Source organism: Diabrotica virgifera, chromosome 1 (assembly GCF_917563875.1).
Source record: "Diabrotica virgifera virgifera chromosome 1, PGI_DIABVI_V3a".
Taxonomy (NCBI): Eukaryota; Metazoa; Arthropoda; class Insecta; order Coleoptera; family Chrysomelidae; genus Diabrotica; species Diabrotica virgifera.
The window spans coordinates 113,008,447-113,115,850 of record NC_065443.1 but is presented as its reverse complement, the minus strand read 5'-3'; the positions used below and the strand labels follow the sequence as shown (position 1 = coordinate 113,115,850).

Here is a 107,404-nt window from a genome sequence, read left to right as displayed (position 1 = left end):
TAGGTCCTTGCAGCATGTTAATAAGGTTTTGTCATCACTTGTGTTCTTTGAATGTAGAAACCCAAACAGTTGGTGATAGTTTTGAAGCTGCTGAAATCTGTCTCCTAGCGAAGAGATACACTGATCCCAGACCGCGTAGAAGAATTTAGTTTTGAACACGATCTCAGGATCAAGAACTGTTTCATCACTTGATTCATAAGAAATCATTTTCTTCTTTTTTCTCGGCCACAGTTCACTTTCTTTAGGGAATGCTGGGTCAACTTCAATCATTTCGGCCACTTCCCTGCAATCGACTAATATTCTGTTGAATGTTGCACAACTCCTTGTTTCTTGAAAAAATTGTTTCGTTGAAGAAATCAAAGCAAGAGAGTTTGCTATGTCCATGTTAACCTCTTGAAGTTTCTTGCGTATGAGGTTTACCTTAATATATGCCACGTTAGTAAGCAGCAGATGAATCGGAAATCTTTCAACTTTTTGGCCAAACTTGTAGCTGTATTTCTTGCATATCCGTCTAGCCTTTTTTGGTCTTGGCTACATTCAAAAAGCGCGTCATAGACTTCCCCAAGCTGATATATCAGTGGCACAACCGCATTAATTCGACTCTCCCACCTAGTCTCACCCAAAGGTTTCAGGGTCAAGTTTGTTACGTGTTGTTTCAGAACATCCCAACGATGTGGTAATCCTGCGAAGAAATTGTAGACCTCCTGGATGATTCTGAACATAGAAGTTATTTGTCTATAAAAAATTAAAACGTACTAAGGCTTTCTGAAATATTACTAATTCATTATAAATGAATGAATAATTGGCTTAAAAAATTTACATAATTTAATAATTTATCGCATTTAATTTTTTTTGGGGTGGAAGGAAATTCGCCCCAAACCCTTGGCGCCCTGTGCGGGCGCACGGCTCGCACGGCCCTCGGGCCGGCTCTGCATGACAAAGCTGGAAACACATGACAATCGATGAAAAGCCCTATTCATAAGTACCAAACCAATTAACATGACAGTTGAGGACCAGTTTAGTAAAGGAAATGATGGAAATACGACACCCAGCTTAAGCTTCTCCTTAACTTTTGACACAGGCTTAGCTAAGCAAAAGCTTAAGTAGCTGTTAAAATACCGTCCCTTAGCCTTTAATCCAGTGTAAATTCTTAAGTGGCTTTTTAAACTGAGTTTAAGACTAAATTGCTGAAAACAAATTTCACACTTGTAAGGTTTTTTGTCCAGTGTGCACTCTCAAATGCTTTTTCAAATTAACTGCTTGACTAAATGACTTTAAGCAAATTTCACACTTGTAAGGCTTTTCTCCAGTGTGAATTCTTAAGTGTTCTGTTAATCTGTATGCTTGAGTAAATTGCTTAAAACAAATTTCACACTTATAAGGCTTTTCACCTGTGTGTACTCTCAAATGTCTTTTCAAACCACTGGCTTGAGTAAATTGCTTAAAACAAATTTCGCATTTGTAAGGCTTGTCTTCAGTGTGTATTCTTAAATGGCTTTTCAAAGTACCTGCTAGGGTAAATTGCTTAAAACAAATTTCACACTTGTAAGGCTTTTCTCCAGTGTGAATTCTTAAGTGTTTTTTTAAACTGTCTGCGTGGGTAAATTGCTGAAAACAAATTTCACACTTGTATGGCTTTTCTCCAGTGTGAATGCTTAAGTGACTTTTTACACTGTCTGCTCGAGTAAATTGCTGAAAACAAATTTCACACTTGTACGGCTTTTCTCCAGTGTGAATTCTTAAGTGTTTTTTTAAACTGTCTGCTTTAGTAAATTGCTGAAAACAAATTTCACACTTGTATGGCTTTTCTCCAGTATGAATGCTTAAGTGGCTTTTTAAACTGTCTGCTCGAGTAAATTTCTGAAAACAAATTTCACACTTGTAAGGCTTTTCTCCAGTGTGCACTCTTAAATGTTTTTTCAAATCATTTGATAGACTAAATGGCTTAAAACAAATTTCACACTTGTAAGGCGTTTGTCCAGTGTGCATTTGTAAGTGTATTTTCAAACTGAACGCATGAGTAAATTGCTTAAAACAAATTTCACACTTGTTAGATTTTTCTCCAGTGTGCACTTTCAAATGTCTTCTCAAATTACTTGAATGGTTAAACTGCTTAAAACAAATTTCACACTTGTAAGACTTTTCTCCAGTGTGTATGTTTAAGTGATCTTTTAAGCTGGCTGCCTGAGTAAAAGACTTAAAACAAATTTCACAAGCATAAGGCTTTTCTCCAGTGTGCACTTGCAAATGTCTTCTAAAATTATTTGCTCGGAACTGCTTAAAACAAATTTCACACTTATGAGGTTTTTCCCCAGTGTGCACTCTCAAATGTGTTTTCAAATTACTTGCTTCACTAAATTGCTTAAAACAAATTTCACACTTGTGAGGCTTTTCTCCAGTGTGTACTCTAAAATGCTTTTTCAAACTATCTGCTTCACTAAATAACTTTAAGCAAACTTCACACTTGTAAGGCTTTTTTCCATTATGTGTTCTTAAGTGTCTTTTCAAAGTATATTTATCACTAAATTGCTTAAAACAAATTTCACACTTGCAACGCTTTTTTCCAGTGCATATTTTCATGTCTGTGTTTAAATAACTTTTATGGCCAAGCTGCTTAATACAAATTTCACATTTTTGTTCTTCATCTGGTTGCATCACACATTTTTTGTTACATGTACGTAGGGATAATTTTTCCATATTGGCCAATGTGTTCTTCTCTTCGAGAGAACCTAAAAGAAAAGAAAAGAAAATGTTTAATATACCCGAAAAGGAAATTTTATAAACATGTCGCACCTCCGCTCAAAGAATGTATAAGTCAAAAAAGCGAAGCATCGAGAAAGCGACATTTGAAATTGAGCTAGAACTTTTCCGGGTTTAAAACAAAAACTCTTAAAATTAGAATAATAACTGGTTTAGTGAGTTACAAAGATTTTTGAAGCTCTACAAAATAGCGTACTTTCTGCTAAAAATAATTTTAAAAAATATTTTTTTTTTGAGTTGTGACACTATACAGATAAAGTAACGAAACATTTACGAAGTATTATATTAAAAGTGGCTCTTGCGGTACAAAATATAATATCATTATTATTGAATGTATATCGCCGGTCCGGAATAAGAATGACGTAACTGCAAATTGTGTCAATTCGTGTTTACTGCGTAATTAATTTCTAAAATACTGCGTACAGATGATACAAAAGCGACAGAACTGTAACTATGTGCTGCGCCACTACAAGGTAGTTGGTCATTATTGAAATACGCACCATTTTAGACCTTGTTTCAGATGAATAATGACGCAACTGTAAATAGGGTTGAAAATGGGGGACTAAATGAAGATAATGAAATTCGGATCAATAGGGATGAAAATAAAAGCCACCTCTGTAAGAATAAACGGCATACTAAATATTTAAAAATAGTTTTTTTGTACAGAAAAATTTTAAGATCAAGAATGACGCAACTGTAAATAGGGTTGAAAATAAAAGCCATCATTGTAAGAATAAACGCCATAACGATACTCCTGTGCGCGTATTCTTGAATCGAGAGAAAATTTTACTCCCTACTACGCTAGCTCGCTTTTCTACTCCTTCATAATTTCTCTCGATTTTAAAAAGCTGTATTCTTGAATCGAGGGAGTAGAAAGGAATGAGAGAAACTGCGAACAGTGTTGCCGGATTGTTGTTGAAAATTTGAACCAATCACAAAAGTTAAATATTGGCAAATGACATACTGTCAACCTGATCATTTATTTTTGTTTACATGATTTTTCGACTTCGGACTTCGACAAACAAAAAAGAAACAGTTTTTCTGAAGAGTGTAGAGTATTTTCCTAAATACAACTCTTGGCTATGGGCCCTTCCACGAACATACGCCTGTTTTGGATTACTTCGACAACAAATATTTTACTGTGCAACATAAGAAGTACGAAAGTAAATGGCGCTAATAATTATTCCAATAAACAACAAAAGTAATTTGCAATTTACTTTTGTTCTTCTTATTTTGCACAGTAAAATATTCGTTGTCGAAGTAATCCAAAACAGGCATATTTTCGTGGAATAGGGTATAGTTGTTTTGATTATGGCTTTTAATTTATTTGCATATACATGCTGTGATAATAATATTGTTTACCAGCTTTGCACCTTTATTTTATTTCTTTGAGGTTTCTTAAACTCGACATTAAACTGTGCTTAAACCGGCCTTTATTTTCTCTTTTTGTATGTACACAATCAACGTTGACAAAGATTTCTCGTGTTCTCAACAACAAAAGCACAACAAAAAAGGTAGTGAACAAGATTCGCGTAACTCAGAAGGCTACGGAGCGCCAGATGTTGGGTGTCTCCCTGAGAGACTGAATCCCAAACGAAGAAATACGCCATAGAACAAAAACAACAGACGCTGTCGAAAAAATTGCATCGCTAAAGTTGAATCGGGCAAGACACGTCGCCAGATTGTCAGACAATCGATGGACAAAACGTATTGTCGAGTGGAGGCCATGAGAAGAAGCACTACGGAGCAGAGGACGCCCACCAAGCAGAGGGGCCGATGATTTGAAGCAAGTTATCGGTAACTGGATGCAAGCCGCACAAAACATAGACAGACGAGTACGGGTTGATGATGATGACATGTAAAATGTTTCTATTGTATAATACGGTATAATTATATTTAGTGATGACAGTATCTCAGTCGCTATGATACTGGCTTGTAAATCAGTCAAGTCTGGTTAAATAAGTGGTTGTTAACAGTTTGATTGCCGAAAACACCTATAGGTTTGCTTTGGATTCCCACTAGGATGCCAAACACACCTATAAGCGTGCTGTGTCTCACTTTTTTCCCAAAGGTGCTGTATATTAAAAATATTAATTGTTTTTTATGTAATTCACTCAATAGTTTTGTATTTCAACCTTATATAAGATTCAATCTTCTTAACAATAAACACGTAAGCATGTGTTGTGACTGTTTTTTAAATTTAATGATTACTGTTGTACATTTATCTTTATAAGGTACTAGTAACAGTCGGTATGATGTTCAAACTGTTTATTGTTGAGTCCATCAATCACCTCAATAGTGAAAAAAGATTGAAAACTTCAATAAAATAACTTTATGAAATATGTCCACCGGCATAATAGCCATTTTTTAATTACTACATTGACAGTAGTATCAAGTAGTATGTATCAATGATATTACACATCAGTGTATGTTTTACCTTATATTTTGATTTATATTATATATAATCTTTAGACCTTCTACCCTCTGGGGTGTAGGTATTAGCGTGTGCTCTGTTAACAGTGCACAAATCTCTTCCATTGTTTCCTGTCCTGTGCCATAGCCTTTGCTTCGTTCCATGATATTCCTTTTTTGTCAAGAATCCTTGCCATCACTTCGTTCCATGTCTCTCTCGGTCTTCCTCTACTTCTTTTTCCCTGCACCTTCGTTTCCCATATCTTTTTAACTGGTACTTCTTTCTGTAGTCGTTGTAGATGCCCCCACCAACTTAATTGTCTTTTTTCAACATACTCCATCATTGTCACGATTTTCAGTTCTTCTCTTATGTAGTTATTCCTTACCCTATTCCTTCTAGTGACTCCTTAAACTCTGCGTAGATACCTCATTTCTGCTGCCTGTATCTTACTTTTATGTTGTCTATTTAGTACCCAGGATTCACATCCGTATGTAAGTACTGGTCTGTATATAGCCTTAAATACCTTGATTTTGGTATGTTTCGATACTTCTTTCTTGTTAATAACTGTTTTTCCTATTGCGTGGTACAGTCTATTCACTTTATCAATTCTCAATTCTTTTATTGATCTCAGCTCCCTGTCTACCTGTTTCTTCAATGGTTACTCCCAAGTACTCAAATGATTGTACCTGTCTAATCTCTGTATCATCTACCTGGACATGTACATCCTCTCTTTCTTTAGCTATTACCATTACCTTCGATTTCTCTTTGTTCATAGTCATACCATACTTTTTTAAAACTGTGTTCCATGTTTTTACGCTTCTTTGTAGCTCGTCTTCAGTCGCTGCTAAAATTACTACATCGTCGGCGAATGTACAATCTGCTATTTCTGTGCTTTTCAGATTTCTATACCCTATGTGTAATGGTCTGACTTTTGTTTTTGTTTCTTTTATTATTTTGTCCATTAAAGTAATAAATAGTAACGGGCTCAAGCTTCCCCCTTGTCTTACACCTTCAGTTGTTCTGAACTGGTCAGATATCATATTTTTAACTAAAAAGGGGTAGTTCCCTGGATTGGCTGTATACCTTATAGTTAAACAAACTGGAACATGAAGTAAAAACCACTTCTATGTAAAAGGTATATTTACTAAAAATTTTTTTTTTTTTGAATCCATTGGGATTCTAAAAATTTTTAGTAAATATACCTTTTACATAGAAGTGGTTTTTACTTCATGTTCCAGTTTGATCATATTTTTACTTATCACATGGTTTCCAGTGGCTCTGTTTATTGATTTAGTTACTCGTATAAGTTTCTCTGGTACGTTTCTGTTCTTCAGACTTTTCCATACTTTTGATCTAGGTACTTTGTCGAATGCTTTTTCCATATCAAGGAAACTGAGGTACGTTTTTTTCTTCCTAGATAATCTTTTATTTATTATATCGTTTAACGTAAAAATGTGATCTTGTGTACATCTACCAGGTCTAAAACCACTTTGCGATTCTTCTAAAGTTGGTTCTATTATTTTTCTCAGTCTACTCTCTACTATTAGCTCATAAACTTTCATCACTGTACTTAACAGAGTTATTCCTCTATAGTTGTTGCAATTCTTGTTGTCACCCTTTTTATGTATAGGTACAATCAGACCAATCTCCCAGTCTGTAGGTATTTGTTCGTCTCTCCAAATCATTTGAAATAGTTCTAATAACTTTCTAATAAATTTCTAATGACAGAAATAATGCACTAAAAAATAGGCTTGACAATAACCCTCAAAACTGTACTTTATCACATAGGTGGACTATAGACAGTTTTGTTTATTTTCCAGTAACATCTGATGAGGTTCTTGATATTATTTGTGGTCTTAAAAATAAACATTCTTTTGGAAATGATGAATTAAACACAAGAATGATCAAACACATCAAGGATGTTATATCAGAACCGCTGGCATATTTAATTAACCTAGTATACAACACAGGTGAATTTCCTGAAAACCTAAAATTAAGTAAAATTGTTCCAGTATATAAAAAATCCGATCACACTTGTATTGATAATTATAGACCTATTTCCTTGTTAAATGTAATTTCAAAAATTTTTGAACGAGCTTACTACACTAGGATCATACAGTTTTTGGACAAAAATAATGCACTGTGTTCAGAACAGCATGGCTTTCGATCCGGAAGATCAACAGAGGGGGCTACTGAAGTATTTATGGAATCTGTCTATAGGCACCTTGATGATGGTCTTCTTGTAGTGGGTATCTTCTTTGATCTTTCCAGAGCATTCGACAGTCTTAAATTTGAATTTGTCCTTAACAAATTGTATGTCCACGGAATAAGAGGTAACATGTTAAATTTATTGAACTCATATCTTCTGGAGAGGAAATTCTATGTTGAATTAAACAAGGAAAGGTCAGACATCTTCAGTGTAGATGTAGGAGTGCCGCAGGGATCTGTGTTGGGACCACTGCTATTTCTTATTTTTGTCAATGACCTACCCGATCATATTACTCATGACCACATTGTAATGTACGCAGATGACTCATCTGTGATTGTATCAGCACATACATACGTAGAGCTTCAAAATAGAGTGTCAAGGGTTATCAGATTATTCCAAACATGGTGTACACAAAACTTGCTACAACTGAATATTGATAAAACATCGTATATACATTTTAGATGCAAACGAAATATGCCAGTTGTGTCTATTCCTGAAATTGTAAATATTCCAGACATAAAATTTTTAGGTGTATTCTTGGACCAGTTTATGAGTTGGGATGTTCACGTTGAATATGTTAATAAGAAACTAAATTGTTCATTCTATGCTTTAGTACAGTTGAAGAGAACACTCAGTATTAAAACTCTCATTAATGTATATTATTCTTTGGTTTATTGTCACCTTACTTATAATGTTACGTTATGGGGTAATTCCACAAAATCAGACACAGTGTTTATTAAACAGAAGAGAATTATTAGACTTATCTTCAATATTCCTTTTGGGCATACTTGTAAGCAAGTTTTCATTAATAACAATATCTTACCGTTGCCTTCCATATATATCTTGAAATCCATATTGTATATTAAGCATAATTTACATTCATTCAAGAGAAATTCTGATTTACATGCATACTCAACTAGGAATGCCAATCAGTTTGTTACTGTTGGTCACAAACTATCCAAATTTGAGAAGTCCACAGATTATGTGGGGGTCAGGCTATATAATCATCTTCCAAATGAAGTTAGATCTTTGCATCCAGTGAAATTCAAAAGAGTTGTGAAAAGTATACTATGTAAACATGCATTCTACAGTGTAGAAGAATACTTAGCAACTAGATTGCTGTTATGAGTTCTGTCTAATATTAATAATTTTCATATTTATCAATGTACATTATGTTAAATCTAAAATTTAAGTGTATGTATAGGTATTTGATTATGTGTCTGTGACTATATTGTGTTGTATATCTGACGTGTATATCCATCTTTATGATGGCAGCTGTAAAGCTATACCAATAAAGTATTCTATTCTATTCTAATAACTTTTGTAGTCCCATTTCACCCATGTTTTTGATCATTTCAGCCGTAATTTGATGATGACCTGGTGCCTTTCCATTTTTTATCTTCCTAATCGCGTCAGTTAGTTAGTTCATCCATTGTAATGTTTGGTATAAATTCAACTTCTTGTTCGCCAGTTCTTTCTTCATCTTCTTCACTTGTGCTGTGTGGTTCGTGTTGTAGTAGTTTCTGGAAATATTCTTTCCATCTTTTCATAATGCTCACTTCATCAGTCAGTAGATCTTCATTCTGATCTTTTAGTGATGTTACTTCTTTATGTTTGAAAACATAAATATTTTGATTTAACTTGTTTGAAAATGAATCATGACGTTTGGGTAAAGATAAAATGGAACAACTTTATTGTCCTCATGCCCTTACAAATAAGAACATTTGTATTTGTTATTTCGAATACATTACAAAATTGCCTCGGAAAAACAGTCAATACATGTAACACCTTGGCAGTGTTTAGGGATAATTATAAACATACATTGAGTCCATCACGTGGCATATATCTGTGGTAAAGCTTTGCCACTGTACTTTATGACACAGTTGATGCAGCCAACCGTTGGTGTAATACAAGGTATATTTGTCTCGTAACGCAGCGAAGGTGTGAAGTAAGACTGCTTTATCCACCCAGTAAATTTTAAAGGATGCTCCTGTTCAGGTAAAAAATCAGTAATAAACCAATCAGGCATTAAAACAAACAACACAAAAATAATTCGGTGTCTTATTAGAGTTACCTTCAGATTTATTCTTCAGATCCTCAAAATGTGTTGATGTGGATAGCTGACTCATAATATATCTTGGATCAACTTCAACAAACCCTTCTTTAATTTCAGCCTTTATTTCCATGGCTAATAAATACAGATTAGATTACATGGCTCAGCACTAATTTTATTACTACTTGTATAGCGCTTTTCAACGATTCTCATTTGTTTCAAGCTTCTGTCATATGTCATATATTAATATTAGTCAGGGATTATACGACATATGATGGAAGCTAGAAACAAATGGAAATCGTTGAAAAGCCCTATTATTTTACCTGGATTTTCTACTGGTTCATTCTTCAAATCTTCAAGATTTATGGATGAAGATAGCTGACTCTCTATATAACTTAGGTCACTTTCCACAAACTTTTCATTAATTTCAGTTTTTGCTTCCATACCTAATAAATACTCATTATTTCACACTGTTTATTACTAATATGCCCTGCTAAGCTGAAAAGTCCTATCTACCAATTGGGCTATTTTGACGAAAATGCAATTAACTTTAGTTTGCTGCACGATCCGTAATATTAATGATATCAAACTGTAATTTTGAATGAACTTGATTTGTGTATATACAATTTATGGGATAATCCACGGAAGTGATTAGTTTAAAGCTTACATGAGTTTTGAAATAAAGGATGGTTTATCTTAGGATTTTATTAAAAATCTCAGATAGGACAAGATTTTTTAGAATGAACTTTTATTACACTTATAACGACACATTGTTTTACATATTTAAAAAACTTAATGTAGCCCTCTTATGTCCTAAAAAACCTTAAAAATTTCCATTTTCGTCCTCTTTAGGTACATTGCTTACCGGTAATTCTTCCCAAAAGTTTCTCCTATTGGCTGGAATTATAGCTTGCAGGTTATTCAGCATATTTTGCTTTCTCCCTTGACTAATTCCTCGGTTAAATGTTCATGGAGATGGAAGTGTCACACCAGTTTTAAATACACCTGCAGTTAAAAGTTCAAATCTTCTGTCAAATCTTCTGTGTCATACGAGTTTTTATATTTTAATGTTTTCTCACCCCTCATAAAAATTGCAAGTGAAATGTAATTGAGATAGCAGCATTGTGTTAATTTTTGTAATTTGTATTTTGAACTGAAATCTGTCCACTCATAGAAATTTCTAAGCTCTAATGGTACAGTATTTCTCATGATCATCTTTCAGTGCGTCACAGTTTTTCGATTTCTTTCTAACGCATTAAATTGTATGTGACAGAAAAAAAGGCACGTCGGTGACATTTTTATAACATTTATTCTAGTTATTCTAGTTGTCGATAGATGGCGCCATAATAAAAAAATAATTTTTTTTTAATTAGATAATAATATTACAAATATAATCTGTATAATTTATAAGACTATACAAATCAAAGAAAATACCATTTTATAAATGCAAGAAACACATTGATTTGTTTTTATTCCAAATTGAAAATAAAATGTGACAACTGTCAGATTTAACTAAAATGTCATGTTAGAATAAATGTCATAAATATGTATTATCACGAACTTACCCTTTTTCCTATCATTTGTTACGCACTGAAAAATGATCATGAAAAGGACAATACATCGGTTTTGGCCCTCTTTAATGATTTTTCTACCTGGTGGTGAAAATGGCCCACGGGCATAAAAGTGTATCTGTGGTCAAAGGATTTTATGGTTAATTGTTTTAAGTTAATTTCTGTAGCATTTACTATATAGACAAAACAACTGAACCAACACCAATTCTTGTTCTGCCTGAGCATATCCTGCCAAATTGTTTCAACAACATTTATCCAAAAAAACTTTCGTTAAAAGCAATTATGCGCCTAGTAAAAATGATTTCTTTAAACATATCTGCTCTTGGAAGCATTATCACTTTCTGAAGATCTGCTGAAACTATGAGATCTAATGATTTTAGTTGCGATTGTTGTGTCAAGATGCAATGCTGAATATGTCCTATCTGTAACTTAGGACATGCTAGATTTTGGGTAGCATAACATATTGTAATACTGACTGTCCTATCTGTTACAACAGGATACTTCAGGTTTGTAAAGATAGGACGTAATGCTTAGCAATCAGGTTTTAGTTTGAACAACAAGCTTAGTTAGGACAAGCATTACTTCAGAACAGCGTAGAACAGCTATTTAATAATTTAATGATAGATAGGACATAGGACAGCTCAGCTTTGAAAGGAAGGTAAAGAATGCTTTTCGCTACCACCCAGTACCCTTATGACTAAAACTGCGATTTTGTCAGTTAGGACCTTTCAGCTTAGCAGGGCAGTAATATTCTTAATTGCATTACCTGAATTGTCTTGTGGTTCATTTTTCAAATATCCAAGATTTGTGGATGAAGATAACTGACTCTCTATATAACTTACTGGGTCACTTTCCACAAACTCATCCTTAATTTCAGTCTTTACTTCCATAGCTAATAAATAAAAATTAGATCACACTGTTTAGGACTGTTTTAATTACTTGTATTTGCCTTTATTACTATCTTAATTCACCTAAATATTATCTTCTATCTTCTGCCTCCTTCTTCAAATTAAAGATTTGTGATATTTTGATTTTTGATACTGCAAATTCAATATTCTGCTGTCTAAATCTTGACCCGAGGCGTAGCGGCGTGTAATTTGGGTTGCCTATATAAACTTGAATCGACGAAATGGGCCTTTTGAGTTATTTTCAAACGCTGAAAAGACTATAATTTAGTGATAATAAAAACCGATATTTACTGCGGTTACATGATATTTAATGTTAAAATAGTATTGGATGTGGTAGAATGTACTCTTTGTATAATTACCAATTGAACAGTGAAGCTGTTTTTCCGATTCAATCATTTCTACTGTTCACAGTTCTGTGTTTGTGTTTGCTTTTGAGTAGGTATTTCATTTTCTTGACAACGAAAATGTTCGGTGTGGAAAGAATTAATAAGTGTGTGGAATGCGGAAAAGTGTATAAACGTAAACATGATTTAAAAAGACATGTAAAAAGTTCGCATCCCGACCAATTGGATGCAATTGCCCCTTTAAAAGTGCTTAAAGGCAACGTCTACAAGTGCACACATTGTGATAAACAATTTAGATATAAGCAAAGTTTAAACTTTCATGTCAAAAAAGTCCACACAAATGTAACAGTTTCTGCAGAAACTAAAACATTTCAACATAAATGTTCTCTGTGTAATTATCATGCAACTTTTAAAAAGGACTTTATTAAACATTATGAAACTTCTCATAGCACTCCTATGCAATACGATACAATAGAGTTTTCCAACCATGATGACTTTATTTCTTGGAAGAATAAAATAGAGCTTGAAACAAATGCTAGTTTTATTGCGGAAAAAGGAAAAAAGGCAGGAATAGTGAACTACATATTATGCCACCGATAATAAACAGGGGCCTTCTAATTCATTTCGACAGTCGCAATTTCATTTCGACACCGCCATGACAGCCGCAGAATATAGCGATTCTTATTCATTTCGATATTAGTTACAACTGGGGATATTAACCTTATCATGTTGAGACTGCTCAGAATTTGGGTTGGCGCTCCCGTTTATTGGAACTTGTTGATAGTCTGGGAAAATTATCGAAAAAAATGCAATTTTTGGGAAAAATTATTTACCAGCTATTTTATTGCTAAAATCGAATCTTAAGATTGCATATACAGTGCGTCCATAAAGTAACGCATAAATTCATTATTTCGTAAACCAGCGACATTAATGAAAAATCCTGAAACGGGTCGATTTTTATTTTTAGATTCAGATTTTTTGGCATATATATTATACTAGTGACGTCATCCATCTGGGCGCGATGACGTAATCGATGATTTTTTTAAATGAGAATGGTCATGTGATAGGTCATTTGAAAGGGTATTCAATTCTCTATTCACTAATATAAACATTTACCTAATTATTTATACAAGCTGTTCAAAAAACATTTTTTTAATTAAAGTAATTGAAACAAAAAGAAGAATGTACGTAATTTATTTAATTCAAAATACGTTTTACTGTTGTCAGAAAACAGGAAAAAAATGTTTATTTGAGAAATAAATATTGTTTTTTGCTTAAATTCAATGTTAAAGCTGCCACCCACCTGTCGCTTGGCAGTTTGAACATTTCGTTTAAGCGAAAATCAATGTTTATTTGTCAAATAAAATTTTTTTCTGTTTACTGACAGTAGTAAAATGTATTTTGAATTAAATAATTACATTATATTCTTTTTGTCTCACTTATTTTAATTAAAAAATGTTTTTTGAACACACTGTATAAATAATTATGTTAATGTTTATATTCTTGGATAGAGAATTGAATACCCTTTTAAATGAGCTATCATATGACCCCTATTCTCATTTAAAAAAATCATCGATTACGTCATCACGCCCAGATGGATGACTTCACTAGTATGATATATATGCCAAAAAACCGTAATTTAAAAATAAAAATCGACGTGTTTCGGGAATTTTCCTAAAGTAACCAGTTTACGAAATAACGGATTTATGCGTTACTTTATTAGTAATATGGGGTATGACAAGTCCGCAGAAAGTGTGTTATTTTATTTATAAACAAATTAGCCCTTCTAAATCTTCTTTATTTTTCAATTAGTGGTCTGTAACTCCTAAAATTTTTCCTTTGAGCCAAAAACACTCAAATAAAAATTCACCGTAATTTAGTTCTGCACAAAGTTATTTTTTTTTCCGATTTCCTTCAACAAAAATTTTACTCAGAAAGTCCGAGTTTTCCCAAAAAATCTGCAATTTTCAATTAAAATTTTAGGGAAGTATTCTTTTTCTCATGATCATCTTTCAGTGCGTCACAGTTTTTCGATTTCTCTCTAACGCATTAAATTGTATGTGACAGAAAAAAAGGCACGTCTGGGAATACTTCGGTAATTATTCTAGTTCGGTGATTATTCTAGTTGTCGATAGATGGCGCCATAATCAAAAAAGAATTATTTATTAAATAAAATAATAATATTATCAATATAATCTGTACAATTTATAAGACTATACAAATGAAAGAAAATACCATTTTATAAATGCAATAGACACAATTGATTTGGTTTTATTCCAAATTGAAAGTAAAATTTGACAACTGTCAGATTTAACTAAAATGTCACGTTAGAATAAATGTCATAAATGTGTATTATCACGGACTTACCTTTTTTTCTATAATTTGTGACGCACTGAAAAATGTTCATGAAAAGGAGAATACCTAATTATTTATCAATAATTAAATAATTGATGACATGAAAGATTTATTATAATAGATTATACAGAGGGGCTAAATTATGGAATAAATTCATTTCTTTAAAACGGGCGATTTTGGAGCAAAATCCCGAAAGAGGTCGATTTTTATTTTTAAATTAGAATTTTTTGGCATATATTTCTTACTAGTGACGTCATCCATCTGAGCGTGATGACGTAATCGATAATTTTGTTAATGGGAATAGAAGTCGTGTGGTAGGTCATTTGAAAGGGCGTTCAATTCTCTATTCAGTAATATAAACATTATTCTCATTAGGTATTTATACAGGGTTGCCAAAAAAAATTTTTGAATTAAATTAATTGGCGCAAAAAGAAGAATGTATGTAATTTATTTAACTCAAAATACATTGTACTGCTGTCAGAAAATAGAAGAAAAGGTTTATTTCACAAATAAGCATTTCTTTTCGCTTAAATTAAATCACAAACAGCCTCCCTCCTACGTACTTATTAATCAATGCTCCTACCTATTGGCAGTTTGAACATTTAATTTAAGCTAAAAGCAATGTTTATTTGCAAAATAAACATTTTTTTCTATTTTCTGACAGCAATAGAATATATTTTGAGTTAAATAAATTACATGCATTCTTCTTCTTGCGTCAATTAATTTAATTTAAAAATTTTTTTGGCCTCCCTGTATAAATAATGATATTAATGTTTATAATACTGAATAGAGAATTGAACGCCTTTGTAAATGAGCTACAACACGAACCCCTATTCCTATTTAAAAAAATAATCGATTACGTCATCACGCTCGGATGGATGACGTCACTAGTTTGAAATATATGCCAAGAAATTTAATTTAAAAATAAAAATCGACCTGTTTCGGGATTTTTCTCTAAAATCGTCCATTTTAGAGAAAATGAATTTATTCCATAATTTAGCCCCTCTCTGTATATCAGGAAACAGGCGACAATCTAACCAATAGTTTAGCAATAATTAAAATGTTAATTAAAAAATTTCGGTCGAAATAATAACCAGAAAGATTATGATACACCAGAATAACTATGATTTTCGTATAAAAAAGCACTATCTATTCAACGTACCTTACAGGATTGAAATTGGACCATTTGAGCGGTCTTAGGAATGTTATAAAGAAACAATTTTTTGGCTTATAAACAAATAGAACCCCTCAGAAAATATTAGATTTAATTAAATTAAGTTAACGCTGTTGAAAAGGGCACGGCTTCTGTGTCCTTTTCGAAGAAAAACAAATTGAATTGCGAGGAGTGATTCCAGGTATAACCGGTCAAATTTGACCGGCATTTGCGACAGAGTTATAAACAACAGGATTTTAATCTTTGAACCATTAGATACCTTTTAATTCCGGTCTTCTTTGTACATACAAATTTTCATATCTTCAAGACACTTATAACAAAAAAGATTTATGTCACTGTTACCAAATTATTTAATTATTGATAAATAATTACTTCCCTCAAATTTTAGTTGAAAATTAAAGATTTTGTTTGGAAAACCCGAATTTTCCGAGGAAAATTTCCGTCGAAGGAAATTGGAATAAATTATCAATGTGCAGAATTAAATTACTGTCAATTTTTATGTGAGTGTTTTGGTTTAAAGTTAAAATTTTCGGAGTTATAGAGCAATAATAAAAAAAAGATTTCGGAGCGCTAATTTGTTTATAAACAAAATAGCACACTTTCTGTGGACTTTGCACAGCTATATTACTAATATAGGAAATCTTAAGATTTGATTTCAGCATGTCCAGCAATAAAATAGCTGGTAATTAATTTTTCTTGTTTTTTACTAATTTTCCCAGATTATTACCTTACATCTTTCATTGAGTTGATGATTCATGTTGTGGACATTCTCAATTATTATATTTCTAATTTAATACTATTCTATCTAATTCCTCAAAACAAGCAAATTTCAATTCAACCCAGCTATATTATAATACCTTTTGCTTTAGTTTTCCTTGCAAGAAATAAACAAAACACATCTAAACTAAACCTAACCTCGCTTTTGGCCATTCATTCATCTCCGTGTCAAATAATTTCGACAGTCGAAATTATAATATCAACACCCTTTTTAAAGTCGCTATTAATTTCGATAGTCGCTATTTCATGACGTCACTTCGTTAGTTCAACTAAAATCCACAAGGCTCGCACAATCGCATTTCAACCGTCGCCATATTGAAAGCGACTTGTTTAGTGTCGAAATTTGATTTAGAATCAGGGCCCAGGGGCCTGATTCTAATTCATTTCGACAGTCGCAATTTCATTTCGACACCGCCATGACAGCCGCAGAGTATAGCGATTCTTATTCATTTCGATATTAGTTACAACTGGGGATATTAACCTTATCATGTTGAGACTGCTCAGAATTTGGGTTGGCGCTCCGGTTTATTGGAATTTGTTAACGAGAATAGTCTGGGAAAATTATCGAAAAAATGCCATTTTTGGGAAAAATTATTTACCAGCTATTTTATTGCTAAAATCGAATCTTAAGATTGCATATATTAGTAATATGGGGTATGACAAGTCCGCAGAAAGTGTGTTATTTTATTTATAAACAAATTAGCACTCCTAAATCTTCTTTTTTTTTTCAATTAGTGGTCTGTAACTCCTAAAATTTTTCCTTTGAGCCAAAAACACTCAAATAAAAATTCACCCTAATTTAGTTCTGCACAAAGTTATTTTTTTTTTCCGATTTCCTTTAAAAAAATTTTACTCAGAAAATCCGAGTTTTCCCAAAAAATCTGCAATTTTCAATTAAAATTTTAGGGAAGTACCTAATTATTTATCAATAATTAAATAATAATTGATGACATGAAAGATTTATTATAGTAGATTATACAGAGGAGCTAAATTATGGAATAAATTCATTTATTTAAAACGGACGATTTTGGAGCAAAATCCCGAAAGAGGTCGATTTTTATTTTTAAATTACAATTTTTTGGCATATATTTCATACTAGTGACGTCATCCATCTGAGCGTGATGACGTAATCGATAATTTTTTTAATGGGAATAGGGGTCGTGTGGTAGGTCATTTGAAAGGGCGTTCAATTCTCTATTCAGTAATATAAACATTAATATCATTAGGTATTTATACAGGGTTGGCAAAAAAATTTTTTGAATTAAATTAATTGGCGCAAAAAGAAGAATGTATGTAATTTATTTAACTCAAAATACATTGTACTGCTGTCAGAAAATAGAAAAAAAGGTTTATTTCACAAATAAACATTTCTTTTCGCTTAAATTAAATCACAAACAGCCTCCCTCCTACCTATTGGCAGTTTGAACATTTAATTTAAGCTAAAAGCAATGTTTATTTGCAAAATAAACATTTTTTCTATTTTCTGACAGCAATAGAATGTATTTTGAGTTAAATAAATTACATGCATTCTTCTTCTTGCGTCAATTAATTTAATTCAAAAAATTTTTTGGCCTCCCTGTATAAATAATGATATTAATGTTTATAATACTAAATAGAGAATTGAACGCATTTGTAAATGAGCTACAACACGAACCCCTATTCCTATTTAAAAAAATAATCGATTACGTCATCACGCTTGGATGGATGACGTCACCAGTTTGAAATATATGCCAAGAAATTTAATTTAAAAATAAAAATCGACCTGTTTCGGGATTTTTCTCTAAAATCGTCCATTTTAGAGAAAATGAATTTATTCCATAATTTAGCCCCTCTCTGTATATCAGGAGACCGGCGACAATCTAACCAATAGTTTAGCAATAATTAAAATGTTAATTAAAAAATTTCGGCCGAAATAATAACCAGCAAGATTATGATACACCAGAATAACTATGATTTTCGTATAAAATATAAAGTATAAAGAATCAATTTTTTGGCTTATAAACAAATAGAACCCCTCAGAAAATATTAGATTAAATTAAATTAAGTTAACGCTGTTGAAAAGGGCACGGCTTCTGTGTCCTTTTCGAAGAAAAACAAATTGAATTGCGAGGACTGATTCCAGGTATAGCCGGTCAAATTTGACCGGCATTTGCGACCGAGTTATAAACAACAGGATTTTAATCTTTGAACCATTAGATACCTTTTAATTCCGGTCCTCTTTGTACATACAAATTTTCATATCTTCAAGACACTCATAACAAAAAAGATTTATGTCACTGTCACCAAATTATTTAATTATTGATAAATAATTACTTCCCTCAAATTTTAGTTGAAAATTAAAGATTTTGTTTGGAAAACCCGAATTTTCCGAGGAAAATTTTCGTCGAAGGAAATTGGAATAAATTATCAATGTGCAAAATTAAATTACTGTCAATTTTTATGTGAGTGTTTTGGTTTAAAGTTAAAATTTTCGGAGTTATAGAGCAATAATAAAAAAAAAGATTTCGGAGCGCTAATTTGTTTATAAACAAAATAGCACACTTTCTGTGGACTTTGCATAGCTATATTACTAATATAGGAAATCTTAAGATTTGATTTCAGCATGTCCAGCAATAAAATAGCTGATAATTAATTTTCCTTGTTTTTTACTAATTTTCCCAGATTATTACCTTACATCTTTCATTGAGTTGATGATTCATGTTGTGGACATTCTCAATTATTATATTTCTAATTTAATACTATTCTATCTAATTCCTCAAAACAAGCAAATTTCAATTAAACCCAGCTATATTATAATACCTTTTGCTTTAGTTTTCCTTGCAAGAAATAAACAAAACACATCTAAACTAAACCTAACCTCGCTTTTGGCCATTCATTCATCACCGTGTCAAATAATTTCGACAGTCGAAATTATAATATCAACACCCTTTTTAAAGTCGCAATTAATTTCGATAGTCGCTATTTCATGACGTCACTTCCTTAGTTCAACTAAAATCCACAAGGCTCGCACAATCGCATTTCAACCGTCGCCATATTGAAAGCGACTTGTTTTTGGTCGAAATTTGATTTAGAATCAGGGCCCAGGCCCGTTTCGCGATTCAAGTTTATATAGGCAACACAAATTACACGCCGCTAATATTCAGGTCAGGATCTAGAATCGAGTGAAATTCAACAAAAAATGTTCGTAGGGACGAAATTTGACAGATTTAGAGTAGCTCAAAAAATCTACTTTCATTAACAAAAAAGAAGAATTATTGAAATAGTGGGAGTGTATACTAAACGTCTAAACTCAAAGGGGGGAGTGGGGTGGGGTGACTAAACTCAACTAAGTTGTGGAATTTGAGGGGTCTAGATTCAAAACCGGATATTTCCACTTTGTCATTTTGAGTAAACTAAAAAAAAAAACAATTTACAACTTTCCTTTTTCCAATCTCAAATTGGAGGAAAAGTCCACTTTTGCATCTGAACCAATTCTTTCACAATAAATTACTCCTAATTAGGAACTGTCCAATTTTGCTCTTTATCAAATTGTTAATTTATATTATTACATTTTTATATTTAATCACAGATTATATTAGAGGTGTATTCAACTAATTTTAACCAAAAAGTGGAAATGTCCGGTTTTGCATCTAGACCCCTCATTTATTTCCTCAAAATATTTTTATTTTGTACAATAAATAATAATTTTCGCATTTATTATATCAATATATTTATACAAATTATGCAGTAAATAACACCCAGCTAGCAAGATAACGTTACACTAACGTTAAATTTAGGTTTTTTTGTATTGTTACGTAACATCTAACAAAAAATGACGTTACTGATACGAAATTTTAATAAGTATATTATACGTATGTATTTATTCGTTTCTGAAACGTGGCTCTTTGGTAGGTTTTAATGCGTATGAATTTATTCGTCTCTAACACGTGGCTTTTTGGTAGGTATAGACACGTAATAGTCAAATCGAATTATTATTGTTGTGTGCCTCAATGTGATTCTTGGATAAAGCGTACCTAATAATAATTTATCGTTTCATTCTTTCCCTAAATAGGATAAACAAAATAGAATTCTATTCAATGACAGTTTAGTTGAAAAACGAAAGGTTTGGAAATATCTTCTAAAAATGGGGAAGCAGCCTAGTCCTTATATGAAAGTGTGCAGTTTTAGAATGAAGATTACTTCAAGGGTATGTTTATGTATATATTGTAATATAAAGTAGCTATTAATAATTTTGTCTCTTTCTCTCACATAAAAGTCAAATATATAATAAATGTTTATTTCAAATATTTAATAAATGTGTCAGCATCATGTATGTGGTTTTATTTACACAATAATTTTAAGTCCTATTTATAAATATCATTTATACCGAAAATTCTCCTAAAAAGTGACGTTTTTGTGACGTTAAAAAGGTTACGTAGAAATAACGTAAAAATCTTCTCTTAAAATGTTGACGTTTGTTTGACGTTATATATACGAACACTGTTAGCTGGGCAATTATAGATTGGCGTAGGATTCATGTTATTTATGTTTGTTTACGGTTTACTCTTTATACTTGCTTTAATCAATAATTAAATAATAGTTATTTATGATATAGGCATATATAAGTGTTAAAAGTACACGTTTAAGGCACGCATATGAAAGTTTGCAGAATGAGCGAAAGCGAGTTCTGCAATTTACATGAGTGCCTGAAAAATGTACTTTTTAACACGCATATCATACAATATTTTTTCTACAAACGTAATTACAGGACAATATCTACAAAAAGTTTTACTTGAACTTGACTGACATTGCAATTTTATATTTTTTTGACATTACATCAAAATTGCATATACGTATTATGTTCTAAAGAACTGCAGTGCCTTAAAAATTTTTTAAGCACTAATTCCTTAAAGTAGCATTGTAAACGCTCGTATGGAGTGCTAAAAATTGCATTTTTAACAAGGTTGTAGAAAAATATCATTAATATCAATAATTTAAACTAAATTACAATAAATATGCAAATTAACTTTTCTTTCAGTTCAGGACAGTCCTAATGTTGGGCATTTTAATAAATCCGACACGTATAACATGCCAAATTACAGGACAAGCCAAATTACAGGGAACTTGCACATTTTTTTTTGTTACATAATAATGTTCAGTTTTGTTTAAAAATGAGATTTCCAAAATTTCACGCTTCAAAAACTCGTAATAACTTAGAAATACATATTTAAAGTCTTCTGCGGTATAAAATAGTTCATACGACCCGTGACGTCACATAGTTTTACATTAGTTATTATTATGGTTATATTTCGCTGTGTCTAGGTACACTCTAACGTGTACGCAAATAAAAAAAATAGGTACACGCGAATTAAACTTGATCAAGCCAGTGACTTCATTATTTAACGTGCGCAGTGACTGTATATTTTGGTACATGCTATTTTGATATGTTTAGTGTTTGTTTGATAGAAAAATACTTGTTAAGGGAAGGGAAGCAGAACTATTTAGATGTTTCAAACTTAATTGTAATAAATCAATGTGTATATAAAAGTATATATTTAGGTTAGCAAAATAAATATATGTATTTAGTTGATACGACACGTACAAAATATTGCTAAAATAATTTTTATACGTAAGTTAATTATTATAATCAACTATTCTAAATAGGAAATAAGCCACAATTTAACTAGAAAAATGATTTTATTAACGTTTCGACGTCCAAATCGGATGTCATTGTCAAAATACAAAAATTAGTCAGATTAGATAAATTATTAGAAAAATTTTTTACTAAGCAACACCATTTTTGTTTAATTTAATAATATTTTGTATTTTGACAACGACGTCCGATTTAGACGTCGAAACGTTAATAAAATCATTTTTTGGTTAAATTGTGGCTTAGTTCCTATTTAGAATAGTTGATTACAAAAATGCCACAAGGATAATAGCTTCAGAACGAGTTAATTATTATTGTGAAAGCTTTAGGTCTTCTTTTTATTTTAATCTTTTATGGTAATACATACTATTTCATTTATAACTAAAAAAAATATATATTAATTTATAGTCTCTTATCTTTTTCGTACTGTTTTAAAATGTTCTTAAACTCATTAAAAGAACTAAATAATTGTCCACACTCCGTAGTTAATTTAAAAACAAACACTAAACAAATAAAAAATAAGAAATCACTGACACTCTAACTTTTTTATTTGCGTACACGGTAACGTATACCTAGACACAACCTTATATTTAGGTATATTCTTCTTCTCCTTCTTTAGTTTATTGGCCTCCACCTACTTGGGTATTTGTCAAGCTCATCGTCGTGGAATAAGTCAAAAATATTTATATTCTAATGACATTTATCGTATGTCATTGTAATAATATATACCAGTTTGTTAAAATTGTAGTTTTATACTGTTTTTGAAGGAAAGGAACGAAGGTTTACTATTGAAAATAAAACCATTTTGTAAAAGTAGGAATTTTTCTATGAATAGTTCAAACGATCAAAAACACTTAAATACAATATTAAAAAAACGAGCCTGTACCGCCATTAAGCAGAACAAAAAATACACTTTCTTTAAATAAACTTTTTTATCCGATGCCTAGATTTTGTGTCATTTTGGAACTACTAATGAAATAAAAGATTTTAGTAGTTTCAAAATGACACAAAATCTAGGCATCGGATAAAAAAGTTTATTTGAAGAAAGTGTATTTTTTTGTTCTTCTTAATGGGGTACAGGCTCGTTTTTTAAATATTGTATTTAATTACAGAGTAATTTCCACATATTAATATATTTTTCAAATTGGGCTCTGTACCGCCATTCTTTATTATATTACGAATACGTGTGCCAATAAATATCTCGAAAAAATATTCAAAATTACAGACGCAATCTTGGAACGCGTTTTGGCTACCTGTTGATCGCTACTGTATCACCTTAATTTGAATTTTTAATCGTCTTTAGGGGCCAAACGAAAGACAAACAAAACTTTTTCATCTTTGATACATGTTTTAAATTACGCTGTGTCTAGGTACACGCTAACGTGTACGCAAATAAAAAAGTAGGTACACGCGAAACGTCATCAAGTCAGTGACGTCACTATTTAGCGTGCACTGTTACTGGTTTTTTGCGTACACGCTAACTTGAGAATACCGCGAGCGTCAGTCAGAGTGAGGTTCACATTTGTCTAATCGCGTTGTGTTTACATTTTAATATTGATTAGTAAAGAGATTTCTTATTTTTATTTGTTTGTTTTTTTTTATTTATTTCTTATTTTAGTGTTTGTTTTTAAATTAATTATGGAGTGTGGACCATTATTTAGTTCTTTTAATGCGTTTAACAATATTTTAAAACAGTATGAAAAAGATAAATGAGACAAAAATTCGTGATTAAGGGTAGCAGATGTTTTAAGATAAAATATGTACAGGGCGATTGATTAGTGTGATAAAGCTAAGTAGATCCGCTATAGTTATAGATAGCAATAATAGTTAGTAACAAAAATTGTAGCAAACCTTGAGCTTCATAGTACAAAATTAATTAGAATGTTACAGGGCGTTCGATAACATAGTGGCAGACCAAAATTATGTTTTTTTAAATGGAACACCCTATATTTTATTTTATGTTCGTAATCTTCTTAACTTCCTTATCACAAAAATATAAAGGTTGGGTATGTTATACAGGGTATTTACAAAGTTATAACCAATTTTGTATGAAAATCGTAACAAGTTCAACTCCCTGTATAAATAGAAATAAAAACAACAGCATTGGTTTATGTTTATAAACTGTTATAATTAACTTACGTTTACGTATAAAAATTATTTTAACAGTATTTTGTACATACATGCCATGTCAACTGAATATTTATTTTGATAACCTGAATATATTAATATATAATATATGAATATAATAATATATAATAGTATATTATACTTTTATACAATATATAGGTACACATTGATTTATTACAATTAAGTTTAAAATATCTGAATAGTTCTGCTTCCCTTCCCTTATCCCTTAATAACAAATATTTTTCTATCAAACACTAAACTTATCAAAATAGCGTGTACCAAAATATACAGTCACCGTGCACGCTAAATAATGACGTCACTAGCTTGATGAAATTTAATTCGCGTGTACCTAACTTTTTTATTTGCGTACACGTTAGCGTGTATTCTTGTTCTCATGATCATTTTTCAGTGCGTCACAGTTTTTCGATTTCTCTCTAATGCATTAAGTTAGATGAGACGGAAAAAGCGGTAGCTCCGTGATTAAACACAAAAATAATGCAGCATTACAATGGTTATATACATAAGATGTCTATTCCTAACCTACGTTTGATTCGTTGATATTTAGAATGCGCGTTTTTTCTAGCCAATCAAATACACGTATTACGAACATTTGACGAAAACTTCGTCCATTTTGGCCATTTTTTAGAAGTGTCAAAGAGTCAAGTGACGGTTATTATTCAGGTCAGTATTTTGTGTACCTGTCATTTTGAAATTTCGAATTCGACTTCACTTGTGTTTCACAACGTCTTTGTGCATTATTTTGTGTTTTGGTTTAAAATTTAGTTCGTTAAAAGTTAGTCATTGACGTGAGGAGACTAGAGACATTCGAGATGTACCGAAGAGTGCTAATAAATATCTCATGAGTAGATAGAATAGCCAACGTGGAGGTAATGAGACTTACGCATAAGGAACGAAAACTAACAAATAAGAAGAAAACTGAGATATATGGGACATGTGATGAGAGATGTATATCTAATACTCCAGATCATTATGCAAGAAAAAGATCCATAGTAAGGAGACGTAACTCATGGCTGAAGAATCTTAGGAACTGGTTTGGATGTAATAACAATGAATTATTTAGAGCCGCTGTTTCAGAAATAAAGATCTCTCTGATGATTGCTAACTTTTGAAGCGGAGACAGCACCTAGAGAAGAAGATAAAAACACAGTTTATGGATAGTTTTGTGTCATTTTTTAATGTTTCCATATTTATAAATTTAATTAACAATATTGTTTACTTTTTAATTATATTCCCCTTTATAAAAAATACCTACATGTTAACATATTGTGTAAAAATCAAATCTACTAAATTACTAATTCCACAAGCTTTTCACCTATGGCTAAGTACGATTGTGGCATCTGTCAGATTCGTCAATAATTACATGAAATAAGTCTCGACACAGCCAATACAGTATATGACGTCATAATTAATGACGCACTGAAAAATGATCATGAGAACAAGAATACCTAGACACAGCGTTTAAATTATGTTGTGTTGTGATTTATAACATTTTTTTTTAATTTAAAAATTTATGCAAGTTCCCTATTATATTGGTAGTAAATAGCAGTCTGACTTTTGCATGAGAGTTTAACGATAGGGTAACAAATTAATTGGAAATACAATCTGTCCGACAAAATACATGGGACGATTTCGTAGTCTGACGTTCGAAACCTGTAACCTGTTCCACAATTAAAAACTTCCCCTGTTCCAATGTTCCCGTATATTAAAGTTAGTCCGGAGTCCGGCGCCCGGCTAGACACCGTTAAACTATTAACAAATTTTCAGCTTGCTTAAAAAAAATTTTGGTCGCGGAATCCAGGCCAATATGTATGCGAGTTGGTGTGTATATGAATAGGGTCGATTTGGTGCAAATACGTTTTGGGCGTATGGGAGTTGGGTACGACCACTGTCAATGTCAAACTTTTGCCCGCCAAAATTTTGACTGTCGTCAATTATTATTTAAAACTTAAAAACATATCGTTGTTTAAAAAGTATTGATGATGTTGGTTTTATCATTTATCACAAAATTTGCAAATCCTATCAGCTTCGTTAAGAACTGACATTCAGTCTTCAGTCACATGAATGTTAAATTAATTGAATAATGAATAGGTTATGTTCTTATGTAGATGTTATTATGTTCTTATGTTTAAGATGTTAAGATTATATCTATGTTTAAGATATAAATTAATGGAATATTTATAATAGCAATTTACTTTAAGGAAGTTAACTATAAAAGTATAATCTTATAAAGTTCTCATTCCTAAAAAATTGCACTTAACAGAATTAGTATTTCAGCTAAAAGACTATAAAAATGAATATTATTAAATCCTGTATGAAATATTACACGGGCTTGTTAAAAACTAATTTTGTGCTGGTACAATCAGTTCAAAGCGGACTTCTTTGTGGATCTGGTGATGTTATCGCACAGGTGGTTGCTGAAAGAAAAAATATTGATCTTCATAGGACTGGATGTTTTTTAGTACTTGGATCTTGTTTTATAGTAAGTTTGTTAAATTAAAATAAAGTGTACAGTGGCTCGCAACTTAAATGATGCAGTCGCTATTCAATAAAACTAGCTTGTGTCAGTAACTCCATAATTATTAAAAAAAATTACATATTGAAATTAAATTACTATAAGGTCCTGCTTCACCAACAACAAATAAATCAAAGAATAGTTATGGAATAGTAATTCGAATAAAATTTATTAGACATTTTACTTCAATATTATTTTGATAATTTAAAGTTAAACTGGCGAATTTACTTTCTTATAAATGTTTACAGCAAGATTAGCTTAACAATTTATTCGAAGAGTAAATATTTATTTGATAAATAAATAGAAAAAGTCTTATTTGACGTTAGTAAAATGGAGAAATGTCACTTTATTGGTCGAATAACTTTATTCATAGAATAAACTACTATTTGTCATTGGTGAAACCGGCCATAAGTCTTCTAAAATACCTTAAGCTATTTTTTGTGTTTCAAATATACCATAGTCTTTCTCCCCTTCTTTTTACCCTATCAGAATGTCAGATTTGGGCTCGCTATCTTAATTTCTATTCACCCATCTCTTACATTATTTTCCATTTTCTGTCACTATTTTCAATTCCGCGAGTGATTGTTCTTTAACTTTTCCTGCCTCCCAATGGTGGTCTATTATCCGACCCGTAGCTCCAATTTGCATGTTATGGATTTGCTGTTATAACCATGCATTTTGTTTTTTTTTTGAGAAATTAACATGTTAAATTTTCTGGCGGTTATGTTAAATTGGTGCAGCATAGGTCATCTTGATAATCATCAGCATGATAATCATCTTCACTTTCAAGCTTTTTGAGAATTTCGTTACTTAGATCAGCTGCTTTTTTCCACTAAAGGAAAAAATCCAAGAAATGCCTCTTTGACCTCGACTTTTCTCGGTTTGTGTGATCACAAAATAATATCGATTGTATTGTCCTTTTCATGATCATTTTTCAGTGCGTAACAAATGATAGGAAAAAGGGTAAGTCCGTGATAATACACATTTATGACATTTATTCTAACATGACATTTTAGTTAAATCTGACAGTTGTCACATTTTATTTTCAATTTGTAATAAAAACAAATCAAATGTGTTTCTTGCATTTATAAAATGGTATTTACTTTGATTTGTATAGTCTTATAAATTATACAGATTATATTTGTAATATTATTATCTAATTAAAAAAAATATTTTTTTATTATGGCGCCATCTATCGACAACTAGAATAACTAGAAGAAATGTTATAAAAATGTCACCGACGAAATGTAATCACCGACGTGCCTTTTTTTCTGTCACATACAATTTAATGCGTTAGAAAGAAATCGAAAAACTGTGACGCACTGAAAGATGATCATGAGAAATACGTTATTGTGATTGTAAAGTGAGTAAAGTTACAAATTAAGGGTGACACCCAGGGCGGACGGTCCCTCTGCCCCACCCTAGCTACGCCACTGCCCACCTCTACTACTTACTGTATCCATTTTTTTTTCTTGGCCTGCCTTTTCTTTTTAGGATGTTCTTTGCTTTGTGGATTTTTCTTGTAATTCTGTTGGGTTGCATCCTCATCAGATCCTCGTAACAGTTCATTTGTCTCTTTGCTAATTTATTCATTATTGGTTCTTAGTTGGCCATTCTCCTAATAGTTTTGTTGCTTAATTCATCAAATTGTGTGTTTCCAACTATCCTTAAATGTCTCATCTCCATTGCATTTATCTTTCTCTTATGTTTTTCCAGAATTGTCCAGTTTTCATTTGCATAGAGCAGAGTCAGTATTACTATTGTTTTACATATTTTTATTTTATCTCTTTTTCCCAGTATTGGAGCTAACACATAGTATAGTATAACTTGTTTGATTTCTTTGCTCTACTTCTTATTTCCGAGACTATTTTTCTGTTCTTAGTAATAATATTTTCCAGGTACATATTTGCAAGTTGTCAGTTCTGAGTTTTTGCTTTTTATCTTTATTTTATTATCTTCCATATCTTCTTTTCCGTTGATTATCTTATCTTACTTTTTTCCTCGTTTATTTCCATTTTTAGTTCTTCTATTTGCTCTACCCATGTATCCATTAGTTTTTGCATGTTGTTCTCGTAATCTGCTATTATATTAAACCTATGTTGTCCGCATACATTATGGACTCTATTGTTATAGTCGGTTCACTAAATTCAGACACAACTGGCTAGTAATTTTAGTAAGTAATTTTGCCAATTTAATGAAATTGGCAAAAAAATAATTACTAAATAGTTAATAATTACTAAATACATAGTTAGTAATTTTGTCAATGTTCGCAAAATTGGCCAAAAACAAAAAAATTACTGACTAAAATCACTAGCCAGTTGTCTGAGTTTAGCGAACCAACTATACCAGTTGTAATCTATGGTATCCTATTATTGTCTGTAGTTGGTTGGTTCTTACTTACTTTAATATTTCTTATTAATTAGTTCATTACTATTATGAATAGTAATCTCCTTGTGTATAGTACCTCTCTTCCAATTAAATTCTTCTGATATTTCCCTGTTATTAAATTTGTACTCTTCCTTTTACCACTTTGTAAGTAGTTTCTGTAATTTTTATTGATGTATTTGGTACATTTATTTTTCCTCAAGCATTCGCCTATAATTTGTCTTTCTATTTTGTCAAATGCTGCTCTTAGGTCTATGAATATTAATACAAGTTTTCCCCCCATGTCTATGCTTCTTTCCATTTTCTTTGCTTTGTCATTTGTGTGTCTTCATGGGCTAAATGCTGCTTGTTCTTCTCCCAATTTCATTTCTAAGTCTCGTCTTAGCCTCTTCTCTATAATTTTCTTATATCTTTTAAAGCATGCCGCTGACAGACATATAGCTCTATAGTTATCTCTAACTAAAAAAATAAATACAATACAATAAATTACAAAAATTGTGGCTTATTCCCAACTAAACTAGTAAAATTACTTTAAGATGCCACAAGAAAATAGCTTCAGAACAATAGCATTCTCATAGTTTCATTTTTTTTTAGGGTCCAGTAATAACAGTGTGGTACAGATTTCTTTCAAGAAAATTAGGAGATAAAGGCAAGTTTGTAGCATTAAAGAAAGTGGCAGCAGATCAACTTCTTTTTGTGCCCCCATTTCAAATAGCTCTAATTTCTACTATAAACATAATACAAGGCCGAAATTTAGAGTTTACCAAAGAACAATTAAGGCTTAAATACACAGACATTTTAATTGCGAATTATAAACTTTGGCCAGCAGTCCAAATAGTTAATTTTTATTTCGTTCCATTAAACTATCAAGTACTGTTGGTCCAATCTGTGGCATTGTTCTGGAATGCTTATGTGTCATGGAAGACACAATATGGGATTGTAAAAAACGATTAGGTATAATTTGGAAAATATTTTCTTCTCATAATGTATCATGTGGCAGCTAGTACATGCAGTCACTGAAGGTGGATATGAGCCATTACACGGTGCCAACTTGCACTTTTACCCTGGGGGTATAGGGGGTGAAAATTATTTTATTAAAAATAACCTCATAAATCGATAGAGGAAGATTCTAAGCAAAATTTGTTATATAAAGTTATTTAAATAAATCAATTCAGGTCAATGCAAAAAAAATGCAGGTTTTAAAGCGGGTTTTCATAAATAACTCTAAGACTACAGTTTTTACAAAAAAGTTATTACATATTACTAAAATAAAGAAACGATTATAGGGATTACTATAAATTTTAATTTTTGCGGAAATGTCATATTATATTATTTTATTTTTCGCTTTTTCCTAAAAACTTCGAAAGGGTTCTCTCATTTTCATCATAACTTTCTTAATTTTGATGCTATTAATTTCTTCTGGAGCTTATTTAATAGGTAGTATTCCTCAGTACTTTGACAAGTGTTTATTAAGTATATTTTATAAAATGCATAGTTTTCCCGTTTAGCTTGAATACTTAGATTTGAGAACTTGCCAAAAAACATATGTTAAATTACCTATAACTCACTTGGAATTAATATTGTGGTTTTTCAAATAAGGAATTTATTCGATATCTTGTTATCTTCAATTTTGGTAATATTTAATAATTTTTTTGTAAAAACTTACAGTTTTGGAGTTATTTATGAAAAACCGCTTTAAAACATGCATTTTTTCACAAAAATTATAATCTTTGATCTTTAATAACTCAAAAAGTATTGATTTATAGCTGATATTAACAAATTTTACTTATAATTTGCCTTCTATCGATTTAAGGGCTTATTTTTAATACAATCATTTTCACCACCGAGATAAGGTGGACCCCAGGATAAAATCGCAAGTTGGCACCATGCCATTGTTTCTTGAGGTATATTCTAACTACTCACCAATTTTCATAAAAATCGATGGAGGTTCAATAAAATAGTGGATGAAAACCTTCAGTGACTGCACTAATCTGGTAATTCTAGATTCTTGTTTATTAATTTTTTTAAGTTCATAATGTACTTCACTTCTTCTAAAAGTTGGATCTATTCTATTATTTGTTATATTCGTTGTTGATATATTTTCCTTACAGTCATATTTCCTGATATATTTTTAATGTACTTTTGATTATTTTCTTTCTTTGGGAGAATTGTTCAATAATTGTGTGGCCTACAAGGATAAATAAATCATTTTGCCTCATATAACTTTCCAAAATGCAATCCAAAAAATCTTTTTAGCATACCTTATGCCTAAATTTGTAAGTGTAGCAAAGTTTGTGAATTTTTTAGATGATTAGCAAAAACATGTGAAATAACAGTCTTAGAAAGTATATCTGAACTATGTATTTGCACAAAATTTTCACACAACAATAGGAACTAAAAAATTCGTGACGTCTAGACATTGCAGTTGCTTGCAAAAGTTATGGGGCTATCCTAGTGTAAAAGTACGAAATTATTATACTTTTTTGGGAATTTCTAAGATAAAAGTACTCTACCAATTGTTTTGAAAATTTGCATCAGCATTTATTATAAAAAGAAGTACAGTAAAACAATTTTCATAAAAAAGTATTGGAAATTAAATGATTTTTGCGCCGTCTATTGGCACCGTGAAAATAAAAACATAGCTCCACTGCTGCAGTGATCGGGACTAATAGAGATCCTGAAAAATAAAATTTCAAAGGTATTATTGAAATATGTTATTTTCTATATACAGTGCTAGTCAAAAGTCCGTACCCCCCTCGTATCTTTTGAACGGTTACACTTAAAGGCCCCGTCTCACCATCAAATAATTTGATCAAACTTGACAGTTAGTGACGTCACATCCTGAACATCTGATTCAAGGCATAATTCAAGGTCAGTTTGCTCAAACTCGACAAATGACAATCAGCTGTTAGACATAACATGATGGAATTTGAATTTTTAGTAAATAGATTAATATTCAAACAAATGAGAAGCGTTGAAAAGTCCTATTTTATGAACAATAATATTATTATATTACTGATTCTGATTACTACAACACCTAGAGTGACTCACAGCTTAAATTCTGAAATGATGCAGTCGCTACTTGTGTCACTAGCTCAATATTGATTAGAAAATAATTACATACTGATACTGAAAGTAAGTTACTATACGTCTTCTAACATAGCACAAGCTATATGTTTTGGGTTTTAAATATACCATACTTAAATACCTTGAATTATTTTATGTATGATTTTGATGTCAGCTAAAATGATAAAGCAAACTTTTAAATAAGAATGAGAAAATAAACACAAGGCAGTGAACTATGATTGCTAATATTTTATAGGTCCTTCTTTATTATCAGTTACAGTTGGGGTACTATTTATGTTATTTTTTAATGTCACAAATTTTCAATAACATTCAAATCTGGTGACTGGGCTGGTGTTTTAATGACATTTCAGCACTTATAAAGCAACCAAATATGAACCCGATATAACATATATGTTTTGAAAATCCACAAGGAAGAACTTCCTGTAGTTGGCTGTATACCATTAATTACAAGTGAAATTTAATAAAAAATTTTCTTCTTGGTAAATGGTATATTAGTTTAAAAAGCCCTAAAGGGCTACAAACATGTGAACAAAACGTTTTCGCTCTGTAACAAGAGCATCATCAGTGTTACAAGAACATGGTGAGCCAACCAAAAAAAAAATACAAAGGTCAAAGCCTTTTAAAAAGGAGACAAAAGTCTTATATAAATAACTACATTTGAAAAATCCAAAGGATGGATAGAAATTCCTAAGGATACGGCCCTAAAGCAACATATGACTCCCACACGTTGTAAGTGGGTCAAAAGGTAATTAGGTCATTATGTTATATTGTTGCCTGCCACCTCTTATAACCTAATGACCTAATTACCTTTTGACCCACTTACAACGTGTGTGAGTCATATGTTGCTTTACAGCCCTATCCTTAGGAATTTCTATCCATCCTTTGGATTTTTCAATGTAGTTATTTATATAAGGCTTTTGTCTCCTTTTTAAAAGGCTTTGACCTTCTTATTTTTTTGGTTGGCTCACCATGTTCTTGTAACACTGATGATGCTCTTGTTACAGAGCGAAAACGTTTTGTTCACATGTTTGTAGCCCTTTAGGGCTTTTTAAACTAATATACCTTTTACCAAGAAGAAAATTTTTTATTAAATTTCACATATATGTTTTGGATCAATGTCCTGATAAAATGGGTAATTATCATCGATACATAATTTTTGAGCACTAGCAGTGAGATGATGTGTTAGTATATCCAAATATATGTATTGGTTCATATTACTGTCAATAAAATGCATGTTACATACTCCTGCAGACAACATACACCCCAACATCATCACTCCACCTCCTACTTACTTTCATTTTTTTTAGTCTTAGTTCTTTAGTCTATCGGACCCAAACAAGTTTATTTTCATCAGCAAATATTACTGAATTCCAAAAGTTACAATCTTTGTTAATATGCTCCCTAGTGAACACAAATAATGTAATATGCCCATTTCTTTGGCTGATAGAAGATTTATTTCTTGCAGTTCATGTAGATTATTCTTTTGTAATATCCTAAATAATTAAATTTATTTCAAAGGTTTATTAATATTTAAGTATGGCATACTTGAAACCCAAAACAGCTTATGCTATTTTAAAAGACTTATACTAACTTACTTTCAGTATGTAATTTTTTTCTAATACATATTGAGCAACTGACACAAGCTAGTTTTATAGAGCTTTTCATTCACAGTCATTTGTTTCGAGCGTCTGTCATATGTTGAATAATCCCTGTATATTAATATTATACAACATATGACAGAAGCTCGAAACAAATGACAATTGATGAAAAGCCCTATTGAGTAGTGACTGCATCATTTAAGCTGTGAGACACTGTATATCAGTGGTGGCTTCGCTACATATTAAAATTATTTTGTTGATCTTTCCTTCCTTGATTTCCTTCTTTGCTTTCTTTAGCGTGCATACTAAACAAGTTATTTATGTACAGCAGCTTTTGTAGCCAATGGTTACTCTTGTTTGTTTTTTAGATTTTTTCTCATCAGGACTTCTGATTGCTTTTTGGTTTGTTACTTTCTACCTTCTACAATTCAGAGACACGAGTTTGGGGCTTATTATTCGTCCAAGTGTTGGAATGCTTGTGGGTTTTGATATATATGTACCAAATACCTACTAGGTTTGGGTTGAAAGGCTAAGGATTTGGTTGTGATAAATATTGTGGGATAATTGATTGCATTTGTGTGGATAAACCTGGCATCTGTTGATTTTGATCTTGGTAGTCCATCTTGAGCTGTGCCATTAGCACTAGGAAATAACTTTGTTGATATGACATATATCATTTACTTGATATCCAGTTTAAAAATACAGCACACCATTTTTAAATCCCTTTTTAACATCACTGCACTAGTAGTAGGATTGTTTCTGGTTTGTTAGTCGAAATAAAACACTTGTTTTATTTTTATTTATTTTGGCCACTCATAATATTAATAAAACTAATTATATTAATTATCAGTGTAATAATAATTGTAAATCTTCAAATATACAATAAGGTTTAACTAAAAACGCACTAAAATAATTTACATTTTAAACTTATTCACAGCCGAATGTTGCTAACTGCACCAATAGCTATTAAAAAATCTGAAATTCAAATCTGATATATTTGGATCATTTCTTCTTATATCTGCAATAAGAAATTGACCATCTGCATAATATAATACAGCAAAAAGTAATGGCCGTCAGTTCCTTTATAATTTCTATAGTATCCCTTCTGAGAGGTTGAAAGTTCACCATGTTTCCATCCATAGCTTCTAGACAATGTGAAAACTGCCATTTGCTATTAAATTTATTGCTAATTTAGAAAAATTATATGCAATTGTCGTGGAAAAGCTTACCCTTTTTAATGTGAGCCCTGTGCCTACATAGCGTAAAGCAACAATTAATCTGTAAAGAACAATATTGTTTAAATATAAATACATACTGTTAATTCAATATTTGATTCGTACCTGTTCGCACTGTTGATGCTTTCACTCATAGATGTATTTTTTCCCAATGTCTTCTTGTACACAATTTAGTTTTTATTAGGGCTTTCATTTCATGGAAAAAGTCTAGGTCTAGCCTACATTCTTTCTTTTCTATTTTTTCTGCCTGATATGCCCGAACAGTGGTAATAGGTGCCCTACTTAGTACTTGACAACAAAGTAAAGTCACAACTCCCTTCAGCACTCCTCACTCCAGCCTTTTCATTTCATTTTCAATTTTCATTGTGGATTAGATTAAGTTCAAACAAGTTAGACAACTCTTAATACAGAAAATTTGATCAAACTAGACTGATCGTGAGAACACCGATTTTTAGAATTTCAACAAACTGCAATTGTGACGTCACTTTGACGTACTTCCTCTCGTACGTCAAGTTTGCTCAAACTGTTTGATCAAATTATTTGATGGTGAGACGCGGCCTTTATAATAGTGAAATTTGGAGGGAGGAAATAAATGGACGTAAGCTTCTTTACTAGTCATGACAGGTGACGTAATAGTGACAGATGACTTTACAGCGCCACTGTGACAGATAATTCGCGATGAAAATCAAAGTAGCTGACCTCTGGTGGAATAAATGTAAACTACTATAAGTGGTATAAACAAACCAGAAAATTGTTGATTTGAATGGAATTTGGTCAATATTAAGAAATTTTTAGTAAATTTCAGCATTATGAGTACATTAAAATATTTTTAATCAAATCGGTATTGTTCTATTCCTCAATTGAATGTTTGTTTATACCATTTATATCGGCCATTTTCTTGCATTCGACCTGCCCTCTATATTCCGTTTCAATCGCGAATTGTAAATGGGACCTTATGGCAAGTGATACATTGTTTGAAAGTTATTGAAAATACCTATTCAGTCATACTAATTTTGTTTGAGTTTAAGAAAATTTTGATGAATAAATGAAATAAATATAAAATTGTAGTTTCGCATTTAATTAATAAAAATTCTAAATTCCGCCTATGATTACTTGTCAAAAAGGTTGACGTCGTAAAAACTACTAGAGAATTGAAAAACGTCAACTTTTTTGACAAAAAAACCATAGGCGGACATTTGAATTTTTATTAGTTAAATGCGAAACTACAATATATTTATTTAATTTATTCACCAAAATCAAAATGAACTTAAACCCAAAAAAATTAGTATGACTGAATATGCATTTTGAATACCTTTCAAACGAGGTATCACTTGCCATAAGGTCCCATTTAAAATTATCGGTCACAGTGGCTCTCTACCGTCATCTGTCACTATTATGTCACCTGCCATGACTAGTTAAGAAGCTTACGTTCGTTTATTTCGTCCCTCAAAATTTCACTATTATAGGTATAATAACCGTTCAAAAGGTAAGAGGGAGGGGTACGGACTTTTGACTAGCACTGTATACAATCAACTATGGGTTTTATGATCGGATAAAAAAATGCCAATTTGGCGGTTTTTGAAACTGAAAATGTTTTAGCTAATTTTAAAAAAAAATTTCAACACTTCGTCATTTTTCCAAATTTTAATATTTTTCAAAAATCCTAGTGGATTTGAAATCTTATGTATCTCTATTAGTCCTAATCACTGCAGCAGTGGGGCTATGTTTTTATTTTCACGGTGCCAGTAGATGGCGCATAAATCGTTTAATTTTCAATATTTTTTTATGGAAATTGTTTTACATGTTCTTTATTGTTCTTTTTGTAATAAAAGCTCACGCAAATTTTCAAAACAATTGGTACAGTACTTTTTATTTTAGAAATTCCCAAATAAAAGTATATGAACTTTTATACTTTTACACTACGATAGCCCCTTAAGGGTAAAGGGCACCCAAAGTCCAAAAATTGAATTTTTTAAGTTTTTTTGGGTTATGATTGAAAATTATTCTCTGAAATCTTCTTTTTCCAACGATATATAACACATAGTATAAAATATCCAGGGTTACAAAATTATTTGTTTTTTGAACGGCTGCACTCAACTTACCGTGTACCGGTAGCTTTATAGCGTATTAGAGTGTTTTATGTTTTTGCGATTTCCCGAATACTGGGTTTTTAATTTTTGATGTCAAATATCTCTGGATTAGAAGATAGAAGGTTCAAATTTTTACAGTAGTTGTAGATAGACAATATCAAGTGTCGCGTAAAGTTTTATTGAAAAATATACAAAAACAAGTAAAATAAAAAATAAAATCTAAACTTTTTTGGTTTTTTTTTTGTAAGAGTATTTTAAAAATGTTTACAATAAATGTTTCTTTCACTCTAACTTTACAAAAATCTATGCGGCACTAAAAATATATTTAATTTCAAAATAACACAAAAATTAGGTCTCTAAGTGCTTTGGTTACAGAGCTATGTGACATAATGTTAACATTGTCGTTAAATGGGACTTCGGGTGCCCCTAAATGGTTTAAATTTTTCCCATAACCTTTTGGTACATTTATGATTTATGCCATTTCCAAAGGATTTTTGGAGCTGTTTTATATATTTGGATAAATTTTAATTAAAAAACAGGTCAATTAGTTTTTGGATAATCTTCACATAGTTAAGTATTTGTTTGTATATGTAGGTCGTAGGATACCTGGTTTCTTTTCTGCACAAATTCTTATGAAGGCTTTTTGTGTGTCTTTTATATGAGACTCTTGTTCAACAGTTGTTGCCTTGTAAATTTTTCTTTTTGTAATTCCGTCTACATCTCATAATACTTACCAAAGATAACTCTCAAAATAATTTTATATTTTATGCTAATTATATTATTTTGTATTCCTTTATTATTTCATCGTGCCGTTTGTGGCTTATTTTAGACTAAATATAAATAAGAAATTTAATACATATTTGTAAATGTTGTTTCATAATAAATAAATAAAAAAGTGTTTCAAATTATTTTCCTTAAACTTTAAAAAATCTTTACTTTAAAATCTTAAATAGGATCCCCCATTTTTATTGCAGATTTGGATTCCTTATGTAAAAATAAGCAACTTTTATTGGAGACATTTTTTCGAATTATGGATAGATGGCGTTATAATCGGATAAAACGATTTTTTGAAATGGAAAATTAAATTAAAAATGGAAAATCTCCACTAAAATGGAAAACTTTCTTGGTTTTAGGACCTAATCTTCACAACCCAATAGGTATCACTCACAAACACGAGTGACACCTGTAAGACTATAGAGGATAGCGAATTATGCATTGCTACAATTAGGTCTTTGAAATATCTGGCGTTACTTTTGGGACCTCAGCAAGTATTTGTTCTCTCAATTTAATAATCCCATACCAAAGGTTTGCCGGCAGTGGACGGCCGTGGCTCAGCGGTAAGATACTGACTTCACAAGCCAGAGCGCATGAGTTCGATTCTCCGCAACAATGACATTTTTATTTCTAAAAATGCCATTCACCGTGCTTCGGAGAGTATATTAAACCGTAAGTCTCCCTGGGCTAGTGTTTACATGGACATTAGTTCCTTGAAACAGGGTTGAAGTTGCCAATTGGCGCCGGAACAATCCGAAAGGATCTCCCCGGCAGAAATGCAATACGATATTATTATTATTACCGGCAATGAAGAGTTAGAGCCCTTTTTTAATGCATTTTGAAAAAAAAATGTCTTTATTTAAATAACTTAATATTTTAATGATACGAAAAATCTTGAAGAGTAAAAAAATATAGGTTTTGCTTTTATGAACCTTTTGAATTTTTTTGTTTTTCTCTAAGACAAAAATTAGGATATGGCTGTTCAAAGTTTGCATACAGTCGTGATTATTGATTCTTAGTCCTCTCTTACCCTCGATTCTTTCTTTCCTCTTAGCTGACTATACCATTTCTCAGTACGTGGCCCAGCTAAGATCTTTTTCTAACTTTCACTGTGTTGAAAAGTTCTCGTTCGTTGCCTATTCTATGCAGCACTTCTTTGTTTGAGGTATGCGATGCCCATGACATTTTGAGGATTCTCCAGTAGATCCACATTTATTTACGGTTGCTGTTTTAAGAGTTCACGTTTCAACTGCATATAGAAGAGTCGACCAGACGTTTTGATAAACGTAGTCAAATTTCGAGTTTTATTCGAGAATCACAAAGCAGTTTTTTGATTTTTTCGAAAGATTTTCTGGCCTATTTTATTCTAGATCATGATTTATAGACAAGGCGGGTTCGTTGGGAAAAATATTCCCATGAGATATTTTTGCATAATCACATTCGTGAGACATCCCAGAATAAGGTTCAAGAAGTCGCCCACGAGCAAAGTGGACCAATTTTTTTTTAACCAAATTGCAAAAATCAATATTTTGGCCCGGACTAATTTTTTTTAGGTTTTTTGGACCATTCTGGACAAAAAAGGTCTCTTATAATTTTTCTCTTAAGTTGATCTTTTTCGAGTTATAAGCAAGTTAAAATTTGAAAAACGCGAAAATGGCCATTTTTAAGGCTTAATAACTCGGTCAAAAATTATTATTTTGAAAGTCAGAAAGTGACTAAATCAAAGTTTAAAGTCGCCGTTACATGATCCTGACTGTGTCATTAATTTACTACTAAGCTGTTATTTTTAATTAATAACAATGAGTGGTTGCATCGTATTGACCCTGCTGTAAATGTGAGTGCGAGTAAGATGCACAATTGGACTGCTGGAATAGCTTCTCTCTCGCACTCAGCATTTACAGCCCCGCACACGCGCATGGCGCTTATTATTATTACTTAAAAATAACAGCTTAGTAATAAAATAATCACAAAAATTTCTTCAGGATCTTGTAGGGGAGGCTTTAAACTTTGATTTAGTCACTTTCTGACTTTCATAATAATAACTTTTAACCGAGTAATTAAGCCTTGAAAATCGCCATTTTTCGTTTTTTTCAATTTGAAATTGCTTATAAGTCGAAAACTATGAACTTTAGAGAAAAATTATAAGAGACCTTTTTTGTCCAGAATGGTCCAAAAAATTAAATAAAAAATTGTTCGGGCCAAAAATATTGATTCCTGCAATTTGATTAAAAAAAAATTGTTAAAAAAAATTGGCCCACTTTTCACTTGGGCGACTTCTTGAACCTTATTCTGGGATGCCTCACTAATGTTATTATGCAAAAAAATCTCATGGGAATATTTTTCCCTTCGAACCCGCCGTTTTCGCCTTGTCTATTAGGCTGCTATTGATCCAACACCCCAGGTACTTAAATTTATTGACCTCTTCTAAAATGTGCCCGTTTATTTTGCAAAGTTGAGGTACATTCTGGTTTTTTCTGATTGACATCATCTTGGTTTTCTTAAGAGCAAACAGTAGCGATCAACAGGTAGCAACAAACGCGTTCCAAGATTGCTGCTCTAATTTTGAATATTTTGTCGAGATATTTGTCACACATATTCGTAATATAATAAAGAATGGAGGTACAGAGCCCAATTTCAGAAATATGTTAGTATGTGGAAATCACTCTATAACTAAATAAAATATTGAAAAAGGAGCCTGTACCGCCATTATGAAAGACAAAAAAATACACTGTCTTCAAATTAACTTTTTTATTCCATGCCTAGATTTTGTGTCACATTGGAACTACTAAAAATAGATTTTTTTATAACAAGAAATCGAACGTCACTGACTTGGCAACATTTCGCGCCTATGTGTATAAAAATTATTGTTTTTGATAGTATAAACGTCACTGTCAGTGTCGAATTACCGACGCACTGTTGCCTCACTTTTGAAAGTTCGCAGAACTTTCGCAATCTTGGACCGCGTTTGTTGCTACCTGTTGATCGCTACTGTATGCTCTTAATGTTAATTTTCATGTCGAATTGCTCACATATCGAGTTGGTCCTGTCGTTGTAGACCGAAGTCGGAATCGGCGTATCTGATGCCGTTGATGTTAACGCCATTCAGCTTGACTCCTTCTTTGAAATCATCCAGTACCTCTTTAAATGGAAACTCGGAATAAAAATTAAAACAATACACATCCTTGTCTAACTCTCCTCCTAATTTCTACTTCTGTGGATGTGAAAGCTTCAATCTTAATTCTGGCGTTTTGGTTTCAGTATAAGTTCTTTAGTAGTTTGATGTCTTTCCCATCTAAACCAACTTCTTGCAATCGCTCTAATAGTAAAAGCTAATTATTTCACAGTCCACAGTTAATTACTGTGATTGTGTAGAGAAACATACTGCGGTCGGTCAAGCGAAACGTGGAACAGGTGGTACTGACAGCTTGTCAAAGTTTCTTACCTGCGGAGATAATTATCCATTTACTAAGGCTGAAAATCAGTACACACATTCTAAATTGAATATAAATAAAAGTTATTATAGTCGGTCAGCTGTATGATGGGACAGAGCCGGTCGGTCGGCTCCAATGAATGTATTTTGACCCCCCGCTAAACTGCTTTATTTACAGAATTAGAAAAAAATGTAAAATACAAAACTTATTCGATTTTTAAATTATGATTTTTTGACATATATATCGTACTAGTGACGTCATCCATCTGGGCGTGATGACGTAATCGACTATTTTTTTAAATGAGAATAGGGGTCGTGTGCTAGCTCATTTGAAAGGTTACTCAATTCCCTATTTAGTAATATAAACATTAACATGATTGTTTATATAGGGTGTTCAAAAAAAATTTTTAATTAAATTGTTTAATTAATAATTCAAAAAAATTTTTTTGGACGCCCTGTATAAATAATGATCTTATGCCCGGTTGCACCAACAGATCTTAAGCTTAAGTCGAGAATATCATAAGAATTAATATAATATAATTATAATATATTACAATAAGAATACCATAATATAATAACAGATATAATTGATAATAAGGTAAGAATCTAAAATTATGGTGCAACGTAAGTGATACTCAAGGAGGCCCTATCTATAAGTAGAGCTTAGCTAAGCTGGAGCTTAAGGTCTGTTGGTGCAACCAGGCATTAATGTTTATATTACTGCATAGAGAATTGAATAACCTTTCAAATGAGCTAGCACACGACCCCTATTATCATTAAAAAAAATAGTCGATTACGTCATCACGCCCAGATGGATGACGTCACTAGTACGATATATACATGTCAAAAAATCATATTTAAAAAATCGAATAACTTTTGTATACAACATTTTTCTCTAATTCTGTAAATAAAGCAGTTTACAAGGGGATCAAAATATAGTGAATAACCCTGTACATTCATTGGGGCCGAACGACCGGTCCCGTCATACAGCTGACCGACTATAACTTTTATTTATATTAAATTTAGAATGTGTGTACTGATTTTCAGCCTTAGTAAATTGATTTAATTACCTCCGCAGGTAAGCAACTTTCGACAAGCTGTCAGTACCAGATGTTCTACGTTTCGCTTGACCGACCGCAGTATGTTTCTCTACACAATCACAGTAATCAACTGTGAAAAAACTAGCTTTAGTAAATTCAGAGAGATTTTTCGGCGCTGCCTCTCCGTCTATTACTATATCAAATGCTTTTTCGAATTTTATGAAGCATAAAAGCTTCTCTCGGGCTAAAAAAAAAGCTAAAAAACAGGGCTTCTCTCGTCCCATGCCGGCTCTGAATCCAAACTGATCGTCTCCGATGATTGTTTCGCGCTTTTTATACATTCAGTTATGTATGACTTTTAATGGGACTTTACTACGTGACTCATAAGGCTGATCAGACGGAACTCGTGGCAGTTTTGTGGGTTTGGCTTTTTCGGTAGTGGGATGAATATTGATTCTAGCTGATAAATTCAAATTAATAACTTCTAAAATGAAGAACTCTTTATTACAACTTATTTTTTCAAAATAAATAACTCTTCTACAAGCAAAAATGTCTTATGAGAAAGTTCTACAAGTTTAATATATCTGTATTGACACCCATATTGGGACCGTGCAAGTTCGGCAAAGCGACCTCTATTTCTACGCTCTGTACTTTTATTCGCCCTTTTAATTATATTGGCCAATTATATTAGTCCTGGTTACTGGATAATTGTCAAGACCATAGTCCAAAAAAATAATAAGAAGAAAAAATAAGATGCAGGTTATGTTTCGCAAACGTAAACAATTGTATGTAGTAAATAAAATCAGTTATTAAAATCCAGTACTGCAAGCAAAATACAATTAATTAAATTTACCTTTATATAATAATTGCATATCATATCAATATTGTGGAGCAATATATAATTTTTCTGCGTCAATGACAGAAGGTATGAAATATACGTCAATTTGACAATTTCAATTGACAATATGAATTATTTAAGATAGTTGCAATATTTCTACGCGACTCGCGCACGGTCGTTTCTCGTTTCCCTTTCCAAGTACTTGCACACCGCGAATAGTGATTCCTTTCCTGTAGTTAAATCAAAATACATATGTATAATTTTAAATTAGTTACTGAACAATGCTATTTTCTAAATTTGTATGATTAAATTGTATCAATCAGATTCTTTTGATACATTTGATTACAAACAATAATACTGGCTTCATCAAAATCTTATCAAAACGCCAACAGTGCTCAATATTTGTATAAACAAACTAGCTATGACAGAAACGCAAACAATATTCATTTAATTTTACAATAAAATACAAAACGTAAGAATTTTCTTAATTTGGTAGCCACAAAAATGATCACAGACATAAATTTTCTACTTATCATAAACCAACATATAACACAGATAAATAAACATCAGAATGTGCAATACAACTAAATGACAATCTCAAGCAGAAATTACTAAGAATTGTCTATTAAAAAACAAATAATAATAAATAACATATATACAGAATATACATCACCTAAAATAGTAAATTAGAAACTAGACAAAAATGGTTTAAATCTCATGTATTTGCAACAACCAGAAAATAAGGCCTCTATTCCACTATGTATAGAGTGGATGTTTCCCTAAGATGATTCATAGGACAACAAGGTTTTGAAAGCACATACGAGGTAACGAAAGAAAAAATTCGAACCCAAGACATATTCACTCTATTCAAGCCTGAAAACAAGCATCCATTCAATAACTGTTAATATATACAGTGAGTCTCATTAATATGTATATATATTTTAACTACCTACACAATTTTGATGTCAAAATGTGACAATAATTTAGGTACCATAAAATGGTGTATATAGCAAGAACCGCGGCCAATTATTGCAACAAAATTTCATAAAAAGTTTAAAAATCGGAAACTTTTCAGATATTTGAAATATGAAGGGAATTTTTGCACTAAAATAATGGTAATTGTCTATTTTATAAGGGAAATTATTTTTGTTATGTTGGCATTGCTGTTTGAGTGGTATTGTTGACCGACTTTCAGCTGAAAAAATCTGCAATTTTCACCCAACCAAAACTTTGCCTGTAAGTATGACAATTATATTCTAATTCTTTTACTGTATTGCTTTACAGATTGCTCTCTAGAAGAGTATCCTATAAATAAAACTCAAATCGTTTTATACACACAAAAAATAATAACTTTTGTTAAGAAAGTATTTTCAGGTTATGTCAAGTTTTTACATAACCTGGGGTGAATAGCGACACATACTTTACGAATGATAATAAAAGAGATTTTACTGATGTGCATTATGTCAAAATAAAAAAAGGTTTAAAGTGGTTATTACTGAACACACTATCAATGAATACTTGGATCATCTAAGTATATAATTAAAAGATATTCCAGCAAACAATATCATTAATTATGATAAGACCAATTTATGCAATGACCCACAAAAAGTGGTTATTGCTCTGAGGGGTTGTAAGTATCTCGAAAGAATAATGGGCGTCATAAAAGCTTCCATGTCGGTTATGTTTGCTGTTGCTGATGATGGAACTAACCTCATTTATCAAAACTCGATGGAGTAAAGATCTTGTTAGGCGATAATTTAGCGCCACACCCATCTGAAGAAATTATTAAAATTTGCCAATAACATAACATCAAATTTGTTTTTTTGCCAAGCAACTCTACACATCTTAAACAACCTCTTTACGTGGCTTTTCTCCGTCCACAACAGAATTGGAGTTCCACTCCTCTAAAATGCAAACAAGACTCGGAAAGAAGTGAAGCATCTTTGTCAAAAGATCGATGTCCAAATCTCCTTAAAGAGCCATAAGTGTCAGTAAAAGAAAATAATGTTTCTGGTTTCAAAAAATGTGGCATTCTTCCACTGGATATGAACAAAGTTGTAAACATGCTGCCTTCCTCCAAAGATTCTAAAATTAACAATGATACTGCCGCTGAAGCCTTAGTTGCCAGCTTCTAACAGCACATGGAAGCAAGACAATTTGATAAATCAAAGACAAGACAAAAAATAACCAAAGTATCAGACCTTTCTGGTAAAAACGTCAAAGCAGTAGATTTCAAAGCAGAGGTTTCTAATGACAAAAATGAATGAACAACATTACTCAGCAACGAGAACAAAAGCACAAAGAGCAGCACATTAAGGAAAAAACCTGTTAAAGATCATGATGATAAACTTCTGAAGAGTCTCATCTGCCCACAAAGTGAGGCAGAATGGAGGGAGAGTTTTTCTGAAGAGGATTCATTGGCAATTAAGGCTTGAAGGAAAATCATTTGAAGACCACAGGAAAATAACTTGATAAGTCACATTTTTGGTTTTGTTCAGAACATTTTTATAAAACTGTGATTATGTTAAAATACATCTTACAATTAATTATGTAGTAATAAAAAGAAAAAAAATTGATACACTATTGGTTGTTGGTTTACGTTTTAGTTTTTTTAAATTTATATTGCATATTCATGGTATTAATTGGTTTTTATTCATCTACATGGACTTAACAAGTTTTTCCCCTGTACCTAAAGAAGGACTTACCAATTTCTTTTCCTATAAAATAATTGGCTATCTATTTTGGTTATCCAGTTTGAATATTTAATTTAAGCGAAAAGCAAATTAACATTTTTTTCTATTTTCTGACAACAATAGAATGTATTTTGAGTTAGATAAATTATATACATTCTTCTTTTTGCGTCAATTCATATAATTCTCAAATTTTTTTTTGGGCACCTTATATACATAATAATAATAATAAAACACAGAAATCTGGAAACACAGAAACTGTAGAAATCAGATTATCCAATGTCGCATGCCATTGTTGCAGACTACTAGGAGTACCTGGACTTATAGTATTTTTACTACAAAAACGTTATTACGTAGGTCAAAATTTTTGACGTAAGAGAACTGTCAAAACATTAGAATGTGACTTTTCATTATTGCTATGTTTATTATAAACACGGCAATAATGAAAAGTCACATTCTAATGTTTTGACAGTTCTCTTACGTCAAAAATTTTGACCTACGTAATAACGTTTTTGTAGTAAAAATACTATATCAACGTTTTCCCCTGTTTGGAATGGACATGTCAAGTTCTTTTCCTGTACAGGATTTTTTAAACGCTTATATCTTTTGACTTATCAAGTTAATACTCTGTATTGTGTTACTCTTAGAAACTATGTAATTAAAGCTACAAAGTGGTATTAAAACAAAAAATGTTAAAAAGTGGACTTATCAAGTTCTTTCCCTGTGGTCTTCATTTGTCAAAGTTTTCACTTGGGGACTTTGGCATTCTCAAAGTTATGGGCAAAAATTCATTTTGATTATAATATGCTCTAAAGGTTTTTAAGCTTTATGAAAAAGGATATATTGGAAAAGTTTACAAAAAATTTCATGGAATGAATAGCAATAGTTATATTTATTTATTTGTAATATGAATGAATGATTGTTTTCCAGTAAATTAACTTGTAAGGCAGTACCATACCATACAGCAGTAGCTGAGGTAACTAAAACACAAAGAACTGTCGCTATATACACTATTTCACGGTACATCAATCAACTATTTAGTAAGACTATTTCTAGCTAATTTCATAGGTACCAAACATACCACTTGAGATTAAAAAAAAAAACTATAAAAATTCGACGTTTAAAATCACATATTTTTAAGAAAAAATATTTAACATAAAAATAGTGTTTGCTTACTAAATAATTTATCCTTCTGATCAGTGTAGACAAAACAATTTTATCAAACTATGAGCAGCTGATCTACGGGTCTTAGACATCTCATTATGGATGTTAATAATATGTATAAAGTATATATTTTTAAAAATTAAGTCTATATTTATACCTTTGAATCAAATTTAAGTAAGTATTCAACATCTTGAAACGTATTATGTAGAACTCTCCCATAATAACTTTATATCTCGAAAAATTCTATACTAGTTTCATACATCAATTATTATATAAAAATATAATAAAATAAATAAATAATGTATGTGTACATTCATTTCGAAATATAACTGAATATTGATACAAAACAGGCCGCACATTAACAATTATTGTAAAAACGGAATAAAATGGAAATTTTTTAAAAGCATGTTTTTAAAAAACCAATTAATTCAACACGTAGACGCGTATGTATACCTTGGAACAGTCGTCAACTCGAAATGGGGTCAAACAACCGAATTATGATCTAGAATTGAAAAGGCCAGAACAACATTTAACAACATGAGAAATATATTCACCCATTGCGACATACTCTACCGCTAAAAATACGGCTGTTAAAATGCTATGTATTTCCAGTCTTGCTGTATGGCGCAGAGGCCTGGACAATAACGGAAACAATGAAAAAGCTAGAAGCATTCGAAATGTGGGTGTACCGACGTATCCTCAAAATATCCTGAACGACCCACACCACCAACGTAGAGGTATTGCGCCGATTGGGAAAACAAAAAGAAATATCTTTCACAATTAAGATACGGACACTTAAATACCTTGGTCATATTATGAGACATGATAAATATCATATATTCCAACTGAGAATAGGGTAAAATAGAGAGCAAACGCGAACCCAGAAGAAGAAAACACTCATGGCTTCAAAACTTACGCCAAAGGTTTGTATTACTAACATCGATTGAGTTATTCAGAAACGCCGCAAACAAAATTAAAAGTGGTATGATAATAGCCAACGCGTCCGCAAGGGACAAAGCACATGAAGAAGAAGAATATGTGTTAACTAAAAACCCCCACACTACCGCGGGCTGTAACAGCGGCGAATGGATAAGAACGGAATACACTATTCAATGAAATGTGTATGAACGCTCGCGACGTAGAATCGCAATCAACATTCAAAACAAGCAATACGCTGAGATGATCTATCCTGTCCAAAACCAAACCTAACAACACACAAAAACGATCAAAGAACTGCATCTATAAAATACCCTGCCAATGCAACAATTTCTATGTGGGAGGAACCGCAAGACCACCAAGTGTCAGGATAAACAAGCATTAAACATACATCAAAAACAGAGACTTCGACCAATCACAGATATGCAAACATGCCTGGGACAATGACCACAGAGTCCAATGGAAAGATACATCAAATTGGTCTAAGAGCTAGCAACGTTTTCGAGAAATCATTTTAAGACGGCTGATTCTTTCATATATTGTTCCCTATGCTTTCTCGAACACCGTACCGGCCATCTGGCTGCTGATACAGGTTGCGTTCATTACTGCGCAGCACACCTGTACAGGTAAACACAAAATCAGGGTGATTGATTAGTGTGAAAAAGTTTAGTAGATCCGCTATAGTAATAGATAGCAATAAAAGTTAATAACAAAAATTGTAGCTAACTTTGCGCTTCACATTACAAAATTAGTTAGAATGCTACAGGATGTTCGATAACATAGTGGCAGACCAAACTTTTGTTTTTTTAAATGGAACACCTCATATTTTATTTTATATTCGAAATCATCTTAACTTCCCCATCACAAAAATATAAAGGTTTGTTATGTTATATAGGGTATTTACAAAGTTATAACCAATGTTCTATGAAAATCGTAATAAGTTCAGCTCCCTGTATAAATAAAAATAAGCACAACAGCAATGGTTTATTGGTGCCATATTTTTTTGTTGATTGTCAAAATTTATAAAAATGGTTGATATGCTTTTTCTAATGAGGATTTTTCAGTGCGTCACAGTTTTTCGATTTCTTTCTAACGCATTAAATTGTATGTGACAGAAAAAAACGCAGGTCGGTAACATTTATTCTAGTTGTCAATAGATGGCGCCATAATCGAAAATAAAATAATTTTCGAATTATGTAATATATCTACGAATATAATCTGAACAATTTATAAGACTATACAAATCAAAGAAAATACCATTTTATAAATGCAATAAACACAATTGATTTGATTTTATGCCAAATTGCAAATAAAATGTGACAACTGTCAGATTTAACTAACATGTCACTAAAATGTATATTATCACGGACTTGCCTTTTTTTCTATCATTTGTGACGCACTGAAAAATGCTCATGAAAAGAAGCATATTGCTAATTTTCTTTATATCGAATACAGAGTGAGTCAAAACGCAAGTACATTATTTTCACATTAATTTTAAATAGAACAACACTAATAATAAAACTGACAAATTTAGGCATAGGGAATATTATACAAAAATTAAAGTACGGTAATGATACGTTTCGATAATAATATAAAGTACAGGGTGTTCTATTTAAAATTTGTGAGAAAAGAATGTACTTGCGTTTTGACTCACCCTGTATTCGATATAAGAAAAATTAGCAATATCAACAATTCTTAAAAATTTTCACAATCAACAAAAAAATATGGCACTAATAAACCATCGCTGTTGTGCTTTTTTTATTTATACAGGGAGCTGAACTTATTACGATTTTCATAAAAAATTGGTTATAACTTTGTTAAAGCCCTATATAACATAACAAACCTTTATATTTTTGTGATGGGGGGTGTTAAGGGGATTTCGAATATAAAATAGAATATAGGGTGTTCCATTTAAAAAAAACTGGTCTGCCACTATGTTATCGAACACCCTGTAACAATCTAACTAATTTCGTAATGTGAAGCTGAAAGTTGGCCACAATTTTTATTATTAACTTTTATTGCTATCTATTACTATAGCTGATCTACTGAGCTTTATCACACTCATCAATCATCCTGTATATTGAATTTAAATTATTTTAGGACGAAAAATTTTTTTGTCATCACTTTTTAAACCACAGAAATGTTCAATTAATAATGTTCAACCAATTACAGTTCATATTTCTAATAATGTTTAAAAAGTAATGACAAAAAAATTTTTCGTCTTATAATAAGTTTAAATTCGATATGTTTACCTGTACAAGAGTGCTGCGCAATAATGAACGCAACCTGTATCAGTAGCCAGATGGTCGGTACGGTGTTCGAGGAAGCATAGGGAACAATATATGAAAGAATCAGCCGTCTTAAAATGATTTTTTTTCCAACGTTACTAGCTCTTGATCCAAATAATCATGAAAGAAATAGACATGAAAAAGAGAAAAATTTTAAAAAGAGGTCTCAACCTACTTAATGAAGAAAAATGTATAGCAAACCCATCAGTAGACGGTAGCAGGTTCTGGTTGCCAATATTAAAAGAAGAACTCAGCAACAAGAATATACCGACATGGGCGGATTAATAGAAAGTCGGAAACACATAATCTACAATAATACACAAACACATACAACACATATACACAATACATAAACGTACAAAATAATCAGAATTTTTCAACTAAAAGCATGGCTATTTGCCTACAAGATCTAAGCCAAGTAAGTCACGCGTCAGTTTTGAAAAACATAAGCGCTAAACTTTTAATTATATTTTTTGGCAAGTTTTTTCAAAATATTCTTTTTTGAAAACAATATCTTGAGTGGAAATTGAAACGTCAGAAACAATTATAAAATGGAATTTTCATTAAAATCAATTGTGGCTTAAAAAAGAATCATTACAAAAAAATGGAGAGCCACTTAAGGACAAATCCAGACTAAGAAAATAATGAAGAATATTGATAAAAACTCTCCGAGAATTTGATGAAACTCAATAAACGAGAGATTAAAACGGTCACCATCATGGTGATTGGAAATTGCCGTTTAAGAAAACACCTATAGAAAATAGGTATACTCCTTCTCAGAGGCATCTTTCAGTGCGTCACAAGTGACAGAAAAAAAGGTAGGTCCGTGATACATACACATTTATAATATTTATTCCAGTTGTTGGTAGATGGCGCTATAATCGGAAAAAAGAGTTAGGTATTTACCTATTACATATCTATACGACTATAATAATTAAAAGTTCTTCTCAGTCTTCCAGTGTGTCATTAATGATGTAATATATGATTTTAAGAATTTAGAGAATCATAGCATGACAATTTAGTTAAATCTGACAGTTGTCAGAATCGTAATTGTAATTTGGTATAAAAACAAATCAATTGTGTTTATTTCATTTATAAAAAGGAACGTTCTTTGATTTGTATAGTCTTATAAATTGTACAGATTACAGTCGTATAGATAATACATATAAATCATTTTTTGTTCGATTACAGCGCCATCTATCAACAACTAAAATAAATGTTATAAATGATTTGAATCACGGACGTACCTTTTTTTCTGCCACTTCCAACTTAATGCGTTAGAAAGAAATCGAAAAACTGTGACGCACTGAAAGAAGTCTCTGAGATCTGCCACTTCCAACTTAATGCGTTAGAAAGAAATCGAAAAACTGTGGTGACGTACTGAAAGATGTCTCTGAGAAGGAGCATAAGGTGAATTACCCATGGCGCGGAAAATAAGAAATGGAAGAAGAGATTGCCACTCCCATACACATCCTATGCTATGGTAACGTGCTGAGGCTTGGACCAGAAGAGATCATTAAACTACCAATGAGGAAATTGTTGGCCTTCATTGGGGCCACATGACCTATTGGAATTTAATGGAAAGTAAATAGGATTTGGTACAAAGGTATTATGCTTAGGTGCCAGGGATTGAAGTGTTTCGTCTGAATTAAGAACAAAAAGAAGAACATAATAATAAATAATGAAAACAAAAACAAAATAAAGGAATCCAAAGCGAAAGAATTGCAATCAGTAGAATCACATGATTATCTAGGGACCATGATTGAAAATATTCCTAGATATAGCAAAAACAAAATAAATTCGAAAAAAAAAACATACAAATGTTGAACTTGATAGTTTTTAACACAAAAGTTATCCCATCTATTGACCATGCGTGTAACACATGGCGTGTGACACATGAATAATATAGAAAAAAACATGAAAGCAAGATAATAGCCAAGGAAATGAAATGACTTAAATACCAAAATAGATAGATACACAAATGAAGAAATTAGACAACAGATAAATCAAGAACCTCTATTGACAAATGCTGGTACACATCTAATTATATATTCCAATTAGTAATATCTAATTAGAAAATCCCAAAACAATTAAGAGTTTAACAGAAGAAAAGACTACAAGGAAAATGAAATCAATTGGACAAAAAAAGAAGAAAGACGATCGAATAAATGAGAGCAGTGAGTGAAATATAACACTAGTAAGTGTATTGATTGAACCATGTGCCCGCTAAACTACTCACAATGAAGTGAAAGTACTGGCCAGCTAAGCCATTGAGGCGACAATAAATTACTCATATATAAATAAAATTTTCAATGCTTATGTGCGGAGGTTCAGAATTTCCGCTCCTCTATAATGTGCGACCTACTTAAATATCTGTGACAATATAGAGATATACCTTATTTATTTCAAATAACCATTAAAGGGATATCGTGATTAATCTTGGTCCAATTCTATTTAAATGCAGTCATTTTTTTCGAATCCTGAGAAAACCAATAAATATTTTTAAAAAATTTAAAAGCAGAATGAAAGATTAGAAAGTCCCTTAAAATAAACAAAAAGTTTCTTTTAAGTGAAATATTTAAAATTAAACATCACACTAAATTTTCTCTTTTTTTTTTCTCCCCTGTAACTTACTAAAATAAACATTATAGAAGTTTTTAGGGACTTCAGGCCCTCGGTAATAATGTAATTTTTCATTCTGCGTTTAAATTTTTCAAAAATACCTATTAGTTTTCTCAGGATTAGAAAAAAATTAATGGATTTAAATAGCATTGGACCAAGACTTTGCCCCTACCTCCTTAAGAGAGAATTACAAAATAAAGTAGCGGTAACATATATAGTAGAACTCTAAATGCGGCGACGTTTGATGCAGCGCTTCTTTTTTACGACCGACCGGATGCAGTTAAGCGGTTGGGATAATAGTTGGGGAGCGGTTCGTTAGTAGAGTGTAGAATGTTGTTTGCCCTAATTTAATTATTTTGAATAGTGATGTAGCAGTGCCGCAGTCAATGTGATTCCTAAAAAAAAAGTAACTTCTGATTTAACAGAAATTCCACTTTCAACTAGGTACAAAATAATTAAAAATGAACCCTTTCACCGCAAGAAGTGATGTAACTACACATTTTTAAGAACTACAGATGCTTATCTTACAAAACTATTGAAAACCACAATCTACGATTGCTACAGAAGCAATGAAATACCTACAATAGAAATATTACGAAATAAATCGGAAAAACTCTTTAAAATTGGATAAAGAAAATGGGGTTTAAATTTAAAACAATAAATAAACGTCAACCAGTTATGGAAATTCAAAGAATAGTCAAGAGACGTAATATAGACCTAGAAAAATTACTACATTTTTGTAGGCCTGAACTGAGGCAATTTACTATTTAGACGAAATTTTGGTGTGATACCCACGATACAGATAAGAAAGGATGGACAGATGGTTAAACATGTGCATATCAAAAATGCATGTAAATAAAAGATCGCGGCTAATTATTATACATTGCGAAATAAGTGAGGGATGGGCTCCGAATGCTTTAAAATTATGTTGGAAAAAAATAGGTAGTTGTAACGTTGACTACCATCTACTGTGGAAGCTGATATGTTCAAGATTGGTTTGAAAACTCACTGATTCCAAACTTGGAGGAGTCAAATAGCTTACTAAGCTTACTCAGCTTACTAAGACATCTTATTGAACGGTAAAGATTTTGAATGGAAAATGATTTGCCTTTCTAATATTTTTATAAAAAAAAACAACTTGAAGTTCTACACACGAAGCAATTTAACAAATTATACGCCCTAGAGAGTATTACCGAAAAGTATGGACATACTATATTGAGACTTCCCCCCTATTTTTGTGGTACCATTTCTATAGAGTTAATTTGGGATAATTAAAACCCAAGTATCAGGAGTGCAAATATATTTTCCAAATTGGATAAGAAGGTAACTGAGTTATAGTCGGTTCGCGCTAAACTCAGACACAACTGGCTAGTGATTTTAGTAGGTAATTTTTTGTTTTTGGCCAATTTTGCCAAAATTGGCAAAATTACTGACTATTTAGTAATTATTAACTATTTAGTAATTATTTTGTTTTGTCAATTTTACCAAATTGGCAAAATTACTTAAAAATCACTAGCCAGTTATGTCTGAGTTTAGTTAACCGACTATAATTAAAAAAGAAGTATCTAATATTACCAAAGAAGACTGGCAGAAAAAAATCGCCAAAGTTATCAAAGTTGAAGAATACTATAAGAAGATTAGACACTTCCACATTAATGGTGGAAATAAATTTATTATTGAATCGAATGATGATAGTGACTCAGAAAATACGGAAGAAGAGAAAATGAATTAAGCGTATAAGTATTATAAGAGATTCCTTGTTAATTGTTGTGTTATGCAATTAGTATTTCAAAATACAAATGACGAATGTAATACAATGTAATAATGCAATACAAAATACAAGTGTAAAAATGAAAAGAATCTCGTTTAAAAAAGTTTTTATATGTTTTGGTCTTGTATTTTTGAGATAAACAAAAAGGAGGGGGACATGCTTACATTTTTTGCTGAATTTAAAAAAATTTGAACCGTATCCTTACGTTAATTTTAAGTTTGAACCTATTTTTTACATAAATTTATGTATTAATAAGTTTAACAATAACAAAATAATTTCTACATCAGTTATCAATGAAAGCATGCAGTAAGAGGGGAGTAAGGTAAAATGTATATAAATGGTCAAAATTAATTTGAGCACATACGACACGTCCTGCTTTAATAACCTTTTGACTGCCACCCACTGCCAAATATTAGACCCATAAGATGAATGATGAATCATATGAAGAACGCGAGAGGTTCGTTGCCGGTACATAAACAAAGTTCGTCAAAACGCGAGAGGCGCGTTGCCTGCAGGCAATAGGTTAAAGGTATTTACCTAAGTAAAAAATAAATATTTTTAATTATATATTAATTATCAGAACAACCAGCCGCCGCACTATATCTTAAATCAGAACTACTGTTCTGCTATATCGTTCTAGCTAGATTCTACTATATTTCTTACCGCAACTATACCTGCTTGTTGATTTTGTTTGCTAACTGTGAAAAATAAGATCAATTATTAGAAAAAATCATGTCACAAATAAATAAATAAAAAATATGGAAACTATTAAGAGTGCATAATTTCTTTTATCACGTTTAACTGACAAGAACCACATTGTATGTTAAAGGAGTATCTCAAAACAATTAAAGGGCACTATCAATAAAATCATTTAAATTAAATTTAAATTATTCAAAAGTTTCTTATAAACTGTATTTGTAATAGTTTCAATAAAACATATAATTTTGTTTGTGCGTTTTATTTATTTTGATATTTTTTAAAAAACATTTTTTAAAGAAACCAGTTAAAATAAATAAGGTATATAAAGAGAACTGGGACAAAATAATGTCAAGTATATTTATTACAAAAATAAAAAAGAACCTTTCAAACACTTTTTGAGGATAATTTAATCATAAAATCGTTTACATTTACATCAACTAATTTTTTACAATCAGTTAAAAATAAAAAGTATATATATTATTTACATATTAAGCGACCAGGCTTTAATCGAACCTGTCAAACGTAGATCTGTAATATAATCGACAAATTCTGACTCCTTGACAGACAAAGGTTGTTAAATTTAAATAAAATAACACATTTCTCTAAACCGGTTTGACAGTTAACATTTTTAAAATACATCAGCAAGTATTTGTAGATAAAATGGGCCAAATAAAGAATCAGATCACAAAATACCTTTATTAAAAATTATTCCGTAACTCACTTTTCCATTGTACTTTTCCTTTTACAACATCTTTGTCAATCAAGTTCTTCTCTTCGCAGTAACTTGTTTCCTTGGCCTGGGCCCAGAGCCAATACTAAAACCGCCTGTCGCAGGTGCTGCTCCAAATGCTGGAACTGCAGGTGTAGTACCAAAAGCAGTACCGAAAGCTGGTGCAGCGGTACTACCGCCCGTGAAGTCGAATTTTTTGGGAGTTTCGCCTGATGCAGCTCCACTGAAATTGAATCCTCCCGGTTTTTCGTTCGCTCCCGCTCCAAATGTAAACACCCCGGCTTGGTTGGGAGCAGCGTTCTGCTGTTGATTGAAGTTGAATTGAGAAGAATTAAATGCATTCTGTGGAGCGGCCTGTGGTTTGTTGAAGACGGAACCTATGTCAAAGGAGAATAAAAAATGTTGATAAAAACATTGATTTGATTAACAATTTATATAAAAAAAGGAAAGTATGCTTGGTGCAATCTGTAGTATACTGAATTCGCTAAGCCGAAGCACAACTACTGTCTAGTGCCGTTGGTAATTTCTTTTTTGGGAAGTTAGGTTGCTACACGTGACTGGAAATTACTACACAACCAAACACACCTGCTCATAGCGAATATTATTAATAGTAAACAGACATAAATAACATAAACCTTACGCCAATCACTAATTATTTACACCATTATAATGTATTGATAACAAATGAGAAAATTATTTATTGTTCAAAATAAAAATATTTTGTAGAAATATTCCACAAAATGTTATCGGTTTAGTATACACTCCCACTATTTCCAATAATTCTTTTTTTTAAGTGAAAGATTAAGTTGATTTGAGCAGGTAATTCGCAAAATTAAATTCCGACAGAGGGCGCTCAAAATTTCAAAGATGGACGATAACTCTAGGAAAACAATTCATTTTGTCATTTGACCTCACAGTTCTAAAACGTTAAATTAAAATCATTTACACGAGTGTTTTGCCAAATTAACCACTAAGTTTTGCCACTAAGACATCTCTTATAGGTTAAAGATGACTCAAAATTACGTTTCATCTGTATGCATTCATTAAAATTTGATGCTAACTACTGATTTGTTTTTACCTTTTTTTTTTTCATAAAAAAATTTGGCCCCCCGATAATCACACAGCGTTTTAAAAATTATTAATCTATCTTAGAATTTCTAATTTTGTTTTTAATTTAATTAATAGGTACACTACAATTTATTTTACACCAACAGATAACAATTTTTAATTAAATAAAAACTGGAAACTAAGTAGGTGAATTTATTTTATAATAATTGTGTTCTGGAAATTATGAGGTGGTCGGAATGTTTTGCATAACAATGTACATTCTATGTACAGAATATATACTACATTTTATTTATTTATTTAATTTTGCAGTCGCTTAAACATTAAAAAATACTACGTTTAATACAAACATTAAATTAACAAAATGTGTGATTTGGCATTGGTTAGTTTAGGTCATTACGTAGAGTATAATAGGAATGAATACTGAGGAACACTGCAATAGTTTTTTTAAGTCGAAATCATTGTTAATTACAACATAAACTGACCGCAAATATGTACACAAATGAATGGCAAAGTCAATGTTTTCCTAGAGTTGATGCTTTTCAAATTTGCCACCAGGCGTCGCCCACTTTGCGGTTCCTCGCCAATAGTGTGAGGTAGGAATTTTTATGCTGTATGTTTCCTATTCCGAATGTGTCAAAGTGAATCTCGGCTGAGCGAATTCAGTTTTTTTAATGAATATTAATTTCATCAATGAGTACAAATTTTTTTCTTCAATTAGCAACTAGAAACGATCAGATTGGCTGAAGTAAACTTTCATAGCAATTTTAAATCATAATGCCTGCCAGCCGCTCTAAAGATCATCGTCTAATCACCTTAAGAGGGGGTATGGTTTGAAATTTTTAATTTTTTTATTATTTTAAATGAAAGTGTATAACTTCAAGATAGTCCGTTCTTTAACGGTAAAATATCGCAAAATCTCTAAATTTTAAAGAATCGCTTAGATTGACATGAAATTTGGCACACACATAGCTAACATGTCAAAGAAAAAAAGTGATATTGTGCCGATATGTGCTTTTGCCCTGGGGGTGGTTCCACCCCCTCTTGGGGGTGAAAAAATATATGTACAAAATAAGTCAGGAAAAAGTCAATACTTTTCGAGTTATTTGGCAGTGAATATGTTCATTTTTTCAACAAAATAACCACGCTTTTAGACGGTTTTTCGCAAATAACTCAAATAGTACGTATTTTGTCGAAAAAACATTTTTAGCAAAAATATAGCCTGTAACAAATTTAAAAAAATGGTGTATATATCACGTCTCTATACCTAGTAGAAGCAGAGTTATAGCTAATGAAAAATAGGTTCATATTCGTCAAATTCCAAATGGAATACTTTAACGTGAAATAACCAAAAATGAAGCACATTTCGGGGAAAACTCATTCAAACTTATTTAAAGTGTTTAAAAAAAGCTTCATTTTTGTTTTTTAAAAAAAATTTCTAGCATCAAAAGTAAACAAGTTACGCTCAAAATAAAGTTAGTCCCTTTTTGTTTTGGTAAAAAAATCGAGAAAATCACCCCCTAATTAGTATTTTAAATGAACTTAATCGTTACGACTTCACAAGTTTCTTAACTCGTGTCTGTACTGTTTATATGATCTGTAAGTTTCATCGGTTTAAAGTCCTTATTATTGAAAAGGCTGTAGTTAAAAGGGGTTGAACGAGTCACTGATCACGAATGTATGCAAATTTAGAAACACCAAATCTTAATCAATTTTTGTCTAACAGAAAAACAAAAAAATACATGATATTCAGAAAAGCAATGCTGACTTTTTTGTTTTTCGAGATTTTTGGTATCTCTAACAATTTTTAAGTTATTTTGAAAAAAAAGCATATTTTTCAAAATTAAAATTTTTAAAAATTTTACTTTGAAACCAAATTTTTTCAAAAATAAGCACTTTGAATCAATGAAACTTACAGATCATATAAACAGAACATAAGTAAAATAACTTGTGGAGCGGTAACGATTAATTTCATTTAAGTTGCTAATTAGGGGGTGGTCTTCCCAATTTTTTTTGCCAAAACAAAAGGGACCAACTTTATTTTGAGCGTAACTTGCTTAAGTTTAATGCTAGAAACTTTTTGTAAAAACAGAAATAAAGCTTTTTTTTAAACACTTTAAAAAAGTTATAAGGGGTTTTCCCCAAAAAGTGCTTGGATATTTCACGTCGAAATATTCTATTTGAAATTTGGTGAATATGAATCTATTTTTCATTGGCTATAACTCTGGTTCTACGAGATCCAGAGACCTAACCCGTACACCATTTTTTTTACTTTTTTATAGGCTATATTTTTGCTAAGAACATTTTTTTCGACAAAATACTTACTTTTTGAGTTATTTGCGAAAAACCGTCTAAAAATGTGGTTATTTTATTGAAAAATGAACATATTCACTCGCAAATAACTCGAAAAGTGTTGACTTGGCGAAAAAGCTCTATAGAACAAAAGTTACTTAAAATTAGTCAGTTTACCCATTTCCGGACTTATTTTGTACATATATTTTTTCACCCCCAAGAGGGGGTGAAAGTCACCCCCAGGGCAAAAGCACACATCGGCACAATATCACTTTTTTTCTTTGACATGTCATTGTAAGCTATACGTATGCCAAATTTCATGTCAATCCAAGCGGTTCTTTAAAACGTAGAGCAAAAACCGTGAAAGAATGTACTAAGAATACTCTCTGAAAATATAAGATTCATCGGAGTAAAATTACCAGAGATACAGCAAGTTGAATATTCCTACCTTCGACTCGTTTTGCCGGGCACGCTTAAGCGTAGTGAGAAACGTTCAACAACCGTTCCCTTTCTCTTTTGTAGAATACTCCGCGATTTAAAATTCCGATGTGAATCACTGTACGATTTGACAGACAAATAAGAAGACGAACATGAAGTTGTCAAAACTTTAAACGCGTTTTTCTCAAAACTCTCTTTTCAAAGGCGGTGGATGGACATTGTAAACTACTCGACCAATCCACCTGCAATTTTGCGTAGATTTTCTTTAGACATATCGTGAGGTAACGCTGTCGAGATACATTTGTTTTTATGCTTATTTTTTGTTTAGCAATAATAAATATGTTGATTTTCACCCTTTTGTTACAGAGAATTTCGTTTTTTTGACGTCCGAGAATTACCAAGAACTCAAAAATCGTTAAAAATAAAAAATCTGTTGATTGTAAAAAGCTGTTGATTGTAAAAATGGTAGCCATTTTTTAAAAAACACATTAAATGTGATATTTTATACATTCAAGGGTTTTTACCCTGACCAGTGGTTAGATCCCTGGGTTAATTTTTAATAGTAGAATGTGTATGTTCAAGTTTTCTCTTGATTTGAGGTATTTACAACTATAAGACGTAAGTTTCACTTTATAATTTTTTATGAATAAGATTCTTCAACTTAGCCTTTTTATAGGATAGCTCTGATGATGGCATTAAAAATGCTGAAAGTACTTAGCTGATTTTAATAAATTTATTTACACACTATCAGTCTTTGAAAACATACACCAGTTCCCGTTTTGATTTATATAGAAGTGTGTACAAGTCAAACAGTCTTTTTCTATTTCTATTTAAAAATAAAAAAACTCAACAGCGTTACCTCGATTTATAAAAAAAAAATGTAAAGATAGAACGGGAGCAGAGACCACTCAGTTTAGTTTCAAAAATGGTTTAGAAACACCAAAGACACTTTTTTACGTGCACTTATTGGTGCAGAAATTGAGGGATCTCTTTATTTGCTCTATTGATTACCAAAAAGCTTTTAACAATATAAGACATGCTATTTTAATACAGGCGTTAAAGGAGATTGGTTTTTATGGAAATGATGTGGGAATGGATGATTCAATAGGTGAATCAAAAGTTAGAATTAAGGATCTCCCACAGTCTATATATACAAGTAGAATTAAGTAAGGACGTGAGACAGGGCTGCATCCTCTCCCCTCTGCTGTTTAATATTTATATAGAAAATATCTTTCAACTTACACAGCAGAATCAAAAAGGTATCAAAATAATAAGAATTACAAGAGATAGTAAATAATATTAATACAGTGGGAGAGAAATATAACATTAGCATCACAAAAGCGAAATTAATGATAATCAGCAGACAATCCCATATAAAAGCACAGTTGAAAATAAACAACCACTTTAGAGACAAAGTTAAATTTAAATATCTTGAGAGTTAATTGTAAGTCAGAAGTGAAGATACGAGCAGCAGTAGTTAGATTTACCGAATTCAGTAACTACCATTGTCAGCGCGATTTGCTTTCTAAAGTGCTACATATATACCTGATACCTAAACTCCAAAACCTCTCAACTGTTTTTGTTCGGTTTTCGTATTTTGGTCTTTATATATTATACAGGGTGAGTCATGAGGAACTGTACATACTCCTGCCTCGTATAGAGGCTCCTATGGGGAATAACAAATGACCATTAAAAAGTGTCTGCTCCCCTTGTTTAATAATATACAGGGCGAGTTTCGCATTTTGACAGAAATTTATATTCGTCATAATTTTTGAACGGTCAGATCGATGTGTCTCTGATTTTGGTCAATCGTTACACTATTACCACCTAATCAACTGATTTATTCAAACTAGACAAAAATCAGGTCCGGCTTTAAAAAATTAGTTCGTTTGGGTCTTAGAAAAAATTTCACCCTGTATACGCTTTTTGAAAACTCTAATATGAATTTTACAAATTAGACAAATAGGCAATTAAAATGGCATGTTTATTTTTTTCCCCACACGATTACTTAATTTTTTATAAAGAAATCAAATTTGACAATGAGTTAAAAGTTTGGTAAAGTAAACCATAGATTTAAAAAAATTAACTTTTATTACCAAAATTAATTTTTTTTTACAAATATTTGATTTATGTTACCGCCCAATCAACTGATTTATTCAAACTAGAAAAAAATCAGGTCCGGCTTTAAAAAATTAGTTCGTTTGGGTCTTAGAAAAAATTGCACCCTGTATACGCTTTTTGAAAACTCTAATATGAATTTTACAAATTAGACAAATAGGCAATTAAAATGGCATATTTATTTTTTTCCCCACATGATTACTTAATTTTTTATAGAACAAAATCAAATTTGACTATGAATAATAATTAAACGTTTGGTAAAATGAACCATACATTTAAAAAAATTTACTTTTATTACAAAGATTAATTTTTTTTGAACAAATATTTAATTTATGTTACCACCCAATCAACTGATTTATTCAAACTAGAAAAAAATCAGGCCCGGATTTAAAAAATTATTTCGTTTTGTTCTTAGAAAAAAATTCACCCTGTATACGCTTTTTGAAAACTCTAATATGAATTTTACAAATTAGATAAATAAGCAATTAAAATGGCATATTTATTTTTTCCCCACACGATTACTTAATTTTTTATTAAAAAATCAAATTTGTCAAAATCGGAATTTTAACCTAAAAATGAAAAAAAAAAGATGATATCACGGTTTAACTCGCTACAACGTTCCATTTAAAAAAAATTTCTGAAATTTTTACAGCACATATCTCTACCATTGTGAACAATATGACAATTGTTGTAGACTTTCAGTCTTCTTCTCGCAAAAGTTATGAATTTTTAAAAATAAAAGGTGCAGATTCGTGAATTGCAAAGTTAAATCGCAAAAATTAAGTGAAAAAATTTAAAATTTATCTATTTGATCACGTCTATGTTAAACTATAGAGTCCAAAGAGAAGTGTTATAGTTTTAGATCTAGACGTGTTATAGAAAAAAAAAAAAAAATGGTGAAACTTTTAATTTTAAGAAAAACGTTGTTTAATTTTTTTATTTTTATGGTAAAATTGCGATTTTGACAAATTTGATTTTTTAATAAAAAATTAAGTAATCGTGTGGGGAAAAAATAAATATGCCATTTTAATTGCCTATTTGTCTAATTTGTAAAATTCATATTAGAGTTTTCAAAAAGCGTATACAGGGTGAAATTTTTTCTAAGATCCAAACGAACTAATTTTTTAAAGCCGGACCTGATTTTTTTCTAGTTTGAATAAATCAGTTGATTGGGTGGTAACATAAATCAAATATTTGTTTAAAAAAATTAATTTTTGTAATAAAAGTTATTTTTTTTTAAATCTATGGTTCGCTTTACCAAATTTTTAATTCGTAGTCAAATTTGATTTTTTTATAAAAAATTAGGTAATCGTGTGGGGAAAAAAATAAATATGTCATTTTAATTGCCTATTTGTCTAATTTGTAAAATTAATATTAGAGTTTTCAAAAAGCGTATACAGGGTGAAATTTTTTCTAAGTCCCAAACGAACTAATTTTTTAAAGCCGGACCTGATTTTTTTCTAGTTTGAATAAATCAGTTGATTAGGTGGTAATAGTGTAACGATTGACCAAAATAAGAGACACATCGATCTGACCGTTCAAAAATTATGACGAATATAAATTTCTGTCAAAATGCGAAACTCGCCCTGTATATTATTAAACAATGGGAGCAGACACTTTTTAATGGTCATATGTTATTTCCCATAGGGGCCCCTATACGAGGTAAGAGTATGTACAGTTCCTCATGACTCACCCTGTATACATAAAGACCAAAATAGAAAAAACGAACAAAAACAGTCGAGAGATTTTGGAGTTTAGGTATCAATATAACCAATAATAATGTATGGTAGCGAGGTATGGTCGCTTAAAGTAAGATTAAAGTAAACCATATTGAAGTGTAGTGGCTGGTGGCTCAGACGGTTGCTTAAAATTCCATGGAGTCCATATTACAAATGAAGAGGTCTTAAGAACTTATAGGCAAAAAGAGCTTTAAAACATCGTTAAACAGCGAAAGGTCTCATATCTAGGCCAGAACAAATAAAATATTTCAAAAATTATTTTAATGGGCAAGTCGGATAGGACTAGGTCACAAACGACACTCATGGTTTAGAGACATAAGAAACTATTGCGACATATCTGATATCAATACAATAATAAGAAGATCACGAAGAAGGGTCCTTACTCATAATCCAACTAGCATGAACGTCTATATTATGCTGCATAGCGTACAGCACCAGAAAAAGAAGGATTAGCAACTACAAACTAATTAAACATTACATACCTGAACTGCCAAAAGGTTGTGATGGCTGAGCTGAAGTTCCAAAGCCTTGGGTGGGGACAGAGCTTCCAAAAGCAGGTGTAGCATTATTACCAAAAGCTGGAGCTTTATTTTGAGTACCAAAACCAGAATTTTGTGTCCCAAAAGCGGAATTAGTTTGACCAAAGTTGTTTCCAAAAGAAGTGGTTGAAGTATTTGTTGAAGGAAATGTACTACTGGTGGTGACTTTGGCTGTAAATGCAAATGGAAGGGCTGAAGTAGAAGTAGTTGGCATACCACTTCCAAATGGACTCTGAGTAGTACCAAACACAGAATTGGTAGTAGTTGTTGGTGCACCAAAAGCTGTATTTGCTCCTCCTCCAAAATGTTTGTTGTTGCCACCAAAACTGAATGAAGGTGTTGTTGTAGTAGTTCCAAATGCTGGAGTACTTGTAGTAGCAGCCCCAAAAGGTGCTTCTGAAAATGAAGATCCTGTAGTTCCAAAACTAGGAACATTAGTACTTGCAAATATAGAACCAGGAGTTGTTCCAAATGCAGGTGCTGTTGTGGTGCCAAATCCTTGTGTTGTAGTGGTAGAACCTCCAAAACCAGTGCTAGCTGTAGTAGTTGTAGGACCAAAATTGAAACTTGTTGTGCTACCAAAACCGGCAGTATTTGATTTTGTAGTATTAGAAGTACCAAATCCACCAGCAGAAGTAGTTGAAACACCGAAGTTACTGTTGACTGATGTATTGCTACCAAAAGGAGAGTTCAAATTTGCTGGAGAAGTAAAAGTACCTCCAAATCCAGAACTGGTAGTTGTTACTCCAAACACATTACTACCTGTAGAACCAAAATTCGAAGATGTTGTTGTAGCCACACCAAAACCAGAAGGAGTACTGCCAAAACCTGTTGTGGCAGTGGCAAATCCTGTATTGGTAGCACCTCCAAAAGGTGAGGCTGGAGTTGGGTTAGTACCAAAAGCTGAATTTGGAGTTGTAGTATTTCCAAAAGCTGGAGGTGGAGTTGTAGTAGTACCAAAACCTGGCGTTGGAGTTGTGGTAGTTCCAAAAGCTGGTGTTGGAGTTGTAGTAGTTCCAAAAGCTGGTGTTGGAGTTGTAGTCGCACCAAACGCTGGTGTTGGAGTTGCGGTAGTTCCAAAAGCTGGAGTTGTAGTAGTACCAAAACCTGGCGTTGGAGTTGTAGTAGTTCCAAAAGCTGGGGTTGTGGTAGTTCCAAATCCTGAAGCTGTGGTACTTCCAAATCCAGTTGTGCCAAAGCCAGGTCCAGTATTGTTTCCAAAACTAGAAACATTACCAAAACCACTAGAAGTCGTAGTTGCAGTACCAAAACTAACAGTATTTTGTCCACCAAAAGCACTGGTATTTGTTGCAGTTGAAGAATTATTAAAACCTGCATTTTCTGTTTTAGGAAGTTGAAAACTGTTGTTAGCATTTCCAAAAGCGGGAACTGTCGATGTGGTACCAAAACTATTTGTAGCTGTTGAACTTGTAATTAAATCTTTATTTGCAACAGAAGTAGAAGTGTTAAAACTAGTAGTAGCAGAAGTAGTGATAGTATTAATTGATGTAGCACCAAATAGAGTACCAAAACTACTTGATGTTGTTGAAGGTTCTGATTTTGCACCAAAGTTAAAAGAGCTGTTTGGGGGGGATGAACTTGTTCCAAAGGCAAAAGTTGGTTTATTACTAGCAGTGGAGGACACTGCAAATGTTTGATTTTGTGGAGCTGAGAGTACTGAAGTAATTGGTGGAATGCTTGCAGTAACTGTGGATCCAGCAGTGGTAGTTTCAACTGCTGAAGTAAATGTGCTAACAGTTGAATTTAACGCTGGTATACTAGTGCCAAAAGTATTAGAAGTTTTAGGACCAAAAGAGAACTGTGCTGGTGTAGTATTTGTTGGTTGTGCAGTAAGTGTTACATTAGGGGTAGTAGAACTGCTAACAACTTTTGAATCAACAGCTGAGGCTGCAGGTTTAGATAAGTCAAATTTGAATCCACCCATCTTTGGTGGACTAGCAGTAAGCGTGGATGATGGTGAAGAAATTGCAGGTTTATTACCAAAATTAAAACTGGGAATAGTTTTAGGAGCATCAGCACTTAGAGATTTTGGAGTAAATGGAATTGAAGATGGTGTATTAGCATTTACAAATGTGGCACTGGTACACGGTACTTGTGAAGAACCAGAGCTATCTCCATGAAATAGTAAGCCGCCATGTCTTATTGAAATACCATCACCTTTACTTGCCACTGAAGATTGTGGCAGTACTTTTTGTTCTTGTTTCTCTGTAGCTTTACCAACTGAATGTTCAGTACTTGTTGCTGCAGAAGTTTCAATATTCTGTGAAGTACTTTCTGGAATTTTAAATGTTACATGTTTCTCAATTTTCTTGGTTGATTTTTGCGCAGGCGATAAAATTCCTACAAGTGGTTTTCCTGCATTAGTAGTTGTTGCTTCTGTTTCAGGTTCCACCTCATCAACTTCATCTCTACATAAGTCTTTATAACTACGCTCTAACACAGGATCTTTTCCAATAAGGGTTCCTATAAAAGATGCCAATCTATTTTCCCTTACTACCGATAAAGTACCTTCATCAAAAACTTCATCATTTAATCCTACATTTTCATCTTGCTTATTTTCTAAATCTTCTTTACTAGCATCTTCATCAGTAGTTTTATTTGTACTTGTATTACCAATACTTGATACTTCTTCTAGAGTCTGAGTTTCAGCATTTTGCAGTTTTATTTCTTTTGTTTGTTTTGGATTTTCAGTCAATGTACCTACAATTACAATAACAATAATTATTAAAAAATGAAAAAACAATAAATTAGTACACATACTTATACTTATGGATTTTCTTTTAGGTTGTGTGGATTCTGTTCTTTTAAAGGCAAAATCCATAGATGATCTAGAAGCTGCATATTCATCATACATGCAGATTTTCTTAGAAACTGGTTTTGAAGGACTTGTATTTTCCTGGAGGAGGGATTCATCTCTTAACCTTTTACTAGAATCAACATGGTCATCATTATCTGTTCTAAGTCTTTTTCCTGCGTCTTTTCTTAATTCCAACTCCTAACAAATATATTGTTATTAATACACTAACAAGCTTAACACGTTGCGTGCGGATGTAATGAGTTAAGACTTATACTCTGAACTGAAATTAATTTTCATCTTAGAAGTTCATATATCCAATGGCATACATGCGAGCCGTCCGCACATTGGTGGAGGCACTATGTGGCTCACATGTATGTCATCCGCACGTAAAGTGTTAAAAAGGGATAAAAGTTCCAAAGAAAAACATTTTAATCTTAAAAGTACACTGACAATGTAGTGTTACTTAGAAATATTAGAACCAATAAAATTATGTATAACTAAAACGAAAGTGTAGAGAGGACTGGAATAGAGGATTGAAAGAAAAAGGTTTGTCTTACTAAGAACACTTGGTAAGACAAAAACAGGATATATTATATATAAAATATTCATTTGAAGATGGAGTTACCTATACAAAGCTAAATAGTTTCTTGTGTGGCAGAAAAAATGTAAAAAAACTGGGAGAAAAAAAAACTTTAATATGTATAAGAGTATAACGTTGTCAGTTAAGAAATTAGAATGCTTATAATGACAAACGAAATGTTAAAGGGGAAAATTCTTCTTCTTCTTCTTTTTGTATAGACATGACTCTGCCTGTTTTTTCAATGTGCCTCTAGTAAGTTGTTGTTCCATCGTTTTCTTGGTCTTCCCACTGATCGTCTTCCTATTGGTGAACCGTCTCTCGGTGTCCTGACTATCCTATTTGTTGTCATTCAGCTTATGTGGTCATTCCATTCTATTCTTTGTTTCTTACCCAGTTATTAATGTTATACACCTTTCATCTCCGTCGTATATCTGTACTTCTAGCTCTGTCCCATAGAGTCTTACCATCAATTTTTCGAAGGGTTTTCATCTCCGCTGTTTCAAGCAAATTTTTTTTTTAATGTGGAGGGTTGATTGGCAAGGTTAGCAGCCTACCAATCGGAAAAACGAGTACTACTCAAAGAAACAATGTGAAGCCTCGGAACCGGATTGATCATATGAAGATGACCATGGCGAGAAATAAGGTAAAATTAAAACTACATATATCGTATGGCCAGTTAAATATTCCAATAAGATAGATGGCTTGCCTAAATATAACAGGTGCCATGAAAACAACACCAACTGCTGCAATGCAGTTGCTCATTGGCATCATCCCTCAACACTAGACCCCTAGACATTTATTTCAAAGAGGTGGCGCTGATGACAATGATGTGATTGCGCTCAGTGGGTGCAAATCTTGATGTAGGAATGGGACAATAATTGAGATGTTGTCTCTGGCGGGGTGAACTGGAAACACTACCCATGCTACATGACAGCCATGGAGGCAACTTAATTAAACCTACATTTGTCTTTGACAAACCCTACAAAATCGAAAACCCTTGAACTAGCTGGTATCTCCATAGCCGCAAAAGAGATATAGCCGGTTAAACCATAATAATCTGCACAGACAGCAGTCACATGCTACTAACCCTGAATAGACCATGTGTCATATCAGGGCTAGTAATGGAGTGTCATGAGTCACTAGCCCAAGCTTCGGATGGTAACAACATCATCCTGGGGTGAGTTAAATGACACAACGGAAATAAAGGCAACCGCATTGCTGACCAGCTAGCTAGGAAGGCAGCAGGGCTAAGACTCTTAACACCTGATTGTGGGCATACTGGGAAAATCCACTAACTCACAAAAGTAAAGTTTTGAGAAAAACGAATTTAAACATTATTATACCATATGACTTACCTCTTAAAAATCGGGTACACTGGCTGTTCACGTTTTGGTACCTGGATATGATTTTGAAGGATGTTAACCACAGGTGGTGTGAACATATATTATGTACTCAAAAATATTTGGAAAAACATTTTTTTTATTCATGAAAACTTAAAAAAAGATGGAGTTAGTTGATTTTCTTTGTCATTGGATGTACTGATTTAAGCACAGTGGATGATGAATTTGGAGATATACGGTTTTTCCTGTTAACATATTGATGTTTGTGGATTTTCCCAGTACGCCCACGTGATGCTTTTTTTGGCTGGTCAACTACAACAATCGCAGAGATTGCCAAATGTCACTCCCACACGCAAACCATGAAAAGATGAGAAGAAGGGCCAGGATGTATTGCCACGGTAACACTAAGGAACCTTGGGAAGTCACCATCAGAAAAGTACTTGAGAATGACCAGGAAAAACCTATGCTTGACAGTTGGTTTTTTAACTGGCCATTGTCAAGTAAGCAAATACCTTCACACATTAGGGCTAGTAGACAAACCTCTGTACAGAAAGTGTGAATGAGATGTCGAGAATGTCGTATGTGAATGTCCAGAGTTATTGTCAATACGAGAGTATGTGTTCAGCGAGCCTTGGCCTACACCTGCCGATATAGGGGAGATGTCACCAGGTGATTTTGTCCACCTTCCTGGAAATGCCAGAATGGACAATGAGCTAAGGACAATAACCCCCTGGGAGGATGCACAATGGGTCAATTGTGGGCTACATGCTGTGGGACTTAACTCGCCCTCTGTACTCTACAGATACAGATCCCAATAAGATTAAGAATCACTCAATTCAAAGAATTGTTAAGTATGACATTCCTAGAATCAGTAAGAGAGGAAAGACTTAATGCAATATGGACAAGACAAATACATATAAAGCAATAAACTGATTGGTTTTGGTGTACCCAAGATAGAAACATATGGAATATGGACAAATATATTGATAGAAACAGATCCCATTTACGGATTACATCTAAAAAAATGATGATGAATGATGACTTACAGGCTTTATGTGAGTTCTGCTTACCTCATTTGCATGTATTCTTTTCCTAGATATTTCTTTTAGAGCATCAAGTACACTTCTAGTACTAGTGGAGTTTCCAGAATGTCTTGAGTTTAATAAAGTATGGTTCCCTCCAGTTGGATTGACTAGACCTTCTAATAACTTTCTATTGTATTCTGGAGTATGTTTCACATAATCTAAAAACAATTTATTAGATATTTTTTTGAAAGATCAACTATTACAAATATATATGAACAATATTTTTAATTTTCAACTATTTTGTGTGGGTAGTACAAGGTACAAGGATTTTTACCAAATTTTAGGATATTATTGTACCTTAAAAAAGCAGCCTTTAGCTAATTTTTTAGTCCTCTAGTAGGTGACCTTGGGCCTGAGATATGCTCTTCGAAGGGGTCAATCATAACCCGTTTTACACTATGTTTGAAGAGCCAAGTGAACCCGTTTTACACTATCTCTGAGCCAAGTGAACCCAGTTTATCACACAAGATCTCATTTTTCTTGTTATAATGTCAATTTTTGGATATAATATGAAACGAAATAATTTGCAACACCGTAAAAGGTATGTTAAGAAGACTGAAAAGAAAACTTATAACATTTTAACTGTAACTGTCAAAATTTAACTCAATGAGGTAAAAAATGTAGAACCCGACAAATGAATAGGTTTTTAAATACCTTTCAAACGAGCATTTGTAACTTAACATCCTTCTAGTATGTTAGAAGAGACAGCTGTTTAAAAATAGCCAGTTTTTCAAAAATCACTTTTTTGTCATTTGTAAACTAATAGTACTTTATGTTGTTCTGAAACTATTTTCTTGTGGCATTTTTGTAATCAACTATTTTTAATGGAAAATAAGCCACAATTTACGTTAATAAAATGATTTTTTTAGTCAAATTGTGGCTTATTTCCCATTAAAAATAGTTAATTAATAGTACTTTTGCCTGACAATATTAAATTGCCTAAAAATTTAGAAGAATGCGTATCTATAAAACCTTAATTCGACCAATAGCATGCTATGGCAGTGAAGCATGGGTCCTGAACGAAACATCCAAAAACAAACTCGACACATTTGAAAGAAAAGTACTGAGGAGAGTACTAGAACCTGTGAGGGAAAACGGAATCTTCAGAATTTGATACAAGAGCTTATCAACTTTATAAGGAAACACCCCAGTCTGACTTCATTAGAATACAAAGATTGCAATGGGCTGGACATGTGATAAGAATGGGAGAGGATAGGCTACCAAAAAGAGCACTGAACGCTAGCAGGCAGGGAAAGGACCGGTTGGAAAGCCAAGAAAGCACTGGAAATACACAGTAAGCAGCAATGAACAAACACTTTTAAGAGTCCGTGTATGGAGAAGAGCAGCCACAGACAAACGAGGGTGGAGGGAAAAAATAAAAAAGGCCAAGGCTCAATTTGGGCTGTAGTACCATAGAAGAAGAAGACGAAATTCTATATGCATACAACAATCTCAACTCATCAGATTTCTTGGCCCCTTCAACTATGTTTTTTTACTGCCTAAAAATTGAGCTTTTTGATTCATAGAGCCAACACATACACTGTCGGATTTAAATACGAAGTTCAGCTACGATTTTATATCGTCTGTGTCTTTCTAATACCTCCTAACCCCAAAATCACGATTGTTCAGGAGACAAGAAAAACTATTGCTATTCATACTCTAAGCAATGGGGATACAAGCTCTTAGAAACCCATTAATATAAGTAATGACGTATGGCTTACAAGGTTTTTTGAACATGTGAGTTTAGTTTTACATTATACAAATGTGCAAAAAACGCATTTTCCAATGTTTGTGGGACGATATGCCTTTTTTGTGTACTGAAAATGTTATATAAGATAAGCAAAAAGAAAAGGTAATTTATAAATGAACTAGGTTCATTTTTCTAAAAATTGAATTTTCCTTGTTTCTCACAACTTTTCCAAGGTAAAATTTTTTATTTTCACAACCTGATCCCTTTTTTACTCCTTTGTTTTCGCTGCCATTCTTTTACTTTGTGATTGCTGTATAACATCTAGTATAGTGATTGTTTTATTGTATATTAAAAAATACATACCTGGGCTTGCCACACGAACAGTTACATGTCTAGGTTTCTTTTGCAAGGTAGGCAACTTGTTTTTGAAAAGATGTACTACAGGAAACAGTCCAACACTGCCATATTTTTCCTGGTGTGTCACAGGACGTCTTTGTTCTTTTTGTCTTTCTGTTTCTTCGTTATACTGTACAATCCTATTTACTAATCCTGGGCTTTTTGCATCTTCAAATGTGCTAACACTTAAATTAAACTTTGTGGAGGCTAACAACGGACCTGGCTGATATTTAGAGGTAGTTGATCGGACATATTCTCTCCTGTTGTGTCTTGGTGGGGTGGCCACTTCTGATAAAGAATATCTAAAATTTATATTGAATATTACTTTTCAAATTACAATGAAAATTTATTTTTAAGGCTTTAAAAACCACAATATACAAACAGTTGTTATTAAATCGTCCCTACCATTTCCAACTATCATATGTGAAAAATCGCATTTTTGAGATTCGATGCCTTGTCCTCGCATTATATGTGATACATCTTGTGGCAAATTCTCGTTATTGTAGCTTGATTGGGAGCAATGGCAATATGCTGTTTAAACTAACGAATGTGAACTTTTTTCCATTTGGTTGACTGCAAACTGACGAAACTGGTATATTTGATAGTTTTGATTTGTATAAATATAACTAAAGGTATATTTTTGTACAACGCTAAATGTCGAATGTGTCACATTCGTTAGTTTGTGTTGTAATTTATTCAATAGTTATTCAATTATAATCTGTAAACTGTCGAAAATGCTAAACTGCTGAGAAGAACAAAATGCATCTGTTTACAATTTGTGCGAATTTTGTTTCGGTATCGCTTCCAAGAAATTCTTGTGAGGCAGTTTATGATTTCATTTTAATGGATTTTTACAGTTATGATTATAGAGTTATTCGCTATTATCCATTTGCTACTTTGAAACATCGGACCGAAACAAATCTTTGATTAATATAAAAAGCAAAGTAACGAACGTGATTTTTTGGAACGAAAAAAATCATAAGCAGTTCAAATTTGTTATCAATCTAAGAAGGATTAAACATTACATACAAAAAATATAAAAATTATATAATATATTAAATATATTGGTATTGATGGTCTGGTATTTAGGTGGTTATGTAGTTATTTAAAAAAGCAGAACTCAAATGGTTAGGGTAAATCACTGTTATCCCAACATTTTTCCTGTGACTTCAGGTATTCCAAAAGGTTCACACCTGGGACCGCTACTATTTAATCTATTTATTAATGATATCACCACTTGATTTTCACATACAAAAGCTCTCCTTTTCGCTGATGACCTTAAGTGTTTTACAATAATAAGATCTCATGAGGATACTCTTGGACTACAATCAGATATTAATAAATTATCCCAGTGGTGCTCTCTTAATGGCATGGAATTAAATGTTGGTAAGTATTATATTATGCGTTTCTGCAGGAATCACCATTTGCTAACACATGGCTATACTATTAACAATGAAGCATTGCAATCATGCACACAAATCAGAGACCTGGGCATAATATTAGATTCTTCACTCAGCTTTAAACACCACATTAGTACTGTTGCCCAAAAGTATATGAAAATGCTTGGTTTCATTGAAAGAACTTCTCGTGATTTCACAGATATCAATTCAATGAAAATTTTATATTGGTCACTTGTTAGATCTCATCTTGATTATTGTTCCTCTGTGTGGTCTCCATATTATCTATGTAGTCCATAAAAATGAACTTGATAGAGTTCAGCATACCCTTCTCAAAGTAGTTAGTTAGTTGTTTTTGTGTTATTAAAATATAGTGTATATTTGCTGGCAAATTCAGTTTGTTGCTGTCAATTTTTAATATTGTAAAAATTGTAACTGTTACAGTATACAGGGTCAAAAATACATTATTTTGGAAAAATATAATATTATTAGTTCCATATAATATTATTAACTGACTTAGGTCCGGTTTCACCAACAATAAATAAATCAATAAATAAAATTTATTAGACGTTTATATTTATATTTTGTTTCAATATAATTTTGATAATTTAAAGTTAAACTGGTGAATTTACTTTCTTATAAATATTTACAGCGAAATTAACTTGTCAATTTATTTGAAGAGTAAGTATTTATTTGATAAATTAGTAAAATAACTCTTATTTGATGTTAGTGATATGGAGAAATGTCAGTTTATTGGTCGAATAACTTTATTCATAGAATAAACTACTATTTGTCGTTGGTGAAACCGGCCATTACAAGATGAAATTCTTTAAGTACCATTATGAAAGAATACTTGAGAACCTTATAAGTTACATTAAGACGAACTGAAGTAATAGCAGTGGCGTATCAAACTGAACTTACAAGTTTTTTTATTTTAATGTGTATGCCAAAGGGATAGTAGCAGATGACCAAAATTAAGTATTGCGATGGCTAAACAACCAACTGATGTGCCTACTACCCCAGACCACACTAGTAACCTTACTGAGGATGTCCACTTTTTAATTCAGAGTCAGATTCAAACTGGTTAGCAGTAAAACATCGAAAACAAAATAAAATATGGATTCACATAAGAACGTTTACCAACACAGGGGAAGCTGAAATTTGGGTGCTGCAATTGGAATATTAGCCACTAACAATGGATTAGAATCTTTTAATAGGGTTATTAAAGACAGTAACATGTTTGGCGAATGCTGACCTCTTTTTTGTTTTTTTAGTTATCGCTTCTAAAATGGTAACTTACACAAGGCGAAAACGGCGGGTTCGTTGAGAAAAATATTCCCATGAAATTTTTTTTGCATAATTACATTCGTGAGACATCCCAAAATAAGGTTCAAGAAGTCGCCCACATGAAAATTGGGCCAAATTTTTTTTAATCAAATTGCAAAAATCAGTATTTTTGGCCCGGACAATTTTTTTGTAGGTTTTTTGGACCATTCTGGATAAAAAAGGTCTCTTATAATTTTTCTCTAAAGTTGATCGTTTTCGAGTTATAAGCAATTTAAAATTGAAAAAAACGAAAAATGGTGATTTTCAAGGCTTAATAACTCGGTTAAAAGTTATTATTATGAAATTCTGAAGCTATTTCCTTGTGGCATTTTTATAATTAAGTATTGTCTATGGGAAATAAGTTAATAAATTCATTTTTTAGTAAAATTGTGGCTTATTTCCCATAGAAAATACCTAATTATTATGAAAGTCAGAAAGTGACTAAAACAAAGTTTAATGCCCCCCTACAAGATCCCTAAGAAATTTTTGTCATTATTTTATTACTAAGCTGTTATTTTTAAGTAATAATATTGAGCACCATGCACGTGGTAAATGATGAGTGTGAGAGAGATGCCACTTCAGCAGTCCAATTGTGCATCTTACTTGCACTCACATTTACGGCGGGCTACCACGTGCATGGCGCTCAATATTATTACTTAAAAATAACAGCTTAGTAATAAAATAATGACAAAAATTTCTTCGGGATCTTGTAGGGGATTCTATAAATCAAACTTTGATTTAGTCACTTTCTGACTTTCATAATAATAACTTTTAAGCGAGTTATTAAGGGCCAATTTCTCATATCGAGTTCAACTCCAGTTTAACCTGAACTTCTAGTAAACGTCAGTTTAAAGTCAAAATCGTCTTTCTCAATTCGTATGTTCAACCGATGGCAGTTTAAACTTGAATGATGCTTGAACAGTGGAATTCGGCCGTTCAAAGATTTCAGAACTCAGTTCAGATGATTTCATGGACTACGCATGCGTTGTATTAACACGAAACGCTGTCATAATATAAATATATCCTATTTTATTATATTAAGCCTAACGATAAACGATAACATTATTTTTGTTTTTATAATATTTATTTATAATTATTAAAATGACTATTTGACTATAAATACTTAAATTTAACTATTCAAAAACAGCATAAAAAAGGTAGTTCAAAATGGCGACAGTTTTTTACCTTTTGCCATCTATTGGCATTTCTCGAAAGCTGTAGAACGAGCGCTGACATGAATGTGCAATGAGAAATGCATTCCAAACAAATCCAAAGATCACCGGTGAACCTGGTTCAACTGAACCATAGATTACCACAGGTATGAGAAATCGACCCTTAGCCTTGAAAATCGCCATTTTTCTTTTTTTTTCAATTTTAAATTGCTTATAACTCGAAAACGATCAACTTTAGAGAAAAATTATGAGAGACCTTTTTTATCCAGAATGGTCCAAGAAACCTACAAAAAAAAGGCCGGGCCAAAAATATTAATTTTTGCAATTTGATTAAATTTTTTTTTTTTTTAATTTGGCCCACTTTTCACGTGGGTGACTTCTTGAACCTTATTCTGGGATGTCTCACGAATATAATTATGCAAAAAAATCTCATGGGAATATTTTTCCCAACGAACCCGCCGTTTTCGCCTTATCTAACTGAATGATCAAGCAAATAGGTATAAACCGCAAAACTACACAGTTTCAAAGCAGCCAACTGTGACTTTAAAACAATGGGTTGATGCCTACCAGGGCTAAAATACTTAAGAGAGTGCCCAAAAAACAAAACTCAATACAAAATTGCAACCGTTTCATAGTCATAGACCATGTCATAGTTATTTAAATGTTGATTCTCAGTGTTCAAGTAAGACAACAACTCGGTGTCAACAATAATAAGTTGCTACTGAAATATATTAATATAATTCACAACTCAATACTTTTGAGGGTCAAAAATAAATAATTTGGTATTAAAATTTTGGTGCTCAATGATATTTCGTTCCAAAAGACAAACGTTTGAAGATCATATCGATTTTATATTGGTGTTAGATTAAATACAAGCCTTAAATATTTTAAGATCTTACCTCCTGGGAGTCATTATTTTGTTCTTGGGTGGAGTTGCAAAAATGCTGTTTAAAGGTGTGGAAGTAATTTTCGGAAATAGAATATTTCTACTCGTGTCATTTATGGTTTCGTCTCTAATATTCGTCAAGTTTGTTTTAAAGTAACTGGGCGAATCAGATAATTTTGAAGAATTAAACATTTTGTAAAGCTTTCAAGGTTATGTTACCAATACTGAAATGTTATTAAGAAGAATATAATGTTAACCACGAGGTGCAAAGTTATCACTTGTTTGATTTTTCTTGTTTGTAGACAGACTCTTTAAAATATCAGAATCCGAGAACAGGATTTATTTAAAAAACTACAATCACACGATTTCAAAATTACAACGAGCAAAATTGACTTATGACAATGACAATTGATGACAATCATATTTTGATCAAAATTGACGTTTGTATTATGACGTCATACCACCAGTGCTCTGACAAAATCATGATCTTAGAACAAAAAACAAAACAAAGTGATCATAAAACAACATTTTTTTATGTTCTAAGGCACAGCCTCCTCTAAGGTCAAAAAATGAGAAAAAGTCGTTTCTTATTCTGTTTTTTGACGGTCACACCGGTCTTATACATTACACGTATACGGCACCTTTTAGCTTTTTATTTCATTTGAATTTAAAAGGGCCATAAATAACAACTATTAATGAAAAATAATAGGTATACCCTCGGAATGAGATATTTTGTTAAAATACATCTCGAACTGTACTCTTAAATAAAAACAGGTATTTCTTTATAGTTCTGTAATATTTATTTAAATCATCATTATCAACAGTAGACTGCAAAAGAGAATCAAGTAATTAAAAAGTATATGTATTCTGTTGTTCATAAATTTGGTAAATAATAATCTGATATTATTAATATTGTAATGAGTTTAACACTTAGTTTTTATTTTAATTTATTTACACTTATTTTTACTAAACACTATTTACAGTTAAAATATAATTTGTATAATACATTTATTACAATTTATCTCCCGACCAAAGCACTCACATTAGATACAATTTTTTACTTTCAACTAACTGTAAAATCTAATTATTCAATTTAAATACAGTCGAACCCGCTTATTGGAATAGCCTTAGTGTCAAGCAAAAGTATTCCTATAACCGGGAAATTCTAATAACCGATCTTTGGTAGCTAGTAGAAACGTTTTGGGACCTTAAATTTCTATTCCTTAAAGCGGGATATTCCTTTAAGAGGTATTCTAATAAGCGGGTTCGACTACACTCAATTGGAATAAATAGAATTACTAAACAGAGAAATGGTGGCGTCTCTAGAACTCAACAAACCAGCAGTAAAAACTGGTTTCATTGGGTGGTCAGGATCAGCTTTACATTGCCCCCTCCTTATGAGATGGTTCCTCCTGGAACTGGATGCTGGTATCGGCAACTGGACCCTCTTTTATAATTATAAAAAATACAAGGGACAGTTACCTACCGCTCCGAACCAGTAACTATGAGGATTGCAAAACACTAATACCTGACTTACATGTCTTCAAAGATTTCTTCTATCATAGTTCCGACAACCCTCCAATCAAATTGAAGGCATTCTAGCTTTGGAATGGCCAACTTTTGGGCATGCTTCTTCAATTGAAGTAGGGTTTCCCATACATCTTGGTAGGTAGATTGTTCATGGGCAGTGTCTTTTGTTACCAAGTAAAAAAGGTAACATGATGCATCTTGGAGTTTTAAAGCTTTTCTAGAAGCTGGCAGTTGGCATTGAAGTTCTGCAACTAGACCAAACTTCCTTCAGAAGCCGGATTCCAACCCTCATACGTCAATACCGGCCAGGATGGTATGAGCCAGTGAGTAGACATCTAAAGGCCGAGCAGATCTTGCCTTTCTTCAGTGGTAATACTATTGTTTTACCAGTACCTCTGACAAATTGTAACTTACCATAAATCTAGTTTTGTAATTATACCTTACATTTCTTTAAGAAATGAAACACAAAAATATCTACATATAACTAATTATATTGAATAAATCTACCACATAGCACGTTGAACACCACTCAATTTATTATAATCTGCTAAGTGTCTAAAAACAATTCTACTAAGTCTCCATCTATAGACAACACCCCTTGGTCTAGAAGTTATCACACATCTTTTTTTGGTTCTTATTAACGCAGAATCTCTTGGTAAAGCATGTATTTCAGCATCTGCAATTTCTCTTAATTCGGAAGGAAGAACATCGTTTTTTCGAAGAGAGTTAATACGAAGTCTTAAAGGAGCATACTCAGTAGTCATCTTTCTGCGTTTAACATCTCTGATCATCCATCTATTCTGCCATTTGTTACGAATTTGTTGGAACTAAAATAAAAATGTGTTAGAACATTTTTAAGAGCAAAGAACAAAAGATTATATAATCACCGACAAAAATATTGCATATGCATGTGGAATGAATTTTTTTCAGCTGCTCTCCTTAATCCCCCTGTATAATAGGAATAGGATTTCTTTTTCGGATGCGATGTTTTAAAGTATCACATAAATGCAATGATCGGATTTAAATCTGATCAGGGCTATATGCTGGCCAGTATAAGTTTTAAATTGAATCTCATCAAGGTAAGTATTCACTTTGCTAGCGACATGAAGATGTGCATTAGCACCAATATGTCATATCCAATATGGCTTTCAAATGGCAAAACATGGTCTTCTAAAATGTTTTCAATGTACATATCAGTTGGCATTCACCTAATTTCCTTCACATTCCTTTCAAAGCAATACATCTCTGTAGCACTATGCCACCCCAACCAAAACTAATATTCTGTATGAGGTTACAACTGACATACTGTTCACCAACTCTTCTGTAGATGAGTTATGTAAGTCTTGCTTCCATATGGTAAACGGTATGTCAGATGTAACCTCATACAAACAAAGTGTTAATTTTAAAGGTAGGGGAGAGTGGTATTTCTGGGAAAGGAGATACCGAACTTGTGGAGGTGGTTGGGTGAATGACAGTTGATATGTACATTAAAAACATTTTAGAAGATCATGTTTTGCCATTTGCCAGCAATATTGGGTAACAAATTCATGTTAGTGTTAATACACCATGACGCAGGTCTTCATGTCAGTAGAATTCGCGAACTCAATCGACTGTAGCTGGCAGTGCAGTTGCATGAAAATGGCCGATGTAATTGGGATAACAATATTTTAATATAATTAATGTAATTAATTAATATAAATAAATCATTCATTAAATGAACACACCCGACAAACATTTAAACGACGTTGATACATACGTTAACGGATGATTTGTTCATATTTTCATCCCAATTCCTCTAGTTCCAAATAAGCGGCAGCAACCTCCCTTGAGTTCCCGAATAGTGAATAGGTACTTACCTTGATGAGATTCAATTTAAAAATTATATTGGCCACTATATAGCCCATATTAAATTTAAATCCGATTATACCATTTATATGATACATTAAAACATCGCATTTGGAAAAGAAATCATATTTCTATGACACTGGGGGCAGCACAGAAAATTTTATTTCACACTTTAATTTCAAAATATGCAATATTTTTGTCCGTGAGTGTATAAGTAGTAGCTATCGTTTCTTACATTTTGTAAGTTATTTGTTGTTAATAAAGTTGATATATTTTTTAAAATATTCATTTTCACTTTTATATTTTCTCGTACTCGTAACCTCAATTTCCTCTTTTTTTATTTTAAATCTACGATCTACCTACCTAACCTTCGTTCTTTTGACATTCAGTTCATTTGTCATATACATCATATGACTTCAGTCATCTATAACTGTCAATTAGGCATTCCAAATCACGTGATATAATATGGCTGCTGGATGGCAAAACTGTCATCCATAGGCGTATCCAATTATTAAACCACTTCATATTTAAATTGCTATCACAATTTCACAGATTTCGCTACACAATTAACCAAAAAACAAAACCAAACAGGATATTCTTTACAAATTTGTCAATATTTAATGTAAACATTAGATACGCGATGACCACCCCCCTTATCTATGTCTATGGCCATGTCAGTTTAGCCATCCACCGGCCACCACTGACAGTTCATTGGAATCCCGATGATTCTGTCTAAATCCTGACCCATTGCTTAACCCATTGCGTAATTTGGGTTGCCTATATAAACTTAAATCGGCGAAATGGGCCTTCTGAGTTATTTAAAAAATGTTACAAATAGAAATTGCAATAAAATAGAAATGGGAAAATTATTAATTTATAGATATTACAAAGAAAAGGTATTTAAATGGTTTTCGAGCAAGTCATGCTGTATGAAAGAATTTTATAAATAATACAATTTTGCTATTAACCACTTTAAAAATTCACATTGTAAGGCATGAATAAATTAAATTATGTAGGTATTAGTACCTTTTTAGATGTACATACTTACTGAAAATATATTACTATAAAGATTGATCTGTGGCTATGCTTGACTTAAATAAAACAACGATTAGATAATATAAAAAATGACAAATTTTATTAAATTTGGGAAAGTACATATCATAAATACAAATACCAATGTTAAAAAGTATTTAGGTATAGACACGGTATAGACTCAAAATTCAAAATATATATATATATATATATATATATATATATATTCAAAAAATGTTTGTGTCATTCATGCGTTACATACAATGTGAATTTTTAATGTGGTTAGGTATGTACATGGTACATATTATATAGCAAAAATTTTATTATTTATAAAATTCTTTCACGCAGCACGACTTGCTCAAAAACGTCTTTAGGTACCTTTTCTTTGTAATATCTATAAATCAATAATTTTCCCATTTCTCAGAAGTTTTCGAAATATGTAGGTATTCTTTTTCTCATGATCATCTTTCAGTGCGTCACAGTTTTTCGATTTCTTTCTAACGCATTAAATTGCATGTGACAGAAAAAACGCACGTCGGTGATTACTTTGGTAATTATTCTAGTTCGGTGATTATTCTAGTTGTCGATAGATGGCGCCATAATAAAAAATATTTTTTTTAATTAGATAATAATATTACAAATATAATCTGTATAACTTATAAGACTATACAAATCAAAGAAAATACAAAATACCATTTTATAAATGCAAGAAACACATTTGATTTGTTTTTATTCCAAATTTAACTAAAATGTCATGTTAGACTAAATGTCATAAATGTGTATTATCACGGACTTACCCTTTTTCCTATCATTTAATGTTACACACTGAAAAATGCTCATGAAAAGGACCTATAATAGTACCTACATTGCACACCGCAGCCATATGAACATCTATATATATAAAAGAAAGTCGAGGTTGTGTTAGTTACACCATTTATAGCTCGAGAACGACTGAACAGATTTTTATGAAATTTTACATGTATATTCTAGCGGACTGGGAATAGGATAATATGGAGTTTCATACCCGTACGTCATAAGGGGGGTGGCCCCCCTGATATATTTTTTTAATTTTTGGAAAAACCGTTTTTTACTATTTTTATGAGATGTAGAAGCAAAAGATACATACAATCCTAAATTTTCAATTTTCTATCTCAGACCGTTATTTTTTAATAGCCATTTAAATATTTTACATCTAAATATATATATATATATATATATATATATATATATATATATATATATATATATATATATATATATATATATATATATAAAACAAGGTTGAAATATTGGGGTAGCAATTATATACAAGTATATAATCAAAGATTATATACCTGTTATATATATATATATATATATATATATATATATATATATATATATATATATATATATATATAAATTTTATTGTTAATATATTGTTAATTTTGTATTCACATTCACATTGCGAGTTATTTGCCAATGATTTTTCTTTTCTATGTTTATAGTTGTACTCGCTTACTTAACATCCTTTAATATATATATATATATATATATATATATATATATATATATATATATATATATATATATATATATATATATATGTTAGATCACTAATCACGTATTTGACTTTTTAAAAAAAGATTTTATTTGTTACACAATAAGTTTACATAATAGTACAAAGTTAAATTAATTTAAAATGACTACAATAACTGGACTGGTCGAAGTTGCAGCTAAGAGTGGTCCCGGCATCTGAAAATGGCAATTTATAGGTTTGGTATGAAGTGCTGAATCGCTGTTCCCATGAGAATTGACCAACGGTTCGTACAAAGTTCATCTACTGCGTGCTCAGCGGTTTCTATGGGAATGGGATGATGAAATATGAAGTCGGCGAACTTAAGCTAGTTCAAGGTTAATATTTTCTCATATAACAGCTCCCCTTATTAGTGAAAAGTCAATGCCATTGCTTTGACTTTTACAGAGTAATTGGTGTTTCTGCTTCTTCTTCGCTCTCTTGTTGGACATTGGGTCTTCTTCTGAAGGAGGTAAAGCTTTGAAATTTCTGTCTAATGGAATTTCTGCGTGATGCTGAAGTTGGAGGCTGATCCTGGGACAAGGAGATTGCAATTTTTGGAAATATTTTGGTTCGATATTTACAACAAAGGTATAAGATAGCTAGGATGATAATCAGGGATAAGATTGATATAGTGAATAAGGGTAAATGTTCCTCGATGAATGATTGGCTCATGATATGGTCCAGTTCTTCCGAATATTGGTCCAATTTGTGTTGTGCAATATTTAAGTCATCTACGTTGATCTTACTGAGTTTTAGTGGTTTCAATTTTGATAGGTGACTCTTTGTCTCAAAATGGTCACAGCATCTGTAGGGTACGTTAACTGGGTGACTTCTATACGTAATATTTGTACATTTCTCGATTTGGTCTTTGGCATGAATTCTGGTACTGCCAATGAATGCAATACATTCGGGAATTAATCTTAAGATTGAATTTGTTTTGATTATTCGTGTAGTGACATCTTTTCTTGCACATTTGATTGTTACTGGTAATGGATCGGAAATGGTTAGCAACCATAAATTTCGGTCAATTTCTTGAACGTTGTAACCTTGTGCCAAGAGCATGGACATCTGGCAAGTTTTTGGCAAGTTGCTGAGAGGTTTCAAAAGCTGGGCTTCGCATATAGCATCGGTGTCTATGGGGTACGGAAGAATGTCTGTACACATTCTTTGGTTTTGACTGATTTGATTGCATTTTTCGGTGTCCGTGGGTAAGACATATGAAATTGAATCATCATCTCGCGCTATGTATTTATGAACAGTTGAAAGTATATGATGAAAACCAGTTTGATTATCTAATATTGGTATTGAATATAGTTGATACAAAGTGAAGATTTCGGGATCAACTAACGGAATTTCGAGAACGAAAACAATTTTTGAATCAAGCTGATAAGCTTGTAGTTTTATTATGTCAATATACTGAGCTATATTTGACATATAAGTGGGTAGAGGCAAAACGTTATTTTGTAATGACTGTGAGATTTCTTTTAATGCTTCCATTAAGTCTATGGGCGAAATAATAGAACTATGTAAAATTTGCAGGCGAGAGAATGTGATAGAATTTAGTATATCATTTAAATAATTTTCTAAAAATACGTAGCTTTCCATTAAGGACTCACATAAATCTAGTATTTGTAATTGTGCTTGGTAAAAGGAGATGTCATTATTAATGTCCAGAAGTGTAGTCTCTATAGTTTTTAAGTCGTTGTTAAAGGTTTCTTCGTCTATTTGCAATTTTTGAATAGTAGTGTTCAAAGTTTTTATAATTGAAGTGGTAACAGATATTTGATTTTTTAAGAGATTTTCAATTTGAGTTTCATCGGAGTTTATCTTATTTATACATTTATTAAAGTATTCGCCGTCAGAGGCGTCCAAATTTCCAGTAATGGATTTCCATATTGTTCCAATACCATTTACTAAACCGCGTTTTACGCGTTTATTATAAGGTACTGTGTCAGAGGTTATCTCTTTATATTTTAAGTTAACGGAGTTTGAGATTTGTTTTAGCAGACTAACATGTGTCTGTACTTCGGCTTGAAAGGCAAGTTTTCTCGGTGTATCCACGTTAATAAATTTTTCTAATAGGTTTTCCAAAATTTTGTCATTGTTGGATATTGTAGTTTTGATAGGCAATAATTCTTTGTAAACAAGTAAAGTCCATTTGTCGTTAGATATTCGTATAGTTCCTTTTTCATGGAAAAATATTCCAATTGTGTTATTAATGGGAGTGAGGAGAATTTGGGATTGGACGATAGAAAGGAGTCCATAGAATCTGTAAAGGAAAATTATTCAAAATAAGGTTTTAGTCTGTCAAAATTTACTTTAGAGGTTTGGTTAGTTTTGGGGTTAAGGATAATTGCGGAATTTGTAAAAATTTCTTGAATTTCGAAAGGTCCATTAAAAAGATTTTCTGATTTTGATTTAATTTGGGATTCTTTTACGTAAACTTTGTCACCAATTTTAAAATCAGGTCTTTGCGCTGAAATATTTTCGTCAAATCTTACTTTCGCCTTTTCTTTCTGTCTCTCTGTTTTTGCTCTGGCTACTTTGTAAAAATATTCCATGCGATTATTTAGGTCTCGAATATATTTACTCATTAGTGTTTTTTGATTGTATAGAGTTTCTGGTGGACGGCCTGCAGTGTGCCCAAATATAAGTTCATATGGTGTAAAACCGTGGGTCTTATTTTTCGTGTTGTTATAACATATTACTGCATAAGGGAGTATATTGAAGGGATGATCATTCGGGTTTTCGGCTTGATTTGCTCTAATCATTTCTGAGAGTGTGGCATGAAATCTCTCTACGGATCCATTAGATTGTGGATGGTTAACACTAGAAAATGTTAGTTTGATGTCATATAATTCGCATAGATCTTTGATTATAGCATTTTCGAATTCTCGACCGCAGTCACAATGAATTCTTAGTGGTGTTCCATAGTGCTGAAAGAAGAGTAGGAGTGTCTTGGCTACTGTTACTGCCTTTTTGTCTTCTAAAGGATAGGCTTGTGTGAATTTTGTCAATTCGTCACGAATAGTTAATGCATAATTTCTAGTAGGGTATTCGAATATGTCCATATTGATTCTTTCGAATGGTGTTTTTGGAGTTTCTGTTATGACTAGTGGTCCACTTAAGTTTTTTCTACAAATTTTAACTTTTTGGCATATTTCACATGCTTTTACAAATTTCTCTACATCTTTTGTTAAATTTTTCCAATTATATTTTTGTTTTATTCTTCTGACAGTTTCGTTTATTCCACGGTGTAAATTATTTTTACCACAATGGTAATGATCTAAGATTTGAGGGATTTCGTCTTCGCTGGCTGTTTTAATTATATTTTGACAGATTCTTAATTTTAATTCTTTGTCAGCAAAAATATACGAAAATATCTCTAGAATAGGTAGTTCGAGATTATTTTCGACACAATATATTTTTGATTCATCGAATTGATCTTTATTTGCAAAAAGTACAAGAAACAGGTGTGATATTACTCGTTCGGGATCAAAAGGTAATGGTATAATAAAATATCTTCGATCTTTTACTGTTTTGCTGTGTACAATATTAATTCTTCTGTTACTATATTCCATGTTTTCTTCGAATATGTCATTCATTATTTTCTCGTGAAGTTCTTCAAGTTTATTTTGCCAGAAAAAGGTAACAATATTTTTGTTAGATTTGTCTAATAAGTCCGTATTCGATATTTCAACTTTAGAATAATCGATTATCGACTTAGTTCTGTAAAGTTCGATAAACTTGTCAAGTTCCTCGGACATTTTTTCTATATCTTCTTCATCGTTGTCTTCCTCGTTTTCTTGTGTGTCCGTGTCGTCTTCATTCGATGCATGTAATGTGATTTTCGATTGAAAGTTTGCACAATCCTTAAAATGGTTAATCTTAATCCTTGAGAGGGCATCAGCGTTTCTGTTTATTTTTCCTGCACGATGTTCTATTTTATAATTGTATTCTTCGAGTTTTAGGCGCCAACGCGCTAATCGGCTTCCGGGATCTTTTATCGAGAAAAGCCATGTAAGGGGTCGATGATCGGTAATAAGTGTAAATTTTCGGCCAAAAAGATATGGTCTAAAATGTTTGACTGCCCATACGATAGCTAGTAACTCTCTCTCTATGGTTGAATATTTTGTTTCTGCACCGCATAATGTTCTAGAGGCATAAGCTATGGGTAAATCTTTTCCTATAGGGCCTTGTGATAGAACGGCTCCAATCGCGAATGCACTAGCGTCAGTTGTTAGTAAAAATGGTTCCTCAAAATTCGGATATATGAGTATTGGATCTGATGTTAGAATATTTTTGAGTTCGTTAAAGGCTTCTTTGCATTCAGAATTAAAGATAAAAGGTACGTCTTTCTGGAGTAGTTTCGTAAGTGGTTTAGAAATTTTGGCAAAATTTGGAATAAATCTTCTGTAGTAACCGGCTAAGCCTAAAAATGATTTTATTTCTTTGGTGTTCTTTGGTTCCGGGAAGTTTTTGATGCAAGATATTTTAGCTGGATTTGTTTTTACTCCATTTTCTGTTACAAGGTGGCCCAAATATGCCACTTCTTTTCTTAGAAATTCGCATTTGTCTGGTTGTATCTTTAAATTTGCTTTTCGTAACCTTTTAAAAACTTCTGTTAATCGTGACATGTGATCATGAATAGTGGGTGAGTAGATAATTATGTCATCCATGTATACTAGGCATCTTTCGTTTTGTATTCCTAAGAGGATGTTGTCCATTACTCTTTGGAAAGTAGATGGAGCATTCATTAGTCCGAATGGCATGCGGACAAATTCGTAATGTCCATTTTCGACTGAAAAGGCCGTTTTCTGGATGTCTTGTGGCTCAATTTCAATCTGGTGAAATCCAGAGGCTAAATCTAGCGTTGTGAAGTATTGGCATCTTCCTAGTTGGTCCAATAATTCTGATATTTGTGGGAGAGGATAGCGGTCTTGTACTGTGAGTTCGTTAAGCTTGCGATAATCAATAACAACTCGCCATTTTTGTTTTCCTGAGGCATCTAATTTCTTTGGTACAACCCAGACTGGACTCGAATATGACGAGACGCTTTTCTGGATTATTCCTTCTTCTAACATTTTATTAATTTGCGTCTTTACCTCTTCCTTATGTATTTGAGGATATCTATAGGATTTAGTAAAGATAGGTTTAGCGTTGTTTGTATCGATTTTGTGCTTGATTTCGTTTGTGAAAGTCAATTTGTCGCCTTCGACATAAAATATATCTGCATATTCAGTACAGATGTCTAAAATTAGTTCTTGTTCTTCGCAATTTAGGTGATCAATTCTTAGTTGTTCTTTAATTATTCTCGTTCTATCTACTACGGGTTCTTCAAAATCATTTCCGTTGTAGGCTAGGATTGTCTCCGAATTTTTGAAAGGTTCAATTGAAATGTCTGAAAATTCGATTGTCTTCGGCATAGCATTAGCATTTAGGACGGAAGTTAAGAATTCTCCATTTTCGTCAACATGGACTAATGCATGAGGTAATCTAACTTTTTCTATTTCTTGTGCTGATAATATGGCATCTGTATTTGATAAGTTGCATTTTAGTCTGCATATTTGTTCGGTCCGGCTGTCAATGGTAATTATGTTTTTTCCTTTTATTCGTTTTCTCTCCGGTCTTTCAAGATTTTTGTCTTGATCTCGGTTATTTACGATAGTGTATTTTTCATTCATAGGGTTTTGGTATTTTAAATTTGATTCCTGTTTAGAATCTGGTTTAATTTTTATTTTAGGTTCGTTTTGTCTTGTTTCCGTAGGGTGTGTCGGTGATATGTCTTTAGGAGGTGTGTTTGTATCATGCCCTACCTTGTGAAGGGTGAGAGTTTTAAAATTTGTATGCAACTGTCGGGATTTGAGATCTATTACGCATTCATAATGATCTAGAAAGTCTAGGCCTATTATGCCATCGAAGTCAATGTCTAAATTGAAAATAAAGACTTTGTGGGGATTATCGTCAGTGAAAGGAATAAGGACAGATTCTGTTATTAACAATTTTTGATCGGTTATACCTTGGATAGTAACGTTTTCAGGAAATCTATTATGATAATTGCGTGCTGTGTTTTCTTTGAAAACAGTGATTCCAGCACCTGTGTCGATTAAAAGTTTAAAAGTGTTGGTAGCATCGTTAATGTAATATAAATTTTTGGAACTCATGGTATGAAATGGGGTTACAGGAACCTTTGTTCGGGAAAATTGAGATCCGGATGAAAATTGTCTAAGTTTAGTGCCTGGATTTGTTCTTGGATATTCGTAATATCCGTTGAATGGTTCGTATGGTTGGGAGGATGATTTTGATTCTGAAGTGAAAGAAAATCCTGATAATTTTCTGTGTCGAGTGTGTTATTGGTTTCGTAAAAGTTATCTGTTTGTGGATTATTTTCTGTATAATAATCTGTTTCATAGTTTTCGTAGTTATCGGTATTATAATAATTATTATCTGTATAGTAATCGTCTGTATAATAGTTAGTCGTCATTTCATCAGGGTATTCATTTAGAACATGTGCCCTTTGAAAATTTGGGTTTCTTTGAATAACGGATGGACGATTTTGATTTTGATTTTGAGATGAAAAGGAAGGTCTCTGTTGGTTGAAATTTGGATTGTTGGAGGAATATTGATTCCTATTAGGGTTTTGATTGTTTTGATAGTTGTTAGGTCCATTATTATATTGGTTTTGATAACCGTTAGGCCTAGAAAAAGATTGATTTGGTTGTACGAAACGGGAAGAACGGCATTCAAAATTTTGATGACCCATTCGGCCACAATTTGTGCATTTTGTAAATTGAGATGAGGGTCTTCTCGTTGGTTGAGAAGGCTTAGGAATATTTGATTTAGAATTAGATTTTTGTTCTTCAAAATATGATAATTGAAGTTCGCGTCGGATACGATTGCTTGCTTCAATGAGATCTTTTGGATTACTAGCCCTAATAATTTGTCCTAAACGAGGTTCTAAACCGGTTAAAAGCGTGTTTAGAGCCATGGTATCGATTAAGTCACATTGGGCGGTTTTTTGTTCTGGGGTTAAATCTGCTATTTGGATCGAGGCGTGCATTTTTGCATTCAAAACTTGTAAGCGGTTAAAGAAAGTTAGAGGAGATTCGTTAGATAGTTGTCTTAGTCTTTGTAAGTCTTGTATTAAGGAGGTCAGGTCTCTACTGTCTCCGAAATGTAGATTTAGTAATTGTTTTATTTCTTTATAAGAAAGTGGTTTTCTAGAATTAATAAGCTGTGCAGCTTTACCTTTGAGTTTATTTTTTATGTGAATCGTTAAAAGAACGCGCTGATCGCCTGTAGCCATCTTAATAGCACAGTCGCACGCATCTAAAAATGTTGAAAGAGAAATCGGATCGCCTTCAAATTCTGGGATAATGGAAAAAATTTCCGAAAGCTTGTATGGTTCGATTTCTTGTTGAGTTTGGGAACGTGTCTCGGGCATTTTGCGGGATATTTTTAAACAAATATGAAAAAAAGAAGTATGGAGAAATATAAAATATCTGTATGTAAGGGAGAAAAAAAAATATGTAGTGGTATATAAAGGGCAAAATGTATCAATAAAAATAAAAATGTTATATAGAGACAAAATGTATCAATAAAAATATCAAATAATATATCAATAAAAATGTATCAAATATATCAATAAAAATATCAAGAGAAAATATACCAAAATATAGCAAGTAAAAATATGTCAATAAAATATGGTAGAAATATACCAAGTAATAAAATTATGTCAATAAAATATCAGTATAAAATAGTATAAAGAAAAATGTCAATATTAATACTTTCAAATATTAGATAATCAAATTGTATTTTATTTTTTTTTTATGTATCTTGATTAATAATTGACTTGCAGTATAGTCAATTTCGTAAATTATTAAAACAAAATTATTAACGAGATTATTCAAAATCCACTTACATAAAGAAGAACATCGGGACGCCTTGTTCTCTCTGCTCAGCTACCAGGGGCTTCACTAGGTGTTCCTTCCGTAGATCACAGGAGTGAGGTTGTTCGGAGATGCTTTCTTCTTTAAGGGTCGTCTTGTTCTCTCTGCTCGGCTACCAGGGGCTTCACTGGGTGTTCCTTCCGTAGTTCACAGGAGTGAGGACTTCCGTAGATTCTTTGATCCGTTAAGGGATAAGAATCCGCCGCTGCCAGTGAGTATACACGTGTTCTAGCAACGTTAAACGGATCCTACTGACTGCGCCAATTGTTAGATCACTAATCACGTATTTGACTTTTTAAAAAAAGATTTTATTTGTTACACAATAAGTTTACATAATAGTACAAAGTTAAATTAATTTAAAATGACTACAATAACTGGACTGGTCGAAGTTGCAGCTAAGAGTGGTCCCGGCATCTGAAAATGGCAATTTATAGGTTTGGTATGAAGTGCTGAATCGCTGTTCCCATGAGAATTGACCAACGGTTCGTACAAAGTTCATCTACTGCGTGCTCAGCGGTTTCTATGGGAATGGGATGATGAAATATGAAGTCGGCGAACTTAAGCTAGTTCAAGGTTAATATTTTCTCATATAACATATATATATATATATATATATATATATATATATATATATATATATATATATATATATATATATATATATATATATATATATATATACAGGGTGTCCCGAAAAGAATGGTCATAAATTATACCACACATTCTGGGGTCAAAAATAGTTCGGTTGAACCTAACTTACCTTAGTACAAATGTGCTCATAAAAAAAGTTACAGCCCTCCGAAGTTACAAAATGAAAATCGATTTTTTTCAATATATCGAAAACTCTTAGAGATTTTTTATTGAAAACGTGCATGTATCATTCTTATGGCAGGACCACCTTAAAACAAAATTATAGTGAAATTTGTCCACCCCATAAAAAATTTATGGGGATTTTGTTCCTTTAAACCCCCCCAAACTTTTGTGTACGTTCCAATTAATTCATTATTGTGGTACCATTAGTTGAACACAACATTTTTAAAACTTTTTTGCCTCTTAGTATTTTTTCAATAAGCCAGTTTTTATCGAGATACGGCTTCTTTTTTACTATATTTACATAAAAAATTTATGGGGGTTTTGTTCCTTTAAACCCCCCAAATGTTTGTGTACGTTCCAATTAAACTATTGTTGTGGCACCATTAGTTAAACACAGTGTTTATAAAACTTTTTTGCCTCTTAGTCTTTTTTTGATAAGTCAACTTTTATCGAGATATGGCTTCTTTTTCAAAATATACCAAAAAATTTAAGTTATAAATAAATTTTCAAATTATTAACAGGTGTCTATAATCATACTTAACCATATACAAATATGTGATGGATACGACAAATATTCAAAATATCTCGATAAACACTGGCTTATCAATAAAGTACCAAGAGGCAAGAAAGTTTTAAAAATATTGTGTTTAACTAATGGTGCCACAATAATAATTTAATTGGAACGTACATAAAAGTTTGGGGGGGTTTAAGGGAACAAAACCCCCATAAAATTTTTATGGGGTGCACAAATTTCACGATAATTTTTTTTACGATGTTGCTGCGATAAAAATTCCTCATGTCCATTTTCAATAAAAAACCTCTAGGAGTTTTCGATATATGAAAAAAAAATCGATTTTCATTTTGTAACTTCAAAGGACTGTAACTTTTTTTGTGTGCACTATTGTATATAGGTAAGTGAGGTTCAATCAACCAATTTTTGACCCCAGAATCTGTGGTATAATTTATGACCAATCTTTTCGGGACACCCTGTATATATATATATATATATATATATATATATATATATATATATATATATATATATATATATTGTTGTGATCTTGATTATTGATATGAAATAATAATTTTATATGTCATTTAATTTAATCAATGCTTTAATAATAATCTAATTAATTTACCAGATCACATATCAATATGTTTTCAATCTCAGGGCTTTTTTATAAAATTAATTACTTACATACGTGGCTTCTAAGTATTTCTTAATGGTTCCTAATCGGGATAGGAAAGAAAAGAGTAAAATAATAACACATATGGGTTACAATTGTAATCAAAATATTGTTTATTTTATTTAAATGGCAATCACTGCTTAATATTTGCTATATCTTATTATTCTTAAACATAACATTTATACATGGGAATCTTATTTCCTTTTGATTTCCAATTGAAAGTTTTTATTAACATTTAACTATTATGATTTATCAGCAACAATTCTATTTAAGTTTGATGAAGCTTTTCTGATATTATTGATTATGTTTTTTCAATTTTAAATGTGGTATTTACTACGAAAAACCCATACATTCATGTCCAAACAAATGAGACTGACCTTTTTCTGGTGCACTGAGAATGTCTTCACACAAGACCCGTTTCCTGCTATCCTTGGCTGCAATCAAAACCTCGTCCTGGCTTCCAGTAATGTTCTCCTCCGAAACTAGCTCGTATAGCTCTCGTTTCCTGCTTCTGTCGTGATGCTGTGTTCTACCTTTTTCGAAACTGCAATCAGCTACCGGGAACTCTTGGCTCAAGGAGGTTCTTTTACTCTCAACTTGGCCTACCTCTCGTTCTACGATAGATACTCCACACTCACGGAACTAAACCGGCTTTCTCACTCTCCGTACACTACCGTCTACTACTCGACTTCACTTCTCGACAGTTCAAAACATTCTGCTCTCTATTTGTCATTCATTCCCCTACTTTCTAAATATCCCTTCCAGATTCACAAATCAAACTTCCACCACCAACTCTCATTCGCAGTATTCCTCAAAACCAATTTTTAAACTTTCTAAATATGCTTAATGGATTTCAAAGAAAATAGTTAATTCCCATTCTAAAATTACTTTCTACTATATACAAAATTTAATGACCTATTCTCTATTTCCACTTAGTCGTATTTAGCATCGGCTAATGACCGATCCTTCCGCGAACAAACGATAATGACCTATTCACGATTTCACTTGAGTCTTATTTAATCACTTCTTAAAATTAAATATAACAATTTGTTGTATACAGGTTGTTCTAAATTTATATGCCCGTGGTTGAGAAAATTGAAAACATTTTATATTAAATTGAATTCTGTTTATAATTATCTAATTTTAATTTTCATATCAAATAGAAATATAACAAATCCCCGCCTTGTATTCGATAAAATTTATCTGCATTTTTAAATAAATTTTCTCGAGGGCAAAACCAACTCCCTGTATATTTCCTTACTTTAATCTACGTCTTATACCCCTTCTTCTTGTATTACTCTAATTAGTCCCACCTGTAGAGTAATTGTTTCCTTATTTTCAGTGTCCTCATCCTGTGTTAGAGTGTCGGCTATTATGTTGTCTTTCCCTTTTTCCCATATCAATCTTCTGTCTTTTTCCTCAGATTTTTCACATACTTTTACCGTGTATTCTGCATCCTCGTTTTCATATGCCTCCTCTTCAAATGTCACTGTTTCGATCATATCTTTTTCGCTTTCATTTGTTAGCTTTATTTCTTCTTCTCCTGAGCTCATCTCTTCTTTTGAGGAATCCCAGTTTTCTTTTGCTTTTGATACTCTCAATTTTTCTTCTTCTGGGCTCAACTCTTCTTTTGAGGAGCCACAGGTTTCATTTTCTTTTGTCTTTTTCTGACTTTTTCTCCCTTTTCTTCTTTGTCCTTGCTTCGTTGCCAGATTCATTTCCACTGTTTGTTCTTTACCTGATTCGTCCGTATTTTGTTTCTCCTGTTCCTTGTTCTGTTCTTCTTCTTTTTCTTCTGTTAGATTCATCGTATTATTTTTAAAATCTATCACTACATGTTTTTCTGCCAATTCGTCAACTCCTACTATCATGTCATGTGACATGTTTGGCATTATTACACATTGAAGTGCATACATATTCTTGCCCAGTCGTACCATTACTCGTATGCCTTCATTTATAGTTGCCAATGTCCGTTTGTTTGCGCCCACTAAATTTACCCTAGGTATTTTATAAATTAAATTTGTTAAGTTAACTTCTTCTATTAGTTTTCTGTTGACCAATGTTATTTCAGATCCAGTGTCTATCATAATTTTAATTGGTTTCTCGTTGATAAATCCATCCACAAATTTTAAATTAATTCCATTTTTCTTTTCGTTGTTTCTTGCCAATTTAATAAACTCCTTGGGGTTACAAAAGATTCCTGTTTGATTTTTGGTTTTTAGTGAGCGCCGTCGTGAAAAAACGCCGGTTGCTCATCGTAGTTTATATTTTCGTCATAATGTCTCTCTCCGTCATATTCATCTGTCTGGGTATTATTTACTTCTCTTCTATTTTCTCTTGGTCTGTCGGATCTGTTTCGGTTTTCTCGATATCCCTGTTCATTTTGTCTACCATTATTTCTGTTTTCTTGATTTGAGCGTGTGGTGTTTCTATTCTGGTATTCTCGATTTCTGTCCTCATTCCATTGCCTATTTCTTTGTTCATAATTTCCTCTTCCGTTGTCTCTATTTTCGTTTTCCCTTCTGGGATTAAATTCTCGTCTTGTATAGTCCCTCCTATTTTGATTTCTATCTCTGTAATCCTGTGTTTCTCGGAACCTGTAATCTTCTCGCGACCTTCTTGATTTTCTTTCTCTTAAACGTGATTCTCTTATTTGTAGGAATTGGCATAAACTATCTATGTCTTTGTAGTTGTGCAATGTGATATGGTCTTCCAGCGTTTCTTCGAAATGTCTTGCAATCAGTTCGACTAATTGTTCCGATGAGTAATTATATTGTAGATGTTTTGCGTTATAGTAAATTTGTAATGCATATGTCCTTTCTGATATACCCATCCTATCATTGTATTTCCCATTTTGCAATTCCTTGTTAATTTCCAATTGTTGGACTTTTCCCCAGAAATAATTCAAAAATTTTTGTTCAAATTGTTGCCAACTGTCAAATTCTTCTTCTTTGCAATCGAACCATAGGCTTGCTTCATATTTTAGATGGTTTCTGATAGTTTCTTTTGCTGTTTCGAAATTTCCGATGTGGTGTATTTTCTTTTTCAGGCTATTTATGAACGGCACTGGGTGTAATTTTCTTACGTCCCCGCCAAACCTTATCTTCACGTCATCTGTGCTATGTATAACCATTTCTCTTCTTTCTCCGACATTTTGTTGAGTATTGATTTCCGCAATCTTTCTTTCCACTTCTTCTATGTCTGCTTGAATAGCGTTTTGCAACTTGTTTTCCAAACTTTCCATTTCTTTTTTCTGGCAATTCGTTATCTCCTTTATTTTATTTTGGATTTTCATTTCTTGTTCTTTCATCTCGTTTTTCATTGTTGTCAAACATCCTTTTACTTCCTTTTCATACTTTCCTATGCGTTCCTCCATTTTCTTGTTGTTCTCTTCTATTGCTTGTTTTGTTTCCTTCTGATTTTCTTGCATTATTCTTTTTGTTTCATCTATTGCTTGTTTTGTTTCCTCCTGATTTTTATCCATTGTCCTTTTTGCTTCATCCATTGCTTGTTTTGTTTCTCTTTGATTGTCATCCAGCTTTTGTGACTGGAGTTGCATCAGTTGTAATAGTTTATCTATTCCTGATAATTCTTGCTGTTCTGATGCCATGATTGTCGTGTCTAAAATATCTTCTTGGTCTGAATGTTCTTTTTGCTTTTTGTTGTCTTTGCTTTGGCTTCTTGTCACAGACATTTGTTTTCAAGAAGTACTATCCCCGCCAAATATGAAATTTTACTAGTATGTTACCAAGACGACTTTTTCTCTCCCAAATATTATAAATTGTCACTAAATATATCAAATGTAAATATCGTAAAAATAAAATATTAAATCAGTTATGTAAAATGTGTACCTAAAGAGATCTAAAATTTTATGTTATCAAATGTAAGTATCTCACTTTTTACCACAGGCATATAAATTTTCAAATACCGGCTTTACTCTTTCTATCCTTCAAATTTGCCACTAGAAATACTTTACAATGCCCTCCACGTTGGACGACAGTTGTTGTGATCTTGATTATTGATATGAGATAATAATTTTATATGTCATTTAATTTAATCAATGCTTTAATAATAATCTAATTAATTTACCAGATCACATATCAATATGTTTTCAATCTCAGGGCTTTTTTATAAAATTAATTACTTACATACGTGGCTTCTAAGTATTTCTTAATGGTTCCTAATCGGGATAGGAAAGAAAAGAGTAAAATAATAACACATATGGGTTACAATTGTAATCAAAATATTGTTTATTTTATTTAAATGGCAATCACTGCTTAATATTTGCTATATCTTATTATTCTTAAACATAACATTTATACATGGGAATCTTATTTCCTTTTGATTTCCAATTGAAAGTTTTTATTAACATTTAACTATTATGATTTATCAGCAACAATTCTATTTAAGTTTGATGAAGCTTTTCTGATATTATTGATTATGTTTTTTCAATTTTAAATGTGGTATTTACTACGAAAAACCCATACATTCATGTCCAAACAAATGAGACTGACCTTTTTCTGGTGCACTGAGAATGTCTTCACACAAGACCCGTTTCCTGCTATCCTTGGCTGCAATCAAAACCTCGTCCTGGCTTCCAGTAATGTTCTCCTCCGAAACTAGCTCGTATAGCTCTCGTTTCCTGCTTCTGTCGTGATGCTGTGTTCTACCTTTTTCGAAACTGCAATCAGCTACCGGGAACTCTTGGCTCAAGGAGGTTCTTTTACTCTCAACTTGGCCTACCTCTCGTTCTACGATAGATACTCCACACTCACGGAACTAAACCGGCTTTCTCACTCTCCGTACACTACCGTCTACTACTCGACTTCACTTCTCGACAGTTCAAAACATTCTGCTCTCTATTTGTCATTCATTCCCCTACTTTCTAAATATCCCTTCCAGATTCACAAATCAAACTTCCACCACCAACTCTCATTCGCAGTATTCCTCAAAACCAATTTTTAAACTTTCTAAATATGCTTAATGGATTTCAAAGAAAATAGTTAATTCCCATTCTAAAATTACTTTCTACTATATACAAAATTTAATGACCTATTCTCTATTTCCACTTAGTCGTATTTAGCATCGGCTAATGACCGATCCTTCCGCGAACAAACGATAATGACCTATTCACGATTTCACTTGAGTCTTATTTAATCACTTCTTAAAATTAAATATAACAATTTGTTGTATACAGGTTGTTCTAAATTTATATGCCCGTGGTTGAGAAAATTGAAAACATTTTATATTAAATTGAATTCTGTTTATAATTATCTAATTTTAATTTTCATATCAAATAGAAATATAACAATATATATATATATATATATATATATATATATATATATATATATATATATATATTATAGTTTTGTTTTGGGGTTGCAGTCATTTATTTTTTAGGGGCAGGATAAGTAAAACTCTGTGTTATTACCTAGCTTTCGCAAAATATATTTGCTTCTTCAGGGTAAGCTGAAATGAGTATATTATATATTTTGAAGAAGCAAATATATTTTGCGAAAGCTAGGTAATAACACAGAGTTTTACTTATCCTGCCCCTAAAAAATAAATGACTGCAACCCCAAAACAAAACTATAATCTACATAGTATCAGTCAATATTACCTAATTACTTTATATATATATATATATATATATATATATATATATATATATATATATATATATATATATATATACAGAGAGAGTCTGTAAAGTGGAATAAATTCAATATCTCAAATACTAATTGTTTTTTTGGAAAATGCTCAGACCCGTCGATTAGTATTTCAAATTGTCCTTTTTGACATTCAATAATAATGTATACAGGGTGTCCCAATTTAGAGATATGACGTCATCGTCGATTTTCTTAAATGGCAACACTGTCATTTTGATAGCTAATTTGATAGGGTTTGTAAAGTTATACATAACTGCAAAATATCAAATTTTTATTCTCTACCATTTACAAGATAATAGAAAATAACAAAGTTATATCTGTAATTTGGAATATATTCAATAATTAAAATACTAACTGTTTTTTTGAAAAATGCTCAGACCCGTCGATTAGTATATCAAATTGTCCTTTTTGACATATAATAATAATGTATACAGGGTGTCCCAATTTAGAGATATGACGTCATCGTTGATTTTCTTAAATGGCAACACTCTCATTTTGATAGCTATTTTGATAGGGTGTGTAAAGTTATACACAACTGCAAAATTTCAAATTTGTATTCTCTACCATTTAGATGATAATAAAAAATAACAAAGTTATGAAAAAGAAGTAATCAACTAATAATTGAATTTAATTATTTCAATAAATTAAGCAAAAACTCATAATGTTGCCCTCAATTATTGTCAAATTGTCAATGGGCAACGTTATGAGCATTTGCTTAATTGAAATAAATAAATTCAATTATTATTTGATTACTTCTTGTTCTTCATAACTTTGTTATTTTTTATTATCTTGTAAATGGTAGGGAATAAAATTTTGAAATTTTTCAGATGTGTATAACTTTACACACGCTATCAAAATAGCTATCAAAATGATAGTGTTGCCATTTAAGAAAATCAACGATGACGTCATATCTCTAAATTGGGACACCCTGTATACATTATTATTATATGTCAAAAATGACAATTTGATATACTAATCGACGGGTCTGAGCATTTTTCAAAAAAAAAACAGTATTTTAATTATTGAATATATTCCAAATTACAGATATAACTTTGTTATTTTCTATTATCTTGTAAATGGTAGAGAATAAAAATTTGATATTTTGCAGTTATGTATAACTTTACAAACCCTATCAAATTAGCTATCAAAATGACAGTGTTGCCATTTAAGAAAATCGACGATGACGTCATATCTCTAAATTGGGACACCCTGTATACATTTTTATTGAATGTCAAAAAGGACAATTTGAAATACTAATCGACGGGTCTGAGCATTTTCCAAAAAAACAATTAGTATTTGAGATATTGAATTTATTCCACTTTACAGACTCTCTCTGTATATATATATATATATATATATATATATATATATATATATATAAAAGAAAGTCGAGGTTGTGTTAGTTACACCATTTATAACTCGAGAACGACTGAACACATGTTTATGAAATTTTACATGTATATTCTAGCGGACTGGGAATAGGATAATATGGAGTTTCATACCCGTACGTCATAAGGGGGGTTGCCCCCCCTGATATATTTTTTTAATTTTTGGAAAAACCGTTTTTTACTATTTTTATGAGATGTAGAAGCAAAAGATACATACAATCCTAAATTTTCAATTTTCTATCTCAGACCGTTATTTTTTAATAGCCATTTAAATATTTTACATCTATACAGTGAGCACGTAAATATATATTATATCCAATCCTGTTACTCCGTGAAGGAGCATAGGGCATCCACGAAGCTTCTCCATTCTCCTCTATTTCTGGCCATGGTTGCTATTTCTCCCCAGGTTTTCTTCATACTTTTGTGGTCTTCTTCAACGGTACTCCTCCATGTTTTGGTCGGGCGTCCTCTGCTTCTTCGTCCTACTGCATTCCATTTGAGTGCCTGTTTTGTTATGTCTGCATTTTCTTTCCTCAGTGTGTGTCCCAGCCAGTTCCATCTTTTCCTCTTTATTGTTGTTCTGATGGGTTCTTGTTTGGTTTTTTTCCATAGTGCTACATTTGTTATGATATTGGGCCAGTATACCTTTAGAATTTTACGTAGACATCTATTTACAAAAACTTGGATTTTATTTACATTTCCGTCAGTTATTGCCCATGTTTCACTCCCATAAAGTAGCACAGTTTTCACGTTACTATTAAATAGCCTTATTTTAGTATTTTGGCTGATCTGTGTTGATCTCCATATATTTGCGAGGGTTCCAAAGGCTTGTTGTGCTTTTCGTATTCTCTGTTTAATATCTGCTTGAGCTCCACCTTTTGCACTGATTATACTGCCTAGGTAGCAAAATTCTTGAACCTGTTTTATTTCTTGTTGGTTGATGTATAGTTTGTCACAGTTAGTTACTCCTATTCTCATCTCTACTGTCTTGTTCAAGTTGATTTTAAGACCCACTTCTGCCGATTTCACCTCTAGCTTCCTTAACATGTTCTTCATATCATCTATTGTGTTCGCTATGAAACAGATATCATCTGCGTATTCCATATCTGCTAGTTTCTTGTTCTGAAGGTAGTTCCAAGGGATCCCATTTTTTCTTTCAATTGTTTTTTCCAGTATATGATTAAGACATATATTGAAGAGCAAAGGTGACAGTATGCAACCTTGTTTTAAACCTACTTCAATTGGTATTTTATAGTCTGTTCGCTAAACTCAGACGCAACTGGCTACATATTTTAGTCGATAATTTTTTTGTTTTTTGCCAATTTTGCAAAAATTGGCGAAATTACTAACTATTTAGTGATTATTAACTATTTAGTAATTATTTTTTGCCAATTTTACTAAAATTGGCAAAATTACCGACTAAAATATCTAGAAAGTTGCGTCTGAGTTTAGCGAATAGACTATATCTGTCATTTGCCGTTTATGCAATACCTGACATGTTGTTTGCTGATACATCATTTTGATTATTCCAATGATCTTTGGAGGTAATCTATTTAGTCTTAAGATTTTCCACAGGGCTGTATGTTTTATGCTGTCGAAGGCTTTAGCAAAGTCTATAAAGGCCATTATCAAGGCTGCGTTCTTCTCTATAGTTTCGTCTATGATGATTCTTGCCGTCGAGATTTGGGCTATACAGGATCTTCCCCTTCTGAAACCAGCTTGTTCTTTTCTGAGAGTTTTGTCTATTATATTGTTGATTCTTTGATGAACAATAAATGCTAATATTTTATTTATGGAACATAACAGCGTTATTCCTCTCCAGTTTTCGCATAGCTGTACGTCCCCTTTTTTTGGAAGCTTGACTATAATTCCATTATTCCATTCCTTAGGTAGGATTTCTTCAGTCCATACGTCTGCTAATAATGGTGCTATTAGGTCCACGGTTCTCTCAGTGTCCGCTTTCCACAGTTCTGCTGGAATATCGTCCATTCCCGCTGCTTTGTTGTTCCTCAGGTGCCGGATTGCTTCAGCTATTTCTTTTTTCGTTGGAATTTCCTCGTTTATCCTTAGATAATTTTCATTTGGCTCTACGTCGTTACCCTCTTGGAACGGCGGCTCATTTTCTTCTTCTGTCATAAGCTCGCTATAGTACTCATGCCATCTTCGTGTTTGCTCTTCAGTTGTTGTAAGCAGTTGTCCTTGTTTGTCTTTTAGTGGTTTGTCACTGTTGAAGTTCTTGTTTGCAAGACGTTTAGTGGTTCTATATAGCTCTCTCTGATTATTTGTTTCGGCTGCCTCTTCTGCTAAGCGCGCCATCTTCTCTGTCCATTTTCTTTTGTCATTTCTAGCGCTCTTTTTTACTTGTTTATTTGTATCTGCATAATCTTGGGTTATTCTGATTCTATCTTCTAATTTTTGTATTCTATTTAGTTCGGCTTTTAAGTCTTTCCTCTTTTTTATCAGTTGCCATGTGTTATCACTTAGCCACTCTGATTTCTTTTCTTCCTTGTAGCCCAACACTTCTTGTGCGGTTTGGTGTACAGCCTCTTTGATCATCTCCCATTTGTTTGCTATATTTGTCTGTGTGTTGTTTACAGTTTCTGTGTTCAACTTTATTTTGTTACTCCACATTTTTTGGGTTTCACTGTCTTTCAGTCGTTGTATATTGTATCTTCTTCGTTTGTTATATTGTTTACTCCCGCGTTTTGCTTTAATTTTTACTTTTATTTCTGCTATTAGTAGGTGGTGATCACTTCCTACATCTGCTGATCTTTTATTTCGTACATCTAGAAGGCTACTTCTCAATTTTTTATTAATCAAAATGTGGTCTATTTGATTTTGCGTTTTATTATCTGGTGATATCCAGGTTATTTTGTGGCAGTCTTTGTGTGGAAAAATCGTTCCTCCAATGACAAGATTGTTTTCTAGGCTAAGTTCTATGAGTTTCTCTCCATTGTTGTTTCTATTCCCTAGTCCATGTGTTCCCATGCATGTTTCCACTCCCTTGTTGTCTTTGCCAACTTTCGCGTTCAGATCTCCCATGACTACTAGTGTATCTCCTTTGTTCACCTTTCCGATAGTATCTGTTAATTGTTGGTAGAAATTTTCTTTCTCATCTTCTGCGCTTACCTCTGTCGGTGCGTAACATTGAATAATGGTTATCTTTCTTATTTAAGAATTGAATTGTGCTACTATTAGTCTGTCTGATATAGGATGCCATTTTATTAGCCCTCTTTTTGCCTCTTTACTTAGAAGGATCCCAACTCCATTCCTCCTGTCTTCTTTTATATCGTTTCCTGAGTGTAACAGCACTCCTCCGTTTGATATTGTTGTCTCTCCTTGCCCAGGCCATCTTATTTCAGATAGCCCCATAATGTGTATCCTTAATTCTTCCATTTCTTTTACTACTTGCGCTAGTCTTGACGCTTCATACATGGTCCTGACGTTCCAAGCTCCGATTCTGTAACGTTTTTTGAGATAAAAGGTATTATTGGGTTTGTTTTGCTTCGCTTCAGTTTCATTGATTTTAGAGTTTAAGGTGAGTGAGTAATCAGCTCTCTGCACCCGAGAGTCCGTTTCTTCTTCTGTTTCCTGATTGTCCTCTTCATTTTGCCAATAATCTGTTTTATTTTTGTATGTTTTTTGCATTATATCTGACAATTCATTTTCTTCCTCGTTTTTCCAATTTCTTTGCCTAATCGTCATCATAGTTCTGGGTTTCGTTTCGGCCTTTAGTTTTTTAACTTGTTTGCCTCTGTGAGTTTCTGGGACCTATGATCCCACTTCATTTTCTTCCCGTTCACTTCTAATTTCTGATAACCCACTTTTACGATAGCACCTTTTTTCTTTTCTTCTCTGGCTATATCTCTTATTTTTTTCTGGATTTTTTGTTCATTTCTTGTAAGTTCCGAGTCTATGAAAATGTCTTTTCCCTTTAGCTTTGCTTTTCCTTGGAGTATCTTTATTTTGTCATTCCATTCTACCATTTCGACTATGCATCTATCTTGTCCTATCTTCTGCGCTCTACGTATCTTTGTTTTCAAAAGGAGTTCTGTCTGAAACATTTTTTCCAAAGCTTCTTCGAGTGTATCTTCATTATCGGTATTCGTTGGAAGTCCAGTTATTGTTAAGTCGTTTCGAATTTTTTGTTTTTCCATCCTTTCCATCTTGTCCTCCACTTCCTTTATTTTGTTATGTAGTTCTTCTTTTTCTCTCGTCCATTCTTCCTTCATTTGGGTGATTTCCTTCGCCATGCTTTTCATTTCCTCTCGGTTCTTCTGCAGCTCTTTTTTGGTGTCCTTTATGTCCTCTCTCATTTCCCTGATGTCATTTTGAATTTCTCTCTTTATTTGTGCCATATCCTCATGTAAGTCTTTTTTAAGATCGCGCAGCATTTGTTTGATTTCATCCATGCTGGGTTCTGGCTGTTTTACCTTTTCTTTATGTTGAGGTGATCTGGCTACTAATTTGCTTTCTCTGAGAAATTCCTGCTCTTCTTGTGACGAGTTATGCTCGTTCCTACTCCTCTTCATGTACTAGTAAAATACCTAATTAAATGAAGAGAAGAAATGCCAAAATACTAAAACATGGAAAAACAGATTTGTTTATTTATTAATTGTTAATTTATTATTATTAATTATTAAGCCGGCCCTGTATCTGGTTAGCAATGTTTGTCTATAGTTCTAACTTCTTCTTGGCCGCTTCGTAAATTAGGTACTTTTTTCTACAAATTAATCGCAAATTAATTACTTTTATCTAAAAATTTTTTTACACTTGGCAAGCGATAAGGTCCCCTCTCCGGTCGACCCGGTGGAAGAAAAAGACCTTCTTTTGCGCTTTTATTTATATATGAAATTGATATTATCAAAATTGTTGCTTACTTACAATATACAGTCGGAAAAATAAAAGAATACCCATGAACGAACATATAAAACACGCTGTATTTTCCTGTCACCGTGTCACACAAAAAATTGGCCAGCGCAAATACATGTAATAATTATTGTTACATGTACTTGCACTGGACAATTTTCTTTGTGACACGGTGACAGGAATATACAGCGTGTTTTATATGTTCGTTCATGGGTATTCTTTCATTTTTCCGACTGTATAGACTTTTAATGCACATAATCTAAGGCGTTTACCACTCACAAACTAAGAGATGATGTTGTTTAAATTTTCGGATTTGTATTTCCTACAGAGCGATTTTACTTCGAACTTTCCGTTTCACTGCCAGTGCCGGACTCCTAGTAAAGCACGTAAAGGTTGGAATAAATTCATTTTCTCGAGAACCGACGATTTTGGAAAAAAATCCCGAAAGAGGTCAATTTTTAATTTTAAGTTACGACTTTTTGGCACGTAATTCAATTATCTATTCGGTAATATAAACATTAACATAATTATTTATACAGGGTGTCGAAAAAAATATTTTTTTAATTAAATCTATTGACATAAAAAGAAGAATATGTGTAATTTATTTAATTCAAAATACATTTAACTGCTCTCAGAAAACAGAAAAAAATGTTTATTTTAAAAAAATCATTGCTTTTCGTTTAAATTAAATGCTCAAATTGTCAAGAGGCAGGTGGGTGGCTGACTTAATATTGAATTTGCAAAAAACAATATTTATTTGTCAAATAAAAATTTTTTTCCTGTTTTCTGATAGCAGTAAAATGTATTTTAAATTAAATAAATTACACAGATTCTTCTTTTTATGTCAATAAAAGTAATTAAAAAAAAATTTTGGACACCCTGTATAAATAATTAGGTTATTGTTTATAATATTGAATAGAGAATTAAATTACCTTTCAAATGAGCTATGACACGACTCCTATTCTCATTTAAAAAAATCATCGATGACGTCATCACGCCCAATTGGGTGACGTCACTAGTATGATATAGATGCCAAAAAGTCGTAATTTAAAAATAAAAATCGACCTGTTTCGGGATTTTTTTCCAAAGTTGTCCATTCTCGAGAAAATGAATTTATTCCAACCTTTACGTGCTCACTGTATATATAAAAGAAAGTCGAGGTTGTGTTAGTTACACCATTTATAACTCGAGAACGACTGAACAGATTTTTATGAAATTTTACATGTATATTCTAGCGGACTGGGAATAGGATAATATGGAGTTTCATACCCGTACGTCATAAGGGGGTTGCCCCCCTGATATATTTTTTTAATTTTTGGAAAAACCGTTTTTTACTATTTTTATGAGATGTAGAAGCAAAAGATACATACAATCCTAAATTTTAAATTTTCTATCTCAGACCGTTATTTTTTAATAGCCATTTAAATATTTTACATCTATATAATATAAAAGAAAGTCGAGGTTGTGTTAGTTAAACCATTATTATAACTCGAGAACGACTGAACAGATTTTTATGAAATTTTACATGTATATTCTAGCGGACTGGGAATAGGATAATATGGAGTTTCATACCCGTACGTCATAAGGGGGTTGCCCCCCTGATATATTTTTTTAATTTTTGGAAAAACCGTCTTTTACTATTTTTATGAGATGTAGAAGCAAAAGATACATACAATCCTAAATTTTCAATTTTCTATCTCAGACCGTTATTTTTTAATAGCCATTTAAATATTTTACATCTATATATACAGGGTGTCCCGAAAAGAATGGTCATAAATAATACCACACATTCTGGGGTCAAAAATAGTTCGGTTGAACCTAACTTACCTTAGTACAAATGTGCTCATAAAAAAAGTTACAGCTCTTTGAAGTTACAAAATGAAAATCGATTTTTTTCAATATATCGAAAACTCTCAGAGATTTTTTGTTGAAAACGGACATGTATCATTCTTAGGGCAGGACTACCTTAAAACAAAATCCTAGTGAAATTTGTCCACCCCATAAAAAAATTATGGGGATTTTGTTCCATTAAACCCCCCCAAACTTTTGTGTACGTTCCAATTAATTCATTATTGTGGTACCATTAGTTGAACACAACGTTTTTAAAACTTTTTTGCCTCTTAGTATTTTTTCGATAAGCCAGTTTTTATCGAGATGCGGCTTCTTTTTTACTATATTTACATAAAAAATTTATGGGGGTTTTGTTCCTTTAAACCCCCCAAATGTTTGTGTACGTTCCAATTAAACTATTATTGTGGTACCATTAGTTACACACAGTGTTTTTAAAACTTTTTTGCCTCTTAGTCTTTTTTTGATAAGTCAACTTTTATCGAGATGTGGCTTCTTTTTCAAAATATACCAAAAAATTTAAGTTATAAATAAATTTTCAGATTATTAACAGGTGTCTATAATCATACTTAACCATATACAAATATGTGGTGGATTCGACA

At 32.1% G+C, this 107,404-nt stretch overlaps 5 protein-coding genes across 7 annotated transcripts; 1 reads left to right on the top strand and 4 right to left on the bottom strand.

Annotated features, from left to right (window-relative positions):
- Positions 1-756: 756 nt before the first annotated feature.
- LOC114331147 (zinc finger protein 271-like) lies at positions 757-12,128 on the bottom strand. 2 transcript variants are annotated; one of them, XM_028280631.2, is made up of 4 exons: positions 11,773-12,128; positions 9,759-9,881; positions 9,457-9,570; positions 757-2,729 (listed from the first exon to the last, which is right to left on the bottom strand). In XM_028280631.2, exons 1-4 carry the CDS (start codon positions 11,894-11,896, stop codon positions 1,201-1,203), a joined length of 1,890 nt encoding a protein of 629 aa, XP_028136432.2. In that variant the 5' UTR covers positions 11,897-12,128; the 3' UTR covers positions 757-1,200. The 2 variants fall into 2 exon arrangements, with proteins under 2 accessions (XP_028136432.2, XP_050515137.1); XM_050659180.1 differs by lacking the exon at positions 9,457-9,570.
- A 14,171-nt stretch (positions 12,129-26,299) lies between these two features.
- On the top strand, positions 26,300-38,156 carry LOC114331148 (protein Mpv17-like). Its single transcript, XM_028280632.2, has 2 exons — positions 26,300-26,820; positions 29,833-38,156. The coding sequence occupies exons 1-2, from the start codon at positions 26,632-26,634 to the stop codon at positions 30,190-30,192; spliced, it is 549 nt and encodes a 182-aa protein (XP_028136433.1). The 5' UTR covers positions 26,300-26,631; the 3' UTR covers positions 30,193-38,156.
- A 4,818-nt stretch (positions 38,157-42,974) lies between these two features.
- Positions 42,975-77,503, bottom strand: LOC114331150 (mucin-5AC). Of its 2 annotated transcripts, XR_007700285.1 has the most exons (7): positions 77,125-77,503; positions 72,298-72,632; positions 70,230-70,402; positions 67,203-67,437; positions 64,365-67,142; positions 46,548-56,607; positions 42,975-46,340 (listed from the first exon to the last, which is right to left on the bottom strand). XR_007700285.1 is itself a non-coding variant. In XM_028280633.2 (6 exons), exons 1-6 carry the CDS (start codon positions 77,301-77,303, stop codon positions 56,261-56,263), a joined length of 4,047 nt encoding a protein of 1,348 aa, XP_028136434.1. In that variant the 5' UTR covers positions 77,304-77,503; the 3' UTR covers positions 42,975-56,260. The 2 variants fall into 2 exon arrangements, 1 of the variants encoding a protein (XP_028136434.1); XM_028280633.2 differs by having other exon boundaries at positions 42,975-56,607.
- A 1,609-nt stretch (positions 77,504-79,112) lies between these two features.
- On the bottom strand, positions 79,113-80,886 carry LOC114331151 (28S ribosomal protein S14, mitochondrial). Its single transcript, XM_028280634.2, has 2 exons — positions 80,722-80,886; positions 79,113-79,468 (listed from the first exon to the last, which is right to left on the bottom strand). Exons 1-2 carry the CDS (start codon positions 80,773-80,775, stop codon positions 79,145-79,147), a joined length of 378 nt encoding a protein of 125 aa, XP_028136435.1. The 5' UTR covers positions 80,776-80,886; the 3' UTR covers positions 79,113-79,144.
- A 22,930-nt stretch (positions 80,887-103,816) lies between these two features.
- Positions 103,817-104,617, bottom strand: LOC126891511 (uncharacterized protein PF3D7_1120000-like). Its single transcript, XM_050660690.1, has one exon. It carries the CDS (start codon positions 104,615-104,617, stop codon positions 103,817-103,819), a length of 801 nt encoding a protein of 266 aa, XP_050516647.1.
- Between the last annotated feature and the right edge of the window lie 2,787 nt (positions 104,618-107,404).

Excerpts from the sequence above, each read along its gene's own strand:
- LOC114331150 (XM_028280633.2), bottom strand. The coding sequence starts at position 77,303 with ATGTTTAATTCTTCAAAATTATCTGATTCGCCCAGTTACTTTAAAACA. Across the intron at positions 70,403-72,297 it reads TGTTCGTGTGGCAAGCCCAG|ATTATGTGAAACATACTCCA; the intron begins GTATGTATTTTT and ends AATTGTTTTTAG. Across the intron at positions 67,438-70,229 it reads AAAGAATACATGCAAATGAG|GAGTTGGAATTAAGAAAAGA; the intron begins GTAAGCAGAACT and ends TATATTTGTTAG.
- LOC126891511 (XM_050660690.1), bottom strand. The coding sequence starts at position 104,617 with ATGAAGAGGAGTAGGAACGAGCATAACTCGTCACAAGAAGAGCAGGAA.
- LOC114331151 (XM_028280634.2), bottom strand. The coding sequence starts at position 80,775 with ATGAATATTTTAAAAAATATATCAACTTTATTAACAACAAATAACTTA. Across the intron at positions 79,469-80,721 it reads CAACAAATAACTTACAAAAT|TTCCAACAAATTCGTAACAA; the intron begins GTAAGAAACGAT and ends TTTTTATTTTAG.
- LOC114331148 (XM_028280632.2), top strand. The coding sequence starts at position 26,632 with ATGAATATTATTAAATCCTGTATGAAATATTACACGGGCTTGTTAAAA. Across the intron at positions 26,821-29,832 it reads TACTTGGATCTTGTTTTATA|GGTCCAGTAATAACAGTGTG; the intron begins GTAAGTTTGTTA and ends ATTTTTTTTTAG.
- LOC114331147 (XM_028280631.2), bottom strand. The coding sequence starts at position 11,896 with ATGGAAGTAAAGACTGAAATTAAGGATGAGTTTGTGGAAAGTGACCCA. Across the intron at positions 9,882-11,772 it reads TGAACCACAAGACAATTCAG|GTATGGAAGCAAAAACTGAA; the intron begins GTAATGCAATTA and ends AGTATTTATTAG. Across the intron at positions 9,571-9,758 it reads TGAACCAGTAGAAAATCCAG|CCATGGAAATAAAGGCTGAA; the intron begins GTAAAATAATAG and ends TGTATTTATTAG.